Source organism: Manis pentadactyla, chromosome 12 (genome assembly GCF_030020395.1).
Source record: "Manis pentadactyla isolate mManPen7 chromosome 12, mManPen7.hap1, whole genome shotgun sequence".
Classification (NCBI taxonomy): Eukaryota; Metazoa; Chordata; class Mammalia; order Pholidota; family Manidae; genus Manis; species Manis pentadactyla.
The window spans coordinates 109,169,603-109,313,781 of record NC_080030.1 but is presented as its reverse complement, the minus strand read 5'-3'; the positions used below and the strand labels follow the sequence as shown (position 1 = coordinate 109,313,781).

The following is a 144,179-nucleotide window of genomic DNA, read 5'->3' as shown; positions in this document are numbered from 1 at the left end:
AAAGGACTGCCATTCCTCTAGGCCTTCCTGAGGCACCTCTAAATGTGTCCCCCTTTATTCTCCTCAGTAATCCTTCCTATTGAGATCTCACAGAAATTTTTTAAAAATGTTTACTTGACTTTACGTCTACCCTCAGGTATCACTGGGTTTTTCTGCTCTCCTTACAGCAAAACCTGCTAAAAGACATAAAGACATGTCTATAGTTTGTGTTCACCTCCTCATCTCTTCTTCAGACACAGTGGGTGTTTATCCTTAGCATGTGACTGAAATGGCACTTCTTGAGGCCCACACCTTGTCAAAGGCTTGGTTCAAACAGTGGTGTCAATGCCCATTTTGCTCAGCCAGTAGCTTGTGACATGATCAACTTCTCCTGCCTCTGACCAGTCCTCTAGGCATGTGTGACGCCTCTCGTTTTTGGTTTTCCTGCTATCCGGATATTCCTCCGAAAGCCGCAGTGCCCCTGGCTTCTCCTCTGTCCTCTTCTCTAGGTGCACTTTCACCCTAAGTCACCTACTTCCTGTAGTCCATGGCTCCATGGCATATCCATATGCTAGTGACTTTCAGATCGTATCTCCAGCCCAGATGCCTCCTTTGAATTCTAGATCTTTGAACGCTTGCCGACCTGACGTTTCTACTTGAATGTCTGACAAGTATATTGAAGCTAATAGGACTAAAAGCTGTTCCCTTCCCACAGCAAAACCTGTCCCCTCCCCACAAAATAGCACAAACAAAACACCCAGCTGTGGTGACCTCAAGCTCCCTGGCTGACCCTCAGCCTCGGCTCTTGCCTGCTGGGGGTCTACCCTTCACGCAGCCGCCCTCTCTTTGAACAGCAGCTGCTCAGGCCCACAGGCGTCTTTGATTCTGTGCTTTCCGCACTCCCCCTGCAGTCCTCTCTGTCGTCAGCCTTTTTGCTGGTACTGCTAAAACCTTTCCAGAGCTTGTTATCCAGCGTCTTCAGGGCCACCGCGATCCTGGCTCAGACACTGACCTTCATCCCTCGCACTGCTCAGCCCCGTTCTGGCCAGTCTGCCTTCACAGTGACCCCACAGATGATTTACCACAGAGGAGACAGAGCGATTTTTTAAAACATAAACATAATTTCAGTTATGACACTTGTCTTATTTTAATATTTTAAAATTCTCCAGTGGTTTCCCATCACACCTAAAATCCAGACCCACCCCCCACCTTAGCCTTCAAACCCCTGCTTGATCTGGTTAGTCCTGGACTGACTTGCCTCCAAGGTCACCTCCACCACTCCCTGTGCCCCAGCCCTACTGACCTTTCTCCTTGGAGGTCCTTTTCATTTGTCTGAAATATTCTTCCTCTTCCTCTTTGTATGGCTTGTTGATTCTTTTCACTTAGCACTTATCTTTTTTTTTTACTTTTTAAAAATTAAAGTATCAATAGACAATCTTATGTTGGTTTCAAATGTACATCACAGTGGTTCGACAGTCCCCATGATCAACCTATAATGCGATTGTGAATTATTGTGCCCTTTTATTCCCCTTTCCCTGCCCTGCCCCAACCCCTCCGCCTTGGTCAACACTGGTCTTTAGTGCTTATCTTAAATGTCACCTCTCCTGAGAGGTCACCTGTGGTAGTACGGCACAGTCTAAGCTGCTATAACAAAGAATCCCCAAACATAGTAACTCAAAAAGATTAAAGTGTATTTCTATGCCACATAACAGTCCGCAGGTAGGCAGCTTGGGTAAAAGGGTGAGTGAGTAACTGCATTGTGGGATCAGACGGGGACCCAGGTCCCTTCTAGCCTGTTCTCACCATCATGTGCCATCTTCTCTCGTATGAGGCTGGCCACGTCTAGCCTCATTCCAGAATGGAAAAGGTATGGGAGGAGAGAAAGTGGAGAAAAAATTATTTCCTTATGAAAACAAGATCTAGAAATTGTAACATCAGTTATGCTCACTTAGATGCTCACACCTAGCTGCAAGGCAGGATGGGAAATATGGTTGCTATGTGGGTAGGTAGCTGCCTGGTCAAAACTTGGGGGATTCACCACTAAAAGGAAGGAAGGAGGGAGAGAATGGATGGGGGTGGGGATACTGTATGGGCCGGCCAGGCCTTTCCTTACCAAATAATCTGTAGTAGCCACGTAACTACTCCCTGACATACCATTCTGTTTCAATTCTGTACATAATTCTTATTTTTCTATTTATTTTATTTGTTGATTATCAGCTCCCTCTCACTCTCATTTAGATGATAAGCTAAATAAAGCTTGTCTTTGCTCATTACTGCATAACATTGCCCAAAAAAGGTACAAGCATAAGGTTGGTATTCAGTTCAGCATTAGTCAAATAAATAAATAAATGAATTTTTAAGCACCCTCCTAGTAGACCCCATTCTTTCAAATTAAACTTATCTCCCAACATTCCCTTGAAGTCCCTCCTCCCTCATTCTCTGCATTATCAAAATCTTACTCAATTTCCAATACTAGCTACAATTTAACATAATATTGTCTAGGTCAATATTCCATCACTCGCTGACTGTGTTAGTTATCTACTGTTGCATAATGAATCACACAAACTTAAAATGACACCCTGTGTCCGTCAGGAGTTTGCACAGGCTCAGCGGGACCTCTGCTCTCGCGTCTGTCCCAAGGCTTCAGCCAAGGCCTTGGCCTGTGCTGCGGTCTTGCTTCCCGGCTCGCACGGTTGTTGGCTGGACTCGATTCCTTACAGGCTGCTGGACTGCGGGCCTCAGCCCCTTGCTCTGCGGGCCTGCCTCTAGCTCATCTCACAACCGAACAGTCTGCTTTGCTTTAGCAAAGCTAGAAAAGAGTCCGCTGCTGAGTCAGAGGTTAACATCCTAATGTAACACCGTCGCAGGGGCGGCGCCTTTGCCACGTTCTACGGGCTGAGCAGGTTTGAAGAGAGTCACGGGCTGCGCACGCTGAGGGGGAGCGGATCCCACAGGGCAGGAGCGCTGGGAGTCCGGGGGCTCTGAGGGCCGGACCAGAACCTGCGCATCGCACTCACTGCCCGCTGGGGACCCCTAAAGCGCCTGTCACGTGACCCACAACAGCCTCGCTGTTGGTTTTATCTGCCTGCGATACTTTGGCGCATCTGTAACCTTCATTCTGATATCTCACTCTCAGAACAACGCACATACGTGAGTTTCAATATACTTTTGGACTGAATTTAAAGTGACTGGGCGGTGAGTTGGAGCCGGCCTCTTCCTGTTTGCAGGAGCCATTGATTAGCTTTCAGAACTTTTAGAGGCCCGTTGACATCACAGTGGTAGCGTGAAATTGGCAATGGCGGAAGCATTTCCTTAAAGGAAATCGGTGAACGCTGCAGCCAGGGCCCTCCGCGCCCCCTAAGAGCGCAGTTGTTGAACGTTTACCAGTGCACACTGGTTGTCATAAATCTGTCACTTTGTTGGTGTTGAAAATATGGTTTTCTATAACGTAAATATGAGTTCCACCACCCGGGGCTGTTGTGGGGCTTCTTTGGGATCAAAAGTGACAAGAGTAGTTTGAAAACTAGAACAGCACACAAAGATACGGTGTTATTACTGCCCGAAACAGAAGCAGAGTACTGAAGAAAGGAGTAACACTGCAGTACCTGAGATGTTTATGTTAAACTGTGGAACACCAGTGCCCAGATAAATTCTGTCCCAGAAGCTGTTCGACTTCTCTGGTGGGACTAAGGCGGGTAAAAGGAGATACTCCGTGAAAAGTGAAAATGCAGTTTTATTTGGAATGACTCTCCTTAATGTTCTGTATTTTATTTCAACTTATCAGAAGTAGGGGAAGGACAAGTAACAAAAGTCAAACAAGTGAGAGAATAAGAAACTCAGCATAACAAATTTAGTGATGCTGTTTCCTAGGCTGAATTAATATTTAACAGCAGATATAAAATTTTTAAAAAGATAGACAATGAACTTAATGGAAATGGACAATGCCATTTTTAAGCTATATTGTAGTTGACTGTTGTCCTGGCAAAATGAGCTAATGTGATTTTCTTATTCATTCATCAGTAATTAAATATTAAGTAAGCAAAGCAAAGCTATTTGCAAATTTCATGTGGTTCATGAATACTTTCATTGTTTCACTTTTAAAATATTTAAGCAGATTGCCTTTCTGGAGATTTTTTATTTCTTTTTTCTCTTGAGATTTGTTTTTTTTACTGTTTTTGAGCTCCACTTTTGTATTTTCTTTTTCCATCATGATCTCTACTTGTACTCATTTTGTTATCTGAAGGATTAAGAACTGTTTTGAATGTATATACAATATAAATTAAATCTAAAAAAATCATGTTAAAATTCTGTCCAGATACTTCAAAAAGCTATTGCTCTTCCAGAATGTATAATTATCTGTTAAAACTAAAGATGATAAATATGAATTGTAATAATTATTGAATTTAAAATTAAAAAGACAAAGCTTTAAAATTAATTTTTAAAAATTTAATGAAATCTTAAGTATTTTTATGAAAATTAAGTTATCTGCAATTCTGTCCTAACACGTCCATTTTCATACAGTGCAGAATCTGTCATGTATGTCTGTACCTACATAAACCCAGATTTCAGAATAATTAACAGTGTTCAGTCTTGCCAAATGTTCCTCAGCTACCGTGTCCCACTGCTTGAAATTTCACCCTAACTGGTGAATATCTCTGGTGTCCTGACAAACCGAAGAATGGACACTTGGCACTAGGAAAAGACCCACAGCTGTTGCATGAGAGGAGAATCTGGCAGGTCGATTATTTTGTCTTTTACCTGTCCCTGCACGGAAGCACAGTCTTCCTCCTGCGTCAACAGCACTATAAACCATAAACCCTTATGGCGATGTATCTGGCCGCTTTTTGTACTGTGGATACAGGGCAAGGATGTGAAGTATTTATCTGGGGTCTGATTGGTATTATTTTTCAGGAGTGGATATTTGTGAATCACACTATATTCCAGCAAAACGGACTGGCTTCCAAGTGAGAGAAGTGCCCGTGTGTTGTTCAGTGCCTCTTGGGGTATGTTTGTGACATGCAGGGTCCAGGGCAGAGCCGGAGCCCTTCTTGCCAGGTCTAAGATAGTGGTTCCAGACTTCGCAGAATCGTTGTTTTGGGGCTATGGTTTCTTACAGCCTTTTATAGCTGTGGTGTAAAGTCCCAAAGTCCCAACTCTTCCCTAGTCTTAGTATACTGTTGGTAGACTTAAAGTTTTCTTAAGACTAGAGATTTTTAATCTTTTGGGCCCACCAGTCACTCCATCCCCAAAAATGAAAATAAAAGATTACATTTTCTGAGGACAAATATTTGCAGAAATTCAGTTATTGTGTCTATTTCTTATGGTGAAATTTTAAATCAGGTATTATGGGAAGCAAATTATTTTGCATATTTAATCTATAGATTCTTAGGGAAAATTAACTCTATTCTGCCCCTCCACACAGCTCTAACACCTAATTTCAAAAAGCAGAGTCAAGAGTTTAAAACTTTCAGAGTTCGGAGGTTTCTGTTCTGTAGAAACTGAGCAGCTCCAAGTGAAGGACCTCCACCGACATACTGACGTTTGAGGTTCATTTCCACTTAAAAAAGAAATCTCCACTTGGTCTTCCTAGGCCCTTCTGTTTGTAGTGCTTCACGCTCAAGTATCAGATATTCGAAGAAAGTCTTCAACATTTAAAGAGAGAGAGAGAGATCAAAGTCAATGGAAAAGAGGGGAACCAGAGAAACCAGAAATAACTTAGGCACTAGCAGTCAACTTCTAAGAAAAAGGACCAAACTTATAACCCATGGGGATAAGAGAAGATCCTCTATCTATAAAAACAAACAAAACAAAAACAGAATACTATATGAATAAGGAATGTACAAAGAACAAAACGAATGCTTGGAAATTAAAAATAGGATAGCTGAGATTAAAAAAGAAAAAGGTGGGGGATAAATTTGAAGATAGCTCTAAAAAGTGGGACAAGCCTGAGATGAAAGCAGGGAGAAAAGAGGAAAATCAGTGGGTGGGTCCAGAGTCCCCACACCCACGTAAAAAGAGCTCTAAAACGAAAGAAGAGACAGGAAGTGATTATCAAACAAATAACATCATAAAACACTTCAGAACAGAAGGACATTGGTAAAAAGGGCTCTCCCCTCATGCCCCACACAATGAATGAAAACAAAAAACAGAACAAAACCCAGGAACATAATCGTGAAATTTCAGAACACTTTAGGTGAATATTTTTTAAACTTCAATAGAGGGTAAACAAAGGTCACACATAACCTTTCATCAAAGGATAAAGACTCAGAAGGCATTGGACTTTCAATAGCAACACTAGAAGCTTAAAGACAATGAAGCAATAATACCTTGAAAACTTTGAGGAAAAGTATTTGAAAAGTCTCAGGCAGTACCCTCGTTTCTTTCTTTCTAGTTATTGGTTTATTTCGTCAGTTGTGTCTAACCGGTATAGTATATTAGTTTCAGGGGCGGTACAGTGGCTGGACTTTTGTGTACTGTGTAAAGTGGTCACTGCAGTAAGTCTAGTTTTACCATCCATCACCACACAGTTACAAGAATTTCTTTTCTTCTTTCTTTTCTTGTGATGAGGACTTTTTAAAAAAACTCTGCTTTCAGTAACTGGACAAGAAAGAGATGGGACAGGCTGTTGTCTTGGTCAAGACAAGGGGCTTTCTCCAAGGTTTGCCAGTCACATCTACCTAAAACCTTCACGGTGCTTTCTGAGCAGTATGATCACGTGACAGCACACAGGGAAACCGCTTGGCGAGGGGGACTTCTAAGATTTCCTTTCTTGGCAACTTTCAAATATGTAACACGTATTATCAATTATAGCTACGCTGTATGTTAAGTGTCTAGGTTTCTCAAAGGCACTGTGCTAAGTGCATGTTTTATGCAAGGCATTTAGCACAATCAAATTGTCACTGCAACTTATTATAACTTACTAACAATTACTTAATAAAAGTAAGTGATCTTTACAAACTATTAAAATCAGAAGTAAAATGTAGTTGTTCTATTTTTATCACACATAGAGCCATCTTTTGATGAGGGCACAAGAATTACTTAGGTTCTGCTCATGGCTTATTCTCCTCCTGTACTCTTGAGTTTGAGAGATAAAAACTGGAATAACTGGAGCAATAAATCATCCCCATCAATAGGTTATCTCTCTTATGATATCTTTATTTGCAGCTGAAGAACAAAACCTGTTCTGGCATCTGGAAACAGGTTTTAGTTGGTCACTCAAAGCTTGCACTCATTCTGAAAGCCAGAGAGGTAGGTGGGGAGGGGAAACCCTTAGTACACTCCCCTTCCTATTTCTAATAGACCTAGCTACACCTGCCGCATACCAAAATCCTGCCCTGTTTTGGAATAAGGAGAATCTGCTAATACAGTTTGACTCTTCTGACACCCACAGCCTGAACACCCCACTCGAAAGAGACAAGACGGAGAAAGCCCTCCTTCGACCTCTCTGGTGTCCGGGAGCTTAGGGCACTCACTGCTCCCTCCCCTCCCACGGGCCCTTCTCTGAGGGTCTGCTCTGTCCACAGTCCCTGGAGCCCTGCCGTGGCTCACCGGACCCGCGGGGAGGGCTAACCCAGGCAGGCTCTTTGGCTTGATTACTGAGCCCAAAGACCTAGACACTGAGCTGTCAACTCCAGGGAGGCCGCCAGAGCTGGGAGGTCAGGGAGACGCAGAGTTACTGGGTCTTTGCTGTATGCATGCAAGTAAACTGAGAAATTCAGTCTTCAGAGATGTGCCCAGGGAAGCAGAAATCATACAGCCCTCGAGAAGGATGGTGACAGTAGTGGTCTGAGGACTTTGACAATCTCTCTACTTGCGTTTGAGAGGCACAGATTCCCCCTGGATTCTTAATCACCCTCTTTTTACCTGAGTCAATTTGGACAGCTTCCTTTTGCTTGTAACCAAAAAGTTCCTGACTCAACAGCTTTCAAAAAGTTCGTTTTTGGCACTCCACACCTCTACCTTCTTATGCCTCTCTGTAAACACCCAGATCCCACGTAAGTCCTGGAGTCTGTGTTGTTGGTTGGGGCAGCGAAGTATCAGGAGAAGACATGTCCTTGCAGTGCCCCACAGCAGGGATGCTGGGCCTTCTGGTTAGAGAATCGCCTTCAGGTACTGCCTGCTTGTCAGCAGTTCTCGTAGATGTTGGAAGAAACCAGGTGATCAGCCACCTGATGAATAATCTATATAATTTGGTGCTATTTATTCAGTCATAATTATATCAGATTGTAATTTGTGAATATAAATATATATAATTTGTGAATATAAATATATATATATAAATTGTTGCTTCAGCACTTTCGGAACCTAAAGCCATTAAATCTTGGTTGCAGGCTCCTAACACCAGTTTTTCTATAAATTTAATACATATAGTTACAGTGTTTTAAGTATACATAGACATTTTTAGAAATTTTTCATTTTCTTCCTTGATCTCAGAATTTTTAAAAATCTGACTAAAAGGAAATTTTGTAAAAACCAAAATGAATTTGACTAAAGCATCAACCTAGACAGGCTTTATCTGTTATATGGTCCAGATTCTAAAACAGTAGTGGGGTATCATAATGAAGAAAGCTGTTGTTGAAAATTATGACCTCAACTCATTCAGTATATCAAAGTCTAGAAACGAGGTAAAACGCTCCTTCGCACACCGACATAACTAACAGGACTGACAACGCCTGGCTGGTAGCAGCATGCTCAGCTCCTCGCCACCCAACGCTGAAAACACTGCTGCCGTCCCAGGTGAGGTACGTCCTTTACATCATTTTCTCATTTTTAAAAAATGTGAGCTTACTTCAGTTTGTGGGGATGGAGTTGTCCTCACGGTCGCTTGTTGAAACTTCCTTTTAACAAACTGTGTGATATTGAGATCTCTATATGAGAAAACCTCAGCTAAGAAATCACTGAAGCAGAGATTTTTCAGCCACGTGCTCAGAGAGTGTGGGGAGAGCCCTCTTCCGTGCCCAGGTAGATGTTCATAAACATGCCTGACCTTCACGATTTTTTCTACAGAACCAGCTCAGTATTACTTATTCAAAACCCACAACTGTAGATTTCAAACTCAGGAAAATTTTGTGTCTCGTGTGTACTTACCATTACATTAAAGTATCAGGTCAGGACTCCTCCAAAGAACATACATAAAATGGATGAAACTAGGAATTTATACATTTCAGTATAAATTCAGCTAAGGAATTTTATCCCACAGAATAAAAGAGTTACAAAAATTTGAAGTAGGGGAGATCGCATTGTTAAAAATAGTAGATGACTTTCTTCATACCCAAACATCAGATAATTGTGCGTACTTTGGTATCTGATCATATCACAAAGTATGTACTTTTAAAGTAACTTCCTTTCACTTTCAAATTCTGAGATGATGAAAACCATACATTTATTTATAAGTTGGCCACAGTGTTCACTATCGTTAAATCCTTATGAAAGTAAGGTAGACCAAAAGTAAAAGTCACCATCATTTTGGATAAAAGGATATAAATGATTTCTGTCCTTTAAAAGGTAGAATATTTTATGACTTTATATATGACAATCTAATTCTTATCTACTCTGAAAAGTGAAGTCACAATACTGTTTATTTTAGTTTCATACCTAAATGAAATGTGAAACTTTTTCACTCACTCTGATATTTCTACAACCTACTTCATATCTTTCATTGCTTTTTCTTGAAAAGAATACAAGGTTTTCCTAAGGAAAACAATACTTAAGGAGGCGATTCATCATATCAATTTATTACTTTAATCAATTTTCTGATGGGTAATTTAAAGCTTAGATCTTTAAAGAAAGCAATTCCGTGAACGAAGTGTGGCAGTAGTTTTAGCTTAGCTTTGTCCAAATAGGCTAGTATTAGTGTATACACTTTATGCACTCACAATTATAATTATACTCAAGGAATATTTACTTTATCCCCTGAGATGTATCGCTTGTTCTGAAGAGGTTATGTAGAAAGGAGTGATTCCTTTCCCCCTTGTGCCCTTTCCATGCAGCTTGCTGACCTACATGAAAGTCAGCTGTAACTCATTTAAATTCGGGCCTCCCTTGTGAAGTAGTGCATCGCTTCACTGACAGGACTATGACCCGAAGCGTGAGAAGGGGAGTGTCAGCGTTTCCCAGCAGCAATGTCTTCAGCAATAGAGGTGCGGCACCGCCCTGGCTGCAGGCCCTGTTCCAGTTCTACACGTTTCTCTTCTACATCTTCCATTGTGCAGGAGACAGTCTCACACATTAGTTCTAATCCTTAAGTAAAGAGAAAAAAGCTAGAAAGAAAACCTAAAACCACCAGGCACAACCAAAAGTCATCTATAGCCTCTACAAGTTCCTGGGCGTGACGTATAAGTCACTGGGTTTTCCTTCGTCACTGCCAAGTCGCACAGCCCAGAACAGGTTTCCCAGCAGGAGGTGAGAGAAGAGGGCAGGGAAATGTTGCTCAGTGAACACGGGTACGGGTGTGTAGCTGGCCCATCAGAAGACACAGCCTTGAGCCTGGTCCCGGTTCACAGTTATTCCACAATGTAATGAAAGAGCCGCAATATTACCTAGATGCAGAGAGGCAAAATAGAGAATTCCTAACCTCAGTTGTTAGTCAAAAAAATCAGATAGTTTAAGAATGATACGGTTATTTAAACATAATTTTTTCTTACTTTACCCAGAAAACCTTAAGATTTAGCTATTATCTTTATCAGTACATGAATTAATTATCAATTAGTTCAATCTTTCATTAATTCAACAACTATTCACCTAATACCTATTATGGCATTGTGTGAGGTCTTAAGTATTCAAGACTCATAATAATATTGTGAGGTTCCCATAATAAGTTTGTTATAAAAATGAAAAAGCACAGAGATCGAAATCAGCAATTCCTTGATTTATTTACTGCTGTGTTTTATTTTTAAGATAAACTTAGAATTTGAGCCCTTATTTGATATATTGTGGGTCACAAAACAGGTATTTCCCAGTGTTAAGAAATGTAAGGAGAAAGTCTACATGAATAGTTACATAATACAAATTAGAAAATATATTAAGCGATAGAAAAATTTACTAGAGTTGTCTTTTAAACAAGAAGCTCTCAGTTTCACTTTAATTTATACACATTAAAATATTGTCTAAAGTATTATTGCCTAAATTAGATAAATAGTTGCTGAAAAAGCATTTGACAAAATTCAACATCCATTCATAATAAAAAAACTCCTAACAGGGTAAGCTTAGGGGGAACATATCAGAACATAATAAAGGCCATAAATGACAAACCCATAATTAACGTCATACTCAGTGGGGTGAAAAGCTGAAAGCTCTTCGTCTAAGATCAGCAATAATACAAGCATGCCCACTGTCACCACTTTTATTCAAAATAGTACTAGAGGTCCTAGCCAATGCAATCAGATGAGAAAAATAAATAAAAGGCATCCAAACTGGTAAGGAAGAAGTAAAATTGTCACTATTTGCAGATGACATGATTCTATACATAGAAAACACCAAAGACTCCATCAAAAAGCTACCAGAATTAATAGATGAATTCAGTGAAGTAGCAGGATACAAAGTTAATATACAGAAATCTATGGTACTTCTATGTACAAATAATGAGCTAACAGAAGTTAATAAATTAATCCCATTTACAATTGTATCAAAAAAGAATAAAATAGCTAGTAATAAATCTCCCAAGCAGGTGAAAGACTCATACTCTGAAAGCTATAAGACATTGATAAAAAAAACTGAAGATGACACAATTAAATGGAAATCAACCCCATGCTCATGGATAGGAAAAATTAATATTGTTAAAATGGCCATTCTGCCCAAAGCATCTACAGATTCAGTACAATCCCTATCAAAATACCAATAGTATTTTCCATGGAACTAGAGCAGATAATCCTAAAATTTGTGTGGCACCACAAAAGACCCTGAATAGCTAAAGCAGCTTTGAGAAAGAACAACTAAGCTGGGGGTGCCAAGCTCCCCGGTTTCGAGCTACACTACAAAACTGTGGTGATCAAAACAGTATGGCACTGGCACCAGAGCAGACACACAAGTCAATGGAACTGAACAGAGAGCACAGAAGCCAAGCCATGCATATGTGGTCAATTAATATACGATAAGGAGACAAGAATACATGATGGGGAAAAGACAGTCTCTTTAATAAATGGTGTTGGGAAATCTGGACAGCCACATGCAAAAGAATGAAACTGGATCACTGCCTTGTACCATACACAGAAGTACACTTGAAATGGATTAAAGGCCTAAATGTAAGACCAAAAACCATAGAGCTCCCTGACAAAACAGGTGGTAAACTCTTGAACATCAACATTAGTAATATACTTTCTGGATATGCCTCCCCAGGTCAGGGAAACCAAAGAAATATAAACAAGCCGGAAGACATCAAACTAAAAAGCTTCATACCCTCAGCAAAACATAAGTCAACCTACTGAATGACAGAAGATATTCATAAATGATATATTCAATAAGGGGCTAATGTCCAAAATATATGAAGAACTTATACCAAAACTCAACACCCAAAAGACAAATAGTCTGATTAAAAACTAGGCAAAGGACCTGAACAGACATTTTTCCAAAAGAAATCATACAGATGACCAGCAGTCACATGAAAAGATGTTCTTGTAATTGACATTATTAAAGTGTACTTAAATGAACATTGTTTTTAATAATGGCCATAAATGGTCTAAAATATTTTATATTTAAAATCAGCTCCTTATCACAGCTCCATGCCAAAAATTGTGAAATGATTTTTTAAATTTCTAAGGAGTGATAAGATTACATATTTATATGAAGGCGATAGTCAAAAAAATTTGAAAAATGTAAATCTTAAGCAAAGTTAAGGGTGAGTAGGATCCAGGGGTCCATTTCCTCTGAACCAAGGTTTCCCAAACCTCCACAGCGTGTAGGCCACTTGTCAGATTTGCAGATTATCAGGTGTCTCCCCTGGACATTCTGATTCATTGAGTCTTCCAAGGAGCCCAGGATTCTCTACTGCCACAAATCGAAGTAAGCCTTACCATTAAAGAAATTTGGGAAAACATTACCTTTCACCAGAAATAAGGAAGGAAACGTTTTGATTATAGCTGTGCCTGAAAATGTAGAATAAAATTTAGCTTTGTATTATGATATCCAATAAATAAGTTTGGGTTTTTTTTCCTAATACTTCTTACTAATAAACTACTTGTCAACAAATAATAATAAATTCATAATCAATTATTAACAGGTATATTACAGAATTAAGTATAATATAAAGTTCTAAAAAATCAGGATTTCTGGCTCACATAATTTGCCACAAAATGAAAGGTACTTTAGTGTGTGAATTCAAATTCCAGCTCTGCCACTTTCCAGGTTAAGTGACCTTGTGCAAGTTACTAAACATCTCTGTTCCTCAGCGTCCTCATTGGCAGAAAGGAGATTGTATTACTAGTAATTACAGTTGTTTGAAGATAAATGAGATAATTAATGTAAAGCCTTCACAGTAAAATGAGTAATTAATTGTTCAACATCTTATTAGGTCTTGTATTAATTAACTAAAGGAGTGAGTATGCATAAAACCCTGAGAAGGGTGCCTGGCACATGGTGAGCGCAGGATGTAAGCAGTTATTACATAAACTAATATCGAGATAATAAGGACCTTTATTTTTATGACTATATTTTAAATTTCTCTTCATATAAATATCATTTTATTTGCTCCTTCCATTAAACCTATGAGGTAGCTTTTATTAGCCTCTTTTTATAAAGGAGGAAGCTGAGGCTTAGAGAGAATAAATTCATTCAAAGCGTAACACCTTGTTAGCTGAGCACTACTTAGAGGCTGACTTTGCAGGACTGTGAGATAGGTCTGTTTCCTCTGGCATATTAAGGTCTGGACACAGGGAATGCGGCATAGCTATTTGCTGGGTTTCATTGAGCTGCATCCTTTCTCAGACTCACTGTTGCTCTAAATCACCTAATAAATCAAGTACAACCCCTCTGAGCTGGTCATTTCACCGCCTTGCCTTATCGTACCCAATCTCACTCATCGGATCCTTATCCCCTCCCTCTGTTGAAGTCAGACAAATGTTTCTTTTTTCTTTACATTTATCCCTAAGTATTTTATTCTTTTATTGAACGTACATGACAGTGGTTCAACAGGCCCCCTCCCAACACCCCCACCGACCCCTTTCCCCTTTGATACCCACTAGTCCCTTCTCAGGGTCTATGAATCTAATGCTGTTTTGTTCCTTCTGTTTTGCTTTGTTTTTATGCTCCACAAATTAGGGAAATCATTTGGCACTTGTCTTTCTCCACCTGGCTTATTTCACTGAGCATAATGCCCTCTAGATCCATCCATCCATGTTGTTGCAAATGGCAGGATTTCTATTCTTTTTATGGCTGAACAATATTCCATTGTGCATATGTATCATCTCTTCTTTATCCGTTCATCTATTGATGGACACTTGGGTTGCTTCCATATCTTGGCTATTGCAATAGCTCAGTGATAAACATAGGGGTGCATATGTCTTTTTGAATCAGGGATTTTGTTTTCTTTGGCTGAATTCCTAGGAGTAGAATTATGGAGTCAAATGGTATTTCTATTTTTAGTTTTTTGAGGAACCTCCATATTGCTTTCCACAATGGTTGCACCAGTTTACATTCCCACCAACAGTGGAGGAAGGTCCCCTTTCTCCACATCCTCACCAGCATTTGTTATTTCTTTTGGATGTTGGCCATCCTAACTAGTGTGAGGTGATGTCTCACTGTGGTTTTAATTTGTATTTCCCTGGTGATTAGTGATGTGGAGCATCTTTTCATGTGTCTATTGGCAGACAAACACGTTTCTTATTTCTGAGGCCTAATTATGATAACCATATTCTCCACATCTAAACTTTGTGAGACAGGGACTGTGGGTGTAGTCAGGGCAGGGTGAGGGCCTCTGGAAAAAGCAAGGCAGGATATTTGCAGTCAGAGCAATGTAACTACATGTAAGGAAACCCCCTACCAAAACTCTGTGTTAAACATTAAGCTCTAGAGTCATTCTTTAGTGACATTAGTTGATACTCCCCAGATAAAGGAAAGTAGCCCATGTTTTATTATGCTAATTTTTGTAATCATGTGTAAGATTCACTTTAGTATGCTAAAAGGGATTTAATATCTCATTAAGAACCAACATCCTAAGGCCACTTTTAACAAGTCCACACCCTAAGCCCTTTATCAATTCCCCCAAATCCTCAGCTGCCTACAAACCCCCCAGACAGCCGCACCGCCTGGGCTCTCCCGTCCCCCTCTGGCCTGAGCTGGGAGCTCTGTCTGTCCTCTCACTGAATCTCTCAGTAAAAGCCTCTGCCCGGCTCTCCCACCTTGACTGTGTGCTAAGCCCATGCTTTGACTCGGCAAACAAGAACCCCGGCATCACTGAGATACATTATTTCACTGATAGTTCAAAAATGGGACAGACATTAAAATCAGGTTCAGCCCAGAGAGGTTGGGATGCACAGCACCTATAGGGGGTCCCTTCTTCCCGTCCTGATCTTACGCTCTTGACAGTAATGGGCTCTAGTCCTACTCTGCCCATATACTTGTGTCTTAGAAATGTGCTCAAAAAATATGTATTTACATTTGTGTATGCATTTTAAAAAAAGGTGTGGAAGATACACACCAAATAGTTAACAGCGATTACTTCTGGGTGATGAGATTAGGGTTATTCAGTCCAGATTTAAATGTGTTATAGGCCTTTTTAGTAGTTAAATGGTTTTGCCATGATCCTATGTTGCTTCTGTATTTCAAAAACTACTTCTGAATATTTAAAAATTAATCACACATAGAACTAAAAAAGTATTCTCCTTTCCAAATGATTACCACTGCTCAATCTAGGGCTCGGTCAACTACTCAAGCAAACTGTTAGCGCTGTCTCAGCAGCACCAGTTTACACATGAAATTCAAGTTCTCAGGTCGGATCCTTTATGTTGATCAATTTTGCCAATTTGGTGTTATATTCTATCTTCCTTGCTCTAACACTCTTTGAATCCATTCCCACAAGTTTTCCAGTTTCCGAATACAAACTTGCAAGATTTTGCTTTCAGTATGTAAAGCCAGATGTCCTCGGAACAGAAATGCAGTTTCCCCCCTAGGTACTCCAGAAGCCTTGTTATCTGGAGGCGGGGAGGATGGGGGCGGTCTTCAGGAAAGCAACCTCCCCCAAAGGTTCCTGCCTTAGGCTAGGTTTTAAGTCTTTAGACAAGGAAATCAGTTTTCTCAGGCAGGGAAGGAGGCTCTGTTCTCACTTGCGAGGGAGGAGGGAGGGCCAGGGGAATTGGGCACGAGACTCCCGGCTCTGTGTTGAGTCCTTCCAAGTGTCCCCAGCTTAGTCCCAAGAGTTTACCTCCTTCCCAACCAAGTCTCAGTAAGAGACTTGAAGAGGGTGTGTTTTTAAATTATGTCATCTGCAAAATTAAACTGGGGCCTTGTCTGCCAGGCACTTGCAAGAGAACAACTCTTTTAAGGTTGCATAGAAATTCTCTGGTTTTCTATGTATTCTTGAGCTCAGAGCTCAATGCCCTGACATTTTCTTATTCTTACTGAATATTCTTTTCTTCATTGTAACTAGAAGAAATCACCTCTCAATACCTGTGGCCATTTTTACTGTCATACTTGGCTAGTCAGTCCTGGAATTCTCAAAGGCTCACCTTTTTTCAGAACCTTCATCCCAAACAAACCGCTTTTTAAGAAATCAAGTCTTGCCCTGCTGTAATGGTTGGTTTATGTGTTACTCAGCTTGGTATTCAATCAAACATGAACTTAGGTGTTGCCTTTAGGAATTTTGTAGATGGGATGGGGTTACTTTCTATAACTGTTACTCTAAGTAAAGATTATCCTGTATTATAATTATTAATTGGATGATTATTCTCACTTGTTCTTTAAATGCATTTCTTTGGGTAAATAAATGTAAGTTGACTATTTTCTTTTCTCAACAGAACAAAGATATTGTTCTTCTGTCTTCTGATTTCAGTTGTAGATGTTAAGCCAACTATTACCATAATTATTGTCCACTTGTAGGAAATGTCTCTTCTCTCTGGCTGCTTTCATATCTTCTCTTTGTCTTTGGCATTCTGAAATTTCATTATGGCAGGACTAGGTAGATTTTGATTAGGTGTGTGTTTCTTAAATTCTGTTTAAAGTTGATTGTGATTCATGGACTAGTGTCCATGGTAGGCAAAATAATGGATCCTCAAATATGTCCATGTCCTGAGCATCAGAACCTGTGAATATGTTAGGCTACATAACAAAGAGGAATTAAGGTTACAGATGAGAAAAAGCATTTGATAAAATTCAACATCCATTCATGATAAAAACTCCCAACAGGGTGGGCTTAGGGGGAACATACCTCAACATAATAAAGGCCATAAATGATAAACCCATAATTAACGTCATACTCAGTGGGATGAAAAGCTGAAAGCTCTTCCTCTAAGATCAGCAATAATACAAGCATGCCCACTGTCACCACTTCTATTCAAAATAGTACTAGAGGTCCTAGACATTGCAATCAGATGAGGAAAAGAAATAAAAGGCATCCAAACTGGTAAGGAAGAAGTAAAATTGTCACTATTTGCAGATGATATGATTCTATACATAGAAAATGCCAAAGACTCCATCAAAAAACTACCAGAATTAATAGATGAATTCAGTGAAGTAGCAGGATACAAAGTGAATATACAGAAATCTATGGTGCTTCTGTGTACAAATAATGAGCTAACAGAAATTAATAAATTAATCCCATTTACAATTGTACCAAAAAGAATAAAATAGCTAGGAATAAATCTACTGAGTAGTTGAAAGACTCATACTCTGAAAGCTGTAAGACATTGATAAAAGAAACTGAAGATGACACAATTAAATGGAAATCAACCCCATGCTCATGGATAGGAAAAATTAATATTGTTAAAATGGCCATTCTGCCCAAAGCATCTACAGATTCAGTGCAATCCCTATCAAAATACCAATAGTATTTTCCACGGAACTAGAGCAGATAATCCTAAAATTTGTGTGGCACCACAAAAGACCCTGAATAGCTAAAGCAGCTTTGAGAAAGAACAACAAAGCTGGGGGTGCCAAGCTCCCCGGTTTCAAGCTACACTACAAAACTATGGTGATAAAAACAGTACGGCACTGGCACCAGAGCAGACACACAGGTCAATGGAACTGAACAGAGAGCACAGAAGCCAAGCCATGCATATGTGGTCAATTAATATACGATAAGGAGACAAGAATACATGATGGGGAAAAGACAGTCTCTTTAATAAATGGTGTTGGGAAATCTGGACAGCCACATGCAAAAGAATGAAACTGGATCACTGCCTTGTACCATACACAGAAGTACACTTGAAATGGATTAAAGGCCTAAATGTAATATGTGAAACCATAAAACTCAACAAAACATAGGCAGTAAACTCTTTTTATTTTTATATCATCAATATGAAATCACATGAGCAACATTGTGGTTACTAGATTCCCCCCATTATCAAGTCCCCCCCACATACCCCATTACAGTCACTGTCCATCAGTGGAGTAAAATGCTATAGAGTCACTACTTGATTTCTCTGTGCTGTACTGCCTTCCCTGTGACCCTCCCATATGTTACATATGCTAATCGTAATGCCCCTTATGTCCTTTCTCCCTCCCTTCCCACCCACTGTCCCCAGTCCCTTTCCCTTTGGCAACTGTTAGTCCATTTTAGGCAGTAAACTCTTGAACATAGGCATTAGCAATTTTTTTTCTGGATATGTCTCCCCAGGCCAGGGTAACAAAAGTAAAAATAAACAAGTGGGACAACATCAAACTAAAAAGCTTCTGCACAGCAAATGACACCACCAACAAAACATAAGGCAACCTACTGAATTGGAGAAGATATTTGCAAAGGATATATTCAAAAAGAGGCTAATTTCCAAAATATATGAAGAACTCCTACAAAAACTCAACACTGCAAAGACAAATGGTCTGATTTAAAACTAGGCACAGGACTTGAATAGACATTTTTCCAAAGATGTCATACAGGTGGCCAACAGACACATGAAAAGATGCTCTACCTCACTAGTCAGAGAAATGCACATCAAAACCACAGTGAGAGATCACCTCATACCATTTAGAATGGCCACCATCCAAAAGACAAGAAATAGCAAGTGTTGGTGAGCATGTGGCGAAAAGGGAACCCGCCTACACTGTGGTGGGAATGTAAACTGATGCGGCCACTATGGAAAGCAATATGGAGGTCTCTCAAAACCTAAAAACAGAAGTACCATACAACCCGGAAATTTCACTTCTGGGGATTTACCTGAAGAAAACAAAATCACTAATCCAAAATTTATATGTACTCTTATGTTTATTGCAGCATTATTTACAATAGACAAAATATGGAGATAATCTAAATGTCCACCGATGGATGAATGTATAAATAAGATGTAAATATACAATGGAATATTACTCAGCTATAAAAAAGAAAATCTTGTTATTTGTGACTGCATGAATGGACCTGGAGGGTATTATGCTAAGTGAAGTAAGTAACTATGCTAACAGAAAGACAAATACCATATATGGAACCTAAAAAACAAAATAAATGAACAAACAAACAAAAACAGAAATAGACTCAAACTCAGAGAACAGACTGGTGATTGCCGTGGTGGGGGTGAGGATGAGAAATGGGTGAAATAGGTGAAGGGGGGAAATTAGTACTGATGTTTGCTACTTGGTCCAGGTGATGGTCACGATGTGTATACACATGTCCAATTTCAACAAAGAAGAAAAATGGTGTCTTTGTTGATGTAAATAGTTAAGCTGAGATTTTTGGGGTTCAAGACACACTACCCCAAAATGTGGCACTTTGGCATACTGAATATTTTAAGCTGAAAGTGTCTGAGAAAAGAGAAGCAGCAGAGAGGTCATGATCCCACACCCCTCTCCCTGCCCTGCCCAGAGGTCATCAAACTCCCGAGAGAGAGGTGCTGTGCCCGCACCGAGGAAAGGAGCATCATTCTTGGAAGACCAAGGGATGTGGGGACGGATGTGGACACACAGGCCCTGCTAAGTGTTCCCCAGTTTACTGCCCTTACCTCCTACTCTTTAACTTACCCTATTTTTCAGCAATTGTCCGCTCTTCCTCAAACCTAGCCTGAAACTCTTCAGCTCTGTCTCTACAGCCTTCATGTCCTCATGAAGTTTTCCCTTGTTTTCCCTTGTCACAGAAGTTATTTGCAGCCCTGGCAAGGGATCCTGAAAGGGTCAAGGAAAACTTTCTTCTGCTCAGCATGGTTGTACGAGATTAGGGTGGGCCCTACATCCAACGACTCGTGCCCCTGTAGGAGGAGGAAAGCACACAGAGATGCTCCCAGAGGCGGCGGTGTGAAGACAGGCAGAGAGCGGAGTCACGCCGCCAGGAGCCGAGGAATGTCTGGGGCCACTAGGAGCTGGAAGGACTAACTGGGAACATGGCCCTTCTGGTACCTCAGTTTCAGACTTCTAGCCTCCAGAACTGTGAGACAATGCATTTGTGTTGTTTTAAGCCACCCAGGATGTGGCCTTTTGTTACAGCAGCCCCAGGGAACTTACAAAATGGTGCCTGAACTTACAAAGTATGTCCGTGGACTCCCGGGCATCTCCAACATCCTGGTAGTCTACAAGGTTAAAACTATTTTCATAATATTGAGACATATATGCCTTTTTTTGTTTTGTTTACAGTGTAGACATTTCCACTAACGGTGCACAAGTAATCCACAGAGGAGAAAATTGCTGGCATCTCAGCATGTGTGAGACAGTGGTGCCAAACTAGTAGCAGCTGTGTTCTTCCCAGCCGCACACCCACAGCAAAGAAATGCCAGCTGCATGTACGGGGATGCCCTTGGTGAAGCAGAAAATGAATAGCTGTACCACGTTTTGACCCTAGCGTGCGTACCGTTTTAGCGTTTGGTGTGATGGGGCGGGAGTGAGCCTGAGGCACTTCTGCTGCCTTCCACAACAGCACAGAAGCTCCTGTGTGATTGCTGCCACTGGGAACTGCACAGCCTCTTCTCATAGACCATCATTTCTACTTAAAAGGACTGTCGGAAAAACTGATTACTCAGGTTTGGCTATTTGGCATTTTCTTAGAACTGTGAAGTGACCCTGTGGTGTCAAGGAAAAACATTGATGGTATTTGTTGTCAATGATAACAGTTGAGAGTTTTCAAGCAAAAATTAGTGTTTTGTAAAAAGTATCTGACACTATGAACTTGATATCTTCCCAATGCTTAATGATTTTCCTGATAAAATCCATGGTTATGTTAACAAATATGATTTTTTTGATAATGGAATGTGTCCAACCTTTGTAAGATCTGCATAACTCAGTGAAACATTTTCCAAATGACTAATGCATGATGTTACAAATTAATGTGTGAGAAAAGATCCATTCAACATTCAAGATAGACCAATGGACTTTTAGAGTATAAGTTTTATTGCTATTGGTTTCAGATTCTACATTATAACTATGCTTTAATAAACTACGGCTTGTTGAGCTTTGATGTAGTATCAGAGAGTAATATCCACATGCTTATCTGGTAAGGCTACTAAAATACCCCTCCCTTTTAAAACTATATACCTGTGTGATGGGAGATGTTCTTCATAACAAAACATAATCAACCAAACAAAACAACCAAAACAACATATTAGAATGAATGCAGAAGTAGATAATGGAAATCTATCTGAATTCTATTTTCCAGATACAGAGATTTACAAACATGTAAAACAATGGCGTTTCCTTTACTACTTTTACTTTTGTTTTGGAAACGTTCTTTTTCAGGTAAATATGTTAGTATATTTATTGTTTTTGAATAATAAAAACTTTAAAATTTATTAGTTGCTATTTCTAATACAGTAAATACTGATGAATATAACCCACATAAAATTTCTTGGGATCCTCAATTTTTAGAAGGGCGGAGGGTACAGAGTCCAAAGAATGTGAGAGCAGTTGGTGCACTACAAGTGTTTTAAAAACCAGCTTTCACTGATCAAAAATTTAAAAGTACATTGGCATATGGACTAAATGCTAGTTACTAATCAATAATGATAAAATCAATGGGAAGATAATAGAATATTTCTGAGAATATTTAATCAATTCTTTCTCCCGATCTACTTCATTGTCAGTATCTCCCAGCTTCAGTTCCAGTTTAGTTAGTTCTTGAAAGAAGGCTACCTGAAGCATTCTTTTTTTTCCTACTGGATAAAATCATCTTTGTTTAATTTCTCGATGTATTTGCATCATCAAAATTAGTGCTATATCCCTTGTTAATGGGGAAGGCTATGCATTTGTGGGAAGAGCAAGTAATGGGAAACTTCTGTTCCTTTCTCTCAATTTTGTGGGAGCTGTGAACCCAGAACTGCTCCCACAAATAAAAACAAACTAGTGCTGAATCCCCAGTTCTACTGCCACGTTCATTTGGCTCCTGTACGTGGTAAGTCATGAAGGAGGGTGATAAATCCATTGGACACCAGAAGCATTATTTTATTTAACAAATTATCACGTGTTTGGGGAGTCCTACAGACTGCTGAGCACTGAATATTTATTGGTCAATGAAATAGGCATGGCCGTGCTCTCGTACCAGGATTCTTGCTTCTAAAGACGGGGTGTTAAACACACGCTTCCTTCCTGTCCTTCCTAAGGCACCACTGCAGCGGAGATCCAGAGGTGCAAGGGGCAAACTGGTGGCGGAGAGACCTGAGAGCGAGCTTTAGGGCTGTTGTGGCAGATGTAACGGAAGCCGCAGGCCTCACCTACAGGCTGGGGAGATGCAGCTGGTCCGCCATGAACGCCCGGGAAGCTCCGGGGCTGCTCGCGTTGGTGGACGAGGGGGTGCAGCAACAGGCTTAAGGGTCGGGACAGATTTGGAAGACTGCATATAGATCAGCTGATCTTCCCTCATCCATTCCAATCTTTCTACAGGTAAAATGCTGTCAGAGCAAAGGCACTGGTTATTGGCAGCCAGCCTAGGGCAGGAGTGCCGGATTCTGAGAAGGGAAATGCCGTGACCCCTGATGTAAGTATTAGCTCTTCAGAGGAAAGTTAGAGGACGGGTAAGAGGCACGGAGAATCAGTCCAAGTGGTCCAACATGACAGGCAGAGTCCCTGAAAAGGTCCAGAAAGAAGTGGTGATGTGATGGTGGCAGAGGAGAAAGGAAAATGTCAGAGAAAATAATAGAGCAAAATGGATTAGAAACACCCATCCCCAGACACATCCCTGTGAAAGATTCTCTCTTTGAGATTACAGATCCTCAATGTCTATGGAAAAAACAGGGCACTTAAAGGGGTAAAACAGACTTACATCTGAACCGCTGAAGGTTCAAGAACAGCGGGGGTAACGCCTCTGGGGTTCTGAGGGAAAGTCATCCTTTAACTTGGGATCAACAGCCAGCCAAGAACTAGTCATTACAAGAGCCTGGAAAGCGCGAACCTGATCCCTGCTCACCAGGAGCTCACCGCCGGGCCGGGCAGGCAGACACGTAAGTGATCGCGTGTAAGATGGCCCTGCGCCGAGACCTAACCCAGGAGGAACCCTCAGTAAATCTCTTCAGCAAATTTCCCCGACTAGATTAGACTGTGGCAAGACTTTTTATTGCCATATTCAAATTAGACTTCCACAGAGCTTATAAATTGGTCATGACTAAGGGCATCAGCATTAAAAAATAGTCACCCTTTTTCTTACTAATTCTGTCACACACACACACTGAACCTGATTCGCAAGATCTGCAGCTCAGTTCTCGTGACTAACCAACTCCCTGGAGGCTGGGCACACCCACCTGTCCTCCCGATTTGAACACATGGTTGAGGCTCTCTTCCTTCACTGAGGTTCTCTGTATCAAAGGAACTCAATTTTTTAATGTTTAGACCAAACTTAAAATTCCTTACTGGCTTTGTGATTAGGCCAGTATTAATTTCTGTGTGGTTATTACTTATTTTTTGCTTAAAACTTAGGCAGGCTGCAGCCTGGTGTCTGGCAAACAGTCTGTACTTTATCGGGGCTAAGAAGTTCAAAGAATAAACAGATGACAGGCATAGTCATATTTGTGGGCTTTTTGTTTCTTTTTCTGTTTTCCTGAAAACACAGTAAGCCATAGAGACAAATAAGGTTCCTATGTAATCTTGCTGCTACTTGAAAGGAATTTGATGTTTTTCCTTGTCTGAATGAGGGGAAAAAAAAATGTCCTCCAGCTCTCTTTGAAATAAGCATCAGCTCAGTATTGGGATCCACTGACCTACTCGTTGTTTTGTAGCACATGGTAGTTTCTGTGTATTTGAGGATATCATATATTTTCCCAAACATGATCCACTAAAAAATGACAATTAAAGGAACACAAAGACCATGTGATCTGTCTACAGAGAACACTGGGCGCATTTCTACAGCTCATTCACCACCATGTGTTTTTGTCATTGGAGAAATAGGGCTAAAAGATGAAGTGTTTCAGTAACAGTCTTGTGGTCAGACCCTCTTTGGTGAGCGTCTGAGGTGCCAGGGCTTCCTGCCTCCCCCTGAAGGTGGGGTGGGGGTCGGGTCGATCTCTTCTCTCTAGATGGCTCGTTCACGGACGGTCAGAGCTTGGGCATTGTGCTCGGTTGAAGAGTGTCCCCCAGAATTCAAGTCCACCTGGAACCTCAGAGTGTGACCTTATTTGGAAATAAGGTGCATAGATGTAACACAAGTTACATTACAGTGAAGTCATACTGGATCAGGGTGGGGCCTACATCCAAAGTGGCTGATGGCCTTTTAAGGAGAGGGGCATCTGGGCACAGCCACTAATGAAGATGTGGCCACGTGGAGAGAGGCACATGGAGTCTCACTGCCAAGAGCTGGGAGAGAGGCATGGAGAAGATTTTCCCTCTGCCCCCAGGAGCAGACAGCGCTGCCTGCCCGGCGATTCCAGACTCCTGGCCTCCGAACTGTGAGAATACATCCATGTGCTGTGAGCCCCTCGGTTTGTGGCAACTTGTCACGGCAGCCCTAGGAAACTGACACAGGCATCAGGCTCTTCGCACGCCCTGTGGGCAGGTGGGCAGCGCTCCGCCGCCTGGTCTGCACCCTCATCCAGCAGGAGGGGCCTGATTTTGACACTGCCTCCCGTTCCTCTCCCTCAGTTTCCCTGACAGACCAACTCATGTTTTCCCAGTGGCCTCAGGCTTAGACCATCTTTATGAAACAGAGCTTTGCTCTGAGACTTTTGATCCATGTTTAAGAAGTCTGAATACACCTCCCCGAAGAGAACAGGTGTTCACAGGCGGTTGATACTCTGACCACTGCTCACCAAAGGAAATGGCAAAGGCGAGGGGGCCTCTCAGGAATATCTCAGTGGCTGTGGCAACTACACAGGCTGTGTATTTACAAGCCCTGTGGCTCCTCCATGCACCCAGAAGGGGAGCTGATGACGGACACCAACCACATGTGAAGGGAGAGGCAGCAGAGGCAGCAGTTCCAACAAGGTTTAAGCCGGAGGAGGACTGCTGGGGTCATGCGACCTGGACGAGGGGCACAGTCAGTACTCCTTGGTGCTGTCCTTGTCCTGTCTGAGAGACCTGGGGTTAAACCCTATCACTGACCTGCACAGATTATCCTCCCAGAGCCTCAGTTTTCTTATCTGTGAAATGGAGGTGACACATACCTTCCTCTGAGGGAAGTTGCAAGGATATTAGCTAAGTTCATAAAATGTGGATTCAAAAAATGTTAGCTCTCATTCTCCACTGAAATGCCAAAAAATACCATAACCTGGGAATCCCACTCCTTGGAATTTACCCAAAGAACACAACTTCTCAGATTCAAAAAGGCAGATGCACCCTTATGTTTATCGCAGCACTAGTTACAATGGCCAAGATATGGAAGCAACCTAGGTGTCCATCAGTAGATGAATGGATAAAGAAGATGTGGTACATATACACAGTGGAATACTATTCAGCCATAAGAAACAAACAAATCCATTTGCAACAACATGGGTGGAGCTGGAGGACATTATGCTCAGTGAAATAAGCCAGGCAGAGAAAGACAAGTACCAAATGATTTCCCTCATTTGTGGAGTATAACAACGAGCAAAACTGAAGGAACAAAACAGCAGCAGACTCACAGACTCAAAAAAGGGACTAGTGGTTACCAAAGGGGAGGGGTGTGGAAGGGCGGGTGGGAAGGGAGAAGGGGATTGAGGGGTATTATGTTTAGTACACGTGGTGTGGGGGATCACGGGGAAAACAGTGCAACACAGAGAAGGCAAATAGTGCATCTGTGGCATCTTCCTACACTGATGGACAGTGACTGCATTGGGGTATGGGGGGGACTTGATAATATGGGTAAATGTAGTAAACATTGTTTTTTCATGTGAAACCTTCATAAGAGTGTATATCAATAATACCTTATTAAAAATTAAAAAAAAAGAATATGAAGATTCATATAATTAAATGAAATAAAAAAATACCACAACCATCATTCTTTCCTCAAGACCCCTGCTCTTATCAACATAGCTTTTTATCTGTGCATTTGATTGATTCCTGTGTCATACAGAAGTTATTTTTATTATGAGGCTAGGAATCTCTCAGTTTTTCAATCTCCTTTTCTTCACGTGGACGCAATCTGACTCTCCCCACCCACCTTCTGAAAAAGCTCTTTCCTCCTTTCCCTGTGAAACTGCCTGTGCTTGGATCTTGTTCTAGAGCTCCATATTTTAGCCCCAGTATTTCCTAGGGCCTCTCCTTTCCTTTCCCCACCAGCTTTCCCCCTGAACATGGAAGTTCCTTCCTCCTACTAAAATCAAACTATTAACAAAACTAAACTTTGCAGCTCTCGTGACCGTGCCAACTACTATCCTTTCTCCTTCCTTTCTTAGCCAAGCTCCCACTTTTCATTTAAATTTTATTTACTTACCTTTAGAAAGGGTAACAGCTCATGGATTAAGATTCAAAAAGGTATATGGTACCAATTTTCCCTTCTACTTCTTATTCTTAAGCAGTTTCCTTTCCCTGAGCAAACAGTTTCTTGTGGTTTTTTTTAGAGATAAGCCTATGCATACACAAGCAACTATGTATTTTTTTCTTTTGTACAAACAGATTAGAATATTATACTCTTGATTCTTTTTTTCACTTAATATGTCTTGGAGATCTTTTGATATCAATACCTACACGACTTCCTAATTTTCTTGGTCTTCCGAAAAGCAGATACCAACATGGTATTGGACATAAAAGAGATTCAGTGGGGGAAAAGGCCTGTGAGGGAGAAAAGGAAGCTGGAGGAGCTGTCAGATGGTGCGGAACTGACCCCTGGGAAGGAGAGAGGGAAGGAGGGTTGGGCAGGCAGTGACTGCAGGGACTCAGACTGTGAGAGATCTAAGAAAATGTCAGACAGGAGTAGGCCTGGGGTGTCCTTAGGCCAGTCGCCTCGGATGAATCCTCTATCTTGCTGGAACGGACCTGTCTTAGTGTCCTGGGTTCCTCAGTCATAGGCTGGGAGCAGCTCACGGTGGTGGGGGGCCCTCACTGCAGATGCAGTGGTCTATTCAGAGGGCCTCACTGCAGGGAGGTGATCTGAGAGGCATATGTCACAGCCTTCACATTATTTTTAGGGCTGCATAATAATTCATTAATGGTTATGCACAGCTCATTTATCCAGTTCCCTGCTAATGAACTTTTCTGTTGTTTCCAGTCCTTTATGAGAAACAATGTGTAGTGAATAACTTAAGTTATATCATCTTGCACATGTTTGGAATGTCACAAGTTGGGCTCCTGGGAAAGCAGACCCTGAGATGGATAGCAACATGTAATCAGTTTATTATACAATGTTCCTGGGATCAGTACTTCTGGAAGAGAAAGAAAGGGCAGGATGGGGGGAGATTGAGAAGTTGGTCTGTAATGCATTCTTGGTGATGGCTTCAGACCACCTGATAGGGGAATTCTGAAGATAGGATGACCCATCAGTTGTCCTCAGGTGGGTGAGAGGTCTGGGTCTTTACATCCCTGCATTGATCAGTCACTGGATGTAGGCTGCTCTAGGAAAATGTCATCAACTAGGTGAGGCTCTTGAGCCAAGGCAATTCCTGAAGGTGGCTTATTGGAGGCTGGCTGTGGCCGCACTCCCAGCAGCTTGGGGGAGGATATCCTTTAGTCTTGAAGGGGGTTCTGGGAGGCACATCACAGCACCCACCACAGGAGTATAATTGTAGGATATTACTGTGTAATTTTGATGTTGCCAAGATAAAAATCTCATGTATGTATTGGTATGTATTCTGTGAATATATACTTCCACTGGCAATGTAGGAAAGTGGCTGTTTTCCCATATCCTGGGTAACAAAGGGTGTGGTCAAATTTTTACTTTTTTTGATTAGGCTTTTCAAAATCTTTATCTGATTTTTTACTAACACATTTTTCCACTTTCCATTTACTCCCAAGTACATATTTATTAAGCCCTGGTTCTGCAGGTTACTGTCCCAGTGTGTTCCTATGTAAAATGGGAATAATAAAACACCACACCTTATGGGAATATTGAGAATATAATGAATTTAAAACCTCACATTTAAAAATAGCAACCAAAAACTGTCCATACCCCACCATCACACACTGATGATTTCTGAATCTATACATTTAGGCCAGCCTTTTTTTATTTTTTATTTTTTATTTTTATTGAAGGGTAGTTGACAACAGTATTGCATTACATTAGTTTCAGGTGTACAACACAGTGATTCAACATTTATATACATGATAATTCTAGGTACCAGGTATCACCATACCAAGTTGTTACAATATTTTGACTATATTCCTTATGCTATATATTACATCCCGGTTACTTATTTATTTTACAATTGGAAGTGTGTTTATATATATATATATATATATATATATTTTGTGAGGGCATCTCTCATATTTATTGATCAAATAGTTGTTAACCACAATAAATTTCTGTATAGGGGGGTCAATACTCAATGCACAATCATTAATCCACCCCAAGCCTAATTTTCATCAGTCTCCAATCTTCTGAGGCATAACAAACAAGTTCTTACATGGAGAACAAATTCTTACATAGTGAATAAGTTACATGGTGAACAGTGCAAGGGCAGTCATCACAGAAACTTTCGGTTTTGTTCATGCATTATGAACTATATACAGTCAGTTCGAATATGAATATTCATTTGATTTTTAAACTTGATTTATATGTGGATACCACATTTCTCTATTATTATTATTTTTAATAAAATGCTGAAGTGGTAGGTAGATACGAGATAAAGGTAGAAAACAGAGTTTAGTGTTGTAAGAGAGCAAATGTAGATGATCAGGTGTGTGCCTGTAGACTATGTGTTAATCCGCGCTAGACGAGGGCAATAAACATCCACGTATGCAGAAGATTTCTCTCAGAACATGAGGGGGGAGGTTCTAAGCCTCACCTCTGCTGCTCCCCATTTTCTCACCAGATGGCCCCCTGCGACTGTGCCTGTCTTAGGCCAGACTTTTTATCTTCTTACTGACACATAACAATATTCACCTGCTTGTTATTTGTCTTAATGTCCCACAGGTGTTTCAAGTTCAACATGCCCCAGCCAAACTCATCATCTTCCTCTTAACAACTGCTTGTATTCCTTTATTTCCCACTTTATTGTTGAAGGAAAAAAACCTTTAAGTCATCCTGGAATATTCTCTCTCTTCAATTTGATTTGTAAATCATCGTTACCTGGTAGCTCACAAGCAGCACGGGCACTCCATGGTTTTACAAGGATTAGTGCGAGAGCTTCTCTGCTGGTCTTACCTTCCTCCAGTCTATCCCCAGCATCGCAGTCGGGAGGATTTTTACACAACACTAACTACATTACTCCTTAGCTCAAAGGTCTTTAATGGCTTCTTCCTGCCCACAGAATGATGAAATCTAAAACTTCTGCCTGACATTTATAACTTTGTAATCTGACCTCTGCTCATCGGTCAGGTCTCTTCCTAGCCATTCCCTTTCCCTGCATAATCCTTAATACTCAAGCTAGTTGCCTTTCTCAGAGTAGATCGTGTTGTTTCCTGATAGATGTACCTGCTGTTATGACTAGAATAATTCCCTACTTGTCCTCCACATAAAGTTCTTTAAATTTTGGCTCAAATCTACTTCCTTCGTGAACACTCCTCTAGAAGCCCTCCTGTTCTACCATTCCTTTGTACCTAAAGTTGACCTTAAATCTGTTTGCACGGTTATTTCTGCAGTAGGTGTCAGCCCTGATGGAAACAGACCAATTTTCATCTGGTATCTCCAGTATTTATGACAGTGCCTGGAAATTAGTGAAACTCAGATACCTCTTGGTTTCTAGATCTGAGGAAGCTTCCCAGGAAACTTACTGTTGGAGTAAATAAGCCATCCTCCCCACTCTTCCTCCAGTTTTCCAGGTTTTTCCCAAAACCTAGCCGGCGGGTCACTATTAATTTTCCTCGCCGCCGCAGGCCGCACGGACCTTTTCCGCCTCTGGCTCCCACTGGCTGTGGCACAGAAATCCTACTGGTTAAGATCGGTGCCAAGCATCTGACACGTGCTCCACGCACTAAGGAGGTGAGTCAACGTTCACCCGATCAGGGGCCTTTAACATGCCAGGGGACGTCCCCCTCTGGCGGGGGCGGTAAAACCCCCCCTCACAGTCCAACCCAAGCGACTGTTTCTAAAACGCTGCACCGTTCCGGCACTTCGTCCTCGGAGAAGACCAAGAGTAGAGCGACCAGGAAAGGGTGCCGGCGGCCGCAGCGGCAGAAGTTGGCGTTCCCCTCAGTCCCACGTTGCAACGAAAAAACGGCTTTTGAAAAACGGTTTTCGCGTGGTAAAGGGAAACACTGACCTATCAGGCAGAACCGAGCACATCCGACAGCCAATCCAGAGCGGGAGAGCCCAGGCCGGGATCCCACGCGCCAACGAGCACGTCATTCTTCACTCTCCACCAATGAGAGGCTGGCCGGGAGGCGGGGCAACAGCCGACCAATAGCCACAAAAAACAAATAGCCGTCGGTACTGTCCTCGCTGCTCGCAGACCTGGGCGAGGCGCTGGTCAAGTGCTTCCCACGCCCTGTAGCGCTCGGAGGCAGTTACAGCGCAGTTCCTTTCTCACACCAGGCCAGGGCCTTCTTCCGCCAGCTCTCACAGGCTAGCAAAAAGCACGCCGCAACTTGGCGCTTTCCTCCTTCACAGGAACTGGCGGCGCCGCGTTGCCCGAGAGGGCGGGTGGCTCAGGCGTGCGTGCCGAGGGGCGAGGCTGTGGCGGCGCAACGCCCCCTGGGAGCAGTAGTTTCCTTGGCCGGCGGAGCTTGCGGTCCTCGGGCACCAAGGACTACATTTCCCAGGAGCCTCGCGTCCGAGGGGCGGGCGGGCCGGCTCGTTAATGAGCTCAGGCGGCCGCGGCGCGGCCCACCGGGTTCCAAAACAAGGAAATGAAGAGGGGAGGCGGGACTGGGGGTGCCTGCGGGAGCCGCCGCCGCCGCCGCCGCGGAGGAGGAGGAGGCGGCTTCCGCGGCCGCCGAGAAGGCCGCTGCTGAAGGCGGGCGCGGGGCGGGGGCGCGCGCGCCGAGAGGCGGCTGCTGCGGGAGCGGAGCGGAGGGCGCGGCGGGAGGAGGGTCTGAGCGGCGGCGGCCCCCGCGCCCCGGCGCCTCCATGGGGAAAGCAGACAATGGATTATGATTTCAAGGCGAAGCTGGCGGCGGAGCGGGAGCGGGTGGAGGATCTGTTTGAGTACGAAGGGTGCAAAGTGGGACGCGGCACCTACGGGCACGTCTACAAGGCGCGGCGGAAAGATGGGTAAGAGCAGGGGCGGGGGACGGGCTCGCTCGGGTCCTGCCCTGCCCGCGCCGCGCGGAGGGTGGGTCGGGGTCAGGGCGGGCCGCGCCCGGGCGCGGAGGCGGGGTGGTCGCCCGTCGCTCAGGGCGCTCGCCGGGACGTGCGAGGGGCGGTGTCTGGGGTCTGCGAGCCCCGCCGGGAGGGCCGCCCTGGCCCCGGGCTGGTGACGGTCGCGGTGCAGCTTCCCGTCGGACTGCGCGGCGGCGGCGGCGGAGCGCCGGGGCCCCGGCCAGCCTCGCGGTGCGGCCCGCCGTCCCCGTCCTGCGACGTCGCGCCCCTCGCTGCCCGCCGCCGGCGTGGCCTCGACCCGCTGAGGAGGACGTCTGAGGCGGCGGCCGCGTTTTGTCTGCACTACTTGCGAGTTCGCAGGGGCCCCGGTTCCTCGCTCCCCGGCCGCCCTCCCGTCGCGCCCTCGGCCCCTGCCGGGTGCCCGGGGGCCGGGTGACCGGCCGACGCGCGCGGAGCGGGGCGCGGACGGCCCGGCGCTGGGGGGAAGCCGCCGTCGGAAGCCCCTACCGACCGGTCCTCGGGCGGCCCCGCTGCGGAGGCGCGGGGCAGGGGGAGCCCGTGGCGCCGGCGCCCTGAGCGGAGGGCTCCAGGACCGAAGTAGGTAGGGGGCGTGTTCCCTTAGGGCAGGGAGCCCAGGAGCGCAGCTTTTTTTTTTTATTAAGGCATCATTGATACACGATCTCACGGAGGTTTCACGTGAGCAGCACTGTGGTCACTACGTCCACCCGTGTTACCAAGTCCCCGCGCCCCGCCGCAGCCCCTGTCCATCAGCGTAGGAAGGTGCTGTGGAGTCACTACCTGACTTCTCCGCGAAGAGCACAGCTTCTTAACCTGTTTACCGTGAAGTACCTTGAAAATTACAAGGTACTGTGCAAGGGTAAAGGATTGTTGGTATTGCAAATAATTTTTTCTCTTGTAACTGAATGGGCCCCGTAGTTAGTATTCAGTCATTTGTGAGCTTTTCATGATTTTAGTTAATCGCCAGGTGTCTTCGAGTATCTTTCAAGGAATGCGAGGTACTGTAATTAACTTAGGTCTTGCTTGTGGAATACCCACTCTGCTTGTTATACTGGTGCCCCTGGGGAACCCTGTCACATACATTTGGAGAAGGCACACCCAGTTTTCCTGCTTGGACGTTGGTGCCGCAAGACAAATCAGACGTGGTGTTTTTAATATGCCTCAGGCTTACTTTGTAATATACTTGATCTGGAATTTTAAAATTCATTTTTGGTTAGAATAGCCTCCTTTTTTTTTTTTGAGAGGGCATCTCTCATATTTATTGATCAAATGGTTGTTAACAGTTAATAACAATAAAATTTTGTACAGGGGACTCAATGCACAATCATTAATCCACCCCAAGCCTAATTCTCATCAGTCTCCGATCTTCTGAAGCACAACGAACAAGTTCTTACATGGTGAACAGTACAAGGGCAGTCATCACAGAAACTTTTGGTTTTGATCACACATTATGAACTATAAACAATCAGGTCAAATATGAATATTCGTTTGATTTTTATACTTGGTTTATATGTGAATTCCACATTTCTCCCTTATTATTATTATTATTATTTTTTTAAATAAAATGCTGAAGTGGTAGGTAGATGCAAGATAAAGGTAGAAAACATAGTTTAGTGCTGTAAGAAAGCAAATGTAGATGATCAGGTGTGTGCCTATAGACTAAGTATTAATCCAAGCTAGACAAGGGCAACAAAACATCCACGTATGCAGAAGATTTCTCTCAGAACAGGGGGGGTGAGGTTCTAAGCCTCACCTCTGTTGATCCCCAATTTCTCACCTGATGGCCCCCCTGCGACTGTGCCTGTCTTAGGTTGTTCCTCCCTTGAGGAATCTTACCCGTCTCTGGCTAACCAGTCATCTTCTGGGGCCATACAGGGAAATGTAAAGTTGGTAAGTGAGAGAGAAGCAATATTGTTTGAAAAGGTTAGCTTTTTACTTCTTTGCAAATTTATGCCCTGTGGCTTTTATGCCCAGCATTTGTCTTGAGGTAGAATAGCCTCCTTTCTGCAGGCAACTTTTTTTTTTTAATTTTATTTTGGTATCATTAATCTACAATTACATGAAAGACATTATGTTTACTAGGCTCCCCCCTTCACCAAGTCCCAACCACATCCCCATTCACAATCACTGTCCATCTGCGTAGTAAGATGCTGTAAAATCACTACTTGTCTTCTCTGTGTTGCATAGCCTTCCCCGTGCTCCCCCCCCACTATACATGCTAATCATAATGCCCCCTTTCTTTTTTTTCCCGCCCTTATCCCTCCCTTCCCACCCATCCACCCCAGTCCCTTTCCCTTTGGTAACTGTTAGTCCATTCTTGGGTTCTGTGCTTCTGCTGCTGTTTTGTTCCTTCAGTTTTCTTTTCTTCTTATACTCCACCTGTGAGTGAAATCATTTGGTACTTGTCTTTCTCCGCCTGTCTTATTTCACTGAGCATAATACCCTCTAGCTCCATCCATGTTGTTGCTAATGGTAGGATCTGTTTTTTTCTTATGGCTGAATAATATACCATTGTGTATATGTACCACTTCTTTATCCATTCATCTACTGATGGACATTTAGGTTGCTTCCATTTCTTGGCTATTGTAAATAGTGCAGCGATAAACATAGGGGTGCATTGCAGGCAACTTTTGAGAAAAGTTAAAAACTCTGTTTTTGATGTACTTGCACAGCATGGGCTACAACAGAAAACAAAACTACTGCTTCTAATTCTTTGAATATTTTCCCCTCTAATAAAGTCTTGATTCAAATACATTTCTCCAGTGAAATTTGTTTGATTAGAATTAATAAGGCTTCTTTAGTAGAGTAAGATTAGTTTGTGTATCTTCAAAATATACTTAAGAAAATAACTTTTAGGATCTGAAAGCATTAGTTAAAATAACTATTTTATATGTAAGAAAAATCAATGTAAAGATATTTTTCTTGGACCAGTGGTCTAGTTGAGATGAGGTTTTACAGTAAACATAACTTTTGTGGGTTTTGTAGCAGGATTAGTTACATGTTCATTGATACCAGCAATTTGAGAGAAAATGTTTTTAGTGATGGTTCTAAACCATGATGCAGATTTGCATAGTTACACTGTGATCGTGGCAAATTACAGGTTAGCTCTTTGCAGAATTTAACTCAGAAAAATTTATAATGCTATTTTAGAGAGAAAGAAATCACATGAATACATTGAAGAGAACTTACCCTAATGTGCATAGTGTATATAGCCAAAAAGTTGTTCAGGTCTTTAGAGGAAACACTGGAAGAAGTAATGCAGCATAAAACCTAATTGCAAAATCCTCTGCTTATAGTTTAATACTACAGTTTACAAAACGTTAGAACGTTATTTCATTTGAAGTAAGACTTAGGCTTTTAAAATTATATCTACATAAATTTGTAACAGACCGGAAATGGAAGATTATCATCTGGGTTTTTATTTTACCTTCAATAAAAACGTTCCTTGTTCCATCTTTCTGTTTTAAAGGAAGAGAGTCTTTTGACTAGGATATCCTTTTTTAAAAAAATCAGGCTTAAAACAGTTTTCTTGAAGAAATGTGAGTTCATTATATTTCTAGACTTTTTAGTATGAGCAAGAATTATTATAATAGTTTTTCTTTCAATATTAGTAATAAGTCACATAGTTTATGGTTATAAATCTAACATCATATTTCTCAAATTTGAAACACTTTATTTTTTATTTTTATTTTTATTTCCCAGGATATATTTAATTCTGGTAACTGTTCCATGTGTGCTTGAAAAGTGTATTATGGCAAAGTGCTTAAAAATAAGAATAGAAACGGGAGAAAGGACAGCTCTTCCTTACAGAAGAACTGCAAACTAGCAAATGTAGAAGGAATGAGGGAAATAGAAAACCATCATGAAAACACCAGAGTCAAAACTGTTGATGCAAGACATGATAATGGACTGTGAAATTAGGGGTGCAAATGTGAGGAGAAACAGGATGTTTGCATAGTCTCAAGTGTCTCTCTCAAGATACTAATTGATTACAATTAATAAAAATAATTTTTACTTTTTAATAAAGACAACTTTTCCTAGGGAAACTCAGCAGACACCACACTCTTTTAACTAAGTTATCAAGGTTAACATTACCAATAACAAGACATATTGACATTGTGTACCCCAAATGTGATGTGCTGAGAACACACATCGCTTCTGTGGCCTGCTTGCCAAAATGCATACCCTCCATCTAGATGAGAAGACATCAGACACATCCAACTGAGGAATATTGTACAGAATAGTTGAACAAGTGCCAAGGCTCTGAAAGACTTTGGAAAGACTGAGGGACTGTCGTATCCAAAGGAGACTAAGGAGCCATGACAGTTAAATGCAATGTAGTGCTCTGAGTTGGATCTTGCAACAGAAAAAGGCCATTAATGGACAAAGTGGTGAAATTCAAATAAGGCCTGTAGTTTACTACTGTGAAACAATTTTGGTCGATAAAGGAATATTGTTAAAAAGTTCTTTTGTCAGTAAGAGGTTCGAACACGATTCCATAAGATAATGTTATATTTGAAAACTTGAACGCAGCAGTACCACTCTTTATCTTTGTGTAGAAGTTCATTTTATTTTTGAACCACTCTAATAAAAAAAAGAATGCTCATTTTTGGAGATGTTATTTAAAGTGAAGTGCTGTTACCATAGGCTTTTAGACGACTAGTTGGTGACTACATATTATAAAGTATGTCACAGAGTCCTTCATTAATAAATGAAGGTTCATGTGGATACAGAGAAGTGAATAATAGGTACAGTAAGTGTCTGCCTGTTTTTGATGGGTTTTTCACATTTGGTTCATAGTTAAAATAGATGATTGTATTTGCATTATTTTCAAGACGTGAAGATTAACAATCTATCATCAGTATGATGCAGCGTTTTAGAACTTTGAAGAGTTTCAGATCCTTCAGCCTGATTTCCTCTTTACAGATAAGAAAACCAGAGCTTTTAGAGGTCATGCCCAAGTCCCACAGCACAACACAGGCCTGGAATCCAGATCTCTTGATTCCCGGTCTTCTTTTCCTAATCTTTCTTAATAATGTGATGGGAGGAAAAACAAAAAGACTATATTGCCTCCAGTTTTGACAATCTTACTGCATCAACTTTTTCTATGCAAAGGGTACATCTACACCAAAAAATATGGAAAAGGAAAATAGCATGTATGAGAGACATTTAAAGCAGTGCCAGCCTATAGATTCTGCATGTAGCTGCTTTTCTCCACCCTGTCTGATTGGCACAGTAGCTGAGTTGAGCATGCCAGTCTTTACTCTTATAGTCTGAGATCAAAGTTGCTGCCAGCATCACTTTTCTACAAAATAAAACCAGTCGTGTCATCTGTCTTGGAAAACTACATTCTCTGTGGCTCATACAGTCACATCTGATCTTAATTCCTTAGTTTGGCATGTAAGCCATTTGCATTTAGAACTGTACAGCCTTTAAACCTGCCACCAGCTCCCTCCTTTTTTGCAGTGTGTGGAAGACATGGGCTTCTATGTAGCATTGAACTGCTCAGGACTTGGTAAGTCCTCTTCATGAATAAGTCTGTTTTCTTTTTTCTACATTAAACTAGGATGGTTGCTTTGCCATTCCTCCCTCTTTTCTCCGTTCCCCTACAAACCCTGCAAACTCCTGCTCTCACTTCAGTAGACCCAATTCAGAGCTTTCCTTCTGGAAGCCTTCCCTTACTCACGCAGTGTACTCATTAGCTGTGTTTCTGCCCTTTTTGTTCTTACTGTGGAATTACTGTAAGTGATGACAATGTGAGCATAAACTACTAGCTACAAATGTTCATCATCATTCTATTTCCAGCTCCTCTGCAGGTTTGGGCACATAAGGCACACTAAAATTTTACAAAGTTTTAAAAAGTGCCCTAAATTGGTAAACATACTTCATTGATGTTTTCAATAATTATTTTGCAAGTCTGCAGTATAGTGATGTTGCATGAGATAAGTGGTTAAATGTAAAGATTGCCTTAGTGCTAACTATATATATATATATATATATATATACACACACATATATCGTGGCCCTTTAATAAAAATGTATAAATGACGGTGTGGACAAACGAAATAGGAAAGCTCATGTCTTTTCTTTCAAGTTATAGGAGAGATTTTGAGGCATTTTTATATTTTTTAACTTTAATTATAACTTGAAGATCGTTATATAACTTAGGTATAGAAATGCCTAGTTCCTCTTAATGTTTCATTATCTTCCATTGTATTGACTTAACATAATTTATTTAACTATCCCTCTTGATGGGCATCTATGCTGTCTCCAGTTTTTTGCTAGTATTAATACTGCAGTATTATGGTATCCTAGGATAATATCCTAATATACTAGTAGGTACAGTGTTTTGTGCATATTGGTATAGCAGTTAAGTTAAATCCTTAGAAGCTGCTTACCCTTTGGAAGTAATGGCTTGAAATGATTTGCTAATACGGTGATGGATGAGTTGTAACTCTCTAAAGACTGGAAATGGGGGACTGAGAATAAGAAAATGTTAAGGCTTTAAAAATAGTAGTTATTAATACATAAAATTGAGTTCTAAGTCATAGTTTGCTGTAGGAAATGCAATTACATTTTAAGTAGCATGGGAAAGGCATGTCTGAGTTCTAGATAGGAAAAAAGTTGACCTATGGAAAGGTATTTTTCAAACAATGGACATGAATATTGATGGATTAGGAGTTTTTACTTTTGTGTACTGTATGTTTGAACTGGATATGTTGGATAAAAATTAACATGTGATGTTAAATTATGTATTTGTTGCTCAAAATGCCGAAGTCGTGCAGTGATGGTTAGACTTCAGTAGAAGACTTTAAGGCAGTATACTGCAATGTGAAATTTTCTTTTTGGTAGGTAACTGATCAGAGTAAGGGTATTTGGCTAATGTGGTTTTTAAATTTAATTTTATTTTTTATTAAGGTATTATTGATATACACTCTTATGAAGATTTCACATGAAAAAACAATGTGGTTACTACATTTATCCATATTATCAAGTCCCCACCCTATCCCCATTGCAGTCACTGTCCATCAGTGTAGTAAGATGTCACAGATTCACTATTTGCCTTCTCTCTGCTACGCTGTTCTTCCTATGACCCCCCCACACCATGTGAACTAAACACAATACCCCTCTGTCCCCTTCTCCCTCCCTCTCCACCTGCCCTCCCACACCCCTCCCCTTTGGTAACCCCTAGTCCCTTCTTGGAGTCTGTGAGTCTGCTGCTGTTTTGTTCCTTCAGTTTTGCTTGTTGTTATACTCCACAAATGAGGGAAACCATTTGGTACTTGTCTTTCTCTGCCTGGCTTATTTCACTGAGCATAATGTCCTCCAGTTCCATCCATGTTGTTGCAAATGGCAGGATTTGTTTCTTTCTTATGGCTGAATAGTATTCCATTGTGTATGCGTACCACATCTTCTTTATCCATTCATCTACTGATGAACACTTAGGTTGCCTCCATATCTTGGCTATTGTAAATAGTGCTGCGATAAACATAGGGGTGCATATGTTTTTTTGAATCTGAAAAGTTGTTTTCTTTGGGTAAATTCCTAGGAGTGGAATTCCTGGATCAAATGGTATTTCTATTTTTAGTTTTTTGAGGAACCTCCATATTGCTTTCCACAATGGTTGAACTAGTTTACATTCCCACCAGAAGTGTAGGAGGGTTCCTCTTTCTCTGCATCCTCGCCAGCATTTGTTGTTCCTTGTCTTTTCTATGTTGGCCATCCTAACTGGTGTGGAGTGGTTTCTTATTGTGGTTTTAATTTGCATTTCCCTGATTAGTGATGTGGAGCATCTTTTCATGTGTCTGTTGGCCATCTGAATTTCTTCTTTGGAGAATTGTCTCTTCTTCCGCCCATTTTTTAATTGGATTATTTGCTTTTTGGGTGTTGACCCATGTGAGTTCTTTATATATTTTGGATGTTAACTCCTTGTCGAATATGTTGTTTACAAATGTATTCTCCCATACTGTAGGATGGGTTTTGTTCTGTTGATGGTTTTTAGTTTGATGAAGTCCCATGTGTTCATTTTTGCTTTTGTTTCCCTTGCTGGAGGAGATGCGTTCAGGAAGAAGTTGCTCATGTTTATAGTCAAGAGATTTTTGCCAGTGTTTTCTTATAAGTTTTATGGTTTCATGACTTACATTCAAGTCTTTGAGGAACTGCCATACTGTTTTCTATAGCAGCTGCACCATATTTTTATTCTCTCCAATAAAACACAGGGGTTCCAATTTCTCCACATCTTTTGCCAATACTTGTTATCTTCTTTTTTAAGAGAAATGTAGATAGTAGCCATCCTAATGGGTGTGTGGCAGTATCTCACTGTGTTGAATTTAAGTTTATAAAATGGTTGAGTGAGTTATGTGATCACATGGCAGCAAGTTTTAAATGGAAACAAAATCACTCAATTTTGCTACTCTAACAGCAATATTATCTGTTGTTTGGATATGTGTTCTTTAGTATTTTTTAAGCCTTTTTTGTTTTTAAAAATTTCCATTTTTTATTCTGGCTTTATATAATAGGCATTTCTCATTTTTAAACATATTTTCTACAACAATTCATTTGCATTTTAATTTTCCAAGAAAATGTTACAAATGCTGAAGAATATATAGAGCATGTTTGAATACTTAAGAACGTTTATGATTGTTTGGCATCATACATGCTGATAAGTGTCTGGTTTGTGTGATTTTAATTCTGCAGACTGGACAATACAGTGACTTAAGCACGTGGTTCTAGAAGTAGACATTTTGGGTTTGAATGGCATGTCTGCCACTTCTGTCCATGTGTGTGTAGGCAGCGTCTTGAGCCTGTGTCTTGGTTTTGTCTGTAAAGTAAGGATGGTAATAGTGCCCATCTCAGCTCTGGGGACACCAAACGTGTTGGTGTCCGTGGCCTTCTCAGAACTGTGCCTGGCGCATCGCACCTGCTGCAGAAGAAGGCTTTGTCGTCGTTGCCGGGGGTCTTGCCTTCTTGGCTTCTAGAGATGCATGCGGGACACAGGGAGCCCCTGTGTCTCGGATCCTTGGCTCGGAAGGTCACGAGCACTGCCCTCGTTTTAAGAATAAAGTGAGCTGTGGCAGCAGGCAGTGCTGGGTGACCACCAGACCGGCAGTGCGATGTGCCGCCTCCGGGGGACTGTGGCCTTCCGGCCGCCACAAGGCCGCACAGCCACCTAGGCCCTCGGCTGGCTCCAGCTCATCTCTCCACTCTGCGGCTGTGGGTTTTGTGCCCCGTGGTTCCCCAGGTTCCTAGCTTGGCATTCTCTATTCCCTCTATTTCTTAGTTAATAAAAAGTCAAACGCACTGATTCAAGTTTTTGCAAAATTTAACATTCTGTGATTTTTAATACCTTATTTCATTTGATATTCAATAAAAATGTGAGAGATGGTGAAGGAGTCCTCATTGAACAACTGATTGTACTGAGAGATTAAGGGACCTGCCTGATGTCACAAAGCAGTTAAGTGATTTAGCTGGAATTTGAACTCAAGCCACCTGTCTTCAGGGCCAGTGTTTTGTAATATTATATTTCTTGACATAACATCATGTTTTAAGACAATGCTTTGTTCTTTCTTTCCTGATTATTTGATGGGATCGTTAAGGATTTCTAAATATAACATAAAGAAAACATGCCCCCTCTTTTAATAGTTAAGATTTATGATTCCTTTTCTCATATACCAGCTGCATTCATAGTCTTTATCTCTTATCCAATGAAAAAGAATGAAATGAAATCTGAGATCTAAATACTTTACTTGATTGAATCCTTAATTTTTTCATGAATGTTTTCTGAAAAGCTTCTCATGTTTCATGCTTGTATTTATTTTATAATATTGGAACAAGGTAGGTTTTCCATATCTTTACAGTTCTTTATCCTTTACCCTCTGCCTTTATCGTCTTCCAAGTCTGTTTCTGTTTTTTCCCTCTATTCCCAACAATCTCTGGTCCTAAGAAAGAATTTACCTTGAGTTGTAGGGTCTATTACACTTCATTTTGTGAAGTATGTTTTTTTCTACTGAATTTCTTTTATAGTCCTTATATATGTACTGGCTCTCTCACATTTAAAAAGTTAAACTGTTAGTTTAAGCACATGTGAATTCATACTTTGTTGCTCTTTTAGCATTTCCAGTAGTGTAAATCACTTCTGTTGGTGAAAATATAAATTAGTTAAGGCTCAACTTTTCTTTCTGTCATATGATTAGCTACATAACATATAATGAACTCTGAATGTTATCAGTATATTATTGATTTGCTCATTGTCATATCGAAAATCTGATTTCCTTGGCAGGATGTAGACTTGTGATAGGCATTTGGCATTTTATGTTTTGGGCAGTGTAACTTTAATCTACATAAACTTCTCTGCCTTTTGCCTCTGCTGTGTTCATAGATTCCAGGAGGGCTTCGTGTTTGGACCTCAGGCGGTGGAGGTAGCAGACTTTTCCGCAGAAGGTAAAGCAGAGTGTTGCCTTCTGGTGCCGTTGTGTGTGTGTGCGGGGGTGGGTATGTGACAGGTGAGAGTTTGCACAAATGTCATCACAAAGTAATTCATGATGATTCATTACTTAATTCATTTCAGAAAATTTAAAGGCAAGTTACTACATGTATAATTTGATTCAGTACTATTACACTGTATAAAAATAGAAAAATTTAGGTAGAACTTAAGACTCTTAAGTTTCACTTGTCAGCTGCTTAGAGAGTAAGAGTGATTAAGGAGGGAGCATTAGTGTAATGTATAGTACACACTGCCTGACTTCCTCAGACCTAGTTTCACTATGATCTCTTCTGGGAAGTTGTCCAAGTCATTGTTCATATGTTGAATTCTTCTCAGCTGCTCCTTTTTCAGAAAGATTGCTTTACAATTAATAGAGAGACAGCCTTGTCCATGACCCATGCCTAGAGGACAGACATTGTCTGACAGGTCCTTCTGTGTGCCAAAAATGTTAAGTTTCCAATTTGCTAATTACCTCTCTTCAGAACTTGTTAATAGGCTCTCCTTTCAAGTTAGTTCTTGTTTCAGTAGAGATACAAACATCCCACATACCTGTAAAATATGTTTTTATAGTGTTAATTTTAAGAAAATGACATACCTTTCCCGGCTAATGTTTCTTTGATTAAAAAAAAATATTTTGCCATTTATGTGCCATTTAAGTATTATTGTAGATAGTACTTTCTGTGAATTTGAAAACCTTTACGAACTTTCTTCACGTGATATTTTTATAGAGGGTTTTTTTTAAAGACCTATAGCAGCTAACAATATTGTACTCTAAGACATAAAGTTAATGTGGTTAGTTTTTAGTTAGATTCTGAATGGGAATTAGAGGAATAGTTTTCTTATGTCTTCTGGAAATTACAATTGTTTTGATTTTAACTAAGTGGCTGCACATTATACCTTATGTTCAGGATGTACACCTTATGTGAGGCTAGGGTAGTACATATTTGTTGAATTTCTGCTTGGTGCCAAACACAGGATCACTCCATTTTACAATCCACCCAGTTTCACTATTTCTTTAATTTTTCTCCTATTCAGGGAAGCTGCTTTTCTTCTTCTTTTTTAATAATTGGAGACTTTAATATTATAATTTCTTTTTTTTTTTTACTTTTTAAAAATAAAATGTATGTCACAGTTGTTCAACAGTTCCTGCCCTGCCAAGTCCCCCCTTCGTAACCACTAGTCACTTCTCAATGTCTGTGAATCTATTGCTGTTTGTTCCTTCTGTTTTGCTTTGTTTTTATATTCCACAAATAAGTGAAATCATACGGTATTTGTCTTTCTCCACCTGGCTTATTTCACAGAGCATAATACCCTCAAGATCCATCCATGTTGTTGCAAATGGGAGGATTTCTCTTCTTTGCATGGCTGAATAATAATATTCCACTGTGTATATGTACCACATCTTCATTATCCATTCATCTACTGATGAATACTCAGATTGCTTCCTTATCTCGGCTGTTGTAAATACTGCTACTGTAAACATGGGGTACATATGTCTTTTCGAATCAGGGATTTTGTTTTCTTTGGGTGAGTTCCTAGGAGTGGAATAACTGGGTCAAATGGTATTTCTATTTTTAGTTTTTTGAGGAACCTCTGTACTGCTTTCCACAGCTGTTGCACCAATTTACATTCCCACCAACAGTGTAAGAAGGTTCCCCTTTCTCTGCACCCTCGCCAGCATTTGCTGTTTCTTGTCCTTTGGATGTTGCCATCCTAACTAGTGTGAGGTGATCTCTCTTTGCGGTTTTATTTGTTTGTTTGTTTATTTTGATATCAATCTACAATTACATGAAAGACATTATGTTTACTAGGCTCCCCCCTTCACCAAGTCCCCGCCACATACCCCTTCACAGTCACTGTCTATCAGCATAGTAAGATGCTGTAAAATCACTACTTGTCTTCTCTGCTCTTTGTGGTTTTAATTTGCATTCACTGATGATTAGTGGTGTGGAGCATCTTTTCATGTGCCTGTTAGCTATCTGAATTTCTTCTTTGGAGAAGTGTCTGTTGATATCCTCTGCCCATTTTTTTATTGGGTTATTTGTTTTTTGGGTGTTGAGTTGTGGAAGTTCTTTATGTATTTTGGATCTTGACCTCTTATCAGATGAGTCATTTATGAATATATTCTCCCTTAGTGTAGCATGCCTTTTTGTTCTGCTGATGTTATTGTTTGCTGTACAGAAACTTTTTAGTTATATGTACTCACACTTGTTCATTTTTTATTTTGTTTCCCTTTTCTAAGGAGATGTGTTCAGGAAAAAGTTGCTCATGTTTATATTCAAGAGATTTTTGCCTATGTTTTCTTCCAAGAGTTTTATGGTTAAATTTAGATCTTTGATCCATTTCAAGTTTACTTTCATGTGTGGAATTAGACAGTAATCCAGTTCCATTCTCTTAAATGTAGCTGTCCATTTTTGCCAGCACCAGTTGTTGAAGAGGCTGTCATTTCCCTGTTGTATATTCATGGCTCCTTTATTGTTTATTAATTGACCACATATGTGTGGGTTTATAACTGGGCTCTCTATTCTGTTCCATTGGTCTATGGGTCTGTTCTTGTGCCCATACAAAATGGCTTTGATTTCTGTAGCTTTGTAGTAGAGCTGAAGTCAAGGAACGTAATCCCCTCAGCTTTTTCCTTCCTTCTCAGGATTGCTTTGGCTATTTGGGGTCTTTTGTGGTTCCATGTGAATTTTAGAACTATTCTAGTTCGTTGAAGAATGCTAATGCCCTTGGAATTTTGATTGGGATTGCATTGAATCTGTAGATTATTTTAGGCAGGATGGCCATTTTGACAATATTAATTCCTATCCATGAGCACGGGATGTATTTCATTTATTGGTGTCTTCTTTAATATCTCTCATGAGTGTCTTGTAGTTTTCAGAGTATAGTCTTTCACTTCCTTGGTTAAGTTTATTTCCTAGTATTTTATTCTTTTTGATGCAATTGTAAACGGAGTTATTTGCCTGATTTATTTTTGCTATTTTGTGTTAGTATATAGAAATGCAACAGATTTCTGTTTATTAATTTGGTATCCTGCAACTTTGCTGAATTCAGTTATTTATATTTCTAAGTCCTAGTAGTTTTTTTGTGGATTCTTTAGGTTTTTCTGCAGTGTAACTTCTTCCTTACTAATTTGGATGCCTTTTATCTCTTTGTGTTGTCTGATTGCTGTGGTGAGGACCTCCAGAACTATGTTGAATAAAAGTGGGGAGAGTGGGCACCTTTGTTTTGTTCTCGATCTTAGAGGAAAAGCTTTCAGCTTTTCACTGTTAAGTATGATATTGGCTGTGGGTTTGTCATATATGCCTTTTAATATGTTGAGGTATGTACCCTCTGTACCCATTTTGTTGAGCGTTTCTATCATGAATGGATGTTGAATTTTGTCAGATGCTTTTTCAGCATCTACTGAGATGATCATATGGTTTTTATCCTATTTTTTTTGTTAATATGATATATGATATTGATGGATTTATGAATATTGTACCATCCTTGCATCACTGGAATAAACCCCACTTGGTCATGATGGATGATCTTTTTGATGTATTTTTGAATTTGGTTTGCTAATATTTTGTTGAGTATTTTTGCATCTGTGTTCATCAGGGATATTTGTCTATAATTTTCTTCTTTTGTAGTGTCTTTGGTTTTGGTATTAGAGTGATGCTGGCCTCATAGGAAGAGTTTGGAAGTATTCCCTTCTCTCCTACTTTTTGGAATGCTTTAAGAAGGATGGCTACTAGCTCTTTAAATGTTTGGTAGAATTCAGCTGTGAAGCCATCTGGACCTAGAATTTTGTTCCTGGGGAGTTTTTTTGATTACTAATTCATTTCATTGCTGGTAATTGGTCTGTTCAGATTCTCTGTTTCTTCCTGGGTCAGTCTTGGAAGGTTGTATTTTTCTAGGAAGTTGTCCATTTCTTCTAAGTTGTCCGATTTATTGGCATATAGTTTTTCATAGTATTCTCTAATAATTCTCTGTATTTCTGTGGTATCATGATTATTCGTTCTTTGTTTCTGATTCTGTTCATGTGTATACACTGTCTTTTTTCTTGATAAGTCTGACTAGGGATTTATCTGTTTATTTTCTCAAAGAACCAGCCCCTGATTTCATTGATTTTTTTTTCCCTATTGTTTATTCTCTATTTTATTTATTTCTTCTCTGATCTTTATTATGTCCCTCCTGTTGACTTTGGGTTTCATTTGCTATTTTTCTAGGTTTCTTTAATTGTGAGTTTAGACTTTATTTGGGATTGTTCTTGTTTCTTGAGGGAAGCCTTGAGTAAGAACTGCCTTTGCCACCTCCCACAGATTTTGGGCTGTTGAGTTTTGTTTTCATTTGTCTCCATGAATTGCTTGATTTCTGTTTTAATTGGTTCATCGACCCATTGATCATTTAGAAGCATGTTGTTTAGCCTCCATGTGTTTGTAAGTCTCTTTGTTTTCTTTGTGTAATTTATTTTTAGTTTCATACCACTGTGGTCTGAGAACCTGCTTGATACAATTTCAATCCTTTTGGATTTATTGAGGCTCTTCTTGTGGCCTAGTATGTGATCTATTCTGGAGAATGTTCCATGTACACTTGAGAAGAATGTGTATACTGCTTTTGGGTGGAGTTTTCTGTAGATGTCTGTTAGGTCCATCTGTTCTAATGTGTTGTTGTGCCTCTGTTTCCTTTATTTTCTGTCTGGTTGATATATTGATATATAAGTGGTGTGTTAAAGTCTCCTAAGATGAATGTGTTGCAGTCTAGTTCCCCCTTTAATTCTGTTAGTGTTTGTTCCACATATTTAGGTGCTCCTATATTGGGTACATAGATACTTATAATGGTTATATCCTCGTGTTGGACTGATCCCTTTAGTATTATATAATGTCCTTCTTCGTCTCTTGTTACTGTCTTGGCTTTGAAATTAATTTTGCCTGATATAAGTATTGCTACTCCTGCTTTTTCTCCCTATTATTTGCCATGTAATATCTTTTTCTATCCCTTTACTTTTAGTCTGTGTATGTTTTTGGGTCTGAAATGAGTCTTTTGTAGTCAGTGTATAGATGGGCAATGGGTTGTTTCCTTACCCATTCTGGCACTCTGTGTCTTTTGATTGGTGCATTCAGTCCATTTACATTTAGGGTGATGATCGATAGATATGTAATTATTGCCATTTTATTAATTGTTTTCTGCTGTTGTTTGTATTTCCTCTCTCTTCTTGTTACTGATTTTTTCTTTGGTGTTGTAACTGGATTTCTCTCTCTTTTTTAAATTTATTTTTGTGTATATTTAGTAGGCATTAGATTTTTGGTTACCAAAGGTCCAAAGATAGCTAGCTTCTTTACTATATAATAGTCTAAAATTGCTGATTACTTTATTTCAAACTTAATCTAAGGATACCTTTTTTTTCCTTCTTCTTCCTCCTCCTCCGCATTAGATGTCATAATTTGCACTCTTTGTGTCTCCCTTGACTGATTTTGTATATAGTTGATACTGCTTCTTTTGTTTTAATTTCATACTTGCTTGTTAATTAGTTGGTCTACTACCTTTACTGTGGGCTTATTTTCACTGGTAAAAGCTATTTAGCCTTAGGGTCATTTCTGTCTACAATCATTCCTTTAACATATGTTGTAAGACTGGTTTAGTGGTGGCAGATTCCTTCAACTTTTGTGTATCTGGAAATTGTTTAATCTCTGCTTCAAGTTTAAATGATAATCTTGTTGGGTAGAGTATTCTTGGTTGGAGGTCCTTCTGTTTCAGTACATTAAATACATCATGACACTCCCTTCTGGCCAGAAGTGTTTCTGTTGAGAAGTTTGCTGATGGCCTGATGGGATTTCCTTTATAAATAATCTTTTCTCTCTCTGGCTGCTTTCAGCACTCATTCCTTATCCTTGATCTTTGCTGTTTAATTATTACATGTCTTGGTGTTGTCTTGCTGGGATTCCTTTTGTTAGGGGCTCTCTTTACTTCTATGACCTGAGTGTCTGTTTCCTTCTCCAGATTGGGGAAGTTTTCAACAATTATTTCCTTAAAGAGACTGTTTATCCCTTTGTCTTTCTCTTCTCCTTCTGGTACCCCTATTGTGCGAATATTGTTTTGTTTGGATTGGTCACACAACTCTCTTATCATTCTTTGATTCCTAGGATCCTTTTTTCTCTGTGTCTCAGCTTTTTCTTGTTCTCTAATTTCTGTTTCATTTACTGTCTCCTATATTATCTAATCTACTTTTAAATCTCTCCATTGAATGTTTCATTTCAGATACTGTATTCTTCAGCTCTGAGTGGCTCCTTTTCAGGTTTTCTATCTCTTTGCTGAAGTCCTCCCTGAGATCTTGAGTACTTTTCTGTAAATCTGTGAGCATGTGTATGACTTTTATTTTGAAATCTTTATCCAGAAGATTGGTAATCTGTTTCATTTATCCCACTTTCTGAGGTTCTTTTTTGTAGTTTTGTTTGGATCAAAACCCTCTTCCTGCTCATTTTGTCAGGGATTCTGTGTTTCTTCCTTTGTATTAGATGTCTCTGCAGTGCTTTCTGGTCTAAAGAGTAATAGCTTTATAAGAAGGTGTGCTGTGGTGCCCAGAAGCTCAAGATTCATTACTCTCCAGCACCCGGCTCTCTTTTGCAGGACCCCAGCTGCTAGCATGCCGTGGGCGGGGCCCCCTCTCTGTCTGGTGTCTGTGGTGGTCTGAGTCTGGGCCAGCGGTTTGCTTGAGCTGCTGCCTTGTGATCAGCTCAGGAATCTCTGCTGAGCTTGCTGTGGGTGGGGCTGCCCTCTGTGTGGCCTGCAGCCGTGGTGGGCTGCAGGGTTAATGGGGTGGGCAGACTGATGTGCCCCAGCCGGATGCACAGCACTGGGCTTGGACACCCGTGGAAAGGAAGGAGCTCTTGGGGCTGGTTCCTCCAGGCACCTCCCCATCTGGGCTGAAATGGAGCCAAAGAAGTTGGGAGGGTCTCCCTCTGCCTGCCAGGCAGCAAAGTCTGCCACCGCCGCTGGGCCAAGTGGGTTGGTTCCCGGCGGTGTTTGCACAGGGAGGAGCCTTCAGGCTGCGTTGCCTGCTAGGGGGGATGGGGCTTCTGGGCCTCCCGAGAGTTTCCCAATCTGAGGAAGGCCTGGGGAGGTATCCTCCACCTGCCCTTTCTCCTGAGGAGAGCGCTCTGTCCGGCCCTCGTTACCTGTCACCTGCTGGCAGTCTTTCACACCAGGGCCTCTGCTTTGGGTCTCAGGCCGGGTGGAGTGTGCCTGTTCTCCACAATGGCTGGAGTCCCAGCCTCCGGGAATGTTCCGCCTGTCCCTGGGGTCCAGCCCTCATAGTTACCGGAGCTCGGTGTGATGTGGGCTCATGCTCCTGGAGCCGACCTCCGGGGCCAGGTGTGCAGCGCTCCTGGGCTCCTACCCTCTCCCCGCTCCGCTCCTCTTTGTCCCGCCTCTAGGTTGGGGTCGGGGGAGGGCTTGGGTCCCCGTGCCATCTTGGCTCTGTCACCTCACCCTCCTCCGTGTGGGCCTCTCTTCTCAGGGGTAGGGGGGTCTGTTCTGTGGTCTTCAGGTCGTTTTCAGGTCTAGGTGGATTTGCTGTATTTTCTTCTTTGTTTTTGGAAGGAGGCTTCCATCTGATGTTCCTATTGTGTCATCTTTGATCTATTGCTGAGCCCTTTTTTCCAAAGGGGACTAAGAAGAAATGAACCTGTGGCGATACAGCACAGACGCTGGAGCCACACTCGACCCAGGTGAACCCTGCGTGTGGGATCTAGAGTGGGTTCCTCACCCTCAGTGTCCTCGGCACCCACGGGGGTGGGTGGTAATGCTGTGAGGGGGAGAAAGTGCATGCTGTGGGGGCTCTTAGAACAGTGCCTGCCAGGTGCTGAGGGCGAAGTAAGTGCAGCTGTTATCACAGCTCTTGCTATGAACATGTTGTGGTGCTGGGTAGTATTTATTTTTATGTTTTAAAGATGATTTAATGATAAAAGAAAAATGTCATTTTTTCCTCATAAGTTATAAGTTTTGGGCTCATTATTATTGGTATTTATCTTTGTTCTTTGATGAGCAGTAGCTTTATTTTCCTAACTTCTTGTTTTTCAGCTTTTTAGTGACTAGAATTTGATCTTAGGTTGACATTCCTATGAAATGGATCATTTGACAACATTAGGTTTATCTGAATTTTTATACCAACTAACTCAGGTCAACCTATAGGGAAACTTTATAAAATATTTGATTCTTAGTAGCTAATAGCTAACCTTTTACTTTATGATTTATGTGCCATGTTGATTAAAGTTTCAAGTAAAATCCTTCAGAGGAATTTGCTTTTCTTTCAAATGTATTTCAGAGATTATGGATTGTAATCTGATTTGGGGTCTAGCAAAGCTACTTGTTATATTAGCAAATAGGACTCTTCTGAAAGGAAAAACTCTTTCTCTCTCTCTATTCACAACTCTACTTATATCCAACACACCAGCTAGTGTCCTACAGTGCTCAGTCAACTTTGACACCTACTGCTTGGAGTTGGTGCAGACCCTGCAGGTTGAGGGCTCAGTCCCACAAGACTGCCCCCCACTTAAGATGCCAGCAAAAGTGGTGGGTACACAAGTTACCCACAACTTCCATCTGACTTGACTGCAAAATGGAGACCTCCAGACCCCCTCCTCAGGTTCCATCATTTGGTAAAGTGACTCAGAACTCGTGAAGCAGTTTGCTTAGGTCAGTGGTTTGTTACAGGAGGTGTATGAAAGGATACAAACGGACAGGCAGATGGAGGACACGCAGGGCTCCGTCTGCGTCTGGAAGGGTCCTGAGCCCAGGAGCTGTTGTCCCAGTGGAGTTTGGGGTGTGCCACCCTCCCAGCAAGTGCATGTTCTTGTTCACTATCCCAGCAGCTCTCTGAATTTGAACTTGAGGGGCCTTTATGGAAGCCTCATTATGTAGGCATGATTGATGAAATTGTTGACTGTACAGGTGATTAATCATGCCTGAGGGTGGGGGTTGTGTGGCAGGGTGGGGCTGAAGTTTTCATCACCTGGTTTGTTCCTCTAGCAACCAGTCCCCATCCAGTGGTTATCTAGGGACTTTACAAAAATCACCTCATTAACATAAACTCAGGTGTGCTTGAAAAGGACTTGTTAGGAATAACAGAAGATGTGCTTTTACTTTGATCTTTCTGGAGGTATTCTGGGAACAAAACCCAAATTTTATAATAAAGGATGCTCCTGTGCTCTAGTCACTTAGGAAATTACAAGGGTTTTTAGTTGCTGTGGGCCAGGAACCCTGGAGGAAGAACAAAATATGTATTTCTTATTATATTACAAATTACATTAATGGTATCATAGTTGTTATGATTAGCTAGGAAAAACAGAAAACCTAAATTTTATCAAAAGATTCTTCAGTGGTCTAGGTTTGGCAAAACCTTCAGTAGTATGGTGAAAAATTTACGTATATATTGAAATTTGTGTTTTTTTGTATTATAAAATTTCACATTGGCATCTTGACCGTTAATTTCTCTTTTGAGTGTTTTTCATTAATATTTACGATTTGAGGTGATTTCAAAGGCTAAAATCTGGAAGTGTACCTAAAGGATCATATTGTTGATCTAGCACTATCTGATCTGACAGTGCTAGATTTGAGAATGATGAAATATTTATATTTTTCGCATTCTCTACTAGGAGAAGATAGTTGTTTTCTGGTGGATTTTGAGATACGATTACTTTTCCAATAAAAATATTGGTGTTTAATTATTTTTGTCATTTTTATTCTCCAGGGTATTTTATTTTTATCTTCAGAACATATGTTGTTAAAGATTTTCCAGGTTTTCTGTTACGCTGAAAATACTTTTTAGTTACCAAGACTAATAAACAAGTTTACCTCAATGCAACAAATGTTTAGTTTCTATTGTTTCGAAGATAATTTGGTTAGCTCCTAAAGAATATACAGAAATGTGTAAGAGGAAAGGATGAGTCAATTATAAGTAATTGTAATAACGAAATGAGAGTCTGGTCCAGTCCTCGAGTAGCTCTGAGCAAAGTGCTCACTCTGCGGGTCATGCTCTTGCACAACCTCGACAACGGTCAGACATTAAGCTCTTTTCCCGTCCCTCCTGTGTAACTTCTCCTTTTGATGCTTCTGTTCCCCGGCTGTTGGGCAGTCCAGACTGGGGAGATGTCCCTGTACACTAGGTGAGACCTCAGCCCTGGGGAGGGTTTTTGAATGTGATTGAGAAAGAATTCGGGTGCAGGTCGACCAGGTACAAGCAAAGAACAGTCTAATAAGCAGAAGCACACACACTCAGCGGGGCAGCAGGGTCTGCTCCAGAGGCGGGTGGTATCGGGGCGGTCAGGCGGGGTTACGCAGGGGCAGGAATATTCATCAGGATAGGTGGGGTTTTCTTGGACTAGGGAGGAGATTTCTAGGAAATAGGGTGACACCCTAATTCTGTCCTTATCTGTTCCCCCTTGGGACTGTCCTGGGGCCAAGGGGGGTGACTTGCAGTACGCTAATGCACTTACATCGCACTTAGAGGAAAAGTCAGAGCCACTTCTCCATGTTGGAACCAGCCAGTTTTGACAGGTCTGTTATCTATACTCTCCCTTCCCGTACCCTCCGCCTCCCAGAACGGTTTACTCAGAGTGTTTAGAATATAAACAAGCATCTAACTGAATAAGCACCAGCCGGAGTCCCCAGCCTGTTCCCTGCTCAGGCCTGGGTGTATACCTGCTGTAACACACCTGCCTTTTAACACTTGCTTCTTGGCTTCTGTATACAACTTGCTTACTGTTTTTTTTTTTTAACTCTCTTAACTGTTACTTTTAACTAAAAAAAATCAGCATGTCCTAAATGAATTTATTTTTTACCTGCAAACTGGCTCATTGTCAGTATTACGCTCTTCTCTTCGTAGGGGCATTGAAAGTTTAGTGTAAATGGCTTTGCTGCCGTGAGGCAACACTCTCTGGCCTGAAACCTTGGTCATCGTCAGCTGATTCTCTGGCTTACTGCTTAGCTCTCTCTCACACACATGTGCATACATGTGCGTAACACCTTTATACCAAATAATTCTTTAATGCCTCCAATGTGCCCATATATATACATACATATTTGGCCACAGTAGATAACTTTATCTCTGGAATGCCTCATGAATACAGTCCCTCCATTTTTACTATATATTTACTCTAATTTTGGTCATCATCAACCCTTTCCAGAACTTTTGCAGTGGTCTCTGTATCTCTGACTTTCAATCCTCTGATTCATCCTGCATACTATATATGCCTACTGAGAACATATGTTTGACCGTGTTTTCCTTGGTTGCAAACCTCATATGGCTTCCCATTACACTGTACGAGACTGTGCTAATTCCATCTTCTTTGTTATTTTCATGTGTTACTTCATGTCTTATGTTCTAACTATACTTCTGTTAATTTCTTGAATATAATGTAGATCTTAATCTTCAGACTTTGTCCATTCATTTTTGGTGTCCCTAGGTCCCACCTTCGCTTCTTTGGTTAATGAAATCCTGCTCGGCTCTCAAGGTCCACTTGGATATTCTCTTTGAAAATTATTTCCGGATAGCCCTTCCTGCCCCCTCCACCAGAACCAAGCCCTTCTTTCCATTCTTTATCTGGTGTACTTTGCCTATAATCTGTTACAGTGCTTATCCCATAATGTGCCTTGTTGTGTGTCTCTCTCTGTAAAGCTTTACAAGGTTGTCTTGTTCTTCCTACTGTTCCTAGAGCCAGTGCCGTGTCTCGTGCAGCACAAGCTTAGTAGAATATTTCTGAAAGGAACGTCTGGTGTGACTTGGTATTGCGTTCCGTAGCAGTCTGACTAGAGGTTCACAAATTATCAAAGGAAGATAATGTTTTATAGTGAAAGTTTGGTTTTCACTAAATATTTGCTAATGATTACTTTCTGTGTAGTACAGTCCTAATTACTTGTTTTAAACTTAACACTTTTGATGCCTGAAGTCTTAAACCATTACTACAGATATATTTGTTTTAATTAAAATCATTTCTGAACAATAAGAATTTGCCATAATAGGAGTTTTTGACATTTTATCATTTTAGAGCTTTAGAAATAGTAAATTTTATCTGAATTGGAATTCTGAATGAAGAAAATAGTATAAAATGAATATTATTTTTTTCAGAAAGAAATATATTAATCAGTTCTTAAAAAAAGAGACTAAATAAAAGCAATCTTTCTAAAGAATGAAGGCAAAAGATAAATTTGTCAGATTTCCATGTTGCAAGGGAATCCTGAACTTTAAAATTTTCAAGGCTATTATTGTGTTTTGGTGATGTTTAGAGAATAAGTAGATGAAATACAGATAGGTGAAATCATAAAGTGCTAGTATTTAACATTATTCATTAGTAAGGGGAATACAAAATAATAACAGTACCTTGTATTATAAGATATTTAATATTTCAGAATTATCTTAAAGGACTATTATCATTAAAACCAAGAAACAAATTCCTGATAATGAGAAATGCTATGGTGCTGAATTATTTATAAATGCAATGATACCATGTTTGGTATCATCAAGAAAAGGGGAGGCAGTAGAAATGAGACTTGCCATGTATTGATAATTATTGAAGCTTTGTGATAGAGTGTCACTGTCACTAATTTTTTTTGTTCATTTTTGGAAAATTTCATTATAAAATTAAAAAATATTATGTTATGATGTAATTAAGGAAAGAGTTCCCATATAAGGAATCATTACTACTAGGCTGGCTGAATATTGAGTTCATGATATTGAATAACGCAGAATGATACAAATGTGAAACTAAGTGATCTTTTGGTTTTTGTTTTTCAAATTTTTCTTCCATATTGTTATTTTCTTATTTTTCTGTGTAATGTGGAAGCCTCTTACTGTGCTAAGTAAGTCAAATCATCACATACTAAAGGAAAGGTGTTATAACACTGATTTCTGCCAGCGTTCTTCTTGAAGAAAAAAACTGATGGCAAGACTCAGATGTCATATTGTTTGAAGAACATCTTCTTGGTAATACCTAGTTATAGAAACTGGTAATACTGTACCTACCATCTTGGATACTGTATTTTTGATGATTTCATTTTGAATTCTCTTAAGATTTGGGTACGAAAACTTCAAGGATGAATTCATACATCTGTTTGTCTTCAAGGATGTGAGAGCAGTGTTGAGAAATTGTCTTGTCTTCATCTTTTCTTCCTCCTCTTTGTTTTCCTCCACTTCTTGCCTCAGGCACTTTCTTGGTCACCAGAAAAGTCGCCCTGTCTGTGTGATCCTTGCCTTCCCCCAGCCCTGCATCTCTGGGCTCGGATCCTTCCAGTCTGAGACTGCCCTGGTAGACCCTTAGCAGATCTTGAGGACATTTCCCTTTTGAACTTAGATATTTTTCTTTTTGGTTGGGCTTTCTTTCTATTTAAAAGAATCATTTATGAGCTGAGGTCACCCTCTGAGCTCTGTCCCAGGTTTTGTTCTTAATACCATCCTCCCCATCAGCCAAGCTGAGAACCTCAGACTTACCCTGGATTCAGCCTTTAATCTTCATCATTTATCATTCGGTCCTGCCAATTCCCCTTCTAAAATGACTGTTACAGTGTTCTTTCTTCTGTCCAGTCTCACTGACCACTCTGCTATGGATGTGGAATTGGGAGATTGTGTTTTAGCCCTGCTTCTAGCTGCTGCTTTAAACCTAGGAGCTTGAAGGGGTTGTCGTCCGCTCCTTGTGGAGCTGCCACTAGGATACTGACTCACGTTCTCACGTTCTCACCTTCTCACGCTTTGATTGCAGTTACCTTGGAGTTGTTTTCATGTCTAATCTCAGTCCTTCCTAATAAGATTAATCTTCATATGGAGCTTTCATTGCTTTTAGAATAAAATCTTATATATTTCCAGATCTCCATTTATTCATGTCATCATTTCTCTGGTTAATGGTGTTAATCGTTCACACACTTAGACAACGGGGAAACTTCATCCATCTTCAGAGTCTTCCTTTACCTACAGAATCAATTTGGTTAAAAAACTCGGTCAGTTCTCACTAAGAGTGTTTTTCGTATTCATATTTGTTCTTCTCTTCCGCTGTTCTAATTTAGTCCTTCATCTTTTCGTATCTGGATGTTTGATGCAATCTACCAAACGTTTGCTCCGCCACCAGTTTGTAGCTACCACAGTGTCTTTCTGAACAAAGATCTGTTAGTGTACCATCTCTGTCCTCAAAACCTTCTTTCTTTTAATGTACCATCTCTGTCCTCAAAACTTTCCTTCTACACTGTTGATACCTGAAACACCAGCTTCTTTGCAGAATTCATGTGGTCCCTTTACCTTTCTAACCCCTTGTCATCATACCCCCAGCTTGCAGCCATACTGTATATCAGAGGTTTCCTCAATATGCCACTCTTATTTTTCTCATGCCATATTCTGCCTGGAATTCTCTGACCCCTTCTCTGCCTGGAACTCCTCTCTTAAAGGCATCACTCATGTAGTTGCCTTACTTAAAGCTCTGAAAGAAATACCAGTCTCATTCTCTCTGTGCCTGTTATGTGTACCTGTTGGGTGCAGAGGGAGTCATATCACAGTTAAATTTTGTTCATACTCCCCACTCACCGAGAATCTCTTCCCGGGTGGACTGTGAACTCGGTAATGTTGAGGGTAGTCAGTCTCTAGTTGTGTTCCTTCGTAGAGTTTGGCAGTCTTGGGATGTGTAATATTTACTTAGTAGTTGTGGATTGATGTAAATTAAATAGGAAGGCTCTTCTGTTTTCTTTAGAAATAAAAAAGGATTCTAACCCTGGTAGCTTGAAGACTAAAACTTCTTCCTCAGCGTTGCTTGAGTTTGAATTGCCTCATTTTTCCTTAAAAGCTATTTCTAAATTTTTTGTCTGTAATTTAGTTTTGGGGTGTAAGGGGTTTTGGGGTGATCCGGACACCTGGTAATATTTTTTTTTCCTAAGTCTCATTGATATACAATCTTATGATGGTTTTATAAACAACACAGTGGTTTCAACATTGATCCATATTATCCAGTCCTCACCCCCTTTATTGCTGCACTGTCCATCAGCATAGTCAGATGTTACAGAATCATTAATCATCTTCTCCGTCCTGTACTGCCTTCCCCGTGACCTACCTATATTTTGATTGCAAATTATTGTGCTCCTTAATCCCCTTCACCCTCCCCCACCCCTCTCCTCTGGTGACCACTAGTCCCTTCTCCCTGTCTGTGAGTCTGCTGCTATTTTGTTCCTTCAGTTTTGCTTTGTTTTATGCTCCACAAATGAGTGAAGTCATTTGGCACTTGTCTCTCTGGCTTATTTCACTGAGCGTAATGCCTTGTAGATCCATCCATGTTCTTGCAAATGGTGGGATTTCTTTACTTTTTATGGCTGAATACCTGGTGGTATTTTTGCTAGGAGCCAAAAATCCTGTGTGTGCCTATTTATGAATATAAAAAATGGGGTTTTGGCCAAATGTTAACTGTGCTTGTGCATGTAGTCTCCCGAATGGTTCTTTATCTTGCTAAAAGTGATTGGAAGTCTGTTGCCAAGTCTGGACACTGTTGAAAGGAGTAAGACTGTCTTTTTCATTAGACTGGTTCCTAGCATTTCCTAAGAGGTGTTCCCATTGAACTTGCTTCTTTAGGCTTGAGAAATTCTTCCTTGAATTACATTTAAATTCTACACTTAGCCTGATTTTCTGCCTGAATAAAGCTTTCATTTTAAGGCAGTGATTTCTACAGTTTGCACAAATATGTGCTGCTTATTTTTTCTACTGTCTTTAGAAGTGCTGGCATCAAGAGTTTTCCAGAACATAGTATCTCAGATGGAAAACATAACAATCATAGTCTCTGCCAAGTTAATTTTTCTGTTTTGTTGGTGCATAATGTTCCTGTTGAGCAGTTGTTTTCTTTGTGATTGCCGAGAGTGACGGTCCTTGGCTTTGTTAGCATTGTGGACATACAGGAGAGATGTCTTTAAATTAAAAAAAAGAATGCATGTTACATATACCCATGTTTATACTACAGATTGATTTATTTTTAATTCTCCTCAATTTATTTAGTGAACTCCTTTGATTATTTTCACTATGCAGTTGCTCTAATCCTAGTACCTAACAGGCACTAACATTTAGAAATCAGTTTCCCTGAAGGCATTGGAATTGCTTTGTCTCCCAGTATTATAATAAATTACAAGCAGTTTTTATTTAGAAATAAAATAATTTTAAGAAAATTAAACTGTCTTTAAAATCCTCCATTATGCTATCATGGCCGTGTAATCCAGGTCTACCTGCTTTTATCTTCATCATTGAAAGGATACATTTATGCCTTTATGATCCTTAATATTATGTGTGCCTGAGACATAGAATTATCACTACTGCCTGAAGGAAGTCCTGTAGGGGGACACTGCCATGCGTTGACAGCAATAAAGCGTCTATGTCCCATGTGCTAGCCATTGAAGTATCTGTGGTCATGGTGGGAAAGGAGGCATCTTTAGTTTTCACAGTGAGGTAGTGGTGTGGTATGGAGGTGAAGGCAAGGCCCATATGCCCTCTGGGGTTCTGCTGCTCAAACGGTGAGCCTCGGGGGTGCCACATCACCGCTTATCACCAGACCACTAGGGGACAAGAGAAGTGGTAACGATATATACAGTTTCTTTCTTCTCAATATAAAAGCTGCATATAAATCTTAAGTTTACAGATCTTTGAGTATTTTATTAATTTTTCAGAGAAACTTATGTGTATATGTAATAAGTGAAATAATTGCTGGGTTTGTTCCTAGAGCCTATCCATATGATACAGAGTAAGAGACCTATGCTTCAGTCTGCTTTACTCACGCTTTCAAATTCCTTTGATGGCCTGGATGTGAAAGTCAGAGTCATTATGTGATGTGTTAATTTTGTACTTTTGACTTACTGTAAAAACCTTATAGTTTCCATAGTGACGATAACCTATCCAGATTATGTAATACTCTTTACAGTATTAAAAATAAGACTGTAATTACATGAGCTTCTGGAGCTCTTGATTTAGGGGAACTGAGGGTTGAAATATTTTTGTTTTAAAAAATTAATGAAAAAAAATTAACGATCTGGTGAAAATTTTGTCAGCTTATAAATGATTTTAAGGAATTCATAAATCTACAGTAATAGATATCAGTAGTTAATTTAATTCTCAAATGTATGAAATTGATATTGTAAGCATTGTGTGAGCATTTCAGACACAAATGCTCTCACACACACACTCATGTGTGCATTTAAGGTGGTGGCACGTTTGTCTCTTACATTCTGCTGCTTGTACTTAGTGGCTTCTGGGTGGTCTGAAAGAGGGCTCAGTTTATGTTTGGAGGAAACAAGATGGAAAAAGGGAAAAAATGATCACTTAAGTTACCCTATTTTTGATTTTGCCCTTTAAAACATGCTTAAGATGTCACTGAAAATACTAAAAAGTGTTTTAGTAAGCGACTTCAGGGTGTCAAATTATTTTCAGGCTTTTTTCTTTTTTTCTCTAATTGCAATTTAAAGTATAGCATAAATTTGGCCCTAAAATTAGTCAACATAGCTTCGTATATTTTAACACAGCTGTTTTTTTATGTCACCTTCAACATATGTCTGGATGTATATATTTTTAAATGGTGTAACTGTACTTTTCTCAACAGTGTGTAGTAAATATTTTCCATGTTTCTAATGATATCTGTGGTTATCATTTTAAAACTTGCATAATAGTCTATCCTGTTGACCTATCTGATGTGTTTTCTGTTTGACAAAATGCTGCTTCATTATTTCCTAAAGGCCATGTATTGGAAGAAAATGGGTATAATTTTCAAAGTGACTTTGGGAGAAAGTAGCCATAATTCAGTTACTTGCCCAAAATAGAGATGACTGTCAAAAATCTTAAAAGGCACATTAAACGATGTTTTCAAATGCATGTTATGAGTAACCTCTTCAATTGCTTTACCTGCTAGTAAACACAGAACAGGGAAGGTGGGGACCGGGTATGTAGGGCCGGGGCGCTGCTGCTTAGGCTGTCACGTGACAGAACCAACGTGACCTGGTGATGCCTGGCTGAGGCTCTGGTATAATCGAAAGACAAAACTTGGAGGGCATGGGATCATATTGTGCTCCTCTCAGCACAGCCTGTGCTCTGAATCACATCTGTGACTGAGCTGGGGCCGGAGTGTGGGTGGTTCTGCTGTCAGTGCTCTCGAGGACCCTGTCACACAGCCACTCCTACGGCTACTGTTTTTGTGGACTGCACGCCATTGGTGAACTGTCTGCCCTTGGTTAAGCATCTTGTAACTCCTGTGGTTTCCAAGAATGCCTGATCCTAACTACATTATATGGAATATTCACTGTAACTACTGGATTTTTCCTGGAGTTCTTGAGAATGAGATGTTGGTGGCTAGAGTTTTGAAGTCTTTCCAAGGCATTTGGTTGAGGTCTTGGGGCTTTTGCGTGTCCCCTATCCTAGCTGAGAACGAGTGTGTCTCAGTGGGTCACCTTTCTTTAGCTCCTGTCCTCCTATCAAATGTTTCTTATACTATGAAATTACTTTAAATGGATGTGGGAGTTCATCTGTCATTTATTTTTGTAGTTAATGTTTTTAACAGAATGCTTTCAGACTCTAGATAATTAAGACGGGAGTGGAATTATCTTGCAGTATGCTTGAGTTTATATTTATGCTTGTTTATTTTTTGAAACTAGTGCTGTGTTTAGTATCCTGTTCTGTTTCAGTTTGAATTTTGTGTTTTGGCTCTGTCTGGTGTTTTCATTGTGACATGAATTTCCTTTGGTATTTCATATTTCTGTATTTGAAATAACAGAAATAGTAAGGAGTGCGTGCGTAGCGAGAGTATTTACATTTCACTGAGATGAATGCATTTTCATTGTTTTTTTAGTTATACTTTTGAATCTGAAAATGTGTAGAAAAAAATAACTTTTTTTGTTCATACGCAGAAAAGATGAAAAGGAATATGCACTGAAGCAAATTGAAGGCACGGGAATATCCATGTCGGCATGTAGAGAGATTGCAGTAAGTGGACATAAGCATGGCCTTTATCATTGATTCTGGATGATGATTGATAGTAATATACAATAGAATATTAATTATAATTAAAATACAATCATTGTATACAATGCATGGTTATTTTAAAGATGTTAATTAGTCTAAGGATATTTTATATAAGATGAGAAAAGATGTATAAGGTTTTTAATTACTTGAACGTCATCTTTGAACATTCTCTTAATGATATTTAGAATATATAATCTTGGGAATACTGAACTAAATGATGTAATGAAATTAAGGTTGAATAATTAATTACTAACTTTATGTCCATTTTTCCTGTAATTTTAAGACTGATAAACAACTTTATAGAGAAAGGGGGGTGATAAATTATCTTTTCTGAATATGTATCTTAGTGCTAGATTTTACTAGTTACCAGAAAAATAAGACCATCATAATAATAGGATCATTCTTTAAAGAAATTTCATTCCTTTTATTTTTCTTTATATGACACACTTGTGCATACTGTCCATAGGAACACTTAACATTTACTGAGTATTTACTATTTAATGGGCTTACTAAGTGCTTTCAAGTATTAATTTAATTTTCACAATAATCATATGAAATAAGTACTTTTAATATCCCAGTTTTACAGATCAGTAAACAGAGCCAAAATCATAATTATGGCTTAAAGGCTATTATATTACCTTATTTTATTTTTTCAGTTTCTTATTGAGACTTTATCATGATATCACATCTGTTAGGGATTTCTGTCTTTAAATTGTTAAAATACTTACATTGTCCATGTCCTTAGATGTTTCTGTCTCTATTTTGACAAAATAAATGTATTCATGCTGATTCTTATAATGGAAAGTGAAATCTGGTATGTTATGGGGATGGGGTTTGGGATTATTTAAGATGAATCTGGGAAATGGATATGGGGTCAGTGCATAGGGAGGAGCCCTACCTCAGTGCTTTTCATTTCCTGGGAAGAGTTGAAGGTACAGGGCCAGGTGGACGGGTCAGCCGGCAGACGGCGTCCCCAGGCCTATGGTCTGCCTTAAGCTCTGTTGGCTTGCCCGTCTCCTGAAGGTCATGTGATTTGTGTGTGCATATGTGTGTAGTGCAGGCACCTTTTGGAGTATATTTCAGGCTTCTTTATGTTTCCTTTGAGAAAACTAAGTAATAAATATTTGTATTCTTAGTGCTTATTTAAATACCTATTGTTGCCAGTGGTAGAAAAGAAATGGGCTGTACAGCCTTCTGGAGTTGTGTGGAAAGGTGACCAAAGTTAGAGCAGTTCGGGAAAAGGTAACCCTGATTTTGTTTACCTGTGTCTCGTGTATGTGCCTGCACGTGTGTTCTGGCGGTGGGGGGGTTGGTGTGGCGACACATGCCATAGGGGTAACTGCGAGCGGCCCACTCGCCACCCTCCCCTGACGCGGGGGTGGGCTGGTTGCTGGAGCAGAGCCTGTAGACACCGGGGGTGCTGGAGCTCCTTTCTCTTGGCCGAGAGTTGATGGGTTTTTATTGAAGACTTGGCTTCCGCGGTACCACTATCCCTCCCTACTCTCAGTGGAGTTATTTCAGGTCTCCTAAAAATAGAAAAACGATCAATTTCATATTCCAGCTCTGATTAGATTAGATTTAATTGGCCAATAATTCCCTATTTTTAGCATTGTTTATTTTTCTCTTGGTTAATATTGAAGTGAAATTTATGTTGGTGATAGAATGTGGAGTAAAGGACTGAAAATAGCGTGATCATTGTTTGCAAAGGGTTTAGCTGAGAGCCTGAAAATAAATTGCAGTAAATGGCTCTTTTTGTTACTATTATCGATAATAACCTTTTCCTGTTTAAACTGTAATCAAAATATTTTTTAGTTGAAATTGTTTTCAGTGTGCTCAAAGTAAGTTATTTTTGAGAATATATACATTTAGTTTTTGAAGTGTATTATTATGGAAGGTACTAAATTGTGAAATTTAATATAAACTTGGTTAATTCTAGATCGAAAATCAGAGATCGAAGGGGAAAACAAAATGTTTATTTTAAACAGTATGTCTTTGGTTTCAGATTGTAAAGTGGGAGAGAATATGGACTTTGGACTCAGGTAGATGTGGGATTGTGCTTGGATCTCGCCATTCCTCCTAGTTAGTACCTTGGGCAAGTTGTTATTAGTGCAAGTACCCATTTTCTAGGTACCTATAGGAATACAGCAATTTATTAGTTTGTTTGTTTTATCGATGCACAATTGAGATGCAAAGGAATGAAGCTGTTCTAAAGGGGAATCAGGTCATACATTGTGTTACTTCTAGGACTGGCGTTGCGGTGTAGCTGGCCACAGTACTCACGTTCTCAGAATGCCTGAGAACAGGGCGTAGCTTGCTAATGGTCCAGGCCATCCTCAACTCCACCCGATACCCAGAGTATCACCTGAATCTCATGAAATGTTTTGAGAAAGCACTTCTCTCCAAATATGTTCAAGAATAATCTTAAAAGTTAAGAGGGAGGAGTTGCCTGTGAGAACAGAGTCCGACCCTTGCATATGTTTTAGTGGTACATACTACTTCTGAGTGTTTGGGTTGAAATATGGCTAATTCCCATTTTTTTTTCTAGTTCATCCTTCAGACTACGTGTTCTGATTTATTTGGATTTGGTATTAAACATCTCAGTTGTGCAATCCCTTTTTTTCTTTTTTGGTCTAATAAAAATCGTGAATCCTAGAAACAAACTATCAGTATGTCTGATTTCTGTGAACAGTAGTTTCTTCTGGTCTAAAGTAGGGTTAGTAGTACCTCCTGTCACAGAGCTGAGTAACGGCAAATTGAAGCATGTTAGCTTTCTGGCTCCTGGTCAGGTCTTGGTGAATGTGAGCCTTCCTCCTTTCTCTTAAGGTGAATTTGTCAGTGTGATGGAAAGGCCGTGGGTGGCCTTCGCTTAGGTAAGTATAATGAACAGGGGCTGGCAGCTGCTCTTAAAAATTCAGTTACTTTCTTGTGATCTTTGAATGCTAACTTAATATTTAAAATATACCTTGGCAGCAGATACAGTTGTGTCCCCCTCAAATATGTCAGTCAGTTAACAGGTATTGATCACACCTCTTTGTAACATCTAGTGTTTCTGCTCAAAGAACACAGAACAATTTCTTCAGGAAGGTGGGAAGTCTTCTCAGTCAGTTTTTGGAATGAAAAGTGCGTCTTCCCTCAGGAAACACTGATAAAAATGGTGCGCAGGTTAGCAGCCCACTGCCCCAGAACCATCGTCCTGTGACTGAATTTGGGTGCCCCGTACTTAGGACCTGAGGACTGCCTGTAATGTTACGTCTATGGAGAAATGCATTCAGAATCAAAACTTCATATGCTAGGATATTTCCTGCTTTGTCATAATGTCCCAGACGGGAACAGGCTGTTCAGGTCCTGGTAGCTGGCCAGGGATCTGAGGCACTAGAAACTAGCGTGGGGTTTGAGGGAGATGAGCAGTGTCAGAGGTTAGGGGGTTTCATGGCATCTAGAGGCAGGAACAGAGATTGTGTTATCCAAGCAATATGGGTTGGGAACTAGGACTTAGCTTGGGAGAAAAGAGGAGGGAGGGGATAATGAGGGGAGCTAACAGCCGCAGTTGACGGGGTCTCAGGTAGTGACCCGGTGAATGAGGACCAGAGGCACTTGTCTAGTCAGTAGCTGTCTTCAGCCGGTGAAGAGAGCTAGTGGCCAGGGTAATCTAAAATGACAGGGATCAGAAAAAGGGAAAGCCCATCATTAGGGTTTTGATACAGTAACACATTAGAGCAAAGAATTTAGCCTAATTGGGCAAAGGAGTGTAGTTACTTCAAGTACTGGTGGATCATGTTGATGTGGTCTTACATATTATTACCCTATTACTTTGGCCTTAAGTCTTTTTTTATGGTGACATAACTGTTCACATTTTTAACATAGATCTTTGACCTAAATAAGGAACAAATAAAACAGAACAGTGCACAGTCCAGCTGATGTAGAACTTTAGCAGACCACACTACACAGTGAAAGGACAAAGATCATTGCTCAAAAGCTGAAAATTCTCTTTATAGTGAGAAGAATACAAAGAAAATGAGATGAACTGATAAAATACAAATGTTGGTAAATTACACACTTCTTAGCATACTTAGCTCAGTAATTTCAAAGTTTGAATGGGCTACTTTTCTTAGAAGAATGTTCTAATAATTGGAAATTGTACAGTTTGTAGGTTTCAGTGATGTTATTAGATAATATAGCGTTCAAATAGTTGAAATGTAAATTTGAAACAGTGACTGCCAGAGGAAGGTGCTTGCGGAGTAGTAAGTCACAGATTTGGGTACAAACTGTTAAGGTCTAATTTTAAGAAGAAGCTTTTCTTTTTTGTCTCCTGGCTTGTCTGCCTCTCCAACAGGTCTGCCATCTGACTGCTGAGGCCCGTTAGGTTTTTGTTGTTGTTCATGTATTAGCATTTTAGAGGTAGCTCAGGGGTTGTGTCAGAGGTAGTCATTCTTGAGTCCTTGGAATCTGTCCAGTAGAGTGCTTGGGACAAAGTGGGCTCTTAGTAAGTTACTGAGTAAATCCAACAGTTTATTTGAATCTGTTATTTTAACAGTGTTAACACCAATTAAAGGATGTGGTGTTTGTTCTGATAAAGTTGTCTTAGTACTAGAAGATTTTCAACTTCCTGCTTAAGCAAATTATTATTTGAAATATAAAATTAAACATTGTGGACTATTTGTTTTCATTACCTAAAATTTCGGATCCATTCTGATTCTCCATCCCATAACCATGTATGTTTTGATGAACAAGTGGTGGAAATAATATTTACATTAACAATTCAAAAAGTTGATTTTTCATGAAATACTTGAGTATCTGTTATAATCCAGGCATTGTGCTAAGTGCCTAGGATACAGTAGTGAACAGAATCTGTCCCTTTCCCTCAAGAAATTCATAGTTTCGGAAGAGAGATTACAAAAAGATAAGAAAACACATTTCAACACTATGTAGTCCAAGCCACGACCGAGGGAAGAGCGTTGCTGAAGGAGCAGGGCCCACACGGGGATCTGGGAGGGCTCCTGGGGATACTGGTCTGAAATGCAAGCAGAAGCTGGCTGGGTGAGGGAGAGGGCAGGATGCTGGGAGGGGCGTTGGCCGGAGGAACAGCGCGCAGGCAGCCCAGGGGGGATGAGGGGCACGGGTGCTCTTAGTTTTAAGAGTAACTGTGGTGGAGAGCAAGGTTCCCATCAAGCCTACCAAGTCAGTTATTACAGCAATATGTGAATTTCTGTTGTGTTACTGAACTGGAATTTTGGGGTTTATTTCCTGTAGCAGCTACGGTTACCCTCACTAATGTGTGAATGATAGAGATACTGTCCAAAGTTGAAAGAAAAAATTGGTGTCAATGATAATTTTTAAAGTAAACAGTAGATGAATTAAAAATATGATCATCTGAGTATAAGGTGGAGATGGGTGGGTAAATGAGCCATAGTTTCATCTATTGTGTGATTTCAGAAAATCAGTATGTTTAAAGTTGGTGAACTTAAGCATAGTGATATAAACACTTAGACATAGGAAATAATCAGAAGAAGCAAAAACAGAAAAACTTAAAAGTAGTTAAAAAAAAAACTTAAAAAATAGGAAGGGGAGGGATGGATCAGAGGGCTGTTTGATTATAATCTCTGTTATAATCTTTTGTTTTTTTTTAACAATATAAATAGTTTTGATGAAAAATTAAACTAGATTAAAAAGTGCTATATACCCACCAGAATGGCTCGTTAGGAAGACTGATCACACTGTCAGCGAGTGTGCAGCTTGACTGGTGTTGGGGGAGCATAAAATGGGAGAGCCGTTTCGGTAAGAAATTTGGCCATTTCTGATGAGTTTGGCCATTTCTGATGGGTTTATACATATGTCTGTTATATGACCCGGCGATTCATAACTAGGTGTGTGTGTGTGTATCCAAGAAAAATTAATACAACCACAGAAAACTTGCAAAGAATGTTCATAACAGCTTTTTCATAAAAGCGTCAAACAGGAAACAGTCCGAAAGTAGGTAAACAACTGATATCTGTAAGAAAGGTTACTGCTTAACACTAAAAGAGAAGATTGGTGTACATAGTAGCATGGACGAATCTAAGGAAGCCAGGCTCAAAAGGACACCTGTGGCATGATTTCATTTATATGAATTCAAGAATGAGGAAATACCTACTGTGATAGAAACCAGACTAGTGGTTGCCTGGAGGGGAGGGGAGAATGGAATGGAAAGGGGCACATGGAACTTTATGGGGCGATGGAAATACTCTGTCTTGGTCTGGTTGACAATCACATAGGTGTATGTTTGCCAGAATTGAAGCCCATCATTTAAGACCTGTGCATTTTGCTGTATGTAAATTATACCTTGATAAAGTACTCGAAGCATAAAAAATACAAAAGAAAGACTATAGAGCTTGGTGCATTAACGGGACGAGGAAGTCCCATGTGGCTAGGTTGAGAGGAAGAGTTGGGGTAGAAATATTTAAAGTATTAGGCTGGGGCCGTCTTCAGGGCTTTGTAGATTACTAGGCATTATCTTAAGAACATCCGGAAGCCATTGAAGGTTTTTTTTTTTTTTGAGAGGGCATCTCTCATATTTATTGATCAAATGGTTGTTAACAACAATAAAATTCTGTATAGGGGACTCAATGCACAATTATTAATCCACCCCAAGCCTAATTCTCATCAGTCTCCAATCTTCTGAAGCATAACGAACAAGTTCTTACATGGTGAACAAGTTCTTACATGGTGAACAGCTCAAGGGCAGTCATCACAGAAACTTTCGGTTTTGATCACGCATTATGAACTATAAACAATCAGGTCAAATATGAATATTCATTTGATTTTTATACTTGATTTATATGTGAATCCCACATTTCTCCCTTATTATTATTATTATTATTATTATGTTTAATAAAATGCTGAAGTGGTAGGTAGATGCAAGATAAAGGTAGAAAACATAGTTTAGTGCTATAAGAGAGCAAATGTAGATGATCAGGTGTGTGCCTATAGACTAGGTATTAATCCAAGCTAGACAAGGGCAACAAAACATCCATGGATGCAGAAGATTTCTCTCAAAACAGGGGGGTTGAGGTTCTAAGCCTCACCTGTTGATTCCCAATTTCTCACCTGATGGCCCCCCTGCGACTGTGCCTGTCTTAGGTTGTTCCTCCCTTGAGGAATCTTATCCGTCTCTGGCTAACCAGTCATCTTCTGGAGCCATACAGGGAAATGTGAAGTTGGTAAGTGAGAGAGAAGCAATATTGTTTGAAAAGGTTAGCTTTTTACTTCTTTGCAGATTTATGCCCTGTGGCTTTTATGCCCAGCATTTGTCTTGAGCTTTCTTTACCACTTGGAAGAATTATGATACTCGGTAAATTCGATATGAGGCACGGATTCTATTTAAGGGTTGTAATTAGGAAGGAAGAAGAAAAGCTATAGAAGTAGCAGACGGAAGAAAACATGGGAAGATTGGTTATTTCTTTGACATATCTTCTTGTAGAGTAACTTAAGCATGTATAGGTTTTAAACTACTAATTAAATTGCGCACATACATTAACATAATAGGAATACAGTTACATAACCAAGCAGACCTACAATTACCAGCCATCTCCAGTGAAACCAAGAAAACCAGTTAGGCACCCTAGGCATTTGTGAAAACTTATCTATGATATGATAGATATTGTCTAACTGAATTTGAATAGTTTGAGAGAAATCAGACAAATTAAAACAACACATTCCTGGGAACTGTTCACATCCCATATGTTCTTTTGACAGTAGATCGTCTGTAGTCGCAAGATTTTGGAGCACTGCAACTTGCACTTCTAATTCTTGGTTGAGTTCCAACAGTATAGATCCAGTCAAATTTGTTGTTTTACTGTATGCACAGGCCAGCTTAGATATCTCCTTCTTCATTCCAATGGCAAGTCCAGGAACCAGTGGGATGAATGCAGCTACAACTGCAACAGTGAAAGGATCTTTGTTCAAGTTTTTTGATGATCATCTTCTGGAATGACTCTTCCAGAGAATGTTGATGTTGGAATTTCTTCTTCATATCGTATCTTAGTTCGTTTTCTGGGTAGCCAAATTAGGCTTTGATCCTCTGTATAAACACAAACAGACCCTTTGCCCACACTTTGATATGCCCTTTATACCATTGTAAAGAACTTATTGGAGGTCACCACACAGGAACTGCTTTTTTTTTTTTTTAAAGAGAAAGGAATATTATCAGAAAAATGTACTTCCATAGCTGATCATCTGGCACCCTTTAAATGATCAAAATTAAGGATATTTAAAGCATGCATTAATTGTTGATTTACAGTTAGTTTTATCCTATCAGGGAGTAATCCCCCTTTCCTTTCTTTTTTTGTTATCATTAATATACAATTACATGAAGAATATTATGTTTACTAGGCTCTCCCCTATACCAGGTCCCCCCTATAAACCCCTTTACAGTCACTGTCCATCAGCATAGCAAAATGTTTTAGAATCACTACTTGCTTTCTCTGTGTTGTACAGCCCTCCCCTTTCTCCCACCCCCCATGCATGCTAATCTTAATACCCCACTTCTTCCCCCTCCTTATCCCTCCCTACCCACCCATCCTCCCCAGTCCCTTTCCCTTTGGTATCTGTTAGTCCATTCTTGGGTTCTGTGATTCTGCTGCTGTTTTGTTCCTTCAGTTTTTCCTTTGTTCTTATACTCCACATATGAGTGAAATCATTTGGTATTTGTCTTTCTCCGCTTGGCTTATTTCACTGAGCATAATACCCTCTAGCTCCATCCATGTTGTTGCTAATGGTAGGATCTGTTTTCTTCTTATGGCTGAGTAATATTCCATTGTGTATATGTACCACCTCTTCTTTATCCATTCATCTACTGGTGGACACTTAGGTTGCTTCCATTTCTTGGCTATTGTAAATAGTGTTGCGATAAACATAGGGGTGCATCTGTCTTTTTCAAACTTGAGTGCTGCGTTCTTAGGGTAAATTCCTCAGAGTGGAATTCCTGGGTTGAATTGTAAGTCTATTTTGAGCATTTTGAGGAACCTCCATACTGCTTTCCACAATGGTTGAACTAATTTACATCCCCACCAGCAGTGTAGGAGGGTTCCCCTTTCTCCACAGCCTCGCCAACATTTGTTGTTGTTTGTCTTTTGGATGGTAGCCTTCCTTACTGGTGTGAGGTGATACCTCATTGTAGTTTTAATTTGCATTTCTCTGATAATTAGCGATGTGGAGCATCTTTTCATGTGTCTGTTGGCCATCTGTACTTCTTTTTTGGAGAACTGTCTGTTCAGTTCCTCTGCCCATTTTTTAATTGGATTATTTGTTTTTTGTTTGTTGAGGTGGGTTAGCTCTTTATATATTTTGGACGTCAAGCCTTTATTGGATCTGTCATTTACAAATGTATTCTCCCATACTGTAGAGATCCTTTTTGTTCTATTGATGGTGTCTTTTGCTGTACTGAAGCTTTTCAGCTTAATATAGTCCCACTTGTTCATTTTTGCTATTGTTTTCCTTGCCCGGGGAGATATGTTCAAGAAGAGGTCACTCATGTTTATGTCTAAGAGGTTTTTGCCTATGTTTTCTTCCAAGAGTTTAATGGTTTCATGGCTTACATTCAGGTCTTTGATCCATTTTGAGTTTACTTTTGTATATGGGGTTAGACAATGGTCCAGTTTCATTCTCCTACATGTAGCTGTCCAGTTTTGCCAGCACCACCTGTTGAAGAGACTGTCATTTCGCCATTGTATGTCCAGGGCTCCTTTATCAAATATTAATTGACCATATATGTCTGGGTTAATGTCTGGATTCTCTAGTCTGTTCCATTGGTCTGTGGCTCTGCTCTTGTGCCAGTACCAAATTGTCTTGATTACTATGGCTTTATAGTAGAGCTTGAAGTTGGGGAGTGAGATCCCCCCTACTTTATTCTTCTTTCTCAGGATTGCTTTGGCTATTCGGGGTCTTTGGTGTTTCCATATGAATTTTTGAATTATTTGTTCCAGTTCATTGAAGAATGTTGCTGGTAGTTTCATAGGGATTGCATCAAATCTGTATATTGCTTTGGGCAGGATGGCCATTTTAACGATATTAATTCTTCCTAGCCACGAGCATGGGATGAGTTTCCATTTGTTAGTGTCCCCTTTAATTTCTCTTAAGAGTGACTTGTAGTTTTCAGGGTATAGGTCTTTCATTTCTTTGGTTAGGTTTATTCCTAGGTATTTTATTCTTTTTGATGCAATTGTGAATGGAATTGTTTTCCTGATTTCTCTTTCTATCGGTTCATTGTTAGTGTATAGGAAAGCTGCAGATTTCTGTGTGTTAATTTTGTATCCTGCAACTTTGCTGTATTCCGATATCAGTTCTAGTAGTTTTGGAGTGGAGTCTTTAGGGTTTTTTATGTACAATATCATGTCATCTGCAAATAGTGACAGTTTAACTTCTTCTTTACCAATCTGGATTCCTTGTATTTCTTTGTTTTGTCTGATTGCTGTGGCTAGGACCTCCAGTACTATGTTAAATAACAGTGGGGAGAGTGGGCATCCCTGTCTTGTTCCCGATCTCAGAGGAAAAGCTTTCAGCTTCTCGCTGTTCAGTATAATGTTGGCTGTGGGTTTATCATAGATGGCCTTTATTATGTTGAGGTACTTGCCCTCTATTCCCATTTTGCTGAGAGTTTTTATCATGAATGGATGTTGAATTTTGTCAAATGCTTTTTCAGCATCTATGGAGATGATCATGTGGTTTTTCTCTTTCTTTTTGTTGATGTGGTGGATGATGTTGATGGATTTTCGAATGTTGTACCATCCTTGCATCCCTGGGATGAACCCCACTTGGTCATGGTGTATTATCCTTTTGATATACATTTGAATTCGGTTTGCTAATATTTTATTGAGTATTTTTGCATCTACATTCATCAGGGATATTGGTCTGTAATTTTCTTTTTTGGTGGGGTCTTTGCCTGGTTTTGGTATTAGGGTGATGTTGGCTTCATAGAATGAGTTTGGGAGTATTCCCTCCCATTGAAGGTTTTTAAGAAAGACAGTATTAAGTTTGAATTTCAAAACCATCTCTGCCTTCTGAGTGGATTGGAGCGGAGCAAGAGTGGACCCAGGAAGACCTGTTAAAAAGCTTTTGTGGAAGCCAAGATGAAAAGGTGATTGTAGTTTCTGTCACAGCATGGTGGGGGCTGCAGGGGCAGACATTCAGGGCTGGGGATGGGAGGGAAGACAAGGCTAGCGTTCTGTCTTGGGCAGCTAGGTGGACGGTGGCACAATTTACTGAGCAAAAGAGTGGGGTGGCTGGGGGTGGGCCGCTAGGTGAAAATGGTGACTGAATTTCACTATCTGATTATGGAAAATTTTTTTTGGGAAAGATATAGAAGATGGTATAATAGTAATATTATAATTAAAACTGTAATAATATTGTAAAATGTCTTGGGATAATTACAGTCTAGATTATTATAGATCCCTGTGTGCTTAAGCTGCTTGTAATCCCTTCTTCTCTCATCTCTTTGTGAAGCAGGTGAGTGCCATTCCTCGTCTATACCAAATGCAGCTACTGAGCTCCGGGTGGGGTGTACCGACAGGAAAGAGAAAGTTGAGTGGTTTTACAGGAGAACGGTTTTCAGTGTAACTCTGTATTTAATTTTAGTAGCCAGCCATTGGTACTGAAACCAGCCAGCTGTAGAGTATGGAAATGACCAGTTAGACTCCTTCCTGGGAGAGACTGCAAAGGGCCCAGTGCTATTACATTTTTTTCTAAAAGTGGAGATATAATTCACATACCATAAAATTCAACCATTTAAAGTGTACAGTTACTTGATTTTCGCGAAGTCATACAGTTGTGCAACCGTCACTACTATCTGATCCCAGAACGTTTTCATCACCCCAGACTTCCTGACCCAGGAGGAGCCGTTTCCTCCTCCTCCCTCCTCCCCCCGTGGCCCTGCCCCTGGCCCCCACTCAGCTGCCCCCTGTTTTCATGGATTGGCCTACATTCTTCCTATTAGCCTGTCTTTTTCATTCCTAGTCCCAGCAGAGTAAAGGGAACACTGTGTACAAGCATGGGGTAGCATGGCACATTTGAGGGTACAGAGTGACGCCAGGATGCCTGGAACCACTGTGAGGATGAGAGTGGCCTGAGAAGGGTGCGTCAGCAGGGCCGGCACCGGGAGCCGTGTGGGTTGTCCTGAAGACGTGGGCTCCAGCAGGAGAATGGCGTGATCAGGTTGTTCTGATTCCCGCTCTGACTGTGGTGTCAGTGAATGAGACAGAGATGGGGAAGCCGATGTAGGGGGAGGAGTTAGACAGCGTTTGCAGAAACCAGGTGGGGGGTTAGAAAGAAGTGGAGAAAATGGAGAGAGATTTCTGAGATCAAACGGATAGAAATGGATGAATCGAATATGTGCAGTTAAGGAGAGATAGGTAGCAAGAATTTCCAGATTTCTGTGGTGCTAGCAGCTAATTAATAGATGGTGGTGGCTGCTTTGGAGGCAAGAATCCTAGAGAAGGAAGGGAGGGTTTTGTTTTTTTGTGGTTGAGTTTGAGATGCCTTTGAGAATCTGAGGAGGAGACATGGGAGGAGGCAGTGAGGGTCTGGGTGATGAAGGTGATCGCACAGCAGGTTCTTTCCCTTGTGGAGCTTATATGCTGGTTGGGGAAATAAGACACATTTTCTAGTATAATTAGTACTATGAAGCTGTGAGTGAATACATTCAGAAAGAATAACAGAAGAGGAGTAAGCCCCTTTGGACATGGTGTTCTCAAAGTTTCATAGGTAAGCAAATAGCTAGGATGGGCTTGAAAGGCTGGCTAGTGCTGGACAGAGAGGAAAGCATTCCAGCAGTTAGTGGGGAGAGAAGGGGTCAGTGGGAAGGAGGGGCAAGAGTCTGGGCAGCCAGTCACTAATCAGAGCGCAGTTTAGTATTCAGGGCTGCTCAGCCAGTAATCTTTTGCGCCTAAGTTGGCTTTCACAGTGTTTTATAATTCTTATGAGAAATTGTCTTATGTAACATAGTTGTATCTTAACATGGTTCTGCCTTTCCCACTTAATGAAAAGTTCTTATTATATAGACAATATTACATTGTTGACCTCTAATATGGTTATTGGTACTATTCAGATATGCCACGTAGTATAGCTTGATATTTTAGGGGAAAAGGCACCCGATGTATTTCTATGAGAGTACCTTGTAGACTTTATGAAGTGATGCGGTGCAAAGTGTTACTGTTGTCCACCCTCCCGTGTATGTTCTGTGTTCAGAACCTGGGAGGATGTGCTCTTGCTCTGCAGCCCGTGGGCGCCTCCCCGCGCTCCCGGCCAGGTCTTTGTCTTTGGCTCTGAAGAGCCCTGTTGTCTGTAGGCAGTGTTCATTCTGGACATGGTCAGTGCTCTTTCTGCCCCACTCACTTACGGTATGTTCGCTGTAAACAAAAACATACTTCTTTATTAACATAGATACAATAAACTTAAGCCACTAGTTGAAAAGGCTTTCCTAAATAACCCAGTTGAGATATGATTTAAGGAAGAGCACTTAGGTGTCTGTGCGTGAACATTGTCAGGCCGCAAGGGTCATCAGTTCTGCTGAGTACAGCCTCCTGCCCCATGTTCTCCAGGCGCGAATGAGGGGACACACGGATTCCGAGGGCTTCCCGGGGTTACGAGTGGGGATGGTCCTCAGCTCTGCCTCAGGCTGGCATCCCCAGAACGCAGGGCAGGGCCTTATCACCTGGGCAGGTGATCCCCGCTCCTCCCCGGCAGGCACCGGTGGGCCTTGGCTGCTTCTCTCCTGTTACCTCGTCCTTCTTTCCCACCCCAGGGCAGGGGGTGGAAAGTGTGTGGAGCCCTCTGGCATGGTTGTATGGGGATGCACTGGGATTATCCTTTCCCTCCTTTTTCTTTACCTCATTGTTCTAAAAAGCTACTGGTGTTTTAAAACGATACTAAAATGTTGTTCCCATAGCAACACCCTACTAATTTCTACAGCCGACAGTGCAGTTTTTACAAGCTGGGCTGAAAAAGAGAAATTCTCTCTGAAAGAGTTCATTTATAAAATCAAGCCAACTGAACGTAACTTCATTTTTCAAAATGCATGTTAAAGCAGACTAACAAAGCACTTTATGCATTGATGTGAAGTTAGGTTCCCAGTTTCTTGTTTTATGTAAAAGTTCATTTTTGAATTTGTATTAACTCAACATTTTTCCCTCAATTAGACTTGAGCAGCTTAAATAAACTTAAATCCTGGTGATTTTCAGTTAAATAATTCTAAGCTATTTAATGTAATATGTGTACCCAGAAGTTTGTCAGCTGCTTCTGAGACTGTTTAGAGCAGTGTCTGTAAGTAGACTGTTAGAACCAATGTCCGAAATACCTTTGCACTGATTTCCAGCCTCTCAGGCTACAGGGTGGACTTTGTTCAGGATCTGTTCCTGACTTTTTTTCCTGTTTTCTGTCTACCCATTTTGTAAAATTAATGTCAAGATATTTTAAATCTTTTTACATTTAAATTCTATTACCCATTTTAAATTGCTTTGCTATTGACTATTAGTAATACTCTGTTTCATCTCAGCATTTAATTCATTATTTTTTCCAAGAGAGTTTAGCAAAAGCATTGTATTTATAACTCAGATTATTAATCCTATGTTTCCTCTTGCAATGACTTTAGTTTTCACCCTCTCAATTGAATTTCTGGCTTTCTCAAAGTTCCAGAGCATGAGCTTATCCCATATATGTTGTAGTTTGGCTGCTGTCCTTTTCTCTCACTGGAATTTTTGAAAGCTACGGATCCATAAGAAATGCTTTGAAGCTGCCACAGATTATATTTTATGGAGGTTGTATTTAATGTACTTTAATTACTGATTCATTCAGTAAATTCCAGGTGCTAGAGATTATAATAGTGAAAAAAAACGGATAATAACTCTGTCCTAATGGAGCTTACAGTGGATATCAGCTGGAGACTAAACGTTTTTTTTTTTTTTTTTTTTTTGAGAGGGCATCTCTCATATTTATTGATCAAATGGTTGTTAACAACAATAAAATTCTGTATAGGGGACTCAATGCACAATCATTAATCAACCCCAAGCCTAATTCTCAACAGTCTCCAATCTTCTGAAGCATAACGAACAAGTTCTTACATGGTGAACAAGTTCTTACATAGTGAATAAGTTACATAGTGAACAGTACAAGGGCAGTCATCACAGAAACTTTTGGTTTTGATCACACATCATGAACTATAAACAATCAGGTCAATTATGATTATTTGTTTGATTTTTTTTTTTTTTTGTAGATAATTATTTTTTATTGAAGGGTAGTTGACACACAGTATTACATTACATTAGTTTCAGGTGTACAACATAGTGATTCAACATTTATGTACATGACAATTCTAGGTACCAGCTATCACCATACCAAGCTGTTACAATATCTTGACTATATTCATTACATCCCGGTTACTTATTATTTTACCATTGGAAGTGTATACTTTAAAAATTTTTTTTATTTATTTTTTGTGAGGGCATCTCTCATATTTATTGATCAAATGGTTGTTAACGACAATAAAATTCTGTATAGGGGAGTCAGTGCTCAATGCACAATCATTAATCCACCCCAAGCCTAATTTTCGTCAGTCTCCAATCTTCTGATGCATAACGAACAAGTTCTTACATGGAGAACAAGTTCTTACATAGTGAATAAGTTCTTATATGGTGAACAGTACAAGGGCAGCCATCACAGAAACCTTCGGTTTTGCTCATGCATTATGAACTATAAACAGTCAGTTTAAATATGAATACTCATTTGATTCTTATACTTGATTTATATGTGGATACCACATTTCTCTCTTTATTATTATTATTTTTAATAAAATGCTGAAGTGGTAGGTAGATACAAGATAAAGGTAGAAAACATAGTTTAGTGTTGTAAGAGAGCAAACGTAGATGATCAGGTGTGTGCCTGTAGACTATGTGTTAATCCAAGCTAGACCAGGGCAATAAAACATCCACGTATGCAGAAGATTTCTCTCAGAACAGGGAGGGTGAGGTTCTAAGCCTCACCTCTGTTGATCCCCAATTTCTCACCTGATGACCCCCCTGCGACTGTGCCTGTCTTAGGTTGTTCCTCCCTTGAGGAATCTTACCCGTCTCTGGCTAACCAGTCATCTTCCGGGGCCATACAGGGAAATGTAAAGTTGGTAAGTGAGAGAGAAGCCTTATTGTTTGAAAAGGTTAGCTTTTTATTTCTTTGCATATTTATGCCCTGTGGCTTCTATGCCCAGCATTTGTCTTGAGGTATCTTTACCACTTGGAAGAATTATGATACTCGGTAAATTTGATATGAGGCACGAATTCTATTTAAGGGTTGTAATTAGGAAGGAAGAAGAAAAGCTATAGAAGTAGCAGGCGGCAGAAAACATGGGAAGATTGATTATTTCTTTGACATATCTTCTTGTAGAGTAACTTCAGCATATTCGTTTGATTTTTATACTTGATTTATATGTGAATCCCACATTTTGGAGACTAAACTTTTTTTTTTTTTTTTTTTGAGACTAAACTTTTTTAATGCTTTGTGAGCACCCTTTGCAGTTGGTTATGTGGCTCTGTTCATCTGCCTTGTGAAGGACTGTTTACCAGGTCTTTGGAAGGACATCACTGGCTGGTATCTTCCCCATCTGTGAATAATTTAGAATTCTGTGTGATTGCTTTTATTCATTTCCAGCTAGGTGTCTGTGTATATATACTTGTAAAAAGTTTTAAAAATTGAAGTAGGACTCAGCTTGGGTGTCCTCTGATCTTACATTAAGGTTGTGCATGCAGGGACTGTCTAGCAAGGTTCTTTCCAGGGAAGCCCCTGCACAGCTCAAGAGGCCTCTGGCTCACCAGGTGACTTACTGGATGGTGGGGGTCGTTTTGACAAGAAGGGGCTTGATTTGAAAAAGCTGCAACTGTACCTAAGTTTGGATTTGCCCCAACACAAAAATGCCTTAATTTACAAAATGCGGCAAGCAGAAGCCAGGCTCTGATTGGAGAGGCCTTGTTGAAGCTCTCTGAGGGGCTGAGGGGTTTGTGACTGGGAACAGGTCTCTTTGCAATGGCTTTATTTTTCTACAGTTTTTGGCATTTCCCCCTGTAGGCTCTCAAATCAAGGTTTTAAAGAAATCGGCAGTTAGGCCATTTTCTTCCAGCAACTTAGTTGGTTACCAACCAAGTGAAATCCTGCTGTTTCTTAGTGAAGCTAGTTTCTCTTTTTTGTGCTTTAAGAGCATGCAGATGCCTTCAAGAATTCTTGTTTTGTGAACCCATTTTGGAAACTGGAAAGACCATTGGGAGATAAAACGGTGAAAAGTGACTTGCTATTAAAGCTGATCGAGTGCCTGGTAACATACCTGATCTCCGTCACCGGGAATCATTGCCATCTGGGGAATCCTGGGGAATTCTGATCCCATTTGCTATTATTAAGTTGGTGAAACATTTTCAGAATACTTGTGGCAATCTTGTTAATAAAACCACTGGTCTGTAAAAACCATTCCACTCACCGTTCTAGCTCTTTTATGCACATTCTGCACCTCAAATTTAACACAGAAGACATCATTTTCTGTTTGGGAATTTAGAGCCCTCGTAATGCTGGGGTTCTTTTTCGAGGAGCCAAAGAACGAACTTCGCAACACTCGTGGTAGGAGAGCAAGGCAGAGGCTTTTACTTAGAAAGCGAGAGGACAGAGCTCCTGGCTCAGCCAGGAGGGGATGAGAGAGCCCTGGGGTGGTGCGCTATCTAGGGGTTTTATAGGCTGTCTAGAGACAAAGGACTAGGGATGTACACCTGCTAAGTAGTCCCAAAATGTTTTATCTTTGAGGAGACATTAAGTTTCTAATTAGTCTTCCTGGTTATTTACAAGCATTTTACTGCTCCGATTTCCTCCCAGGATAGCAGCTTCCTGGTCTGGGAGCATATCACTCAAGACTGCCTGCTTTGCTCCCAAGGTGGGCTGAGTTTGTTAAGAAACTTACTTTTTAACTAATTGGGTTTTAAGATGCAATCTTATTTTCAAGATGGAATCCTTCCTATTTTCACTACGTTAGTTTGGGCTTGCTTGCTACATTGCCCAAAGTTGCAGATCATTTGTTTAGGGCTGGAGGAAGAAAAGCAGCACCTGGGTAAAGTTAGAAAAATGAGCTGGGCCCCCAGCAGGCCAGAGCAAATCGCACAATGGATTATCTTGCTTTGTTTTTTCTGGAGGCCCTCTAAGCACCTGATCCCCGTCTCACTAGCGCCTGGACCTGTACCCAGGCCTCAGATCCCCGTGGGCTTCACACATCAGCTTATTCTTCTGGTTCTGCTTTGCTTCCTCTCTTTGTTCCGGGAGCCTTGGGACCTTCCTTTTTTGTCTTTTCAGACACCATTTAAAATACGTTCAACAGGAGGAACCAAATGAGAGCGTCTTGAAAACAAGAGTTATGGTCTAATGGAGTCAAAGACCTTTGGTATAAGGAGGTTTATTTCTCTGTCAGGAGATTTCCAGAGTGCTATTATAAATGTTAATGGAAGTGTGTAAAATGTCCAGAGCTCTGAGTTCTTACTCATTGACTGTCGGCCCTATTCCACCAAAGGGCTGAATGTGCTGTTTGACACACACATAGCGCTTGTGCATTAGTGCACTTGAGCCCGTTGCCAATTTAACTGAAGGAGTCTGTCAAAGCCTGTGGCTGTCCAGGGCATGGCCAGATAATGTCTGACGGGCTGTTTGAGAGATTATTTAATACTCCCTAGGTCTGTCTTAGAAAGGCTGCCATGGTGGAAGGTGGTGGCTCTCCCGTGTGCCCTTTAGTCCTCCGCACAGCTCTGCCTGCCGTAGCACGTGCCCACCATGCCCACGTTGCACACTGGACTCTCTTCTGGTCGTGGGTTTCAGAGTCATCTGACAGTGTTTCATCTCACAGGTGGACCAGGGATGGATCCTTTTTGTGAATGGATGAAGTACAAGTTCTATGGCTTCATTTTTTTTATACAGAAAGAGTGCTTATTAATTCGGTATAATATGTTAAATGATCTGACAAAAGTGATGAGTGTGTTGGTATGTTTAGGATTTCCTTGTACTTCATCATTTTTTTTTTAAACAATGTTCTTGAAAGTTAACTGTTAGATGTGGAATCAAGGAAACATTTTATATCTGTAAATAAATTACCTTATTTTTCTTCATTATCTTCCTACCCTAAGCTTAGAAGAGAAATTACAATACTATTTGTGTAATTACACTTAATGCTCCTCCTGGATTTAAAGCACAGCATTATTACACTTCCCTCCACAGAGAAATGCATGTGTCCCTAACAAATGTTGTATGCTTATGTTTGTGAGGAATGTCACTAGCAGTGCCAGCCATTTTAGGGTGCTAAAATAAAAATGTTTATGACCCAAAAAGACTTTAAAGTTATTCTTGGAAAGATGTTCCATTGTTTTTGGCCTATTATTTAATCCTATAAAAATGCTGTGAAAAGCAAACTGCATGGCATTTTGGAGTTTTGAGATTTGATGATCATTTAAATATAGTTTTTGCCAAGGAACTGAGTGTACAAAATGAACGACAGCACCACTGTAAAGACATTAAAGACTCATTAGACTTTTAATTAATTAATTGAGTACTTGAGCAAAGCCCACACATTGCCTTGTATAAAAGACTGTTCAGAAGTGTAGCACAGAGAAGGCATATAGTGGATCTGTGGCATCTTGCTGCACTGATGGACAGTGACTGCATTGGGGTATGGGTGGGGATTTGATAATATGGGTAAATGTAGCAACCACATTGTTTTTTCATGTGAAACCTTCTTAAGAGTGTATATCAATCATACCTTAATAAAAAAAAAAAAGACTGTTCAGAAAAGTTTGGCTTACTTTAAATGATCAAGTTAATTTTGACCCGGTTAAGTTACTAACATAATGTTGTCTTTTTCATTTAGTGAGTAAGCTACTATCAGATATGTTAGATACTGGCCGATAAGCACATGAAGACAGGCTCAACATCATTATTAAGGAAACCAAAGCCACAGTAAGATACTACCTTATGTCCACTAGAACAGCAGTGATAATAATAGAAGGAAAATAACAACTGGGTGAAGACGTGGAAACTGTAACCCTCATCCCTTGCTGGTAGGAGGGTAAAATAGTGTAGATGCAGTGGAAGACATTTTGGTGGTTCTTCAAAAAGTTGAACATAGAGTCACTACGTGCACCAGCAATTCCTCTCCTAGGCATTGACCCAAGAGAACTGAACACAGGTGCTCAAATAAACACTTGTGCACAAATGTTCATTAGCAGCACTATTCACTAGCCAGAAAGTGGGAACAACCCACAAGGTCATCAGCCGATGGATGGGTACAGTGTGATCCATCCACCCAACAGAATGCCATCCAGCCATTAAAGAGAATGACGGATAGTACTGGCTTTAGTACGGTTAGTCCCAGGGACATTATGGAGCCAGGAACAAAAAGCTGCATTGTTTATGTGAAACGTCTAGAATAGGCCAATGCATAGGGCCAGAAAGCAGATTAATGGTTGCCAGGGGCTGGGATCGGGGAGGAATGGGAGCGTCTGCCTCATGTGTCTGGGGCTTCTTGCTGGGACCCTGAAAATGTTCCGGAATCAGATGTGATTGTTGCACAATATTATGAATGTACCGGAAATCACTGAATTGTGTATGTTAGAATGGTAACATTTATGGTACCTGAGTTTTAGCTCAGTAAAAAAGAATATTCAGTGTGATTGTAATCCTTTTTTTAAGTAAAATACTACCAAGGGAAAAGTTTTAAAGGAAATTTATTTCAACACTGTTATTTTGTGCTTAGAAAAATTATAAAACATTGTGTTTGGTGAAAATATACACAAAGTTAAGTAAATATTTAGAGCAGGTTTCAATAAAAGATATGTCTGTTTTGGGCTTCATTCAAAAGACTTCTGGTAGTACAGAGAACCTTTGAATGAAGCACTACAACGCAGCTTGGCCCCACACGTTGTGCCTGCTGTGCGGCCCTGGAACCGGCTGAACAGCGTGTCTCCACCTTTCGCACTGTCACTGCCACCTTATTCGAGGTTTCCGTGACTTAGTACTGTTGTGAACTTCGTGCATACCTTTCTGACATAAACTGTATTCTGCTTGATAAGGTCTAATCTGACTGCCTTGCTGAACTGACTCCTTCAGTGCCACTGTTTCCAGCCACTGTGAATAAACACCTTGTTTATTTTGCTTCCTCGTGATCCTGTTCGCTTAACCTAGATCCGTTTATATTTCAGCATCCTTGCTTCCTCTGCCTTACCAAGGAAACCTGAACAGTAAGGACCCCAAAGACCAGGAATAAGGTGTGGGGAATGAGAACTAATAATAAAGCCCCTGTTGTCTTTGTGAAGTCTGTTAGAAGAGAAATTGTCCGTAATTGTTAGTACTATGGTTGCATTACAGGCTTGCTGTTGCCAAAAATGAAACATTATTTAATGTTTATTGTATAGCTTACGTAGTAAATTTATGTTCTATTCAGTGTGGAACATGAGGCTGCCTTGAGTATTCCTTTTTTTAAATATGTTTCATAGAGCCCTACCTGGCAATATTAGCAGCAGCTGTGCTTAGGAAGGGGGAGGATTCCATGGTCAAAAACATTTAGGAAAGACTGCTTACCTCTTGGAGGTCTGGCATGTCCCACAGCCTGTTCAAGATGTAGTCAAGAAACCTGGTGACTCAGCATTTCCAAGCTTATTTGAGCCCAGAATTTCTCCGGGGGCAGGAAAGGGACAGCAGAGCCATTCATATGTCGCATGACTTCAGGTGGGGAGACACTGTCTTAGAGCACTGTAAATTTGTGCAATTGCAGTAGGAAAAAAAGTAGCTGCCCTTACCAGCTAGTGCCTAAAACGACCCGAGGTCCCTATGATTTCTTTCATACACATACCGTACATGCATTGAGTCGGCCTGTCCGTCCATCAGGAAAGACCTCATTCTTTTCCTCTCACTTACAGTGTCAGGTTGTTCTCAGTGGTTTCCTTGCTCCTCTTGTTAATCATATCAGAATTTTTTTTTCCTGCAAGAAAAAAATGTAATTTTTTGGTTTCATTTTTCTTCTTTATTAGCTTCAGTATTTTTGCATTTCTTTCCTTATTCAGACAACAGATTTTTTTTTTTACCCACCACGTCATCAGCAGAGTGTATTGTCAATCTTTTGGATTTTTGCCATCTTATGGGTGAAAAATAATATATCATCATTCTTTTCATCTTACGGGTGAAAAATAATACACCAAAACCAATTTAGTTTCAGTTTTCAAGGAGTTTGAGTATCTTTGCTTATAGTTAAGGGCTACTTGAATTTCTTTTTTTTTTAATTTTTAAATTTTTAAAATTTTGTTATCATTAATCTACAATTACAAGAAGAACATTATGTTTACTAGGCTCCCCCCTTCACCAAGTCCCCCCCCCACACCCCATTACAGTCACTGTCCATCAGCGTAGTAAGATGCTGTAGAATCACTACTTGTCTTCTCTGTGTTGCACAGCCCTCCCCATGCATGCATATCATAATTTTTTTGAGGGGTGGATAAAACACCCAGCACATTCTGAGTCACAGTTAATGAGTAAATTTGCCTGTGTTAAAGCTGTAGTATGTATAAGTGTATCTGTAAATCCTGGTTTAAAATGTAAGACTTGTATAATTCAAACACCCTTTTGAAATTCAAATAATGTTTTCATGTTTGTCAAGACAAACCCTTCCTTAAAAAAGTAATTAGCCTCGATGTAGAAGGTATAATTAACAAATAGGTACAATTCTTTATTTTGTTAATCCACCTCTTCAGAAAACAGCTGGCATTCAGTGTTTACTCATTACCATAGAAATATGTAGACAATGTCATGTATCATAATACATTCCTGAGAAACCTAGAGTAGGTATCATTTCTTCTCTTTGCATTGGGTTTAGTGTGGGATTTTAGCTTTAAAAAGGTTTAGCTTTTCTATGTACTTGAATTTCTTTTCTCTATAAAATGCCTTTCATTTATTACATTGACTTTCTTGCTTTTGAGAACTTTATGGTTTATAATGGCTGTTAGGCTGGAGAAAGGAAAAACAAGGACATGCAAACAGAACAGAGAGATGCCATAGGGGGAGAACAGACCAGACCCCAAAGTCTGTGCCGTATATGGAAAGGGGACAGCGCTCCCTGAATTCCATCCTGATGTGCCAACTAAGACCCGGATGTCAGCCTCCTCCCTCTTGGAAGGAAAAAAAGTTTCTAGTTGTCTATTATGTCACCTTTAGCCAATCATACCTCTCCACACCCCCTAAGATAGCTTGCCCACTCCCCCCCTCCTAATCCCTTATAAGCACCCCACCTCCCCAACTGGGTGTGACTTCTCTGGCCTGTGACAAGAAGGCCACAGAACCTCACCCGGGGGTATTTAAATAAATTACCTGGCCCTTTGTTGCCTCTCTTTGCCTGCTTATTTCGGCTAGAATTTATCTTACAATGGCTATCCCTGATACTCAGATAATTTGTCAACTTTTTATAGGTGGAGTAAGATTAGATCAGTGTGGCTTTGCCCCTTGTTGTTAGTTTTCGGGTGCACTTGAATCTAATGGGGAAATGGAAGTCCACAGCTTTGTGGACTAGACTGAATTGTAGGGATGTGTGTATTTCCTCTTAGGCCCACAGTACTTTCTGACCGATGACCCAGGGTTCTGTTCAGAGTTGTTTCTGGGTGGTCGGCTCCTGGTCCTGAAGACAAGCCAGCCAAGCGGACAGTGCCGGGACCTGGGGGTTTCAGAGCTTCTCCCGGATGAGGTAAAACGGCTGCCCGGTGGGTGGCCAGAGAACCAAGGCGGATTCCCTGCAGCCGCCTCGCGCTCAGGCGGAGCCCGACGGGAGGGCCTGTGTGGCCGAACCCTTCTTGTCTGAGCTGGCTTTCGGACTGATTTTGTTTGCTTTGTTTAGAAATTAATGTTTTCCTATTGCTTTTGCTTTTTCTAGTCACAAGTATCCTTCTCAAATGGTGCTGGTACTGTGCATCGCCAGACGTGATCTGCTAGTTGTATGCCGTAGTGCTTTCAACTCTACGTATTTTGTTGACTGACTTAGAGGGGGTTTGAACATGAAGTTAAAGCTGATTCTGTGATCTTTTTGTGATGATGGATTCTTAAAGTCAAAATCCCATTTGCTTGGAGAAGTAGTAACTCTTGATACTTAGATGCGTGTCACTAGCAAATAGATGATTTGTGCATATGTTTTTAGTTTTATATTATTTTTGGTCAGATTGTACTCTTGTGTATATATATATTGATGGTATGTAAAAATTTCAAGAATAGAGCCGCTTAACACAGGCTGTCTAGCATGATAGTGAATTAGTTAAAAGTGTGAATTAGAGTTAGAATTGTGATTTAGAATTCCTGTTTTTAACCTTTGTGTTCTCATTCTGTAATTCCATGTGGGCTGCTATTATGTTTTTTTACATAGAAAATTGGAAAATTCCTTTTTTTCTATGTCAAATTACATTTCCATGAACAAAGAGCTTATGTAAACTAGTTGCTGTTTACATAGTAAATTTGTGGCTATCTGCTCTGTCTTACATCCTGACACTTTGCTAAGGCACCCTTTTCTAGATACTTATTTCTTAAGGACATTTTAAATGGAAAGGTAAAGAGAGGCAATTGAGATATCAAGTTGTTATTTAAAATTGTTTTAATAACTATAAACTAAAAGCTTTAATGTCTGAATCCAAGGTGATGATTCACCTTTTACCCTTTTACCAGTTTGATGTTGAAACAACCTGATGGTAGAATACAGAAACATGTGTATACCCCTTGCAGAATTCAAGAAGTGCCTTATTCACGGAGTCCTCATATTGAAGAGCTGCGGTAGGAGACGGTGAGGGTGAGAACAGAGCAAGGACGCGCATCAGCCTGCCAGCTGCCGGCCAGCACTCCCAAGGCACCCTTGCTAAGGAGGCTGGTCAGAAAGCCTGCCCCTCTACATAAACTTAGTGACATGTTCAGTCTGGGAACTAGGGCTGGGCCCAAAATGGAGACAGTGAGGTCAGCAGGTGAAATCTCTCCCAGCCTGGGTAGAGCAGTGGATGTGGTCCTCAGGAGTAAGTGCATGTAGAGAGGCCTCCTACCTCGGACAGATTCACGTCGGGAGGGGCGGCAGTGGTCCATCCCAAATCTGACGGCAGTCTGCGCCATCTAGAGCAGTCTGACCGGGTGCTGCCCACTGGGATTCTGCAGGTAGGGAACTGTCCTACCTGCGTCTCTGCTGTCCAAATGGCAGCCACGAGACACGGGGCTTTTCAGTGCTTGAAATGTAGCTGGGAACTAAAGTACCAGAAGCCTTAAAAAAGGGCTTTCCTCTTTTGGTTGTTTTTATCTAAAGGAGTTCATCAGACAAAAGCTATCCATTGCAGCATTGTTTATGATATTAAAAAGCATATGTAATATTGGAGTAACATAAGTGTACTGTTTAAAGCAGCCAGTTTCACACCGGGCAGTGGAATAGTATGTAAACATTAAAACTGTTGATGTATACAGATGTTTATTGACAGAAAAATTATTTCCAATATGTTAAGTGAAAAAAAGCTGGTTATAAAACCATGTGGTTACTGTGTTCTCATATTTTGGCGTAAATATTTGTGTGTGTGTACTTACACACTTACATATATGTAGAGAGAAGATCAGGAATTTAGGCATCAAAAAATTTATCTTAATCTTTGTTCTGCCATTTATTAGCTATGTGACTTGGTGCAAGTTATTTAACTTTCAGCCTTCTCAGTTTTGCCACTATAAAAGAGAGATTAAAAGTAGAATTTACCTCACTGGCTTGTTCTAAAGATTAGATGAAGTAATGTGGGTGCTTTGCTGAGCCTGTATTATCTGTGACAGGATCATGTGGAGTGGTGGCTTTCTCATGGGTGTGGCCGCTGTAATCGTTCTGTGTACGTGATACATTTAATTAGGAGATACATTAAAAAATATTAAGTTGCCTTTGATTTGTAAGATTACAGGTGATGTATACTTTCTTTTTTGTGCTTTTCCCTGTTTCTGATTCTGGTCTTGCTTTTGAGCATATATTACTTTTATAATTTTAAAGCATTTAAAACTTTCTGTGTGCCTAAGTCATTAACATAAGTATACCAGTTAAGCAAAAATGACTCATGTAAGTGGGTGAAAGATTTATGGTTTCTAATATAGATTTCTTCACTCTCTTAGAACTGCACAACCATTTTTGTAGTTACAGAAAATCTATAAAATTAAGGCCAATGGAAATATAGCAAGAATAGGAATGGAAACACATTCCTGCAGAATTATAGTTTTAATCACATTTACATCTGGGAAGACAACATGATATTCAGTGAGTTATGTTTTAACTTGTGTCCTTCATAATCTGGGCAAAAGCAGTACATTTATTTCCCTTGGAAATGGCTCTATTTCGTGATTCTTTATTTCTAGGGTTCCAGTTGAATAGCTCAAAGGCTGATGTGGATTGTTGGCAGAGCTAAAGACATCTCATTAGGGTATTAGTAGAAAGTCTTCAATTTTATTTCCAAAATTTTTGGCAGCAATATTTCATATTTCATTTTGATTAGGATTCACACTACATGTCAGGTCCCATTCTAGGCCCTGGGGAGCAGGATGAATGAAGGAGTGTCCAGCCCCCAGGGGCATTCTGGCCTGGTAGACAGCGAAGCAGTGAAACAGGTGTTACAGTGCTGTCGCAGAGGCAAGCGTGCACTGCGGGCCCCAGTGAGGATGGGGGGCAGCCGTGTTCTGCGAGAAGGTGGGCGGTGGGCAGAGAAGGGGGAAGGGCCCCGTCAGGAGGCGGCCTCCCCAGGACAGGGTGATTCAGCTGTGCAGGTCGGGGTGAAAGCCTTCCTGGCAGCTGTGGATAAGACAGCATGTGCTGCGTGGCCAGAGGTGGGAAGGAAGCAGGAGACCAGCCGTGGGGAAGCTGGGTGTCAGGTCAAGGAACTTGAGATTTGATACTTTCAGAAATATTTTTAGGATGAGGAGCTGCTGGCTGAGCACCATTATTGTGTTTGATCAGGTCTTTAAAAACGTGCTCATATTTAATAGATTGCATAGATTTAGAATCGAGGTGTTCTGAGCCATTAAGGTTCATGTGAGGCTGTGGTTTGTCTTCTCTGTTTTTAATTAGTGTGGATCTTACCGTATCACTGTATTGAAAACTGAATCTATGTGGGGAGGCCCTGATCTGAGAATACCCTTCCTGAGGGGCCTTGTTGCTCCTTTCTCTGTTCCCTTAGTCTTGCCCCCTCCTCAGCACCCCGCCTTTATCAGTGTCTGATTCCCACAGTATAGCCACTGCTACAGCGATATTCTTTAGAAAATTTGTGAGTTAGTAAAGGAAGGGAAGAATCTGAGAAAAAGGTAACAGTGGTTAGGAGCTGATTGCTCTTTACTCAGTTGCTTATAAGGAGGCTACTCTTACATGTCAATGTGTCATCCTACATTGCTTGGTTTGTTTTTTTCCTACTCATTAAAAAAAAGATCAAATCATCAACCAGTTAGATACTCATTTGGGCTAAAGTTGTCAAATAATTCTGGGAAGGGTTCTGTCTGAGGTCAGAGTAGATGTTTGCTTTCTCTTCCTTCCCTGTGATTATTTGCTCTTCATATTTAGAAAATGTTGAAGTCTCTTCTGTACAAAACAAAATAATGTAAAACCACCTCTCTGAGTCCTCAGTGCCCCTCCCTTCATAGGTGGCCTCTCACCAGGAACTCTCAAGGCCAGACCGACTTTGTTGCAGTCTGGTTGTGTTTCTGCTTCAAGTTTAATTCAAAAAGTGTTTATGGAGTGCCCACCGCATGACTGGCTTTGTTCTCCACACATAAACTAGAGTGAACAAGACAGGTGTGCCTGTCCTCATGGAGTTTGTAGTTTCAGGGGAGAGCCTGCTCTTTCTAGGCTCCTGCCCACCTGTGGTAGAGGTTGGCGGGTCCACAGGTGCTGCTCTCAACACTTGGAATTGTCAGCTGTTCGCCGTCTGAGAGGAAGGGAACTTGGCTCCGCGATGGTCCCCTTTCCCGGGAGGAGGACCTTCCTTCTGCGGCCACACACTCGGCGTCCCTGTGTGTCTCTCTCTCAGATCCTTTGATGTTTTTATTTCCCAAAAGAGCTCTAGTTGCTCTTCTCATCTTTTCATGTGAAAAGGTGGTTTTGAGTGTTCTATTTAGGAATTTTAACTTGGAAGCAATTTAAGATTTTGGAAAAATCTTTTGGGAAAGCTGACATTTTCAGATTGTTTGCCTAATCAAAGTAAATTAAGAAGTGTATACAATTTTCTCACATGGAATATGTTACAGAAAAGATTAAATAACCACACTTTACAGAGAACATATACGCTATCATCATGGAAGCGATGTAAACCTTACTGTTACAGACCTCACTAGGTTTCCAGTATCTCAGACCAAGTGTAGTACTTGAAGTCGGAGACAGAAAGAACCCATATTACAAAGTGGGAAGGGAAGTAACTCTCCGGTAGCTTAGTATTACTGTAGAACCTACCAAAGGATTGTTTCGGCACTGGTACAGAAAGCAGGCATTCCCCCCACAGCCATCGCCCCAGTGTCCCGACCACCTGGAGTGGCTAGCCTTTGTCACTTGCGTGCAACAGTGACAGTCCTTGTTTATCGAGAACTTAGTGTGCCAGACCTTCTGCATACATTTGTCATTTAGTCCTCGTAACATTCTTGCAGAGAGTAGTAGCTGTAATAAAAGTAGTACTGTAATTTGTCAAGTGCTTATCTAAGCATTGTTATATAATGTACTTACATCCATTTTATCCATACTGAAACTGTTTGGCAGTAGGTGCTTTTATTCTTCCATGAGGCCCAGAGGGGTTAAGTAGCTTGCTTTGTGCCATTCAGCTACTAAGTTAGAACTCAGGTCTCTGAATTCTAAAACCTGTACTTTTTGCATTATGTCTGTTGCCTCACTGTCACTCCTACTGGGTGGCAGTGGGGGCATTGACCTCCCCGGAGCTGACCACTGGAACCCGAGCAGTGCCACTGAAGTAAAATAAAGCACAAAAATTAGGGCCGCCTGGACCAGGGCCGTTATTGTTTCATAGACCCCATGTCAGAGTATGAGCGCCACCTGCTGGACGGTTATAATGCGTCTGTGTGCTTGTAAAGATCATCTCCAGAGCCGCCTGCCACGGGCGTGAGCGTCAGCCTGCAAGACGCGAATTCTTGAATTCCACTTTAGGAATACTGGGGCATTTTGGAGTTTGGTGAATCTCCTATTTGCCATAAAATACACTGCTTCATTTATCTTATTTGTGTGTGTGTGGAGTAACATTAAAAAATGATACACTCGGTGCTTCCTAAAACAAAGCCATTCTCACCAAGGGGAATGTCCGTGGTCCATTTGTGACTTAGATCAAATAAGAACTGAAAACTGGGTTTACTCTGAGATAAGCAAGTTGTTGAAGTACAGGAGGACCCTTTCCATTTCAGATACCCTGAAAAATGAACCTGGAACCCATGGGGGCACCAGAGAGATGGAGAAGAGAGGTGGGGATTAAGGGGGGAGAAAGATGTGTGAATCAAGTGCGAGTGGGTTAGGGTAGGTAGCAGTAGGCTTTCCAAATTGAGTCAGGATTCTAAATAGTGCTTTAGAGAAAAGGTCTGGAATTGTAACTTAGATTGTCAAATGTTTAGGACCGTGTAAAGTGGGTGCTTTCAGAGTTGCCTACATGCCCTCGAGGGTGACCGAATCAAGGCTCGGTGCGTCCTGGCGTGTTCTACACGAGGCTCTGCTACTGTCTGCGAGTGTCTGGCACATGAGATGCCGTCACTTCGTGTCTCAGGAAGCTTGTGTCCTTTTTCCTTGTGTAGGTGCAGTTAGAGCTTATTTGTAGTTGCGTGATGTCATGTTGAACAAGTATTTTTGTGATAAGAATGAAGCCCCCTGGTAAAATCTGATATTGCCAGGAATTAAAGAAAATGCAGGCGTGACCCTTTCCTTCATCCTGTGTGTCCCTTTTCAGACCGGCCATAAGAGAGGCTGTGACAGTGTGATGGTGCCTCACCTCAGCAGGTGGGCCTTGGGGAGAGGGCTGCGTGCGTGTGAGTGCGTGTGAATTGTAAATAATGCTCACTGTAGAAAACTTGTAATATAGAAAAATAGAAAAAAGAGTCACATAACCGCACCATGCATATTTTTGTTTTATTTTATTTTATTGTTTTAATGTCTTTTGTTTTAATTGTTTTGTTGTTTTAATACATTTTGTTTTATAAGCATATTTTATGTTTTACAACTTTTGAATATATACCTTTGAGTATTATAACGTTATAACATAGGTCTTTTCTCATGTATATAAAAATTCTTGGGATATATATTTGAGGTACAATATATGAATAGACCATAATTTACTTAGTCAATTTTCATATTAGACGTTTATGTTGTTTGCTGTTTTTGTTCATTTGTTTCTTCAGTAAACAGCAGCAGATAAATTTACTTTTTTGTTTCAGTAAATAGAGGTAGAGAAGATGCTTTTGTGTGCCATTTGTTTAGGGCCTCGCATTTTATTAGTAAATTACCTAGCCAGATTCCATCAATCTCTGTGTCAGTTCCTTGGGTATATGCCCTGTGCCTGTGTCCCCTTTTCCTAGGTAACCTTTTATTCAGGGATTCATAGCATTTATTACATTCACAGCCTTTTCAGGAAATACCCTCATAGTACCTCAGCGCACCCTTTTGCTTTTTGGGTTCTATTCTGGATCAGATCTCTCTCCCTGAGCTGGGACATAAAGCCACCCCACTGCTAGTAGAGCAGGTGCTAGTTGTGAGAGCTGTTCCTTTTTAAACCTAAAGTGAATGTAGCTTGTGCAAAGTTAGTATCCTTAGAATAACTCTTAAAGACATAGTCTACTTAATTTGTTAAAACAAAAACATTCAAAACACTTTTTGAATGGATAGCAAAGTTTACAGTATTCTAAGCTGCTTCCTGGTTTATTTTGTGTGTATGAACCGGGCAAGTTTAGTAGATTTCATTCTTTTGATAAATATTTATTGAGTGCTTATCTGTGTACTAGGTAACTTAACACTGGGGATGTAAAACCAATAAAAAGCCCTCAGTCTTTGTGGAACTTGTATGTTCATGGAGGCAGACAGACAATAGACGAGATAAAATAGGTAACAGTATCTAGGTCCAAAATTCCTTAAGTGAAATCTTAGGAACTGATGTGTTTTGATTTCAAAATTTTTTTTAATTTTAGAAAGGTAATGTGGTATATAGATTATATATTACCTAACCTCTGGGGGCAGTGGGAGGTGGGGGGAGAGGGTGGCCTTGAAGCAGTAATCAAACCAATTAATATTGTTTAATGTGGAAGTATGAACAGACACAGTAGGATAAAGACTATAGCAGCTGCATGTTAGTACAAGTGAGATATTTCTGTAAAATGAATATTAAAGGATAATTTTCAAAAAGTGAAATTATGACTGCTTTAGATACAAAATGAACTCATTTTAAAGATTTTATTTAACTTATTAAGTGAAGGAACCATGTAGATATTATAACCCATTCAGAGAGAATCCTAAGAACAGAATTCATTTATAGATGAGGAATATTAAGATGATGTACAAATTGAGGTGAAATTAGCTTCTTTCATATTGGAAGAAGGAAGTCCATGAACTCTACTGGACTGGACAGAATTTGCGTGCATATAGCCAAGGATAATTCTGCATTATTGTCAGTTTTACCTATAAAGGTGCAGGGTTGTAAAATAGCTTCTATAGACTCAGAATCAGGTAACCTGAAAGGATGTATTTTTTTTTTATTGAATGCATTTGTTTCCATTGAAGTGTGGACTTTTTTCCTGAAGGCGGGTACTGAAAGCTTTTGGTGTTCTGAGCTCTTTGGATTCACCGGTCAGGATAGAGGTCCCGCGTGCTTGACAGTGGTGGGGCCTGTGGTGCAGGGACGGTGTGGAGGGAGGCTGCGGTTTTCAGGTGGGCCGGAGACCCGCTGGCGGGGCCGTATTGGGAATTGAGCTGAAGCAGATGAGGGCTTTTTTGTCTGAGGTGCTGTAGTGCTGAAGTCGCTATTGACTGAGATGGGGGGAGAATAGTCGGGGTAGAGGTCACGGCCTTGCTTTTGGCTTTTAGGCATTTCACCTTATGTGAAACGTAGAGGTGAGGCAGCTGGGTACACGTAGCTGGCGGTCTGGGAAGCTGTGTGGGCCAGAGATAAACACTGGGGAGTTGATGTGTGTGTGTATGGGTGACATTTAAAGCCACAAGCTGAATGAGATCACCGAAGACCTCCTTCTGTGAGCCCATATCGCATTAGTCCCTGGGGATACAGAGATAAATAAAAAATTGTCATTGTCCTCAAAAGCTTGTGATCTGATATGGGAGGCAGTTGTAAGTAGTTAAAGCCACATAAAAATACACAAATGTAAATACACATGAAGTACAGATGATTGAATGAAACTAAGTCTGAGAGTCTTCCATCACCCTAAACTCGCTTGTTTTGTGACCTGACTGTGAGACACACACAGAATATAGTCCAAGCATTGTGCCTTCTGTGTAGGCTGCTTTCTCCACTGACTGCTTGCTCAGCATGCTTGCACTGCTGGCTCGGGAGCCTTGCTGCTGACCCTTGTGCCTGGCTGACCAGGCTCCTCAGGACCTGGCGTTCACCTTATCTCCTGCTTAGCTTCCCCAGACCTGTCAGCAGTGGTCCGTTTGTGTTTCTGAAATACCCTTTGGCTGTGGGGTGAAAGATGCATTAGAGGAAGGACCAGAATTGACACAGGCAGCATTAATTTGTTGTTTCTTTGCCTCCATCTGCCTTTACATTTAGTGACTTCCAGAGATCTGTAGGCCAGAGAAGGTGTAACAGGTGTGCAGAAATGGAAAGTGACCAGAACTAGAAAATGCACATTTGGGGGTTAGAGAAAAATTTCTAGTAATGCATGCAGTTGCAAACTTTCTGTTTTTCCCTCCTCAAAAAATTAAACATAGGATTACCATAGGATCCAGCAATTCCACTTCTGGGTGTATAAAAGAATTGAAAGTAAGGACTCAAACTGATGTTTGTATGTCATTGTTTAAGGTAGTATTGTTAATTAAAGCCAAAAGGTGGAATCAAGCCAAATGTGCATGGAATGGTGGAAGGGATGAGTAGATAAGCAAATACGCTGTGTACGCCCAACAGAATATTATTTAGCCTGAAAAAGGAGGCAAGTTCTGACACGTGCTGTGACATGGATGACCCTTGAAGACATGTTAAGTGAAAGAAGTGAGACACATATGTTGGATGATACCCCTTATATGACTTACCTGGAACAGGCAAAGTCACAGGACAGAACATACAGTAGTGGCTGCCAGGATGGGGGAGGGAAGATGTTCAGTGGGACAGTTGGAGTTTGAGGTGCTGAGAAAGTTCTGGAGAAAGGATAATGGTGATTATTGTGTGCATGTCAATGTTAATGTCCTTAATGCTTGTATATCTACCACCCTTTAAAAAGGGTCACCTAGAGAAACCATGCAACTGTTAGAACAAGAAAGATTTCTGTATACGAATATGGACTGATATGGAGAGATTTTTAAAGTTAACCAAAAAGAAAGAAAAGATAGAGTGCTATCTCTTGTGTAAATAAAGGCAAATAAAAATGTGTAGTTTTATCTGCCAAAGAAACACTGGGCGGCAACAAGTAGCTAGTAAGAGTTGTTATGTCTCGGAGGCCAAGACTGGGATCACGGGGGCCAGTGTGGTGGTGAGACCCCTCAGTGCATATCCTTCTGTGTACTTTCATTTTTGAACTGTTGACAAAAAATTCATTAAAGGCACCTTGAATAAAGACAGAGTTTTATTTGAGCATAAGGACTTAGAAGCCTGGAAACTCCCATGGATAGAAGAAATGTTTCAAGGAGCCCGAGTCATACATAGGTTTTTGTATCTTCAGTTAGACAGGCAAGAAAGAGTTTCAGAGGGGTACATCCATTACATAAAGGAGGCCACGCTCGCTGCGCTCAAAAACAGCCATGGCCAGAGGGTGTTCAGGGGAAGGGCGAACCCTGCTGACCCCTCCCTACGTCCTTGGGCAGGGGTCTGGCTGGCAGAGGGGAGCAGCTGTGCTGGTACGCACTTCGTTCGGCTTCCGCTTGGTTTTGGTTAACTCGCTGTTAGAGAGCCAGAAAGCTTTTGTCTTCAAGGGCGGCCTTTTTGAGGCTCCCAAAGTTACTGGAAGGTTCCGCGCTCACGCCTTGGACCTTTCTCGTGGTCTCCAGTGTGGTGCTCAGCCGTTCTTTAGTTCACAGAACCACTTAATGTATTGCCTGTTCAAAATAACGTTAAAACATGGGATTTAAAGTCCATTCATTGTAAAGGGATCAAAAATCTGTAGTCACAAAAAACATAAATTTTTAGAGGTTGTGATTAAATATTACTCCCTGTGACTTGTGCCGTCCAGGGGTCAGGGGGCTGCCTGGGCCAGTGTTTGGTATTTCAACAGCCTGGTTTATGGGAAGGTGTGCGTCACCTTCCCTTCCACTGCGGGCAGCAAAGAGAACATATTCTGGGTAAAGACTTCAATAAGGACAAGCTCTCTAGGTTCTTCATTTCTGGGGAGCCAGCAAGAGAGAGGCGGCCGCTCGCTGTGCCTCGGGCGGGCCTTCCTCCCGAGGTTCTGTGCCTGAAGGCGACCGTGGTGAGCGGGGTCATCAGGCCTGCCTCCTCCCGGGCCTGGGGGCCTACGGTGGCCAAAAGCAGGAACCTGTCTGGGTGTGGCTCTGCCGCCCTCCGAAGTGCCATTTAGCTGACCCAGTCATTAATCAGGAGCATATTATGTGTAGCATTTGTATTTGAAGCAAGAAGCGGAATTGCTTAGCGTTTCTGAGGCTGTGGGAACAGAGAAAGCAGCCGTGGCTGAGCACCACCTAGCCACCCCGCTCCTCACCGAGCGAGTAGCACTGTTGAGTCTCCCTGGTCATGTCCCTCCAGCGCCTTTTCTCACCTAGACCCAGCAGGAGATACAGGTAGAACCCCGAGGTGGTGACAGGTGCAAGGCGGGCCCGGGCTGCCCGACACCCTGGCTCCTACCGCGTAGCTGCGTTCCAAGGCCCCTGGGTTGGAGGGGAGCCCAGGGAATCATATTCAGCTGTCATGTCCGAGTTATGGCTGGTAGAGCGCAAGGCGGTCAAGGTACAGGTGCAGACACGGGGCCGAGGCACAGAGCCGGACCTCGGGACCTCGGACCTCGGAAGCCTGTCGCCAAAAGCAGTGAAGAATTGGGTGGCTGGGAAATAGTCTAGGAGGGTTCCGGAGAAGGGGCTGAGACGATTTTCACGTGACTCCAGCACAGACACTCAAGAGGTGTGCTTTACTTATTTAAAGTGATTTGATTGGGTAGGCAATTAATTTTTCTCTGTCTCATTGATCTGTTTGTCTGTCTTCCCCACTACATTGTGGGAACTGAAGACAGGGCTTTAGCTGTAAAGGAAAAAGCATGGACTTTGGAACCAGGCAGATTACCTAAATCCAACCTCTTCTCTCTTGAGGTGTTTGATTTTGGTCAAGCTATTTTTATTACACTGAACCTCGGGGTCTGTATGCATCACAGGGTTTTAAGGGTTAAATGAGGATAAAGCATTCATATGACTTCATCTTACACGTAGAGAGTATCCAATACAAGCCTTTACTCCCTCTCCCTTATTGTAACATGCACAGAGTTTTACATTTAGGAAGCATTTGAAGTAGTTATCAAATTGGGTATGTTTCTCCCTACCTATTAAATCTGAACCCTGGTTAAGGATAGCATGAGGTAGGCATATTTATAAGGTCCTCACCTTGGGAAGCTAAAGTTGTTGTTGCTAAATGTTCTATCAGACGTATCGCGTTGCCAAGTCCTAAGTCTTCGCTTGCTGGTGTGGCCCCTCGTTGTGTCTTATCATCAGTCCAGCTTGAAGCCTCTGTTTTGTGAACACCTGTTCCTTTTCTCTGTCTACAAGTGCCTCTTCTCCACACCTCTTCCAATGAGTGACTTGTGCCCTTACACTCACTGCTCTTCTAAGCAAGCTGGAACCGCAGGCCATGTCTTTTGTCATGTCCTCATCGAGCATGTGCTGTGCCGAGGTGGCTGTGGATGGTACTGGCACGATTCCTGCCCCCATGAAGCTCTCTCTCTGGTAAAATAGATGCGCACATACCAAAATGTATTTAATTATTTAGTGATACAGTATTCCTTTTGTTTACCATTTAAAATGAGCCCATTTTCAAAACACACATACACATAGGAAAAGAATCAGAAAACATGCACCAAGATGTTGACAGGCTGTCTGTGAGTAGTGGCATTTTTTTAAAATTTTATTTTGCATATCTAGGTTGTCTACACTTTCAAAAATTTCGTTTGACATTCCAGGAAATTCTTACTTTCCTCCATGCTAACAGTATAGTGACCCATCTGTTCCTCTTGCATTCAGCTTTTGCGGGAATTGAAGCACCCTAACGTGATCGCGTTGCAGAAGGTGTTCCTTTCTCACAGCGACAGGAAGGTGTGGCTGCTGTTCGATTATGCGGAGCATGATCTGTGGGTAAGTCTGAACTCATGTCACTTGAGGACTGTTTTCTGGAGAGGTAAATGCACGTACCGCCTACTGCTTGTGTGCCAGGAAGGAAACTTGCTCTGTTGAGCAGAGTTCAAAACAAATCTCATAAATGTAAATGCAGGCTTAAGGGAATTTGAGCAATAAATATTACCATCTTACTTCAGTGAGAAGATAGTATTTGTGATATTCAGAAATTTCACTTTTTAATATGTTAATAAACAGGAGACTAATTTTATGCAGGTGACTTATGGCAGTTTGCTAGTGTGCATAGGGAACATTACTTCTGTGGTGCTCAGCAGGGGCTCATTTAACCAGGTAGGGACTTGGGAAGAGTTTCTCTGGGTTAAGGTTAGTCTCTTGCAGCACTTTGCCATTTAAAACCAATTCCACAAAATAGAAGTATATGTGTGGTTTTACAAATATTAGGGACATTTTATCGCTGTATAAAAGAAGGCAGAAATTCTAATTCCAGACGTTAAAGTTTGGGATCAGGGCATTTAAACATTTTTATTCAAGAAGTTGCTTAAAGTAAAAATATTGAAACCTGGCAGTAGGTTCAAATTTGGGATAATTAAATTTTGATGCAATATGGTGTGGTTTGTCATCAATACAAATTACAAATCTATTTAGGAATAACTTTAAAAGACTCAAAGGTTTTGAAGTAACTTTCAAAGTTTATGCTATTATAGCAGATATTGACAAGAACCTCCAGTGTGTACTTCTGTATTCTTTTCATGGATATTCATAAAAACTGTACTTTCCCCATTTCTTTATTGCCTGTATTTCTGCCAAGGTTTACTTGATAATGTATGTACTTCGCTTTGACCATCAGTGATGCGATGAAAGAACATGTGGTCAGCGGACTCCTCAGGCCCTGAAGAACCGTGTTAATATGTGGCCAGCAGCCACATGGCCTATTGAGCACTTGAAATGTCACTGGTCTGAACTGAGATGTGCTGTGAATATAAAATACATGCTGACTTTTGAAGACTTTAGTATGAAAACATGTAAAATATCTCAATATTTCTTATATTGATTACATGTTGAAATGATAGTGTTTAAATTTATTGGGTGTAATTAAAATATATCAATTTTACCTTTTCTTTTCAATGTGACTGTGTAAAGTTGAAAGTTACATGTGTGTGGCTCCTATCATATTTCTTATGGACATTGCTGCTACAGTATAAACCCTAATTTCTATTATTTCTTAAAATGCATGTTGTTAAACAGTTTATAAAAAATGAGATAGCTGTATAAATAGCTTAATAATTTTTCACACCATTTGGCCATTTTAAAGCTAGTGGAACATTGTCGACAACTTCACCAGTGTTGTTTAAGAGGGTTTTGAATGGCCCCCAGTGCCCATTTTGGCAGGGGTGGGGTAGAGCTGGGGGTGGGGGTGGGAGGTAGCAAACATTTCTTCCCTTATATTACAATGTTTTTCTAACCCACCATATAAAGTATGAACATAAAAATTTGAATCTGGAGATCCAGTTGTATTCATCTCAGTGTAGGATTGAAGTCCCCTTTTTTCTCTCCCTCCTTTCTTGTGATTTCTTATTTAATATTAACTTCCAGGACTATATGCTAATTTCATTCTGTGCTAGAATGCTCTCCAGTCTTCAAAGACCCAGTCAGTGATGTTACACAAATGCACCTTTTTATAGACTAGTGCAAACTTTTCATAAAACCATAAGGTTGACAGTTTTTTCATCTTCTGAAAGACCTTTCATTCTGTCAGTAGAGAATACACTAGTATTCTTATAGGCAGGCTTTTAAATATCAATACTGTGTTCCTTTGTATCCTGTTTAATGGACACCTTAGTGGTTCTAGTAAATCTAGTCATTGTGTCCATATTTAACACTGGTAGAATCACCCTTAGATTTTTTTTAATACGATTTCAAAAATTAAGGTGTTATTGATATATACTCTTAAGAAGGTTTCACATGAAAAAAACAGTGTGGTTGCTACATTCACCCATATTATCGAGCCCCCACCCCCATACCCCACAGTCACTGTCCCTGGGATAGATTTAGTTTTAGTTGGCCTTATTATTCAAATTATTTTTATTTGTGTCATTATCGTCCTTTAATAAGTAATTTTAAAAGTAGAGAATTTATCGCAGACTTGACTGTGTTTTATTGACATAGATATTAGCAAAGACTATATATTATTATAATGTTGTATATTTTTTGATTTTTAGCATATTATTAAGTTTCACCGTGCATCAAAAGCAAATAAAAAGCCCATGCAGTTACCAAGATCTATGGTTAAATCATTACTTTACCAGATTCTTGATGGTATCCATTACCTCCATGCAAATTGGGTGCTTCACAGAGATCTGGTAAGTACGTTTCTTTTAAAGTGATCAGTATGTGTTTTTTCTCTCTCATTAAAAAAATATTTTTCCTTTTGGTGCAATTATGATAAACATTAGATAAAATTTTGAAAAATGCACACAAGTAAAAAAGAAGGAAATAATCACCCCATAAGCATTCAAAAGGTACATGATTAGCTTTCGGTGTATGTTTTTTCCATTATGTTCATGCATAGCCATGAAATGTCAGTGTGTTTTTTCAAGAAATGGTTGGCATAGCCTTAATCAGATAATTGTATGTGAAGCAAGTACCTTTCTGTCCATTTTTTTTTTGTATTATTGCTCATCATTAGTAAAAACATTGATAATTAAAGTTCTCATTTTTTCCTTTAAGAGCTAAATTGCAATAATGACATTGCACCCAGTAAATAGAATGTTGTTTCAGTATTAATAATAAATAAGTGAATAAATCTAACAGGTAGAATATACGAATTGGGCTAATTAGCCACAGTTCAGGCGTTTGCTTTTACTTTTTTATTCAGTACACATACAAACATTCATCCATGCCTAATGCTCTTCATCCTTGCATTGTTGTTATTTGATAAGTTGATGTTTTTTTTCTTGTTCTTATGAATATAGGGGTACTGAATAGCTGGGATACCCACAAGTTTCTAACTGAAAGTGTTGTTTTGACCCCACACCCCCTACAAAAGTGGTTTCATGATCATTTATGTCTTAGGCTTTGGGAGATACTAGGGATTGGGCGATCTAGGTTGACTCAGTTTTACTGAGAAGTGTCTACTACAGAAAGGAGTGCACACACAGGGGTCCAGGTGGAGCCCCTCGCTGCCATGTCAGTCAAGCCTGGTCACCCAGCTTGACTGTCCTTGCCTTGGCATTGGAGGCCAGTGGTCACCAAGTGGTCGTGAGCACAGCCATGCATTGTGCCGCCTCCTTTCACACTGTGAGGGTCTCAAGATCGCCACCTGTCTGTCCACCTTACTGTCACCCATGCTTCATGTTCTTAGGCAGTTCTTGGGTATGTGAGGCTGTTCTAGATCAAAACCTCCTTCATAAATGGTTACAGATTTTAATTTGCTATATACTTAATTTAGCCCATGTGAATTGTTTTTGAAGTTACTATCATGTTTGAATCATAGATCAGAATCTTTTATTGAAGATTAATTTCAACTCTTCATAAAATTTTGTATTTTCTAAATAAAATGGTAACTAGGCTGATTTATCATGGTGAGCTCTTAATAGTGTGTATAATTGATGAATTACTAAGTTGTTTGCCTGAAACCAATATAATACTGCATATAACTGTATTTCAGTTAAGTAGCACAGATAAACATGTTATGTGTGGTGTCCCCACCTGAACACCACTGGCGCCAAAACTCAGTATGCCCAGGACTCAGTTTTTTCCCACCCAGACTTGCTGCTGGCTTGGTGTCTTCTGTTGTGGCCCCACCACCTTCTGCCCCTGCCGTCCCTGTACCCCACTTGCAGAATTTGCCTAGTGCTGCCAGTTTCCCCCCACAGTCCCTCTTCCGTCCGTTCATCCGCAGCCTAGAGCCCTGCCCTGGTCTGGCCTTCATCGCGCCTCCTGCAGAAGGGCCCTGGCCTCCCGTCTGCCCTGGTCCAGCCATCGCGCCTCCTGCAGAAGAGCCCTGGCCTCCTGTCTGCCCTGGTCCGGCCTTCATCGCGCCTCCTGCAGAAGGACCCTGGCCTCCCGTCTCCTCGCCAGCAGCCTCTTTCCCTTCGGTCTGCTCTACACCTTCTGAATGAGGAGCTTGTGCTCAAGAACTCTGAAATAGTTGCTCCCCGTTTACACACTTAAGCTCTGGTTCCTCATTCGGCATTCAAGGTCTTACCAGATGCAGCTCCAACTGCCATTAGCATTGATCTTTATGCCTGTGATCTTTCACTTCCACTGTCCTGTTGAACTATTGGTTGTTCCCTGTATGTGCAGAGGTTTACTGTCTCAGTGGCCTTATTACCCCATCTCTGCATGTGCTGCTCATGCCTGTCTGTCCAGACCCGCACGGATGCAGACTGACCCTCAGCTCCATGCCTGCTTGTTGGCTGCTCTTGTGTGTGTTTACCTCTTAGGCATTTACCTGTTAGGATCATAGTGAGTCACTCGGGTGTCCTTGGTCATCTCCTAGACCGTGAACTTGAGAGAGCAGCTTGTGATGCATTTTGGTATAGGACTAGTACTCCGGTACACACAGGTACTGAGCGAACATTTCCTCACAAGTATCAGTAAGAATACTGATCAGGTAACTTGTATTATGTGTTTCAATACACGGTCCACAATAAACATTTATTACTTCCTTGTTTAAAGCATGGAGGGATGGGGACATTACCAGTACAGCTGTCTCCAAAACCTCCCACAGGGCTGTCGTCCAGGAGAAGAAATACGACACACACACAGTTTGTACCGTAAGACAGATGAGAAGGGCTGTGATCACGGCTGGGTGAGACGCACACATGAAATGGAGGGGGTTCTGAGTGGGGGGCATGGGAAAGCTTCAGAAGCAGTTTGGCTGGACTTGGAAAGATGAGGAGAATTTAAGTAGAGATTTGAGTGGTAAGAACAGCCCAGGGAGTGTTGGATGTAAAGCTTCTTAGGTGAGGATGCACTTGAGTTTTCCCAGGAAGGGTGTAGTTCTATCCAGCTTGAACGTGGATAAGCTGGATAGGGTGGTTTGAGTAAGACTGGAAAGATTGAGGAAGGCCCTAAATATCAGGCTAGGGAGTTTGTTTGTTTTTTGAGTACTAAAAGTTTGTGAGCAGCAGGTTGAAAGTTCTTCCATGAATGAACATTTTTCCTTACTAAGGAAGCCACCACCAGTTACTGCCTCACCCACAGCGCAGCACTGTTGAGAGTGTGTTTTGAGCGGCTTCTGGACTGGGGTCACACTCGAGTCTCTTTTGCTCACGCTGATGCCTCCACTCCTTCAGGAGCTCGAACGGGGCCAGACACTCTGGGCCGGCAGGGGTCTGAGCTGGGACGCCGCTGTCCTCACTGGTCATGAGCCCTCCTGTCTGGGCCATGCCATCCTGGTTTTGCCTAAGTATTTTCAGGAGCAGAAGATTTAAGCTCAGCTTGCTTTGTGGACATATTCTGCAGTAGATACAGAGACATAAAGCATGTCAAATATGAATATGGTGTTAAAACGAGCATGATGGGACATTTGCAAAATTATTTTTTGGTGAGTTTAAGAGTAGAGTTACGGTTTTGGTCAATGAATAGTTTTTTTTTAATGCTTCACTTCCTATTAAGAAACCTGACTTTATAGTATTTGCTAGTTAAAGTTGTTTCAGAATATGTACCATCTCTAAATTTTCATTTGATGTGAGAAGTGCAAAATACATACTATTAAATGTGTTAGAGCAAATATAAATTTACAATGTAAAAGTGTAACCCCCAAAATTTAAAGGTAAATAAAAACCAGTGTTTTGAACTTCACACAGAAGCGTCACATCATCAGGGAGGGTGGTGTTTCCCACAGAGACTGAGTTCGTGTCTGGAACAGCGTTTTAATTAAATCATTTGGATTCAGTAATTTAATATGGAAATAGAGAATTTAAATAAAGTCACCAAAAAGATGACTTAATATTGAGGAATTGCTTTAAAAGAAAAGAAGCTAAATATATTCATATTGGCCAAGAGTCAGTGAAGTAGAGGCATAAGTCTGTAAGTATTTGGAACGTATATACAACAAGGGAGAAACACATATTTTAATTTTACAGCAGGATATATAGGAGTAAGAAGATGAAATGTAGGATGTCTCACTTTTATGAGATTACTGTTCTGGTAGGTTGGAAGAATGCCAAGGTATATGTAGTTTACCTCTTTCAAAATTAAGAGCTCTGGAGAGCAGGGATCATATCTCACTAAGTTCTGTATTTCTGGCTTTGGCATATTGTTTGTGCTCATGCGTTACTTGAGTTGAATTTAATTTCCAGAGAAAATAATTTCATTTCCAGTAATCTTTTGTGTTTTGTAATTAATTTACATCTACTAAACGTTTTTGGCTTGTCAAACAGTCACTAATGTCACAAACCTAAAGATTTCAGCAAAGCATATGGCAATTGAACATTGTTCTGAAGCAAAGGTAGAGACATGCTGGCTGAATGATGATGTTGGTAAGTGGATTGATGGCTCCTTAGTTACAGAGAATTGCTACTGGATCTGTGGCATAATCTGAACTCAGAGTTAAGCTACGTCTTTTTTATTTTCACATCTCAGTACCTAGCACATGATAAATGCCAGTTCTTTACTGAGTGAAAGATTTGAATGAATGTTCCAGGGCCCGGACCTGCTTTATCTTGTAAAAATGATTTGTGGAGGTCCCATCCTAGACTCTAACTTGAGTTTTGAGTGATAATTATTGTTTGTAATAAGGGTGAAGTTGTAGTCTTTTGAAGCACATAGGCTCAAATAACTCTGTGGTCTGCAAACGTAGTGGCAAGTTCTGTAAGATTCAGTTGAGGGAGAAAATAATTTCATTTCCAGTAATCTTTTGTGTTTTGTAGTTAATTTACATCTAGTAAACGTTTTTGGCTTGTCAAACAGTCACTAATGTCACAAACCTAAAGATTTACTTATTCCAATATAAGTCTATGGAAATAATAATACTACTACTAATACTAAAACTTGCTAATACTTAAGAGTCAGCTATTATTCAGTTGAATAAAGAAATGATGCAAAAGGTAGACATTGCAGCTACAGGGCAATGCGTGATATGTGACTCTGGATACTCGGTCCCACCATTTGACAAAGAACTAAGTAGTTTTGGTTTTTTCATATTTTTTTCTTCCTTAGGACATCTTGCTTGTTCAGGCAGAATATTTACTGCATTTTCAACATCATTATAGGTGGTTTATGACATGTTGGCTGTGTATATTTTAAGTGTGTATTAGCTGTCTATTGATTTCTGTGTAACAAATTGCCCCAAAATTTTGTGGCTTCATGAGCTGGTGGGCAGAAGCCTGCCTTGGTTTCTTGCCACGTGAGCTTCTCTGCAGAGCATCTCACAATGTGGCAGTGTCTTCACCAGAGAAGTCACAGTGTTCTGTAAGTTAACCGTAGAAGTGACACCCTTTGCTGTAGTCTGTTCGTTAGAAGTCAGTAGGTGTAACCTACACTCAGAGGGAGTAGCAGAGTGTGTAGCCCCACTCTGGTCGTTGTCAGGGTGGAATAGATCCTCGGGACACTCTTAGTGACCTTGATGGTAGTTAGGTAAGTAGCCTTCTAGATACCTTCTTGTCTTACATTAAGCTTTTTGTAATGGTTGCTTTGGTTCTTATTAGAGAAGAGAAGGTCTTACCCCTGCTGTCAACCTGTTGCTCCTCAAAGGCCAAGCAGAGAAGGGCTTTGCTAACTGCTGTGCAGTGCTGGGTTGACAGGCCTGCTCACTGTAAGCACCACGGTTTCATTACATAGTTGCCCATTATAGATACCTCTAGACCATTTTAAGGTAAAATGAAATGAATCACAGTCTATAATTTAAAATTAGACTGCTCCCGATTTACAAATAACCTGCATCTAGTTGTAGATAGTAATATTTTTTGCTTAGAAACAATACTTTAGACAGTGATTAGGTTCTCTGAATTTTTTAATTGCCCCACAATGTTGATTTCGATCTGAGGTATGAAGGACTGGGTGTTCAGACTTCTGCCTTTGTTGACTGAGTGACTGAGAAGGGAGACCAGAAAAAGAGGCAGTAGACATTCAGTGTGAACAGGTTGACCGAGGTGATTGTGGGTTATTGTTGACTTATCTCTGAAGTGTATAGAAGTGTAGGGGCCTGGGCAGGTGTGGACGTGGGAGTCACTACATATGGGTGATTGCTGAAACCCTGGAGTAAACTAAAATCAGACTTTTTGAAAACCCCTACAGGTCTCATCCCTGTCCCTCAGCACCCTGCCCCAGGGGAGTGTCCTGTGAAATCTTTTGTAAGTGGAAATGGTGTCAAGCAAAAGAAGCAATCCCACTAATTTATATGGAAAAGGTTTTGAGCACCCCCAGACCCAAAAATAACCTCTCCTAGGGCATGTCTTGCTAATGGATGCACAAAATAAACCACAGGTAAAGCACAGATGCTCACAGACATGGTTCTCAGCCCACAGAGGGACCGTGAGCACTAACTGTTGGCAAATTGTTCAGCTATTCAACAAATATTTATTAAACCCTGTGTGCCTGGATTTCAGCCGATACATAAAGTGATAACAGAAATGGCTTCCCTGCCTCTTAGGAGATTGCAGTTGCAAGGATCAGATTCTTTATATTTTAAAATTTCCTGTTACCAATGAGGTTATTTTAAGGGGTGTTAAAAAAACAAAAGTCATCCAAGTAAATTTGAAGTTCTCACTGGCTTTGTTAAGCAGATTCATGGCGTGACAGCATCTCCTGCAGCAAGTAAAGCTGCCCCGAAGGGCTCCAGAAGGGAGAGGGTTTTTAAGGCAGGACAAGGAAGTCATGAGCAGAAAAGGAGTATTTCAGAGAGGTCACCTTGGTTGGGGGAATTAAGGGTCCTATGTGGATTCCTGCAGGCAGTGGGGAGGACCCGGGGCGCTGCCCTGTGGGTGCTGACAGGAGTTCCTGACTGCATCACGGGGGAAGTTAGAACTGCAGTTACGTGAGGCATGAAGCCCAGGACTGGTACTTGGCCCAGCAGAAGGGACCCCATGTTGGGCCTGCGTATTTCTCTTTAACGGGGGTGACAGCTACAACAGGTTGATGCTGTTAGCAAATGACTGTTGTGTTTGCTAAGAAAAGAAGCACGTGTCTTACTCTGCACAGCTCTCTGCTCTGTTATGGGACAGACAGTTACTCATTCAGGGTGAACAATGGAGAGAGCAGTGTAACAAAGGTGCAGGAACTGAGAATTTTCTCCTGGGAATGTACTTATGATTCAGATGTGAGGGGAGTTGTGCCATGACTATTTTTACATAAAAAAGTAGTTGTAGCCATTGATGTCAGGCCAGTGTTGTTCATTGTTTGGAAACCAGTCTGGTTTGAGATTCTGGCTGGTTTTGTTCCAGTTATTCAGGCCTGTAGATAATTGTGTTTTTCTGTCTTTCTTGGTGCTGATAAGAGGCATGGTGTGGGCTTCGTATTTTTGTTCCAGATGTCCTGAGGTGGGAGTGAAAGTGAATGTAGTAGTATAATTGTGTATCTCTAGGCTGTTCTTCTTATGATGTGCCAGTTGACTGAAATAAATTTAACCCTAGAAAAGTTTGATTCCATAAAAGGAAAAAGCAAATCTGGTTTACATGTAAAGCCTCATGAATGTGAATTCAGGAATTAACTAAATTCTGCTAAGATGCAGATATTTCCAGAATAGTGTCTAAGTAATCATATTGTTTTTCCCAGTATTTCCCTGACTTCTGCCTCTAAAATACAGTTTAAACCCTGCAGCCTTTATTTGCCTATCCAATTTTATTGCCGATAACTTAGATGTAAGGTCCATCTCCTGCCATTTCTGCTGTTTCTATGGTGACTGAAATGTGCACTTTCTTTCACAGCTGGTATTGGTGTTCATAGGAAGAGGGGTTTCTGTAAAGCATAGTCTGTGTTAATTGGGATGTCACTAGGTCAGGACAATTTTGGTGTCCTTTTTTCATTCTTTTAGGTTTGTATGTGTGGGTGTGTGGGCATAGTGCAGTTTCCTTTATTGTTTTTTTAAAAACATTTACTTTTACTTAATCACTATTAAAGGTAGTTTTTTGAAAAGTACTATAATATCTGTTAATACAACTCCATGTGGAATTTTGAGGATTAGATGGAGCTCTGAGTCTTGCCTCCAGTCCTGTTGGCCCTTGAGTATTTCTGTTAAGAAAAAGGCAAGGAGAGATGTGAAATGCTTTGGAAAATTAAGCTCATTTTAATGGTGTTTATGTCACTTAATTTATTGTTACCATTGTTATTTGAAACATCAAGTGTCATGTGACTTTAACATTTGTTCATTCTGAAAGGGGGCGCTAATCTGAGTTAAGGGATGTGCATTTAAGAATAACTCCCTCTGCAACTCTAGATCTCTGGCGCAGGGTCCTTCCTGCTGAGCTCGGGGTCCTTTCTCGGACTGTGCGAGAGCCCTTGGTCACCGCCCTCCCGAGCCAGGCCCCTGCCTCTGCCCCCGTCTCAGACTCTTCCTGGTCGCCCCGCGTGTGGAGCTTCCATAGGCTTCCCGCGTGTGATGTAGAAGGTGTTTTCTGCGGCGTAGCAGCTGGGCCTCCTCCTCTCTGTGCACCGTTCCACCGCGCACAGGCCTTTCCAGGCCCCACACGCCCCGCTTCGCCCGGCCTCCCTGCTGGCCCCTTGCCCTGCTGCTCTCACACCGACGGCAGCCAGCCTGCAAGCTTGCCGGGGTTCACCCTGACTGCCCCTCACACCCGACCTTGACCTGCTGCACTCTTGGGGCAGCCCTCACCTACTCTTGGAGCGGGAACTGTGCCCCTGAACCCACCCGGCTCTGGCTGTGAAATGACTGGTGCAGGAAGCGGAGCGCTGGGAGCCCTCCCTTGGGTTCCCGTCTCTCTAGGATCATCGGCACCGGGTCACAGCCCCTGCTGACGCGCACCGTTCTCCCCGGCTGCCTCCGGTCCCCCAGGCCCGCTCCTGCCTCGGGCCTTGCCACCTGCTCCTCCCTTCGGCCTGCTCTTCCTCTCCTCCCGAGCTTGTTACTGCCCTTTCTGCCGCCCTTGTCCCAAAGGGGCCTTCTCAATGACGCGTCCTCTGTGTAATTTAAAACAGTGCTTAAATAATGTTGAACCTAACACCCTCCCAGTCCACTCCCAACAGCACTATCCCGACTCCTTGCTTTGTGTTTTTGTCCTTACTATCTTCTTTTTGTCTACAAAAAGACAAAAGAATATTTGGAACATTTATGCCCCTTGCAAAGCCTGGCACTTAACCCAGTAACTGGAACTTGACCGCCTTGCTCCTGTTTGTTTCCCCCCATTCTGTCCTCATGCCTCCCCCCCACAGGTGACAAATACCCTGAAGTTTCAATCATTCATTCACTCCGTTTTAGAAATAGGTTTATCACAGTTGTATGTGTGCCTAAACAGTATATTCTTTAGCTTTACTGGGCTTTAAGCTTTATGAAAGTGGTATTTGCTATATATAGTCTTATAAAAACTGTTTTTTTCACTCGACATAATGTTTCCAAGAGTTAAACTTTTTTTTTTTTTTTTACCTCTTTTGTAATTCAGTGATTTTCACTGTTGTTTTGAAATTCATTGTGTGCCTCCACCACAATTAATCTCTCCGTTCTCCTATTAGGTAGAAATTTGGATTGTGTCTGTATTATTTTTAATGTTACAAACTGTGCTGTTGTGAACATACTCTGGTATATCTAAAAATGTAATCACTGAATTGAAGGTATGCAGTTGTTCAGTTTTGCAAGATGATGCCAAATTGTTTTCCAGAGAAATTGTAACTGTATTCTCCCGCTGGCTGTGTATTAGAGTTCCCGCGGCCTACTTCCTATTCAACAGTTACTAATTTTTAATCAATCTGTTAGACTGTGATTTTGATTTGCAATCATCTGATTATTGATGAGGTTGAGTGTGTTTTTGTGTACTTTGTGGTTAAACTTGTTTCTCCTTCTGTTGAATATCTGTTCTGGGCACAGCCCGTCTTGCCACAGGTCATTTTGTGCTGATTTGTGGGCAGCCTCTGTTCTGGGTCCTGAGCTTTGTCACTTCTGTGGGTTGCAGATCCTACTGGTCTGTGATTTGTCTTTTTATTCTCTTTATCTCTGATGATTGAAAGTTACTTTAGTAGTCAAGCTTATCAATCTTTTCTTTCATGGTTATGTTTTGTATCTTGTTAAGGAACTTGTTGCCTACCTCAGAGTCAGAAAGATACTTCCCTATGTTTTTTGCCTCCCAAAGTCTTAAAGTTTTGCTTTTCACACTTACGACTTAATCTGCCTGAAACTGATGTGTGTGTATGGGATGTATTGAGGATTCATGTAACTATTTTTCTCTATTTGGAGAACCTGTTGTGCTGGCATTTATTCACCAGTTCCTCCTTTCTCCACTGATCCGAAGTTCCTCCATCTCTGTGTCATGGATCCGTCTAGGTTCTCCGTCATCCCATCGGTCAGGGTGCCTGTCCCTGTACCAGGACCACATTGTCTGCATAATTACAGCTTTACCGTAAGTCTTGACATAATATTTTGACCCCAATATCTTTCCTCATCCCCTACGCTAACACTTCTCAAATATCTTGGCTATTCTTAGCCCTTTGCTCTTCCACATACATTTTAAAATCAGCTTTTCAAATTCCACAAAAATATCTTGATAGAATTTTCATTGGAATTGCATTGAATTTACAGAGATGTATAGGGAGGACTTAATGTCTTTTCTATTAATATGAACTCTCAGTTTATTTAGGATTTCTTAATGTCATTTAAGATAAGGCTTCAAGGTGTGATGCATAAAAGCCTGTATATCCTTTGATGTTTTTCCGAGACACCTTGGAGATTTTGTTGGTGGTGGTATGGAAATGCTGCCTCTGAAAAACTGTATTTCCTAGCCTTTTTTTTTTTTTTGCTGGTATATAGAAATACAGCTTTTTAAATATTGCTCATTCAGACATCCTAATAACTCTCTTACTATTGTCAATAATTTGTCTATGAGTATTTGGGGTTTTCTATATAGATAATTATATCATCTACAAATAACAATACTCTTCTTTTGCCTTTAATTTATAGGACAAGGTTGATTTTACAAGTGATATCAGGGGTGTCCATACATCACTCCTGATTTTAAAGGGAATACTTTCAATGTTTCTGTAGCTCCAGGAGGAGGGGGGCTCCTTACCCAGGGAAGTTCTCTATGAACTTGCTGAGATTGAACACAGGCAAGGGCAAGCAGTTGGGGGGAAAAAGGGTTATGTTCATTCTCACAGTGGTCACAGGTAGGTCGGTACACGGCTGACTCAAGCACGCACCCAAGACCGGCTGTAGAGTCCACTCCCTGCCCTCCAAGCTCCCTGCCCCGCTCTGGCTGAATCCCCCAGGAGCGCCGGGACTCTGTGGCTCTCTCTGCTCTCCCAGCGGTGGCCTGACCCTTGCTCCCACGCTCAGGGCGCAACCCTGTGGGCAGGTCCCCGGTGACTGACGGACACCTGATCAGTTACATACTGGGAACACAGGCAGAGGAGAGATGGGTGTTTCCTCTCTACCCCTCCCCTGGACAGATACTCCCGTGACTGGCCAGCGGCACTGTTGCCAGTAAATGTCCCAGCAATGTGCAAACGTGCTCTTACTATATATACAGTGGGCACTGTTAAGGGCACGTGGGAATCCTAGTCAGAAAGTTCCATTTTCCCCACAGTTCCCTTCTTAGTTTTTGATATACATCTATTTTTAGGTTAAGGAAGTTTTTTCCAGTTCAACTTGCTGAGAGTTTTGATCATGAATGGGTGTTAAATTTTATTACCTGCCCTTTTAGCCTCTATCAAGATAATTATATCATCTTTCTTCTTTAATCTGTTGATATGGTGTTGGACTTAGATAGATTTTCTTATGTTAAGCTACACTGGCATTCCTATTTCTGGATTTGGCTTAATAATATGTTAGTATTTTTGTGTCTATATTCACGAGTGAGGTTGGTCTGAGATTTTTCATTCTCATACTTTGGTTTTCATACATGGTTATGCTATCAAGGTTATTGACCTTCTGGGATATGTTGAGAATATTCGCTCTTCTTCTATTTTCTGAAAACATTTGAATAAAATTGAAACAATGTTGTCATTGAAAACTTGGAGAACTGTCCTCTGTGATCATTTGGGGTCCAGTATTTTCTTGATGGGAAGATTTTTCACTACAGTTGCAATTTATTAGCACTTGGTTTCTTTAGGTTGTTCTACTTCATTTTGAATCAACTTGTAGGTTACATATTTTGACTTTGGTTGTTTTGTACACATTTAAAAGTTAATAAAGTTCCTTATAGGGTTCTTTTAGCTTTCTAACTTCTGTTGGGTCTGTAATTATGTTCCTTTTTGAATTTGTAAGGTCGCTTATTTGCACCTTCTCTCCTGTTCCTCTGCTTATCCTAGAGGCTTCATAAATCCTCTCTAGTTCATAGGTTCCTGAACAATTCCTTGAAATTTCTAGAAACCTACTGGCATACAATCAGTATTTGTGAATGTCCCACGTGTGCTTGAAAAAGGCATATTCTCTAATTATTGGGTTAAAAGTTGTGCATATGTCTGCTACTTCTATAGCTTTTCTTCCTTCCTAATTACAACCCTTTAGTAGAATTCGTGCCTCATATTGAAAATTACCGAGTATCATAATTCTTCCAAGTGGTAAAGATACCTTAAGACAAATGCTGGGCATAGAAGCCACAGGGCATAAATCTGCAAAGAAGTAAAAAGCTAACCTTTTCAAGCAATATTGCTTCTCTCTCACTTACCAACTTTACATTTCCCTGTATGGCCCCAGAAGATGACTGGTTAGCCAGAGACGGGTAAGATTCCTCAAGGGAGGAACAACCTAAGACAGGCACAGTCGCAGGGGGGTCATCAGGTGAGAAATTGGGGATCAACAGAGGTGAGGCTTAGAACCTCACCCCCCCTGTTCTGAGAGAAATCTTCTGCATACGTGGATGTTTTATTGCCCCTGTCTAGCTTGGATTAACACATAGTCTACAGGCACACACCTGATCATCTACGTTTGCCCTCTTACAGCACTAAATTATGTTTTCTACCTTTATCTTGCATCTCCCTACCACTTCAACATTTTATTAAAAAAATAATAATAATAATAATAAGGGAGAAATGTGGGATTCACATATAAATCAAGTATAAAAATCAAATGAATAATCATATCTGACTTTTGTTTATAGTTCATGATGTGTGATCAAAACCGAAAGTTTCTGTGATATGACTGCCCTTGCACTGTTCACCTTGTAAGAACTTATTCACTATGTAAGAACTTGTTCACCATGTAAGAACTTGTTCGTTATGCTTCAGAGGATTGGAGACTGTGAAGAAATAGGCTTGGGGTTGATTAATGATTGTGCATTGAGTCCCCTATACAGAATTTTATTGTTGTTAACAACCATTTGATCAATAAAGACGAGAGATGCCCTCTCAAAAAAAAAAAAAGTTGTGCATATGTCTGCCAGATTGACCACGTTAATTGTGTCCTTTGGATAGTCTGTATCTTACTCATCTTTTGTCTGCTTGACATATCAAAAATTGAAAAAAGTGTGTTATCACTGTCCCTGAAGTATATGTACATATATGCATACATACACACACACACATATATATATATACACACATATATATATATATGAGTATATATTTCAAGTACATGACAAGTTCAGGAGTGTTGCCTCTCCTTGTTGAATTGAATATTCTATCATTATATAGTGACCATCTCTGCTCCTAATAATGCTTTTGTTTTTGAAAGCCCTCTTGTGTGATGTTACTGTAATTGATTCAGCTTTCTTTCAGCAGTTTGCCTAATACATCTTTAAATAGCCTGTTGCTTTCAACTTTTATGGGCCTTCCACTTGGTGGATCTGTTGTAAGTAGTATATGAATGGATTTTTTTTTTAATCCAATGTGGAAATAATATGCTTTTAGCAGGAAAATGTACTGCTTTAGTCGTTAGGCCCAAGTTAGGGAGTTTTTCCTCCAGAGAGGGTTCCTTGTGCTTCTCCTAGTAGCATCTAGGTTTCCGTTAGTCCCTTCGAGAGCCATGGCTGATTGGGGCGTAGCAGGCTCAGTGTCCTCACCCTGCCGCTGTCCCAGGGTTCAGGGTCCCCACTGAAGTACTGGCATCTCCTCTCAGGCCTGCCTTTCCTTCACTCTCCTGCCACAGGAACACATTTGGGGTGGCGGCTGGGGGTTCTTTGAGGTAGCCCCAACCTCTTGTGAGTTCAGGGGTCCTTCAAGGCATGTTTCTTGGTGGCTCTGTAAAGGCAGAGTCCTGTAGAGCCCCCAGCCATCTGGGACCAGCAGCGGACAGCTCTTGTTCCCCACGTCTCCCTTCTGCAGTGCTTGTCAGTACAGAAGGACTCTACATTTGTCTATTTACTGCCTTCTCTTCCCATCAGAAAGCATGCTCCATGGGGCAAGGGGTTTCCTGGTCTTGTTCACTGCTGTGTCTCTAGCGTCCAAACCACTACTGACAGTTGTATTTGCTGAGTGACTGGCTCTGGAGGGTGGAGGGGGCAGTGTCAGAAAGCAATGCCAGGTCTTGAGCTTCTGCCTCGAAACGCTCTTCGGTATCCTCCCTGACCTGCCGCAAGCTGGGGTGCCCTTGCTTTCCCCTGGATTGTGGTAGCCCAATTCCAGATAGAGTCTCTCTCTCTGCTTTGTGGTCCAGCCACACTTCCCTGTTCATCCTTCACATAGCTTCTGGTTCCTTTTCCTTTTATAGTTCGCGATTATCTGTCTGTCCTGTCTCGGATTAGCCTGTAGAGTAAGTTCTAGGTTTTTTAATGGCAATTTATTACCAGCATAGTTTCTGGTCTTATTTCCGCACTGAGCACCCTATGCTCTAGTCATATCAAAATACTTGTAAGCTCTCCACATATGCCATGTCTGTGTTTTTCTGGCCGTGTTCTCACTTATGGGGATCTCTGAACCTGAGAAACCATTCTTTTCTTTATGTTTATCAAGATCTTAGTTGTCCTTAAATCCATACACAGTCATCTCCTTCCTAAAGACTCCCTGAGCAGATCATTCATCCCCGGCTTGTGTTTGCTGTTCCGGACTTCTTGCACCATCTGCTTTGTCTAAAGAGCTGTCTGTCCTTCCTGAACTAGTTTTTAAGCTCCTTGAAGTCAAGGGCTTCATTTTTATTTCTCTTCCTTTCCTGAAAGCCTGTAGTACAATGTTTGATATGTAATGGCTCTTTGACAAATAGCTGTCAGACTTGAATTGTGAATTTCTGTGTGATGCTATTTTCTCTTCTGCAGTGGTAGGTTAATCTTGCTCATGTCTTCAGTTATCACACTCCAGTGACAATGTCTTCCTATTTCAAATCCCAGGTCTCCCTGCCCCCATGCCCCTGGTCAGTGTGACTCAGGCATCTCATGTTGCTCAAGCGCAGCATGTCACCGCCTTCTCTGTTGCTCCCCCTCCAGCCCAGTGCCCCTCACAACTCTTCCATAATAAAGACACCATCCTTCCAATCCCATCAACTCAAAAGCTTCGTGAAATCTTTATCGCCCTTTGTTTTCATCTTTTGATGCCAACCCATCATGAAGTCCTGTCGGTGTCTCCCTTAAAGCGCCCAGCTCCATGCCTGCCTCTCCACTTCCGCTGAGACGACCCTGAACAAAGCCCTATCTCTAGTACCGGTTCTGGTGCCCTGATGCCTCCCCGTCTGTTGTCATCTCACCACATGTGATACACGGGTCAGACCACCTCACCTGGCATCTGGCACCACCCAGCGTCTCGGTGTGCTCTGCTGCCCCGCACGAGCCCTCTGGTTCCTGTCCAGGCGGACCTCCTGCCATCTCCTGGGCTGCCCTTGCCCTGCCCCTCGTCTGCGGTGCTGCTTCCTGTTCATTGCTCAGGGCCTGGATCGTGGGCACCACCCTTACCCCACCCGCAAGGAGTGTTTGTTTCCCTTAACAGTGGGAACTCTGATCACTTCCTCCTCTGAACTTTTTTTTTTTTTTTAGTGCTTATTGTTTTCATTGAAACTTGAAAAAAGTCAGCAGATTGGAAGGAATCTTAAAAGTAATGTACTCTAACCTCCAACCCAAGACCTCAGTCCTCTCTCTGACTCGTATGTTGCACTGGCTTCTAGCACACAAAGCTTCGTGCTCTTCCTTCCCTTTGAATAGTGGGCATCTGGGGGTCAGGCGCTCGGCTCCCTGTGCTCGTTTCCCTCTTCTCAGCACGGTCAGCATGGGTCTCTGTCCCTAGAAGACACTGAAAATATATTCGTTTATTGAGTAAACGGACCATACATTTCCTCTTCAAAGAGTTTGCAGAGGAGACTGACTTGCCCAAAAGCCTCTCTCTACCGTTTCTGTGTCTACAAACGAGCAAGACTCAAAGGACGACAGATGCGTCTGCGGCCTGCGTTTCCCTTCACGTAGCTCTGTTCCAGCCTCGTTCTTACTTACTTATGTCTTGAAGTTATATTTGGAACTTCTCACTTTTACATGAACAATAAGCAGAAAATGTGTATGAATTTTAATGGAGTCTGTTAAGTGTTGATCATGTTTTCCTACAGTATTTTAGAAGTATTTAGCAAGGATATCCTACTTGATTTGTTTAAATGAAGATAATTATGTTGTGGTTTGAAATTTATATAACATTTTTCAGCCACAAAAACTCTTTGTTATGGGCAGAAAGTGGACAGTTTATAATTTGCAGGTTTTAAAATTACTATTTTTAAATTGTTAGTTCTGAGGGGGTGAATAGAAATGATAGCTTTAATTCCTTTGTAATTATTTGTATGATATAATTTTGAAAATAAGTGGTTTCCAAAGCAAGGATGTTTATGTAAAGTTAGGCTAACTTCTGGTATGTCTATGTTTTAACTACATAGAAAGAACTCAATATTCGATTATGGTTTTGATGAAAATATAAAAGTGATATTTTCATATTACAAGAACTTTTTTCCATTTTAGAGCATGTCAAAAGAATAAGCATAGTAATTCGAATGCTCTATTTCTATTTCTAGAAACCAGCAAATATCCTAGTAATGGGAGAAGGTCCTGAGAGGGGGAGAGTCAAAATAGGTAGGTAATTGATTTCTGAAATAACTTACTAAGAAACTGAAGTGACTGCAAAGATGGTTTCCCTTTTTATGTTCTTATTTAAGTAGGTAATTTAAAAATGACTTCCTCACTGTTTTTAGAAAAGATGTTGGGAAATGTAGACAGTTTATAAAACCCCTCAGATTTATTTCCAAAGTAGGGTTATTTAATTCTGAGCTGAAGCAAGTGAGCCCCGAAGAAGATCATTCCCATCCAGTGATATCCTGAGCACACGTTCATGCCATTATCACAGTCACCCTAAGTGTAATTAACCCCAGATCTTAACTTCTGTCTCAGCTTTACCAAGTGTCCTTCCCTTGGGTACTTCCCTCCCATCCTGACCTAATACACATGCATCTCCACAGACACCTGCACGGCTCCCTGTGTCATGTGCCAGGTACCAGTGTATTTTACAAATGAACATGTGTTTATAGACTCTCTCACTTGATGGCTTTACTTTCAGGCACCGGCAGGTCCCATCTGTATATTAGCCCTGAAGCTCCAAAAGGAAAGGAACGGTAACTTATGCCTGTGATGTGTTTGGGGAGGTGATGAGCTAAGAAACACTTTATTCTCATTCCTTGTAATAGAACTTACATTTGTTGAATGTCCAGTGCTTTTAAGAAGGATTATAAATTTTGTCATCACCCTGCTTTCTTTGCTATCAGAATACACCAGGCCAGGAGTAATGCAAACCTGTGCTGATCTGACCCGCTGCAGATTCCTTCTGCCCTGCCGCTTGGTTTTGTACTTCAGTTAATTAGTAGTCCAGGTCCTGAAGAGGCTGTTCTAACCAACTTCTCTTTCTTTAAACCTCTGCTCTTAGTTGACTGAGATTCAGAGTCATACAAAATATTGTCCATGTTGAGGAAGAACCAGGCAGCTGTTTCCCCTTCCTTCCCCCCTTCCCCGCCGTCCCTTCCCACTGTCCCCACCTGTTTCTGTTTCACCCTCACGCTCTTTCATGTAGGCCTTTCCGAGCACTGCCATAGGCTAGACCCGGGTGGGAGGGAAGGGAAGCCCGGGAGGCAGTAAAACAGCCGTCTGCTCCACCATGTGCTGGGCACTTCTCCCCCACCCCCGGGGCTGTCACAGGCTGGGAAAGCTGGACTGCGGGAGGTCGTATTACCCAGCCTTTCAAAGGCAGCCTTGAATTCCTGTCCCGCCTCTGTCTTCCTACAAACATCACTGCCTGGAGGGACCTCACTGACCACTTCGGTCAGCACAGCTCTGCCTTGGAAGCAGTGTCAGGGAGAAGGAGCACCTCTTCCTCTTGAGTCCTGCCCGGTGCCAGTCCTGGCTTCTAAGGATATTCCTGCCGTGCGTAAGCTCCTCATCCTGCCGCAACTCCATTCTCCCCTTCCCGTCTCCTCTAAACCTTTAAGCATTCGTGATCCTCTTCCCAACTTTAAGATAAATCTTCTCACATCCATTTTGTCTCTTTACACCTTTTGTTCATTTCGCCCCTTATTCCTCTGCTTCTAGAACACTCGATGCTGACGCAGTGTTTCCGTTCACCCGCGTGTGTTTTCATCTGCCTCGGATTCCATGCCTCTGCTGACACTGCCCCCACACGGACGCCGCTGCCCCCTCTCACCGAGCCGAGCAGCCTGTGTTCAGTAGCCGCTGTCCTGTATTGCCTTGGTCATTCATCCTCTCACCAGTCTGGGCATGGGACTGGCTTTTCCCTTGGTCTCTGTGACATCACATAGTCCTGTTTTCCTATCTTCCACTTGGGTTGTTCCTTCTGTGTTCTGTTCAGCATTGCCTTTTACTCCTCATGAACCTTTTGTTTCACGCCAGCCTCGGCATTGGCTGGGGACATGGCTTCCCTGTACAAGTTGCTTCTTTAGGGAAAATGATAAGTTGTGACCTCAAAATCTTGGATTCTATAAAAATGATTCTAAGACTTGGATCTCAGATTCTATTGTCTCACCCTAGCTGAAATCTTTATTTGAATGTCCTGCTGGCAACCTATAGTCCATTGTTCCAAACCAGATTCAGCATCCCTTCTTACACTCTCCCTTTTTGTACCAGTCGTCATGTTTGTCCTGGTCACCCAAACCTAGTGTCTCCCCCTTTCTACTCCCAAATACCTCTGCTACTCTTCAGCATAAATTCTGTAGTCTAGGTGGGCCAGTTAGTTTGCCTTACTGTTAAGAGTTCTAGGATTGTAGTTCTATGAAGATCAGAGATTAAAAGCAAGCAATAAGTAATAAAGGTCTAGTAAACAATCTATTTGATTAAATTGCTTTTAAACTTTGTTTTAATAGCACTTGTTTTTTAAAAAATTAGTAATGTTCTTGTGCCTATGCTTGACACTTCAATACAGTTCTTTTTGACTGAAAAGTATATTTGAATAGAAAATATACTGGGCTTTTCCCTCTATCTGAGCCTTCCCCGCCCCAGCAACCTAACAGCTCAGCGCCTTACCCGGAAGGCTCATGGCCTGCTCAGTATTCACAGGGATCCGTCCTTCTGAATCTTGCCGAGTCGCACTTTCAGCCTGATGCACTTCCGCAGTGGTTATCAGTGCTGTTTGAGGTAGAGCCGTGAACACAGGCCCTTCCCAAGGGACTGAGTCTAGTACAAAGCCATAGCGACTTCCCTTAATGTTACAGCGCTACCCCTTTATGTTTATCTGCACCACATATTCTGCCACCTCACCTTCGGTAGACACTGGCTTTTCCTGCTTTCTGTCATTCGATACTTTCATTAATTAGCACCCGTGCCAGAATTTTATTACTACAGTCCCTGAACTGAACAGTTTCACTCCTGTTTAATTTTAGGAAAATAACTATTATGATGTTTAGGCTAGTTACCTTTGTCTAAATTAGTAGTTACTTGAAAGCGTATTTGAAACTCCTTTAAAATACATACAATAGGCAGGAATTGTTTTTAAGAACATTTATTATTTTATTTGGCCTTGATCTCATCTGACAGTGAATAGATGTGACATATAAAACCAAGAAGGTAGAGAATCAAGGGAGAAATCCTGGCCTTGGCCTTTACTTACAAACAGCATTCCGTCATACTTGGCATTAACAATCAGCACCTATAAACTTGTAAAACAGTGCTTTGAAGTCGCTGTAATATTGGTAGTATGATTTTGAATATTTTTTTAACTATATGGAAATTTAGTTAAGAAAGAGTACTTAAGAAATCAGCACAGGCTTCCTCGGACAGCTTTATTTTTTAAGACCCTGGTTCTCCAAAGCATTCTCAGAAAGTCTTTTAGAACCTTCAACTCTAAAGAAACAAAATCACTGTAAGTTAAAATGTAATGTATGTTATATCATCACATGTTAGTTTTAGATTAAATGATTCTATAGTTGTAACTTGGATGTACAATTTCTGCATTGTGTAGTTCATGGGGGCCCCTTATACAGTCAGATACACTGTGTCTATGATATTTCAAATCAGAGGTTTAATATTCTGATGATTTTGCCTGTGTGCAAAATATGTATAATCTATTGGGTGTCAGATCAGTGGCTAAGAAAATAGTTTCTGAACTATAACACGGTTTGGTTGAGTACTGGTGTTTTTACTTACAATCTCTGTGACTTTGGGCAAGTTACGAACTGCTTTTGGGCACTAGGGAACAAAATACTTACAAACCAGCATTCTTATGATGATTACATGAAGTGACACATATATGTAAAACCATTTGTAAACTCTACAGTGCTTTATAGATAGATGGTATTTGTTATTCATGGAATCTTAAGAAAATTAGTCTCCAGGACCTTATTATAGTAATAAATATTCTTCTTATTACTTTTGCACACCTCTAATATTTAAATCACTTAGCTTTGGTATAGATCTTTGTTAAATGCTGGATTTTAACAAATTATCTCTTACGTATTCTGTACATGCCCTTGGAAATGTTTGTGATATGCTGGTAACTATGTAACAGCTGGCTCTCTGGGGGGGGGATTCCCCAATCTGTAGCATTTGCCCTTTTCCATAATATAAATATCCCATCATAGCCAGTTTCAAACCACCAACATGATGTCACTGAACGTAGAGTTGGGAAGAGATGTGTGTTATTCAGTTGGCATGAGTCCCTAACAACTGACTGCAGCACACACCAAACTGAGATGTAGTCAGTTTATAGATGTGAGGCATACGGGAGTCATGATTGACCATGGAAACTTTTAGAGTATTTTCAGTTTAAAAAATTTAAAAACATTTAAGAATATTATTGTAATTGTTCTAAAAGCCAGGAATCTGAAGTCATACCCAGGCTTGAATTCTGACTCTGTACTTACTACCTGTATGACCTTGGGCAAGTCAGAATATCTTTGAACCTCAGTTTTTTCATCAGTAAATTAGGCATAATGATAGCGTCTACCTCAGAAAGGTAGAGCAGAACACTGGTTGAAATGGAGGAAAAGGATTGCTCAAAAGGTTAGTGGCTGTTGTTATCGGCCTTGCGTGGTTCTCACAGCATGCCAAACTGAGTTTTGCATTAATGTATTTTGTTTTTTAGCGGACATGGGTTTTGCCAGATTATTCAATTCTCCCCTGAAGCCCCTGGCGGACCTGGATCCAGTAGTTGTGACTTTTTGGTATCGGGCTCCGGAGCTTTTGCTTGGTGCGAGGCATTATACGAAGGCCATCGGTAAGTCAGCCTGAATGATTTGCATTTTGCCATCGAATTAATCACTTGCACCAAATGGTATAGTAATAAAGCCACTCTGTACAAACTGCTTTGTGTCTCTTTGTGAAAGTCCTGTTGTCTTCTGTATTTCTACATTTTATATTCTGGGAGATTTGGATTTTTGACTGTATAGGGGAATATGGTTCTTTAAAAGAAGAAACATTTTCCTTCAGAGAATGGAGTATCTGGTCCCATTGAGTTGCTATGGAAATGATAACATGCAGATTTTATTTTGCACTTACCTACTATCAGTCAGAAGAACTGGAGACTTAGAATTGTTTTCTTCCCAAAAGGGAAAACATACATGGGAGCAGCGTGGTGCTGGCAAGAGGCCCTTCCCTCCGGGGAAGGTCAGACAGTCCTTCCTTAAGCAAGAAGGCCAACTGGTCTTTCTCTCTGGCCATTGCAGTTATCAGGAGGCCCGTTTCTCCACTGAGGTCGGGAATAGTCTGGGTGGATTAGCTGTGCTCAGCATTTTGCCATCGTACAAAGTAAAAAACCTGAGGAAGGAAACCTGTTATAAAAACTCTCTGTAGGACTTAAAGACTGTGTCAGAACAGAAGCATCACAGATTTTGCTATCTGGACACTATATTGCCCTCAGAGGTTCTCAGCTGTGAACTGAGGGGTCATGAAGCACAAGTTCTCCTCAGACCTAGAGATTTCTTTGAAGGAGGTATAAAGAGAAGACAGGGAGGGAGTGAATTGTGCTGTTAGTGTGAGGCTAGTTCTGGAAGGGACCTGAATGTGCTAAGTGTCTGTCTTAAAATTTTCCTTCTCTTGAACTTTCTGTTTACTGATACTAGATTAATATCAGTTTGACTACCTTTAGCTGCTTTGTTCTGTTTAATAAAGGCACTGAAAGTATGTAATCATTAAAAATAGACAGGTAAGCACAACCCTTTCTCTCTTAAGTTTATGGAAAACCTAGTGGCATTCAAAGAGCTACAGAGGAAGTTCTGATGTTTGCAAGAACTAAACTGATCATTAGCCCCTTCATGGGTAAAAAGGGAAACCAAATTAAAATACACTACTGTCTTCATTCATCAGGTCTGATTTTTGCAAAGCTCAGGCACCCAGAACATTTATACTTTGTCCAGGGATGGGATGTTCAGCACAGTGATGAAATATCGTAATACTTCATAAATGTTAGTGAGGGAGGATTGGCCAAAAATGGCCTCATGAGAGGTGAGACAGAGGCCTCCTCCCAAACACATATAACATGAAAATATAGCAAATACGACTAATCGTGAAAGAGCGACAGGAAAGAAGGCTGTGGCAGACTGCCTACAGCCGGGGAACAGAGCAGGTCTCATGGAAAAGGGTGACGTACCAAAGCCGTGATCCGGCGAGACCCAGGCCACCCCCTCTCCCCTGCCTCACGGGAGGGAGGAAGAGAAACGGAGCAGGGAGGGGGTGGAGGCCTGGGACCGCTGGACACCCAGCCCTGGAGAACTGCTCTGGGGGCACGAACCTACATTGCATGGTGCTCTGGAGATGAGTGGGGTGGGAAAGCTAAGACAGGCGGAATGCCTGGGGAGACGGAGATTCCAGCTGATGGTGGAGAGCAGATACCCACAAAGTGCCGCTCTGGGACAATAGGAAGGTGGGCGCTCTGAGAGACTTCCTGACAGCGAGAGGGCTGCTAAAGGGGCAAGGATTGCACAAGGCTTGCTGCTCAGGAGGAAGGACAGGGGGACCACATTGTCCCAGTGCACTCAGCCCAGCAGCTGGGGAAACTGTCAGGAGCTTCAGGCGCTCCATCCCCCTGGCTGGCAATGCAGCTGTGAGGCCCTCCACCACGACACACCTGGCTCTTATGAAGGTTTCACATGAGCAGCTTTGTGGTCACTACAGTCACCCATATTATCAAGTCCCCCCACACCCCATCACAGTCCCTGTCCATCAGCGCAGTGAGATGCCGCAGAGCCTGACTGCTGACGTCCCAATGAGTGACTTTCACTGAAGGGCTCATGAACCAGCCTTTTGAGACTTTCAGAATTAATGTTTGCATTTCTGCCTCTGGGTCTGCCTTTCCAAAGAACAGTCAAATCTCTTCAGCAACCTCAGCAGGCCTCGAGCACAGTGAGCTAAGAAGAGGGGATGGTGGTGGGATGGAGCAGGTGGTGCTTAGAACAGGACTGGTGGTGAGAGAGACAGGGCATGGGGCGGGGCCGTGGGGTGACCGGCAGGCCATGTGGGGGGCTCCTGCCCGAGAAGGGGGGTCTCTATTCAGAAGAGGCAGTTGAATTGAATGCGTCCCTGTCAGAATCCATCCACTCAGATTCGAGCACAGCAAACCTGTGGTAGCAGGCCCATTTTTAACACAAGCCATTTGGCGGTTCCGTTGTCTGGGCCACGACATTCTGACAGCCCACACTTCGAGAGCACCGTTAGGAATATTTTCTGATGAACTGTTCTGCTGAAATAAGAATGTGTGTGGTTTTGGGGAAATAAAGGTACTTAGATATGAACTGGAGACCAACAGCGTTGCTTATTCCAGAGCGAGGAGAACTGAAATTAAATTTTAACTAGCTTGTAACTTACTTGCTCTGAATTTACCGCTTTAAGATTAAAACATAAGCACTAATTTTTAATTTTAGTCAAGTCCCAATTATCCATTCTGGATAGAATTTAGGAAAGAAGTTAAGGCACAGAGAAAGAGTAAACCTGAAATCTTTCTTTGGGCTTGAAATGTATTCATAGCAGACGTGTAAATACCCGCACATTCATCTGTTCTCACTCTGCTCTACACCTGGCTCGGGTCGGAAATGAGTGTTATTTCTATTCAGAGCATAGGAAAGAGTCTGGTGATTTGGTATCAGCGTAGGTTTATGGAGTAATGCTTAGTGGAGGAGGGGAATGTGTGTGTGTGCACATGTGTGTGAGAGAGAACTAGTCATTGATGGAGGAGAGCTGAGAAGCAGGTGTCGGTGGTGCAGGCACCAGAGGACCGTTTATTACAGGCCAACATGAGGCAAGAAACCCTAGAATTTAACACTACTGAATTCTGAGCTTCCATCCGGTTCTCGGGGAGTCTGCAGTCCTGCTCCTGTCCTTTGAAGAGGGCAGACCAAGAATTGGCATGTCCGGCAATGCACAGTCCCTGTCCTGGTTGTTGATGGCCTGGTGGAGGCCACCAGCAGGGAGCAGGTAGGATGGTCCTGAGCAGCCATACCAGGCAGGAGGGAAAACCAACACGGCATGGGGGAAGGAAGGGCGGCAAGAAGTAGGTGCTGAACACATCACTCTGCTCCGTAGGTGATGTCCACGGCGACGTGACCCTCCTTTATCATTAAGAAAGATAACGTTTTATAGGCCCTTACAGTAGCAGGTGATGTTGTGATAACAAGTCGCTACTGCAGGACCATGTTCCCACGGTGTGGAAAGAACCCAGGCCTGAGTTGAGTCGCCTGTGGGAGACGTGACTGCAGGTTTCCTCCTCTGGCTGTTGGTTGGTCCCTGGCGCATGAGCCCTGACCCAGCCAGTGGGAACACATGGCCTTGGTTCTTAGCTTTTCTGCAGTGTGTTTCCCGTGTTCAGTAAGCTCCTGAACTACCCCTTTTCCTGTACTGTACCGTAGTCTGTGCATTATCTTTTAAAAAAAAATACTTATTAAACAGCATTTATTTAAGTGAGCAAGTGTGAATGTGCATTTCACAAACAATTCGTTTCCAAATGGCACAGTATCATAAATATAATACAGTCTTAGAATCTAAATTACCATTTATGCGTAAAAATCCAAATAGAAAAGTCCGTGACTGGTGATTTGAAATAGTTAACAAAACTTTAAAAGCCGCCTTCCTTTGTCCTGGAGGATCAGGCTGCAGCTCAGTGAGCATGGCCAGGTGCCTCTCTTGGCGTCACACAGGGCCTGTGTATGCCTGTGCTCAGCGGCTTCCAGACCTCACAGTTCGGGGAAGAAAACTGAAGTTGCTAGTCGTGCAGACAACAGATAAGCTTCTCCAAATCAGTTCATGGGTCTGTCCTGTCTGTCTAGAATCTCAGCTTGGATTCTGCTCCATCATCGTGCATTTAATTGCCATAAGGAAGGTGTCACCATGCCTGATGGTGTTTTAGGCTCTCTGATCTTGAGTATTATGCCCTGTATTATTTTCAGTTGAATACTTCAGTGATTAAATTATTAATGTGGTTAATTGTTAAGGGTTAGAAAGGCTTTTGCCTAAGTCTAAAATAAATTCATTGCTTGCTAAATTCAGTTTCCCAAGCTTATCTTCTTCAGGAAATTTTGCAAGTAAGTTTCTTAATTTGGCTTTCAATCTCTAATGTAGTGCTATAATTATTTCATGTCTCTTACATATATATTTTTTTCTTAAAATACTTAACTGTGCTTTGTATATTGCTTCACTGAAAAACATTTTTATATGTAGGTTGTGATTATACCCAGGAATTATGACTGAAGAGATATAATAAATGTGTACAAAACTTGTTTTTCTTCCTTCATAGATATATGGGCAATAGGTTGTATATTTGCTGAATTGTTGACTTCCGAGCCTATTTTTCACTGTCGTCAGGAAGATATAAAAACAAGCAACCCCTTTCATCATGATCAGTTAGATCGGATATTTAGTGTCATGGGATTTCCTGCAGGTAATTTATTTTTCTTTTCAAAATAATATTCAAGTCATACTTCACAATCATTCCTTTTCAAAAGCATATTTTAAGTATTTTTATGTATGTTTTTATGCTGAAATAACTAGTAGGAGATTTTTGATGTAAGTAACCCATTCTTTCCTATAACAATATTTAATATCTTTTTATAAGATAAAGACTGGGAAGATATTAGAAAGATGCCCGAGTACCCTACGCTTCAGAAGGACTTCAGGAGAACAACGTAAGTGACCCCCTGTTAGATACGAGTAGTGAACTCGAGTGGGAGTATTTAGATTAACCCTCCAGAAACCAGATACAGATTATTATTTAAGCCAGAAACTTAGATTTTAGCATATTAATTATGCTTATAATGTAAAGAAGCAATTCCAGATGTTGTTAGCCTATGTGCCAGGCCTAGGCTGTAGTATTTAATTAGGAACTTTTAAGAAATGGAAGAGCGATAGATGGTTAAGTGTCTCCTCCGTTTTGGTGTGATAGAGGGCTCAGTTCAAGGACACAGCTGAGATTTTATCTTCAGCTGCGTAATGATGGTGACTGGAATGACAGTGACTGGAACGTCCTCATCTGTGCTTCTGGACCAGCTGTGAGGATGGCCCCTCCGCCTCTATTTCCTCCCTTAGGAAACGGCTCCTTCGTTCACCTGCTTGCTGGAGCCGGAGACCTGAGAGACGCCCCTGATCCTTTTCTTAATCTGTCTTCCATTTTAAACACCTCCCCCATTAGCAAATCTAGTCAGTTCTCTGTTCTGAATGCCCTTTGAGTCTGTATCTCTGTACATCCGCCTTGCCACGGGTACGGTCCAGACCACCCCTGTCTCAGCTGGAATCCTCCAGGGCCTCAGTGCTATTTCTCCCTCCATTCCAACTCACTGTCTGCTCTGCAGTTACTGCCAAAAGCAGACTTGATCATGTTTCTCCCCTAGTTGCTTGTAATTCACTATTGCCCTCGATTCCTCAGTATAGCTAACAAAGCCTCGGCTTCTCGATCACCAAATTCATCTCCTAAACCACTGTCTGCTTAACACTCTGCAGCCTAGACATCATGAAGTTCCTGAGGAACCTCAGAAACCCTGAGCTGCTCCCTCTAGATCTTTGCTTTGTGCTCTTCCCGCTGTCTGGATTCATTTTCCTCCCGTCCGGTTCACCGGGTTAACTCCTAGTCAGACTTTCTGCTATCTGTGAGGTCTTGGCTCAGGCAGCACGTGCTGGCGAGGCCTGGCCTGCCCTGCGCTGGGCTGGGCACCCCCACCTGCACTTCCACCGCATCCTCTGCGGCCTCTTGCAGCTCGGCCTTGTGCACTGGTCAGTTGTTGACTTCTACCTGCCTTGACCCTAGACGTTGTGGCTCACGTCTGTCTTACAAGACATTGTGTGTGTGTGTATCCCCAGGGCCTGGCACAGAGTACGAGGCTCATTAGTTGCTTGTGAACGGATATTAAATGAAACACGTTCAAGTAATTAAAGATACCCTACTAATAAAAAAGGTGGAGAAAATTGATGAAGGCATTTACCATGTAGCTTGGTATTTAAAGATGAAAGGAAGATTTTATGTGAAGTGTTAATTTTTTCAATAACTGGAAGTAAAAGGAGAGAAACTTTACAAGATAAATGAAATTCAGTTAGAAAAGTAATAGGAAAGTTTAGAGGGACCTGTGCTGCCTCAGCATGATCTGCCCCCATAAAAGCAGGCCACTAATACATGAGACAAAAAGAATTTATTAAAAATTAGCTAAATCTAATGCAGTACATGAGTCATCTTTGAAATAAAATATTTTATAAAGTCTAGAAAATATTTCAAATGACAAAAAGTAAAAGAAAACTTGTTTTCATTATATCAGATAAAAAAAGAAAGAACCCCCCCCACCAAACTACTCTCAAGGTGAATTGGGAAGGAAAACAATAGAAGTCTCTATAATCTTTCCAAAGTGTCAGCTTTTATTATTAGAAGGCAAGGTGAAAATAGAATTAAAGGGAAATCAGTAAGTTGACTTTAAAAATTGAATGTTCAAGTAAACATGGTCTGATAAAATACTTCCTAATGTATATAAAGAGTTTGAATTGCTTTGGAAACCACTCGGCTCCTAAGCTTTAGCTAGTTTGGAATAGGGTGATTCAGAAAACAACAAATACCTCGGTTTAGCTTTTAATGGTGGGAAAGATAATAAACCATAATGGGAATTGAGCAATAGGATTTCGCAAGTTCAAAGGCCTTTTAAAAATTTTTTTATTTTTTATTTTGTTATCATTAATCTACAATTACATGAAGAACATTATGTTTACTAGGCTCCCCCCTTCACCATGTCCCCCCCACAAACCCCATTACAGTCATTGTCCATCTGCGTAGTAAGATGCTGTAGAATCACTACTTGTCTTCTCTGTGTTGCACAGCCCTCCCCATGCCCCCCCAACATTATACATGCTAATCGTAAGGCCCCCTTTCTTTTTCCCCGCCCTTATCCCTCCCTTCCCACCCATCCATCCCAGTCCCTTTCCCTTTGGTAACTGCTAGTCCATTCTTGGGTTCTGTGATTCTGCTGCTGTTTTGTTCCTTCAGTTTTTCCTTTGTTCTTATACTCCACATATGAGTGAAATCATTTGGTATTTGTCTTTCTCCGCTTGGCTTATTTCACTGAGCATAATACCCTCTAGCTCCATCCATGTTGTTGCAAATGGTAGGATTTGTTTTCTTCTTATGGCTGAGTAATATTCCATTGTGTATATGTACCACCTCTCCTTTATCCATTCGTCTACTGATGGACACTTAGGTTGCTTCCATTTCTTGGCTATTGTAAATGGTGCTGCGATAAACATAGGGGTGCATCTGTCTTTTTCAAACTGGGCTGCTGCATTCTTAGGGTAAATTCCTAGAAGTGGAATTCCTGGGTCAAATGGTATGTCTATTTTGAGCATTTTGAGGAACTTCCATACTGCTTTCCACAATGGTTGAACTAATTTACATTCCCACCAGCAGTGTAGGAGGGTTCCCCTTTCTCCACAACCTTGCTTGTTGTTTGTCTTTTGGATGGTAGCGATCCTTACTGGTGTGAGGTGATATCTCATTGTGGTTTTAATTTGCATTTCTCTGATAACTAACGAAGTGGAGCATCTTTTCATGTGTCTGTTGGTCATCTGAGTTTCTTCTTTGGAGAACTGTCTGTTTAGCTCCTTTGCCCATTTTTTAATTGGATTATTTGCTTTTTGTTTGTTGAGGTGCATGAGCTCTTCATATATTTTGTATGTCAAGCTTTTATCGGATCTGTCATTTATGAGTATATTCTCCCACACTGTAGGGTACCTTTTTGTTCTGTTGATGGTGTCCTTTGCTGTACAGAAGCTTTTCAGCTTGATGTAGTCCCATTTGTTCATTTTTGCTTTTGTTTTCCTTGCCCGGGGAGATATGTTCATGAAGAAGTCACTCATGTTTATGTCCAAGAGATTTTTGCCTATGCTTTTTTCTAAGAGTTTTATGGTTTCATGACTTACATTCAGATCTTTGATCCATTTCAAATTTACTTTTGCGTATGGGGTTAGACAGTGATCCAGTTTCATTCTCTTACATGTGGCTGTCCAGTTTTGCCAGCACCATCTGCTGAAGAGACTGTCATTTCCCCACTGTATGTCCATGGCTCCTTTATTGTATATTAATTGACCATATATGTTTGGGTTAATGTCTGGAGTCTCTATTCTGTTCCACTGGTCTGTGGCTCTGTTCTTGTGCCAGTACCAAATTGTCTTGATTTCTATGGCTTTGTAGTAGAGCTTGAAGTTGGGGAGTGAGATCTCAAAGGCTTTTTATATCATGATAGAAACAGATGTCCTAGAATCTGAAGCTAACCCATGAAATCAGTTGATTCGATGTAAAGACCAAAGGCATGTGGACAGACTCCATTTCTACATAAACTTTATTGTTTGACTATCTTGCCAATTAAAGTGTGCATGGTATTGGAGGAAAAAATTGTTTTAATGAATGCACATGGCAGAGGTTTTTTAAATGAAAATACCTAGTGCTGGTGGTGCATAATAAAATGGGCAGTCTTACTTCTATTTAAAAAAACAAATTTAACTGAGTAAATTTGAAGACCTAAAGACGGCTTTATTCACGCACTGTGCCTCAGGCAGCTTCCCCTCCAGCAAGTGGGAAGGGGCTGGGAGGAGGTGCCTGGAACAGAAGGACCTTACAGGCTAAGTGGTAGGACAGGGGGTTCTTAGCAAGAGAAAAGAAAGGGTTGTTTTGGGCAGAGTCACCTTCCTTTAGGGGGAATCACCACTCTAGTGCTAATCAGGAAATTCCAGATTGACTGGTTTAAACTTCTACTCCTGGGAGAGATGAGACTGCAGTTAGGTATAAGTCTGAATGGTGGGGTTTTTAGCAAAAGTGTCTCCATTTTGGGCCTGCTGTCTCTTTTTAACCTTGTGTGCTACGGGTGAGAATGAATGCTGCTCAAACTACTGCACCTCAGATCTGGAGAGCTTGTTAGAGATGCAGATTCTGAATCAGCCTGAGGTGGGGCCTGGGAACCTGCATTAGGAGGGCCTCCCTGGTGCAGGCTCTGAGGTGCCCAGAGGCTGCCCTGAGGGTGCACACGTATAAGGCTCTGAAATGCGCTTAGCCTTTGGCCCGACATTCCCTGGGACTTACCCTGTGGTAGCAGTCGGAGCAGCCACACATAGCTAAGTGCTCACTGGGTGCCAGGCCTGGTGCTAAGCCCTTACCTTCTCTCATATGATCCTCATGAGGGCTCTCTAAGGTGGGTGTAATTATAATCCTCTTTTTTCTGGTGGGACCTAAGGCTTTCAGAGAGGCACCAAGCTGCCCAAGGTCCGGTAGCTGGGTGATGACTACGTCAGGGTGCGGAGGGTCTCTGTCTCTTCCTTCTGGGCAGCACTGTGTCCTACGACATGGACTGGGTTTACCTACAAGGACCATGTTTCATGGCCATTGTGAAACAAGCCACAGTGTAGTAATGGCAGGCAGAGGCAGCCACCACAAACACCAAGTTTAAGGGGCATCTGATAAGGAAAATGTTCACGAAACTATATTAAGTGCAGAAACTTGGGACAGTTTATTAGCAGGACCCCAAGTTTATAAAAACAAAACAAAAACCTCTCTGCATTTATATTATGTATATTTAAAATGCCAAAGGAAAATTATCAAAGGCTTGACAGTGTTTTTTATCACTGAATGGCTTGTGATTTCAGTTTTCTTCTTTATACTTTTCTATGTTCTCTAAATCTTACACCATGAATATGTATTACCAACTTCTTGACCTTTTTATCTGAAATGCATCATATATAAGAATGAATATATGTGATGAAAATATGTAGTCTATTTAGAATAATAAAACGAATAACCATCTATTCACTCCTCAGTCAAAGGAACAGACATCACTAAGACTCCTGCGGTGGTCTGTGCCCTCCCTCCTGCCCACATCCCTCCCAAGGGGAGCCTTACTCTGAATTTGTATTACGATTCCACATTTTCATTACTGTTTTACTACATATGCACATATCTCTAAATAAACTATTGTTCAGTTTAATATATCTTTGAACTTTATATAAATACATACTAGGCATTTTCTTCCGCAGTTTGCTTCCCCCCCTCCAATCAGCCTCTGTTCATTTTTACTGTTATATTCCATTCCATGATGATTTAATTGCCCATTCTTTAGTTGATAGACATTCAGGTTGTCTACAGTTTTTTCTAGTGCAAAAATGCTAAGAACCTTCTTGCTCACGTATCCTGATGTACATGAGCAGAGATACCCCCGACTAGAGTATGAACCTGGGGAAGGGATTGCTGGGTCATAGCATATTTAAATTTTCAACTCAAATGGTTAATGCATAATTACTCTCCAAAGTGGTTATAACAATATAAATTCTTGCATGCAGTGTGTAACAATTCCTTCCCCCCCCCACATTTACCAACATTGGTTATGTGTTCCTTTCAATCAGAAAAAACAGTGGCTTAGGCACATGCCTTGTGGGAAAACCAGTGTTGGAGCTTTTGCATCAAAGGCGGAAGCTGTGCGAGCGTTGCTGGGGTTGTGTGACTGACTGTCTGTCCTTGCAGGTACGCCAACAGCAGCCTCATCAAGTACATGGAGAAGCACAAGGTGAAGCCCGACAGCAAAGTGTTCCTCTTGGTAGGTGCACAAAAGCTGGGTCTGGAGAGGCCCACCCCACCCAGTGGAAGTGTCCCTGGTGGCTGCTGGGGCAAATTAATATTTTTCTTTTCAGATGTCACCTTTGACTTCTAGTCTTATTTTCTCCCCATGATTTATTGGCAGAAAAAAAATTAATTTTAAAAGAGCTTTAATGGTAATGATTTCTGCCAGTTTCACATGTGTGGTGTACAAATGGCATTTGACGTTAATCCTGATACACTGACTTGTAAGCAACCTTTCCATGTGCTGTCAATCTCCTGTTGTTGTAGCTTCAGAAACTCCTTACCATGGATCCGACCAAGAGGATCACGTCAGAGCAGGCACTGCAGGACCCCTACTTTCAGGAGGACCCCCTGCCGACGCTGGAGTACGTAGCCTGCCTTTCCTGGGTCCTCTGCTCCAGGTCGAGGGTGGGATGCAGGGAGGCACTCGCTGCTGGAGGGTTTTGCTCTCTTCATTCTACTGCCCCAGAGAGAAACTGCTCAAGAGAGAAGGCCTGTGTTTCAAACCAGGCAAAGCTGTAGAGAGATGTGAATAACAAATTTTAGGAATGACCATTCATGAGTTTTACAGATAAAGATGAAATCTGAGATCAGAGGGCACTTCTGTAGGTAGATAAGGCATCCAGACCAGTTTAAACCAAACCAGTAGGAAACAGAGTTTAAAATTCTGCGTGTCCACTGCACTGTGGAAGCCCTCTACTTCCCCACCTGTTACACTTCTGTGCATCAACTCTGCTTGGATTTAGTAGGGACAGATTTTCTTGAGAAAAAAAAATGTATTTTCATTGTTGGAGCAACACAAGTTCAGTTATTTTCAGTGCTGATGAAGTCGTGTGGAGACTTCCCTGTCGCTTGTCAGCCGGCCGACAGCAGCCAAGATTCATTGAAAGTGGGAGGGAGCGTCAAACTTGGCGAATTGTTCGTATTGCTCAAATTAAGTTGTATGGGGGCCACAGACGAAGAGTAGGAAGTAGATTGTAAAAAAGCAGAATTTTACTTCAACAAGGCAGTGATATTGTGGATTTTAGATCATGACGTGTATTTTTAAAATAATTTTTAGTGTGTTTGCTGGCTGCCAGATCCCATACCCTAAACGAGAATTCCTGAATGAAGACGAACCTGAGGAGAAGGGTGACAAGGTAGGGCGTGCCCGGCGCTCCTGCACTGCCAGAGGCGGGCCGGGGGGCTGAGGGGGTGTGCGTGGGCCCCCTGTGCGCCACAGCCTTTTATTAGTTATGTGTTACTGAACATACGCCTCGCCGTTTGAATCTGTAAGTTTACCGGTAAACGGCCCCCTGTCCTGCTTTACGGTCTGTTCGCCCTGATCCTGAATGCCTGCTTTTTGCCTCTTCCATGTGTCGCCACCACTTGACACTTTTGAAGCATCCTTCGTTCACTGCAGTAGGATTGGGCAGGCCCGCCACACCCGCCCTTGTCCAGGGCCTGGCCGAAAAGCCCGAGGTGGCCGTGGTGCTGGCGAGGAGCCCACACCGTCTGTGATGGGTTTGGGGGTCGTGCAGGCCCAGCGAGCTGGGGGAGCCCCGGCCTGCTGCCCCTGGCCCCCCAAGTGTTCCCCTGCCACTGTGTCCTTGCGGGCGGCGATGGCCCCGGACCCCTGGTGCCTCCCGACCCTTCTGTGGCCCCGAGACCCTGCGGGCACCACGCTGAGCCGCTCTTTTCCTTTGCAAGAACCCCCCACCGCCGAACCAGCACCAGCCGCCCGCAGGCGCGCCTGGCCCGCCGGTCCCCACGCAGAGCAGCGCGCAGACCAACGGGGCGGGGGCGCTGCCCAGCCAGGACTCTGGACTGGGCCCCGGGCCCCCCAAGAAGCCGCGGCTCGGGCCGTCGGGGGCGAGCTCGGGCGGGCCCGCCGCGCCGCCCGACTACCAGGTACCGGCCGGCCGCGCAGCGCGGGGGTGGAGAATGGGTGCTGGGGGGCCGCAGGGACTGGTAATCTCTGCAAGCCGACCAGCCAAGGGCCATGCCCCCGGGTTCCAGCAGGCGGCCCGCTCCCCTCCAGGCCCCTGAAGCCCCCTGCAGCCGGGGGCGGGCGCGGGCGTCTGCGCCTCTGACCGGGCTGTGCTGACCTGGGTGCGGGCAGGTGGGGACAGGCCACCTAACCAGGGACCTACTGTGCCACCTGCTCGGAGCGGGGGGCAGGAGGGGAACCCGGGTGCCTGCCTGCCTCCCCCCGTGTCCCACGCGCGTCCCCCACTGGCCCTGGCAGAGCTGCCGGGCCGGGTCTCGTCTGTGAAAGCCGAGGACCCGCAGCCAGCGCGGCCCTGCGGGGCTTGTGAGTGGAAAGAACGCTTTTTCATGCTAAGCTTAAAAAGAAAACGTAGTTAGAATTTCAAATTTTGAAAGGGTTCTTGGCCAGCGCAGCTCGTCGGGTCCATGACCCAGGAAGCCGCCAAGGGCCGTCGTTCTCACCGCACGGTCCGACCGCTTTGTCGCCGGACGGGCATCGCGGCCCATCTGCAGCCTTCGCCCAAAGCGGGGCTTCGCTGACTTGTCCCCATGGCCCCTGGTGCCACCTCCAGGTCGTGTGCATCTTTAACCCTGAGCAATGGCTTTGGTGTGTGTGATCTCTCCCGCGCCCTCCGGGAGGACCAGCCTTCTGAGCGCAGCCCGAGGCATCGGCGCCGCTGACCCCAGATGAACTTCTCTGCACTGTGTCATGCTTGCCCCGGGTCTTCCGGGCGGATCTCCTCGTTTAAGGCGATGTAGAAACACGGAATTGGTCATATTTGTCTCTGCCTCCTCTTAGGGCATCTTCACGTGTGACAGTGCCCAGATGCCCCGGAGCTCGTGGAGCCCGCTGCCCCTGCCCCTCTGCCCCTCTGTCCTGCAGCCCTCTGCCCCTCTGCCCCTGCCCTGCTGCCCTGCCTTGTCAGCGGTGCTGCCCTCCCACCGTAGCCTCTGCCCCTGAGAACTCTCCTCTAAGAAGGTCTCTGTGATCACACCTTTGCTGTTTGTAATGAGATTCACAGCACGTCAGTTCACATTATGCGTGCCAGGGATGAGTATGCGAGATCGCTCATTCCTGTTGGCAGGTCTGTGCCGAGCAGCGGGTCCCAGCAGTCCGCCCTCCGCCTTCCCTGGCCAGTGCAGCCTGTGCCCCAGGGAAGGCCAGTCAGATGCGGTTGTGACGGTGGGTGGCAGGCTGCGGTTTGAAATAAGCGAGATGCGTGAGCAGACCAGTTAGCGGTCAGCCACGGGGGTTCTGAGCCGGAGCCTCCGGTGGAGACGGCCTGGGTCCGTCCCGTCGCGAGGAGCCCCGGGGCCGCCCCCGCCGCCCAGTAACCGCCCTGCCGGTTTCCTTCCAGCACTCCGGTTCTCGCCTGAGCTACCAAGGCAGCGCCCAGGGGTCGTCCCAGTCGCAGAGCACCCTGGGCTACTCCTCGTCTCAGCAGGGCGCGCAGTACCACCCCGCCCACCCCGCCCACCAGGCCCACCGGTACTGAGCCGCACAGCCCGGAGCTCCCGCTCCAGCCGCGTGACGTCTGCTCTGAACAGAACAGGAACGCAGGCCGGGAGGCCGCGCCCAGCAGGCGCGCTGGATGCCGCGCGTTTTGCACGGCTGCTGACGTCTCTCCCTTACCGACCTGGGGGAGAGTTTCGCGATGCTTCCCGGGACCCTCCGCTGCGTGCGTTCCGCCGTGACCTCTCTGACGAAGCGTCTGATCTAATCCCAGCACTTCCGTGACCTTCAGCATCTTTTGGAAGAGTTTCCTGGTGCACCTTTCTCATGCTGTAGCAATCACTCTGATACGTCTTTTCAAAGCTCTTTTAATAGGATTTTAATGTTTAGAAACAGGACTCCAGTGGTGTATAGTTTTATATGTCAAGAACCGATTGAGCAACATAGGTAAAAGCACCTTTTCAGGCACTACGTCCTTTTCGGAAACAATTACTGCTTTGCTCGCAGAAGTCTTAACGAGGAGCCGTCGCTGTCCCAAAGTACGTTGGCTGTTAGGTTTCTGTTTACCTAGTTTCAGGGAAGGCCTAATGAAAAGACACATGGCGGGGCAGAGGGGGCCTCCACGCCAGACAGCCCAGATCTTTGCAGTTACTCTGCTTGGTGCTATGAAGACCTGAAGCATGTGCTGGTTTTATCTAGTCGTCCATGGGGAGCTCAGTTCCCAGCATCATCTTATTCTGAATAGTATCAGCAGCTAAAGATAATTTTAACCTTCGTGTAGCGACATCTACCTTAAAAAGGGTTCGAGCGCTTTGGCGACAGAGTCCCCTGGTGCCACAGAAGGCTGACGTGGCCACTACCTGCTCCAGGACTTCGTAGGAGTGATGTTGTCGAAGGAGGTGCTGCTTCCCTTTGAAGGAAAAGCTTTTCGTGTGTGTCGTGCGTAATGATGGCTTCTCTGAAGAGCTCTTGGTTTCTTCACATCTGGGTTAGCTTGAGTAACTCCTTACGTAATCAAGATACTCAAATAGAAGCCTGCAAATTAATCTGCTTTTAATCAAGAGCAGTGTTCTCCATTCATATTTGCATTAGACATAGAGACTATTTTTAAAGCATGTTAAAAATTTAGATTTTATTCCTGTGTAAAGTATGTATTATGTATGCATAATTTTGCCGTTAACTGAAATTTAATTCTATCAAGAATCTTTTCATTGCACTGAATGCTTGCTTTTGCCCCTAGGAGAAAATGTAATAATTGTGCCTAAAAAGCTGTGGGCGGATAGTATACAACTGTACTAGAAAAAGTGCGATTTGCATTTCCGTGATCTGTGAATTAGAGGCTGAGTTCTTAGCCAGTGCAAGGAACCCCTCACTCCCCGGAGTCACAAGGAAATGTAAAGACTGTGCTCCCACTGGACCAGAAGGGGCAACAATTGGTGTTCTTGGAATGCTACTAGCAGCACCAGCCTTGTTTTAAACGTTTTCTTGAGCTAGAAGAAATAGTTGACTATTGTATATGCAAGTTACATGCATTTTTTTAACTATTCTTTGTGAACTTATCTACCTGGTTATGATACTCTGGGTCCATACACAAGTAAAATAAGATTTTTAGACAGAAGCCAGTATACACTTTGCACTATTGATGTAATACTATAGCCAGCAAGGACCTTACTTTTCTCAGCATAATAATGCTATTGATGATAAAGACCCTCTGGTGACGCTCACCACCACTGGATGTGAGACAGTGGATGTGCCCTGTTGGGAGGCATTTCTGATTGTCTCCACAGTAATTTGCCCCTTCTATTTCTTAAAATGAGAAATGAATAGCCCTCTGCATACAGAGCTCCCTGTGTGAAGTTCCCCCTGTGCCCTGGTGCCTCCCTGCCCAGGTTCCTGGTCCCCAGCTGCTCCCTGCGCCCCCTCCAGGTGCCCAGGGCATGTGAGTGGAAGGCATGCAGATGCACGTCTGTCCTTCAGAGCCTGTGATCGAGGCCACGGTGGGAGGCTCTCCCAGGATGGTTGGCTTACAAGTGAAACAGTCTTAGAATGTAAAGTTCCTTTTGTTCGCTTCTAAACCCACCTGTGTAGAGTCACTGTTCCAGATTCTGCTCTCTACTAAACCGTGTTACGGAGAGGTTTCTGTTCATCTACCTTTGAGAAAGCCAGCAGTTAGGTATCACGACAGGCATTCATGTGTGTTTGGAACGCCCACGGCAGCCCTTCAGCAGCTGGCGGCCCCTGTGGGCGGAACACACTCTTCACGTTGGTCGTAGGAAATTCTAACGGGCATAGAGGCTCTGTTCCTGCCCTCTCGGGGGGCTTACATTTAATAAAAAACCCAAGCCTGTGCAGGAGCCGAAATGCCATGGCTCACGCCTGACGCTCCTGAGCGGCTCTGCCCACAGAGCTGGGGTGCCAGGTTCTGCCGCGGGACCCCAGCCTCCCTTGTGCATGGGGGGCTGTGGGCCCGTGACAGGAGCTGGTGGGGCCCTTGTCAGCTGCCCCTGGGGTCCCGTGCTCGCGGCAGAGCCAGCATCCCATCCCCGCTGCACCCCGGGTGGGTTTCTGGTCCCTGGTGGGTCCCGGCCCTCCCCTCCTGAGTTCTTGCCTCAGACTTGGTGGTGCCCATTACCAGTGGTGCCTGTTACCCTTTGGAATAATTTTGGTTCATTATTTCCTTTTCTCTGTGAAGGGGAACAAAACCTTTAACACACTTACGGGTCCTAAACTGCAGGACCTCAAAGAAGACCTGTGAAGCCTGGTCATGTTAAAATGTACCTTTGTGGTCCCCAAAAGACAATTCTCTTTGAGAGTTTTTTACTGTCACGTCCCCTGAGAACAGAGGGGGGCATCCTGTAGCCTGTGGGACCCCGAACCAGGGGGGTCATCGAAGGAAAGAAGGCGTCAGGGTGAAGGGTTTCTGCTCTCCCCGCCACAGATCAGTTTTCGAGTGAGCTTGCTGGTGAGGTGTGTGTGTGGTCCGAGGGCAGCGGAGCCCGAGGGAGGGCAGCCGGGTGGCGGGGCTGATGCCGTGGGGCAGACGCAGTCCTCGTGGTGAAGCAGGTAGTGCGGGAACACACGCGCAAAGCCAAGGACCTGTAGGTTTATACCCGTATGATTTTTAAACTTTAGTACTTAGACTTTTAGCCTTCTGCACTAGTTTTTTGCCCTCATAAATGTAATTGACATTTAGGAATAGAGGGGGTGACATTTACCTGTGTGTGTTCACTGGCTTGTGTCTCTGGTGAAGCAACTTAGCTGTATGCCTTGAAAATGTGCCGTTTTCTCTGCTAAATGTAAAAGAAATAGTTGGGCAATAAGTACTGCAGCTCAGTCTGCTTTGAGTACATTTATGTAGCAGAAACTATACAATGAAGGAAGAATTCTGTGAACGTTGCAAATCCTAAACTCAATGATGTTACCTACCTAGGGGATGGAAGAAGGCAGTGAAATGACAGACTGTAGGAGGCTTGAAGGATTCAAGTATAACGAGTATTTTATATAAAACAAAGCAGTTTAGGTCCCCATGATCTTCAGTAGTCACAATTATAAAGTAAAGTTTGTTGTTTTAGGATTTTAAAAAACTGTGTTGTACCTAAGGCCATACTTATCTTCTATGCTATCACTGCAAAGGGGTGATGTGTATTATATGAAAAAAATCCTAATGCACTGTTATCTCCTAAATATTTAGTAAATTAATACTATTTAATTTTTTTAAAGATCTGTCTGTGTAGACACTAAAAGTATTACACAAAATCTGGACAGAAGATGTCCTTTTTAACAACAATTTAAAGTACTTTTTATATATGCCATGTAGTTTATCCTTTCTAAGCGGCCTAGTTTGTAGACCCCATAACTCCTGTTGTGATGTTTGCCCGTCGCTGTCTCCCTCTCCCGTCATTCTCTGCACGCCTCCCTCTGCAGTCCACGCTCCGCTGCGGGTGTGCGCTCCCCGCCGCGGCCCTGCGGGGTGCAGGCCGGGCGTTCCTGCTTCTGAGCTGTCCTGCCAGCCTTCCTGAAATGACTGTTGAACTGAAATAAATTACATCGCATTTATTTTATACTCTTGGTTGTAATAAAACTTAATTGACTTTGTTTCTGTGTGGATTTTTTAAGTATAGAAAACCTGCTAAAAATTTTAGAATTAAAATCTCTGCTGCATCCCTGGAAGGTCCTCAGCTCGCCCTTGTCCTGCACCGACGTGAAGTCTCCCTGGGAGGTGCAATATGTTATTTTATTCAAAATGCTTATGACGTCACAGAACCTCAGAGGCAAGGCTTGCCAATACGTCGGACACAAAATCGTCGTTTTTAAACATCCCTAGGGGTACATCTTTTTTTTGATGCAAATTGGAATGATGTTTCAGAATAAACATACAGGCTGCATTTGGTGAGCAGCGTGGCACTGGGAGTTTCCCCTTTTATAAGAACGTTGTGTTGTGCCTGTTCGCACCTTCGTATAATTCACTTGATAGATCTGTGGTCCCTCCAGAAGCGAAGGCATCACAAAGTGACTGGAAGAATGCTGAAGTGACACCAGCACGAAACCTAGTTTCTGTTTAAAATAGGCATCGCATGTGTCCAGCCGCTCCACAGCTTGTCGCAGGTTGTACGTGCAGGAAGGTGCCCTTTGGAGGGCAGAGGTCCCCTCGGGAAACTTCTTCCACCACAGCCGCCTCTCTGTAACCAGACGCCTGGGCACAAGAAAGTGGGTGACTGCCCACACCTCTTGCCACTCCAGGGAGAGCAACTCAAAAGTGTGGGTCTATCTCCTCAGGCAGCCGCATGTCCTCTGTGGGCAGGGCCTCCGTTTTATTCCTCCCGGATCCCAGCGTCCGGCTGGGTGATGCTGAGGGCAGAGCAGACGAGACATTAGCGTCACTTGGGACAGGAGCGTAGAATTCTTGGGTCACTTATATGTACACCATGTTTGTATATGGACAGGGTTTTGTTCCAGGAATAGTGAAAATGGTAGAAAAAGGCATCACTTTCTTAAAATAGGTTCATGTGTTTTTAGCTCCCAAGTCATAATAAAATGCCATTCTGAAGGAAAGGAACAGGCAAGTCAAATGGCATTTCAGTAAAAAGCTAAGCCAGGTTAGCCGTACTTCAGAAGCTGTCTTGGCTGCCAAGAGGCAGGCATCTTAACACCCCCATAGCATCATTTTATTCAGCAGGCAGTAAAAAGCCCGGACAAGCAACACGTGTTACGAGCCTAATAGGAAAATTGTCCATTTTGATCTAAATGAGAGAGTCTAGGAGGAAGAGATGGAAGTGTTGACTTAAACATCAAAATGTATTTAGCACATTCTGCTTTTTCACACCTTTCCTGCTGAGTCGTTCAAAAAGCACTGCTGAATTTTCTCACACAAAGAAGCTGTTACGGATTGAATGTGTCCTCCCCAGATTCTTATGTTAAAGCCCTTACCTCAGTGTGACTGTATTTGGAGATGGGACCTTTGTGGAAATAATTAAGGTCAAGTGATGTTACAGGATCAGTAAAATTAGTGTCCTTGTAAGAAAAGACACTGGAAAGCACCCTCTCCTCCTCTCCGCCCGCTGTTTCCCTTCTCCCTCAGCCCCTGAGCTCGCCCTGTGTGTGTGCCTCAGCTACCCCCGTCTCCCTCCCCAGCACATGAGGACTGGGTGGGGGGGAGTGGGGGCAGCCTTTGCCTGGAACCGAGCCCTCCCAGACCTTGACCTTGGATTTCCCAGCCTGCAGAACCATGAGAAAATACATTTCTGTCGTTGGAGCCACCCGGTCTAGCGTTTCGTTATAGCAACCTGAGCAGAGTAATAACAGGTTTTGGTTCCAAGAAGTGGGAGCTGCTGCAAGTCCCCCAAATGTACAAGGGGCTTTGGGTGGGTAGAGGCCAGAGGACTTCGGAAGTGCATGCTAGAAAAGGGGCATGGTAAAGCCGTTCTGGGGAGGGCTCAGATGGAAACGGGGAACAGGCAGTCGGGGACTGGAGAAGAGGCAGAGCTGCTTACAAGACTGGCAAAGAACCACCTGAGTTGCCATTTAGCCTGTGTGGGCTGGGTTTGCAAGGTTTGGCCCCCTTGGGGGAGAGGAGGGAAGACAGAAGAGAAACTCTCTGTGAGTAGATAGCACGTGGGGTCCCCCTGAGAAGAGCAGCCCTTGGTGGGCAAGCCTGGTGGTCCCCAGACCCCAGGCTGCTGAGGAGGGCAGGAGGAAAAGCCCAGTGGGGTTGCAGCCGTCTGGTCCCAGATGCCAAAAGAATAAAGCAAAACCGCTGCAGAAAGCCCTGTACTCGGGAGAGCTGCTGCCCAGGGCCTGGGCTGCGGGCCAGAGGTGGGAGAAGGTGCAGGGGAGCACAGGGGAGGGAGCAGGGGGGCGTCCGGAAACCCAAGGCCTCTCTTTTCGTATGGTGTTTGTAGAAACTTACTAAGCTTCTTTTTTTTTTTAACCATGAACACTTTAATATTACCCGAATATCTAAAAATCTTACTAAAAAGCAAGTTTTTCAATTTTCCTGTGGCTCAAATAATTCCACACATTTTCCCATATAAACAAGGAAGAGAAATGTGTGGAATTTGCTTCTCCACCACTATGTATACAAATCCCTTTGGGCACAAACAAGGAGCTCAGTGGTGTTTGTAGTGTGTGTGTGTGTGCACAGTTCCCTGCATGATCACTTATTTGCAATTCATAGGAACTTTGATATGAAGAGGATAGTCAGAGAGAACTTCCTGCACCGTGTTGGCCCCACGTTTATCTCTAGCGAGGATCGCCCCAAGGAAGACATTCAGGGTGCGCCTCACGGAGTCTTCCTGCTGCCTGGAGACTGTGCTTGGAGGGCCCTCTCCTGCATTTAGCTGTTCTGTCCCCGTTCTAACGTTTGGACTTGGACCTTGATGCCAGCCAGATGGGTACTTGTTAAGACCCAGAACCCTGTTTCTGGCTTTGCTCACCTTGAAACCTCCAGGGCCCTGTACGTACAAGGAGCATCCAGTCCGCCTGCCAGGGGCAGAGTCAGGCTGGACGGGGGGAGCTGCTTCCATAGCTGACGCCGTCCTGGTCGGCCCACGGCCTACGGGAGGCCGCCTGTCCTCACTGTGGGAGCTCGTGACCGGCTCCCTCTCAGGTGGCTTGAGAGCCATGGGACGTGGACAGTCTCTGGTTCTTTCCTGACCTGTGTTCTGTGGGAAGCCAGGCAATGGAAAAGCCGCACATCTTGCCTGGACCCCACCCTGGCCAACGGAATCGACTTCTGTTTCCTCCAAAGGCTAAATAATGAAAACAATGGATCTAGAATCCAGATTTTTTTCACCAGATCTAGTTTTGGCAAACAAGTCAGTCTCCAGCTGCCCACGGCCACTGTATCCTAATTCAGAAAAGAGAAAAAAATAAATTCTGCAACATGTCTGTGCTCTTAAAAATAGCAAAACATTCCAGTATGAAACTGTCTAAAATTCTTACAAATTTATCTGCACATAAAAGGCATGAACACCTAAGTCAAACTTGAAATAATTGTTACAAAAGCCAAACATATCCAGTGTCCAGCCTCGTGCCTCTCAGATGTTCCTGGACCGCTGGCTGTGCCTGTGGGATTGCTTGTAGGTCACGTCACATGCTCTAACACGTCTGGAAAATTCTGGGTGAAATATGAAGCGCAGTCTTTTTCAGAGCTTTTAACATGCAGAGGACACTGTGAATTTCCAGGAGGGCTGGAATCTGGTGCAGCCCCTCCGTGCTTATTTGACCAAAACACTTTCTTGCACCTCAGAAGAAAGCTCTGCAGAGACCAGTTTGGAAATGCCTTGTGCCAGGCGCTGTCGAGGAGCCTGGGTGCTCACTGCCCAGAGCCCTCGGCTCCAGCGGTGAATGTCCATTGACCAAAGGCAGCACATCGATCTCACTCCCTTGCCAAGCCCTGGGTTCCTGTGGGCACCTGATGCAATTCTGGCCCGTAGAGTTTGAGGGGAGACCTGCTAGAGGGTTCTCTAGGCAGATGGATTTCAAGTTTGTTTGTTTGTTTTTGGTATCATTAATATACAATCACATGAGCAACATTATGGTTACTAGATTCCCCCTATCATTAAGTCCCCCCCCCCATACCCCATTACAGTCACTGTCCATCAACATAGTAAGATGCTGTAGAGTCACTACTTGTCTTCTCTGTGTTGCACAGCCCTCCCCGTGCCTCCCCCATGTTATGTCTGCTACTCGTATTGCCCCTTAATCCCTTTATCCCTCCCTTCCCCCCATGCTCCTAGTCCCTTTCCCTTTGGCAAATGTTAGTCCTTTCTTGGGTTCTGTGATTCTGCTGCTGTTTTGTTCCTTCAGTTTTTTTCTTTGTTCTTATGCTCCACAGATGAATGAAATCATTTGGTACTTGTCTTTCTCCGCCTGGCTTATTTCACTGAGCAT

The 144,179-nt window shown here is 42.0% G+C and overlaps 1 protein-coding gene across 5 annotated transcripts; it reads left to right on the top strand.

Moving 5' to 3' along the window:
- Positions 1-31,338: 31,338 nt before the first annotated feature.
- On the top strand, positions 31,339-139,883 carry CDK19 (cyclin dependent kinase 19). Of its 5 annotated transcripts, XM_036902971.2 has the most exons (14): positions 31,606-31,738; positions 42,183-42,244; positions 61,167-61,242; positions 97,700-97,810; positions 100,030-100,170; positions 116,832-116,889; positions 121,397-121,528; positions 126,035-126,178; positions 126,353-126,422; positions 132,272-132,344; positions 132,635-132,732; positions 133,428-133,506; positions 134,057-134,257; positions 135,135-139,883. In XM_036902971.2, exons 3-14 carry the CDS (start codon positions 61,219-61,221, stop codon positions 135,294-135,296), a joined length of 1,293 nt encoding a protein of 430 aa, XP_036758866.2. In that variant the 5' UTR covers positions 31,606-31,738; positions 42,183-42,244; positions 61,167-61,218; the 3' UTR covers positions 135,297-139,883. The 5 variants fall into 5 exon arrangements, with proteins under 5 accessions (XP_036758868.1, XP_036758862.2, XP_036758863.2 ...); XM_036902967.2 differs by lacking the exon at positions 42,183-42,244 and having other exon boundaries at positions 31,345-31,738; XM_036902968.2 differs by lacking the exon at positions 42,183-42,244 and having other exon boundaries at positions 31,347-31,738; positions 135,694-139,883.
- Positions 139,884-144,179: the final 4,296 nt, after the last annotated feature.

Coding starts and splice junctions, on each gene's coding strand:
- CDK19 (XM_036902967.2), top strand. CDS start 31,611: ATGGATTATGATTTCAAGGCGAAGCTGGCGGCGGAGCGGGAGCGGGTG. Junction 126,423..132,271: donor AAGGACTTCAGGAGAACAAC/GTAAGTGACCCC, acceptor CTGTCCTTGCAG/GTACGCCAACAGCAGCCTCA. Junction 132,345..132,634: donor ACAGCAAAGTGTTCCTCTTG/GTAGGTGCACAA, acceptor CTGTTGTTGTAG/CTTCAGAAACTCCTTACCAT.